This window comes from Littorina saxatilis, linkage group LG12, assembly GCF_037325665.1.
Source record: "Littorina saxatilis isolate snail1 linkage group LG12, US_GU_Lsax_2.0, whole genome shotgun sequence".
Lineage (NCBI taxonomy): Eukaryota > Metazoa > Mollusca > Gastropoda > Littorinimorpha > Littorinidae > Littorina > Littorina saxatilis.
The window spans coordinates 74,106,522-74,232,840 of NC_090256.1; the positions used below are offsets into that span (position 1 = coordinate 74,106,522).

The following is a 126,319-nucleotide window of genomic DNA, read 5'->3' on the forward strand; positions in this document are numbered from 1 at the left end:
CATCAACACCCGGACTCTTTTTTTTTCCCAGTGAGTTACTTTTAGAATTTTTCTTTGAATTTAAATTTTCTTTTAAAGTCACTAGTCCCCTTTAGTTTTACCTCATCAATTTATCACACTTATGCACATAGAGCAGCCAGGTTGTTGATTTTTGATATGTGACCAAGTGGAGGGATGGTCTTAGCTAAACCAGGTCTGCGATGGTGTTGGTGTTTTCGCGAGAATGATTGTGCCTTTAATAGGCGAGCGTTACTAGGGACAGGTCGCTTGTTTACTCCGGGTTGTCGTGTCTGCGATTAATCCAAGCTCACGCGGTGAGTGACATGATATTTCGTTTTTGCAGCGTGGTGCTTTGTCATTAGTACTAAGTCAATGTATATTATCCACCATGTATTTCTTGTCCCTCGTTCGGTAAATTGCAATGACAATGTTGAAGTCAGCGAATAGGTGTTCATCCGTATGTTATGAGCATAAGTAACTATCAGTTATACCAGTTTTCATCACCTGTATCTATTTTGTTTTATATTATTTTATATTATTTTATATTATTTTATATTATTTTATATTATATTATTATTTTACTACCAGAAAACAACACATGATGAAGTAAAATCCAGGTTCAGGCGAATGCCTATCATTATTACATTTGATCTCTTTTCAATGTGATTTTCAGAGTTGTACTTTCAAAACAGTTTTTGACTCGCATGCGAAGCAAAAGTGAGTCTATGTACTCACCCGAGTCGTCCGGCCGTCCGGCCCCCCCATCCGACCGTCCGGAAAACTTTAACGTTGGATATTTCTTGGACACTATTCAGTCTATCAGTACCAAATTTGGCAAGATGGTGTATGATGACAAGGCCCCAAAAAACATATATAGCATCTTGACCTTGCTTCAAGGTCAAGGTCGCAGGGGCCATAAATGTTGTCTAAAAAACAGCTATTTTCCACATTTTTCCCATTTTCTCTGAAGTTTTTGAGATTCAATACCTCACCTATATATGATATATAGGGCAAAGTAAGCCCCATCTTTTGATACCAGTTTGGTTTATCTTGCTTCAAGGTCAAGGTCACAGGAGCTCTTCAAAGTTGGATTGTATACATATTTTGAAGTGACCTTGACCCTGAACTATGGAAGATAACTGTTTCAAACTTAAAAATTATGTGGGGCACATGTTATGCTTTCATCATGAGACACATTTGGTCACATATGATCAAGGTCAAGGTCACTTTGACCCTTATGAAATGTGACCAAAATAAGGTAGTGAACCACTAAAAGTGACCATATCTCATGGTAGAAAGAGCCAATAAGCACCATTGTACTTCCTATGTCTTGAATTAACAGCTTTGTGTTGCATGACCTTGGATGACCTTGACCTTGGGTCAAGGTCACATGTATTTTGGTAGGAAAAATGTGTAAAGCAGTTCTTAGTGTATAATGTCATTGCTAGGTTTAGTTATTTGACCTTGACCTTCAGGTCAAGGTCATGTAAAGGTCAAGGTCAAGCATGTGAGTCGTATGGGCTTTGCCCTTCTTGTTTTTCTTCTGAGTGTGTGTGTGTGTGTGTGTGTGTGTGTGTGTGTGTGTGTGTGTGTGTGTGTGTGTGTGTTAGAGTGTGTGTGTGTGTGTGTTAGAGTGTGTGTTAGAGAGTGTGTGTGTGTGTGTTAGTGTGTGTGTGTGTGTGTGTTAGAGTGTGTATGTATGTATGTGTGTGTTAGTTTATGTGTGTGTTAGTGTGTGTTTGTGTGTGTGTGTTAGTGTGTGTGTGTGTGTGTGTTTGTGTGTGTGTGTTAGTGTGTGTGTGTGTGTGTGTGTGTGTGTGTGTGTGTGTGTTTTTCTTGGCATTCTCTCTGCGCCAGTCACGCTTCATGCGAATGCCCATCATTATTAATGTTCATCTCTTCAGTTTTACTGTGATTTTCAGAGTTGTGCTTTCAAAAAATGTTTTTTCTTCTGAGTTTGTGTGTGTGTGTGTGTGTGTGTGTGTGTGTGTGTGTGTGTGTGTGTGTGTGTGTGTGTGTGTTTGTATGTGTGTGTGTGTGTGTGTGTATGTGTGTGTGTTTGTGTGTGTGTGTGTGTGTGTGTGTGTGTGTGTTTGGCATTCTGTATGCCCCAGCCGCCACGCTTATCTTGTTATCCATTGTAAAAACTGCTATCCTGTCTTACCAGCGTGAGAGACTTTTCGTGACAGCAGATTGTCTTTGCTCGCACAACAAAAGAACAATGCGATGTCAATGACATTTTGCCACGCTACCAGATTGAAAATACACGTGTGTGTGTGTGTGTGTGTGTGTGTGTGTGTGTGTGTGTGTGTGTGTGTGTGTGCGCGTGTGTTGAGTAGTGACTATTTTGTCGTGCTAGCAAATTAATACCTGAATATATGAATATAGCCAGAAAAGTCCTTCGTCTTGACTTTATTGTTGTCACTATTTGTGCATCAAATGAGTAGTGTTTACTCTATAACTTCTTCTTCTTCTTTGTTAAGAGGCTTAGACTCCCACGTTCACTCATGTTTTTAGCACGAGTGGATTTTTACGTGTATGACCGTTTTTATCCCGCCATTCAGGCAGCATACGCCGATTTCGGGGGAGGCATGCTGGGTATTTTCGTTTTTCTATAACCCACCGAACTCTGACATGGATTACAGGATCTTTTCCGTGCGCACTTGGTCTTGTGCTTGCGTGTACACACGAAGGGGGTTAAGTCACTAGCAGGTCTGCACATAAGTTGACCTGGGAGATCGGAAAAATCTCCACTCTTAACGCACCAGGCGGCAGCGACCGCGATTCGAACTCACGACCTTCTGATTAGGAGGCCGACGTCTTACGCCACTGCGCCCGTCTTTTTTTTTTAACTCTATGACAACTATTGTTGCATTTGTCTTTCTGCTGATTTAGTGCTGAAAGATCACTCACTTTTAAAGGGATAGCCCCTAAAGGAAAAGGCCATCAGATCGCTTTCAAAGGTTATACCATAAGATTCTACGTTACAAATAGTGCTACCGCCCAGGAAAACTGCCTACACTTTGAAAATTCAAGTACGTGTATAATTAAAGCTGAATTACATGACGAAGACTGAACAGGCAAAGAAAGAACACTCTTCGTGATTGTTGGATTGGGTTACTTTCACTAAGTTACTTCTCTTGTTTGTGTACGTGATGCTTGCTACTAGGCGGCGCATCTCGACTATTTTTGTTTCCAACACTGGAGAGAAGCAGCACCCTGAAGCGCATTCACTCACTTTGATTTAATCAAATACCATACTTGTGGTGTGTTTTCGAACAAATCGTGTCGTGTACGTCTAGATTAAGGTACATTAAAGGCACAGTAAGCCTCCCGTAAACCATCACAGAGCTCCCCGAGCGTCTACATACAGTACAAGCATACTTCCATTTGAACGCTCACCGAACGGAAACATCCTGGCTGCTTTCTGTCGAGCGTGAGAAATTTTCAAAGAATTTATTTTCGTGGACTTGGGCTGCTACAACAATGGCGCCTCGTTTTGGTGCTGGACGGCTGTTATGATACCGGAAATCACGCCCGGACAGTAAGCCTCCCGTAAACCATCACAGATACTGTCAGGCTTTCACACACAGTACAAACACGCTTCCATTTGAACACTCACCGAACCTGAACATCCTAGGTGCCCTACGTAAAGAGCGAGCAATTTTCAAAGAAATAATTTTTCGGATTGTCTCCATCTCAATCGGACCCATCCTGAACTCAGGTCAAAAATGAGTTACTTCCCTTCAACTGGCGATAGCCGTGGAGCGATGATTATCAGAATGATTCGGACCGTGGTGCGTTTTGGCGCTAGACCTAACTTTTAAAATCTAAATAATAAATTCTCAGCTTGTTACACAAACATTCTTAAATCATAAAAGAATTCTTTTTTCATCAAGACAAGATCAGTACAATTCGAAGTTTTGAAAGTTTGAAAAGCCCGAAAGCAGGGTCACGCAAGGTCGTGATTTTCGTAGCAGACGACGGTTTATAGGCAGTCAAAAGCCATCGCTAGAGTTCTTATGAATCACATTCGTTTTTTTCGTGAAAAGTCAGAGGTACATAACGTGCTATTGCAGATAAGCTCACAGCGAGCCCCATTCAAATTACAAACTGACGACTGCATTGTGAAAAAGGGAAACTGGATCACACGGGTTCACGATGGCTCAGGGGTAAGATAAACCACGCAAAAATAAATTCTTTGAAAATTGCTCGCTCTTTACGTAGGGCACCTAGGATGTTCCCGTTTGGTGAGTGTTTAAATGGAAGGGTGTTTGCACTGTGTGTAAAAGCCTGACAGTATCTGTGATGGTTTACGGGAGGCTTACTGTGCCTTTAATAGATTTCCCACATTCTTCAAATTTTTCAAATTTTCAAGAAACTCCCCCCCCCCTCCCCCCAAAGGTCCGATCAAGAGTATCCTTTTAAAGACGTGAGTACTCCTGCAGGGTGTTTCATGTCCTGTGAGATCTCGGGAAAAGCTAACCGCGAATAATTAAAATCGGAATGTTTTATTTACTTACTTACTTTGAACGAAGCAGTCTGGCTACCAATCTGCTGATGTGTGTGCTGTTATGCATTTTCGGACCAACTTGTTCTTTCTTTTTTATTGGCTGATATTTTGTGTGTCGTTTATTCATATTTCATAATTGCAGGAATAAAATGTTGACAGTTGTACTGTATTTCACTATTTCTCTGTTTATGTATGTACCTGTGTGTGTGTGTGTGTGTGTGTGTGTGTGTGTGTGTGTGTGTGCGTGCGTGCGTGCGTGCGTGCGTGCGTGCGTGCGTGTGTGTGTGTGTGTGTGTGTGTGTGTGTGCGGCTATATTTTTTCTTTCTTCTTTTGCTGTGGAATATTGTAATGCAACTCAATGACTGTCAGACCTTCAAACTTGACTTTATTTGAGTCAAAGACCACACGCTTGAGCTTGACTTGCAGACATAATTCCTCTCCTCAACTGCAAATACATGGCCTATGCCAACAGCACAGACAACCACACTGTGGGAAAAGTCCGAAGACATTAGGAGGACAGCCCCTTTAATGGCATAGTCACGACCTCGCGTCAAACACAACCAGTCAAATGCAGAAGAAGAAGACGAAGGGTAATAATAATAAGGGTCTGCTAGTCCCACACCACTAAAAGCGGCTTTTTGTTGTTTTAATCTTTATAAATGGAAATGTTATGAATTTGGAAACAGAAATAAAACATTGTTTAAACCAAGAGTCTACTAAAATATACCAAAGTGATAGTCTGCAGTCAAGGAAGCTGACTTTTCCTTCCCACACTTTTTCAGTCTCCACACATTTCCCAAACGCGTTTCCGCCGCTGATAGGAGTATTTTTCTCCCCCGCCAAATGCAGAACTAATAGGACAGTGCAAATACTAAGCTCTCTTCCTCCGTGTGACGGCATTGCAACCATAAACCGAGGTCTTGTCTGGCCCGGTCGTGGTCAGCCATGATGTCTTCCTGTCCAACACTAGACGTTACTGGCCATTCATGTCTGGCCCGGTCGTGATCAGCCATGATGTCTTCCTGTCCAACACTAGACGTTACTGGCCATTCATGTCTGGCCCGGTCGTGATCAGCCATGATGTCTTCCTGTCCAACACTAGACATTACTGGCCATTCATGTCTGGCCCGGTCGCGATCAGCCATGATGTCTTCCTGTCCAACACTAGACGTTACTGGCCATTCATGTCTGGCCCGGTCGTGATCAGCCATGATGTCTTCCTGTCCAACACTAGACGTTACTGGCCATTCATGTCTGTGTGGTAGGTGAGGATGGGGGGGTTGAGGAGAGGGTATGGGGAGCTAAGCGGGTGTGTGTGTGTGTGTGTGTGTGTGTGTGAGTGTGTGTGTGTGTGTGTGTGTGTGTGTGTGAGTGTGTGTGTAGGTTTGTGTGTGTGTTTGTGAGTGTGTGAGTGTGTGTGTGTGTTTGTGTGTGTGAGTGTGTGTGTGTGTGTGTTTGTGTGTGTGTGTGTGAGTGTGTGTGTGTGTGAGTGTGTGTGTGTGTGTGTGTGTGTGAGTGTGTGTGTGTGTGTGTTTGTGTGTGTGTCTGTGAGTGTGTGAGTGTGTGTGTGTGCGGTGTGAGTGTGTGTGTGTGTGTGTGAGTGTGTGTGTGTGTGTGTGTTTGTGTTTGTGTGTGTTTGTGTGTGTGTGTGTGAGTGTGTGTTTATGTGTGTGTGTGGCTGTGTGTGTGTTTGTGTGGCTGTGTGTGTGTGTGTGTGTTTGTGTGTGACGGTGTGTGTGTGTGTGTGTGTGTGTGTGTGTGTGTGTGTGTGTGAGTGTGTGTGTGTGTGTGTGTGTTTGTGTGTGTGTGTTTGTGTGTGTGTATATATATGTCAGTGTAAGACATCTGTGCCTATGTGAGCTCATGCACAGCCTGTATATTGTGACACACACTCACACACGAACGCAAGCACTAACGCATGTACGCGCGCAGAAACACAAACAAAAACTTTCACAGATCCACAAACCGACAGGAACACAAATAGATCTATAGACAACCAAAAAGCCAGACGGACAGCCATACACACACCCACTAACACTGTGACATACTTTGAATCTCATGCACTGTGTTATGGCTGTCAAGCCAAGGCAAAGGGTACAATTTGTTTCGAGAAAGCGTTCGCCGTAGATGCAGAGCATATTGGATCAATTTACAAGTTTTTATGCTAAAACACATAAAAACTAAAAACGACTTATCCCCTTCTTGATATATATTTATAAACAAGAGGATCTTTTCTGTTTTAAACATCACAGGGGAGGGAATGAATCTTGAACCACGATCGCATAAGTACGATTGCTTCCCTTGTACTGTAATTGTGAGTCGTGTCAAAGCGGGGGGAATAACAGAAATTCCATGTTCACCCTCTTGACTCAAAGAACAAACGTATGAATTTTTGGGTTGAAGTGCTCAGAAATGATAGAGTAACCTTTACACACACACACACACACACACACACGCACTGCAACATCATATTTGGCGAAGTTTCACACACACACACACGCACACACGCACACACACACACACCGCACACTGATATACACACACACACACACACACACACACACACACACACTGTAACAGCATATTTGGCGAAGTTTCACACACACACACACACACGCACACACACACGTACACACACACACACGCACACGAACACACACACACACACACCCACACATACACACACACACACACACACACACACACACACACACACACACACATACACACACTCAACAAATGCCCGACTTCTTTCATTGCTGCCCGATATTTCAAAACGAGACACATGATGCCGCGCAGGCTCTTGCCTTTCGTTTTAGTTTCAGTTCTATCCCTCAATCTATTGCCATAGAATAAGAAGAAAAGAATCGCCATGACAACAGCCACACGCCGCACAAACGGCAAAGAAAACAAAGGAGGGGAAATAGGTAAGAAATAAAGCAAGCCACGTGCAGAATGTGTCTGTGGTGCCCGACCTTTGGATTGCCCAGGATACACGGTTTATTCTTCATGCAAACATCCTCCCCTCTCTTCCTTCTCTGTCTGGCGGTCTTTGGCATCATTCTCACGTCACTGATTAAGCTATTTAAAATACAAGACACGTGTGGGACGTGAAACACAACTTCGGTAGACGTCGGCAGTTCTGAAGCAAGAGGCAAAAAAGACAAAACAACAACAACAACAACAACAACAACAACAACAACAACAACAACAGCAGCAGAAGCAGCAACAACAACAACAACAACAACAACAACAACAACAACAACAACAACAACAACAACAACTTGCAACAGAAATAAAGATACATGCTTTAAAAGGCAGTACAACGAAGCCTAATGCAAACGCAAACTGTAGTTGGTATTGAAGTGAGTTTTGCAGGTAGAATATAATTCACGGTTGGTATTGACATTACCAGAGTGCTTATACTCATCGAATCCCGTGAAAATTAACACGGAGTCTCATAGTTGTTTCATTGAGAAAAAGAAGAAAGAACAGTCAGATACTGTAACCTCGCGTTGAATGCTTGCAGCAATTAGGAATGAATGACGGATGTCGTTTTAACTGCAGGTCGCAGTATCATAGTTATTTGAGAAAATTCAAAAGGCCAATTAACTACTAGTATACGTTGCGTCTCAGAGAGGTCTGCATTTGAAATATATTTGTATACTCCAGTTGTACATGATGTGACACCGGCACGGTTGGCCTAGTGGTAAGGCGTCCGCCCCGTGATCGGGAGGTCGTGGGTTCGAACCCCGGCCGGGTCATACCTAAGACTTTAAAATTGGCAATCTAGTGGCTGCTCCGCCTGGCGTCTGGCATTATGGGGTTAGTGCTAGGACTGGTTGGTCCGGTGTCAGAATAATGTGACTGGGTGAGACATGAAGCCTGTGCTGCGACTTCTGTCTTGTGTGTGGCGCACGTTATATGTCAAAGCAGCACCGCCCTGATATGGCCCTTCGTGGTCGGCTGGGCGTTAAGCAAACAAACAAACATGATGTGACAAGAGTTTGGTTTTGGAGGGTTCAGTTCAGTTCATCTGTTTAACTGTAATTATTTATTCAGTGACTTTAAGTTTCGAACCGACACAATGCAAACTGAATGCAGTGAACAAACTGTTACTACAACTAATTCACTCACCTAATTTTGTTTATTTTTTGTTATGTTTAAAATAAATTCAGGGTCGGAAAACTGAGAGGAGAGAATCGCCTGGAAAATGACAGCATACTTTTCCCCGACGGCTAGATTTGAAACAGTGACACAGCAAGGTAAAACCGTTCTATAAGCACTAAACCTCACCAATCTGACCCGCGACACTACAAGCTAGGACCGTTCTATAAGCACTAAACCTCACCAATCTGACCCGCGACACGACAAGGTAAGACCGTTCTATAAGCACTAAACCTCACCAATCTGACCCGCGACACGACAAGGTAAGACCGTTCTATAAGCACTAAACCTCACCAATCTGACCCGCGACACGACATGGTTAGACCGTTCTATAAGCACTAAACCTCACCAATCTGACCCGTGACACGACATGGTTAGACCGTCCTATAAGCACTAAACCTCACCAATCTGACCCGCGACACGACATGGTTAGACCGTTCTATAAGCACTAAACCTCACCAATCTGACCCGTGACACGACATGGTTAGACCGTTCTATAAGCACTAAACCTCACCAATCTGACGCGCGACACGACATGGTTAGACCGTCCTATAAGCACTAAACCTCACCAATCTGACCCGGGACACGACATGGTTAGACCGTTCTATAAGCACTAAACCTCACCAATCTGACCCGTGACACGACCTGGTTAGACCGTCCTATAAGCACTAAACCTCACCAATCTGACCCGCGACACGACATGGTTAGACCGTCCTATAAGCACTAAACCTCACCAATCTGACCCGCGACACGACATGGTTAGACCGTTCTATAAGCACTAAACCTCACCAATCTGACGCGCGACACGACATGGTTAGACCGTCCTATAAGCACTAAACCTCACCAATCTGACCCGCGACACGACATGGTTAGACCGTCCTATAAGCACTAAACCTCACCAATCTGACCCGTGACACGACCTGGTTAGACCGTCCTATAAGCACTAAACCTCACCAATCTGACCCGCGACACGACATGGTTAGACCGTCCTATAAGCACTAAACCTCACCAATCTGACCCGCGACACGACATGGTTAGACCGTTCTATAAGCACTAAACCTCACCAATCTGACCCGTGACACGACCTGGTTAGACCGTCCTATAAGCACTAAACCTCACCAATCTGACCCGCGACACGACATGGTTAGACCGTCCTATAAGCACTAAACCTCACCAATCTGACCCGCGACACGACATGGTTAGACCGTTCTATAAGCACTAAACCTCACCAATCTGACGCGCGACACGACATGGTTAGACCGTCCTATAAGCACTAAACCTCACCAATCTGACCCGCGACACGACATGGTTAGACCGATCTATAAGCACTAAACCTCACCAATCTGACCCGCGACACGACATGGTTAGACCGTCCTATAAGCACTAAACCTCACCAATCTGACCCGCGACACGACATGGTTAGACCGTCCTATAAGCACTAAACCTCACCAATCTGACCCGCGACACGACATGGTTAGACCGTTCTATAAGCACTAAACCTCACCAATCTGACGCGCGACACGACATGGTTAGACCGTCCTATAAGCACTAAACCTCACCAATCTGACCCGCGACACGACATGGTTAGACCGTCCTATAAGCACTAAATCTCACCAATCTGACCCGCGACACGACATGGTTAGACCGTTCTATAAGCACTAAACCTCGCCAATCTGACCCGTGACACGACATGGTTAGACCGTCCTATAAGCACTAAACCTCACCAATCTGACCCGCGACACGACATGGTTAGACCGTTCTATAAGCACTAAACCTCACCAATCTGACCCGCGACACGACATGGTTAGACCGTTCTATAAGCACTAAACCTCACCAATCTGACCCGGGACACGACATGGTTAGACCGTTCTATAAGCACTAAACCTCACCAATCTGACCCGCGACACGACATGGTTAGACCGTTCTATAAGCACTAAACCTCACCAATCTGACCCGCGACACGACATGGTTAGACAGTCCTATAAGCACTAAACCTCACCAATCTGACCCGCGACACGACATGGTTAGACCGTACTATAAGCACTAAACCTCACCAATCTGACCCGCGACACGACATGGTTAGACCGTCCTATAAGCACTAAACCTCACCAATCTGACCCGCGACACGGCATGGTTAGACCGTTCTATAAGCACTAAACCTCACCAATCTGACCCGCGACACGACAAGGTAAGACCGTCCTATAAGCACTAAACCTCACCAATCTGACCCGCCACACGACATGGTTAGACCGTTCTATAAGCACTAAACCTCACCAATCTGACCCGCGACACGACATGGTTAGACCGTCCTATAAGCACTAAACCTCACCAATCTGACCCGCGACACGACATGGTTAGACCGTTCTATAAGCACTAAACCTCACCAATCTGACCCGCGACACGACATGGTTAGACCGTTCTATAAGCACTAAACCTCACCAATCTGACCCGTGACACGGCAAGGTTAGACCGTTCTATAAGCACTAAACCTCACCAATCTGACCCGTGACACGGCAAGGTAAGACCGTTCTATAAGCACTAAACCTCACCAATCTGACCCGTGACACGACATGGTTAGACCGTTCTATAAGCACTAAACCTCACCAATCTGACCCGGGACACGACATGGTTAGACCGTTCTATGAGCACTAAACCTCGCCAATCTGACCCGCGACACGACATGGTTAGACCGTTCTATAAGCAATAAACCTCACCAATCTGACCCGCGACACGACATGGTTAGACCGTTCTATGAGCACTAAACCTCACCATTCTGACCCGCGACACGACATGGTTAGACCGATCTATAAGCACTAAACCTCACCAATCTGACCCGCGACACGACATGGTTAGACCGTTCTATAAGCACTAAACCTCACCAATCTGACCCGCGACACGACATGGTTAGACCGTTCTATAAGCACTAAACCTCACCAATCTGACCCGCGACACGACATGGTTAGACCGTCCTATAAGCACTAAACCTCACCAATCTGACCCGCGACACGACATGGTTAGACCGTTCTATAAGCACTAAACCTCACCAATCTGACCCGCGACACGACATGGTTAGACCGTCCTATAAGCACTAAACCTCACCAATCTGACCCGCGACACGACATGGTAAGACCGTTCTATAAGCACTAAACCTCACCAATCTGACCCGTGACACGACATGGTTAGACCGTTCTATAAGCACTAAACCTCACCAATCTGACCCGCGACACGACATGGTTAGACCGTTCTATAAGCACTAAACCTCACCAATCTGACCCGCGACACGACAAGGTAAGACCGTTCTATAAGCACTAAACCTCACCAATCTGACCCGCGACACGACATGGTTAGACCGTCCTATAAGCACTAAACCTCACCAATCTGACCCGTGACACGACATGGTTAGACCGTTCTATAAGCACTAAACCTCACCAATCTGACCCGTGACACGACATGGTTAGACCGTTCTATAAGCACTAAACCTCACCAATCTGACCCGCGACACGACATGGTTAGACCGTTCTATAAGCACTAAACCTCGCCAATCTGACCCGCGTTGTCCGTGTCGGGGTCTCAGGTGCATGACTTATCAGTGAATGGGAATTCCGTAATGAAGCGAGCGCAGGAGGCACACCGCTCGTTGGGTAGATACATTGATTAGTGTCAGGGCGGAATGACATCTTAATGTCTCTGCACTATCCACACCCGCCGAGTTTAATGCCAAGTCCGAGTGGAGTTTTCATTTGCCGCGCATTGAAGCTGGGGTCTAATACTATCTATGTCTGGCTTCTTCAGTACATATATCTACAACATCTCTGTTCAGTAGTGTTTGTTGCGATGGCATAGAGCCTTAAAGCTGTCGTCTGTCTATGACTATCCGGGGCTAGGTGTTTGAAAAAATAGGATTGAGAATCCTTTACAGCGAAGTCAGCCTGAAACTCGAACTACACTGCACGCATGACCTTGACAGCTTCATTGAACGCTTCACTTTTGCGCTGGTAACTTCCGGTTTGCTCTCTCAGGACTTCCCGGAAGTCTTTGAAAACTAGACAGCGTGTGTGTGTGTGTGTGTGTGTGTGTGTGTGTGTGTGTGTGTGTGTGTGTGTGTGTGTGTATGTGCGTTTGTGTGTGTGTGTCCATGCATTCACCCCCCCCCATATTCTCAACACTAACAGTACTGTCTTCCATGCACCGCCGGAAAACACACATACACACACACACACCGCCGGAAAACACACACACACACACACACACACACACACACACGCGGACACACACACACAGACACGGACACACACACACACACACACACACACACACATACACACACACACACACACACCGCCGGAAAACACACACACACACACACACACACACACACACACACACACACACACACACACACATTCCGTTCCTTCTTCCTTCCGGTCGCTGTACCTTTTCAGTTTGAGGCGGCGTGTTTTCTTTCTTTATTTGGTGTTTAACGTCGTTTTCAACCACGAAGGGTAATATCGCGACGGAGGCGGCGTGTTACAGGCAAGTGTTGAACATGGAAGAAGATACGACATCTCTACAAGGCAGCGGAAGACAGAAAGGCATCACCACCCGCACGTGTTCAATCTTGATATCAGTGGATATGATAAATCAGTGCAAGCCGCGATATGATGGCAATTAGTGCATAGGCAGGGGCGGATAAGTGATGACTTGCTCAGCACCGGAAGTTGCGTCAATCTTCCCGGAAGTCTTTGAAGCAGTGGGGACATGTGTAGACACTAGCTTCCGGTTAGTGACGCCATGTCTGACTTTATCTCTCTTTTCCTGTTAGATTTAACGTGTGAAGCGATGTTTGTTTATAAATGAGTCTTAGTGTGTGTGTGTGTGTGTGTGTGTGTGTGTGTGTGTGTGTGTATGTGTGTATGTGTGTGTGTATGCGTGCGTGTGTGTGTGCGTGCGTGTGTGCGTGCGTGCGTGCGTGTGTGTGTGTGTGTGTGCGTGTGTGTGTGTGTGTGTGACTGAAGGAGCAAGAAAATATTCTGTATTCTGTATGTGAGCTCTGAAGCCTTGTGTTCCTCCAGCGCGGAGCCAGGTTTGTGAAGAGGAGGGCTGTATCCAAGGCGCGCGGGCAAAGGGTGAACTGTTTCAACTATGTTGTAATGAGCGTTCAGTTCACCGTTAGCAATCCACTTTTGTCAGACTTCATTTAGATAAGAGCTTGTGAGCTCAAATAAACTGAAGAAAACCTCAGCTCTTCAAAACCAATAGACTGCTATTGTCACGTTCCAAAACAAATAGACTGCTATTGTCACGTTCCAAAACAAATAGACTGCTATTGTAACGTTCCAAAACAAATAGACTGCTATTGTCACGTTCCAAAACAAATAGACCGCTATTGTCACGTTCCAAAACAAATAGACCGCTATTGTCACGTTCCAAAACAAATAGACCGCTATTGTCACGTTCCAAAACAAATAGACCGCTATTGTCACGTTCCAAAACAAATAGACCGCTATTGTAACGTTCTAAAACAAATAGACTGCTATTGTAACGTTCCAAAACAAATAGACTGCTATTGTCACGTTTCAAAACCAATAGACTGCTATTGTCACGTTCCAATACAAATAGACTGCTATTGTAACGTTCCAAAACAAATAGCCTGCTATTGTAACGTTCCAATACAAATAGACTGCTATTGTAACGTTCCAAAACAAATAGACTGCTATTGTCACGTTCCAAAACAATTAGACTGCTATTGTAACGTTCCAAAACAAATAGACTGCTATTGTCACGTTCCAAAACAAATAGACTGCTATTGTCACGTTCCAAAACAAATAGACTGCTATTGTAACGTTCCAAAACAAATAGACTGCTATTGTAACGTTCCAAAACAAATAGACTGCTATTGTCACGTTCCAAAACAAATAGACTGCTATTGTCACGTTCCAAAACAAATAGACTGCTATTGTCACGTTCCAAAACAAATAGACTGCTATTGCCACGTTCCAAAACAAATAGACTGCTATTGCCACGTTCCAATACAAATAGACTGCTATTGCCACGTTCCAAAACAAATAGACTGCTATTGCCACGTTCCAAAACAAATAGACTGCTATTGTTACGTTCCAAAACAAATAGACTGCTATTGTCACGTTCCAATACAAATAGACTGCTATTGTAACGTTCCAAAACAAATAGACTGCTATTGTCACGTTCCAAAACAAATAGACTGCTATTGTCACGTTCCAAAACAAATAGACTGCTATTGTAACGTTCCAATACAAATAGACTGCTATTGTCACGTTCCAAAACCAATAGACTGCTATTGTCACGTTCCAAAACCAATAGACTGCTATTGTAACGTTCCAAAACAATTAGACTGCTATTGTCACGTTCCAAAACAAATAGACTGCTATTGTAACGTTCTGAACTTACATTTTGTTTTATGACTTTTTTTGAATAAAACTATTTCCGAGAACACCTCAAAGTATGTTTGCTTCAACTGTTCATGCTTAAAGTCTATATGAACATTTTCAGTTTTGATCAGTTGAAATAAATTGTTGTTGTCGTCGTTTTTCTTGATAAAAAAAGAAGTTTTACTTCTATTTTGGAAATCGATTTCGTTCCTTTTGCGCTCCGGCGGATCGGAATCGAAAGTCCGCTTTTGGAAATGTATGATTTTAGATAGTTTTAATCAAAACTTTATACCTCGGAAAAGTTCTAATATCGGCAACCCTTTCTCTCTCTGTCGCTTGTGGGTATATTTCTTTTTCTAAATCTTTTTGTGCAGATTCAGCGTTGGCACTCAATGATATTAATTAAGCTGCAGGAATTTAGGTCAAGCTGCGATACGTTTGCTGGTCCAACTTTAGAACGCTTATGGCTTCGGAAGTGAAGTTTTAATTGCTACTGGCACTGGGGATGTCGCAAAAGTGGCGAGTGTTGTTTTGTTTTGTGTTTGTTGTGTGTTTTTTTGCAGCATTTATTGCGAATATTTTTTTGTTTATAACTTTTTACTGTTTTTATTTTGTTATTTTGTTAAAACTTTTATTTTTCCAACAATATATGTTTGGATTCTCTCGTTATATGCATGGTGAGGACAGGCTGAAGAAAATGAAGGTAGTGAGCAAAAACTATCGGAGGATAAAGGGGTGTAAAGAAGTCAAAGAAGAAGAAGACTGTCTGTATACTCTTCAAAAAAAGTTGAGGACCGGTCATGAAATGTTCACAATCTTTAAAATATTCGCCAAAAATCAGGGATTTGACAATTTGATTGAAACGTCACTTTTGTGAATTAACAAAAGGGCAGTGAGTCTTGCCCTAGGAACATTTTTGGCAGGAAGTGTTACTGTGTCATACTAAACAGGCGGAAAAAGTGAGGTTTTCTTTTTAAAAAAAAGGGGGGGCAGTTTTCAAAGTCCTATGAAATCGGTGCAAGTCATGCCAGGACAAAAACCAGAAATGCACGTGCTACAATAGGGTTCCAGCCACGAAATGTGCTTATACATTTGTTTTTGTAAAATGACACACTGACAAAATAATGCAATGAAACAACATGCCCCAATCACGAAAACGGAGCGACTTGGATAAGACAAGGGCAGTTTGATGGCTACAAGATTTTGTTTCTGCCAGGCAAGTGGCTCAGAGTGTTGCAGTGTCTCACTTCAACGTCGTCAGACTGAAGGAATGGCTTCAAGCAATTGGCAGAGTACAGTTACGACACTATGGTCGGCCTACAGTTACCACAACAATGAAGGATCGCCTCATCCAAATGAAGGTCATGCAGCAAAAAAAGGCAACTAAAAAGGCAGCAGGCATCGACCATGAGCTGCCACCACACACTGTTGTCAGTAATCAAAGTGTTGCAAACTGCCTACACGCTTCTAACTTCAGTGAAAGACGCCCAGTCCGCAAAACAACATTGACTGCCGACCATCCAGCTGCCCGCCGAGCCTGGTGCACTCAACATGTGAGGTGGTTACGTCATCGTAGGGCTCAGTTCTTGTTTAAAGATGGATCCCGCCTCTTCTTGGATCCTGCTGATGGACGCATCAGAGTCTGGAGGCGTCGTAGAGAACGCTTTGTAAATGGCGCTGTTTTAGAACGAAATCGTTTAATTGGGGCTCTGTGATGGTCCAGGAAGAGATCACCTTACATCTCACTACCGATTAGTGGGAGATTAACTAGTGATCGCTGCCCGGATAAGATTTTGCAGTTTTTCGTTGTAAGAAATACAACTGTTGTGAATTTGAAATCAGAGGATTGTCTATAGTAACAAGCTCTAGCGTTGTTTTCGCTGGCATGTTTGACGTGACATTTTTTGGAGACAGTCCTAAGTTCTTCAATAAAACAATACAGAAAAAATTAAATCATTTAACCTTGTCATGTTTGTATGGCATGCGTTTGAAAAAGTCTTCCTTAACTTTTTTTGAAGGGTATATGTCTGCTTGTCTTTCTGCTTCTCTATCCAATCCATCCCCCCTTTCCTTCGGGGAGGCGGGGGCGGGGGGAGGGGGGGGGGGATGGGGGCAGGGGAGAGGGATTGGACGCAGACAAAAATAAGGAAAAATGGAAGCATAAAGAAAACGACAATAACGAAAACCACACCACCACCACCACCACAACAACGACGACGACGACGACGACGACGACGAAGACAACGTCGACAACAACAACAACAACAACAACAACAACAACAAAAATAAGGAAAAAAGAAGCATAAAGAAAGCGACAATAACGAAAACCACACCACCACCACCACCACCACAACAACAACGACGATGACAACGACGACGACGACAACAACAATAACAACAACAACAACAACAACAACAACAACAACAACAACAACAACAACAAATGATAAGGTTTGCGGTTTAGGGTTAGTAGTAGCGATTCAATGCCTAGCACGATTAAAGCAAGGAGTCGAATGCATAGCACATCAGATCATCCTTTTCTTCATCCCTTGTCTTTGCCCCTCCTTGTTTCTCTACAATACAATACAATACAATACAATACAATAATCTTTATTCATCTCTAAAAGAGAAATTACAAGCTTGACTGTGTGTCTGTAAAATCAATCAATTCATCAATCAATCAACCATGCATGTAGTAACATTCACATCGCATATTCACATCATATCGTTACACGCAGACATTATATCGTTACTCTCTGTACATAATGAGTAATGTGAAACCTCCGCCTGTCACACGTCGGTATTGTGATAGATTTCTGTCTTCAAGTCTCTCTAGTTTGTCTAACCGCGGCTGTTGTCGTATGTCTCTGGGTTTTGTTTTTCTGTTTCTTTTGCTGTCTCTGCACAATGTCACATAATAGCAGCCGGAGAACACATTTTCTTCGTGAGAGTATAAGCGTATTGCATTATTGCAAAGTTTTGTGTGTGTGGGTTTTTGGGCATTATTGCAAAGAAAAAATGTAATATTGTGACACAGAAATGAAGTGATGGCCGTGTAGAGTCTCAGTGAGTATAGGTGATCAGATTTATCTACGAATGTTAAGTTTAACATGGACACACACAGACAGACACACGCACACAGAGTCACACACACACACACACACACACACACACACACACACGCGCGCGCACACACACACACACACGCGCGCGCGCGCACACACACATACACACACACACGCGCCGCACACACACACACACACACACACACACACACACACTTACACACACACACAGAGGTCGAAACACACATCTCCATTGGTTTCTCGTTTTTGTTTGTATGCTTTTTGAATTCCCCATGACATTAACTACGTTTCACAACCCGCTCCTCAGCATGTGATTTTTTACACTTCCATCTTCAAGTGTTTTTGCCACCGAAATAAGATCTTGGCGATTATGACAAAAACCAACCAGCGAGGGACGAATTAAAGCAATTTCGTGCAATCAGGCAAACGCGGCTGGCTAAAGACCCACATTATGGGGCACCCAGGAGGATTCAAACCCGGCGGGGTGGAAGGAGGAGGGAGAAGCGGGGTGGGTGGGGGAGAAGGAGACGGAGCCGTTCTCCTCGGAATCAGGACAGACTGGCGCTGATTGCCTTTAATTCTTTCCACTTGCTGCCAGGACGTGTGTCTGAACTGTGTTAGGCGACCTCCTGTTGAAACAGAGCGGGCTGTGCGGGAGTTTCTCTGCATGATCGTGGTGACGAGAGAGCTCAGCTAAAACTAGTAGTCTCTGTCTTACCATGCTCATGTTTTGCACAGCAACTTCAAAATAACAGAAACCTGTCTACTTTTGGAGCAACGACGCATTTGTTTTTCCTCCCAACATTTATCATTTTTATGATTATGCACTTCCCTAAGTGCCAACTAGGCCAATGCGATGATTAACACGATCGTCATGTAACATGAAACAGTGTCCGATTGACGATATTTCCGTTGATTTAATATCTCATCGACTTTTTATTTTAGAGCGGAAGCTCTAACAAGCAAATACCACATCAAAATGAACTATGATAAGAAATTGTTTTAGTGTATGGGTTGCCTAGAAATCTTCTAGAGCTTTCGTCTGGGAAGATGACAAGCCGGAGATTTTGTGCTGGAGGAGGGTGCCAAGCTGTCAAAAAACTTCGACGAGGAGTGTTTTCTCGTTCTTGTGCGCCGCATACCCTTCTTTCTGGATTTAATGCCTTTTTGCGTGGTGTGGTCGCCTAACACTATTTTTGGCACCGACGACTTCCCTGCCCTGTCCCTTTCACACGTGGAATCCTAGAACAGCTCAATTTGATCAGCTAAACCCTCACAATCGCGCTTTTCTTGGAGATATTTCACGTCTTATTTTGATGCCAGCAAGTGAACTGTCATGAACGGAAAAGAACTTTGGAAAACGTAAGTTTGGCGGATGTTTGGACTTGAAAAATCAAAGGAGAGAGGAAAAAGGGGGTTAGAGGAAGGGTTAGTTGGGTAGGGCTGGGACTGGGGGTAGGTGAATTTTGCCATGAACCGAAAGCATTCCATTAACACAGAAGGAGAAGGGGTGATGGTGGTTGTTTTACGACAGCTAGAAATAGGAAAAATGGGTGGGAAAAATCCCCGGTGGAGCAGAGCTAGTGAGAGTGAAGTGGTTGCTGTAAAGTAAACTTTATCTTGAGCATAAAATTATCTCCCTGCACCTCTCTTTCTTTCAACTCTCTTCATTTGCTCGCTTCCTGCATGCCTGGTATTGGTTTCAGCGTGTTTTATTCATTTTGCTTTGTTACACGTTTCAAACAATAAGGCCAAAAAAATAATAGGTGTGGTTACGGTAACATAGCCCAAAAAAATAGGGAAGGTAGGTAGGCAATCACTTTTTTTTTTTAAACTTTTTTTTCTAATGTGTACAAATTAAACCTACTTGACAGGGAAATAAGTGTGCGACTCGGGCGCTTTCGCTTTCATTGCGGTTTTTTTTGGTGTTTTTTTGACAAATGTAATAAAAAGTTATAGGATCGGCCCCTAAAAATAGGGTAGGTCGGGTTACCGTAACCACACCTATTTTTTTTTTAGGCCTAACGAACGTTAACAAGCAGACTGCTTATGGACACGTTCTAAAAATGATAATCAATACACATTCTGATAACAAAACATGGCGAACAAGTGATAACTTCAACACTTATCTTTCATAATATTTCATTATATTTTATACAAATAAAATGAAAAGAGAGAGAGAGAGAGAGAGAGAGAGAGAGAGAGAGAGAGAGAGAGAGAGAGAGAGAGAGAGAGAGAGAGAGAGAGAGAGAGAGAGAGAGAGAGAGAGAGAGAGAGAGAGAGAGAGAGAGAGAGAGAGAGAGAGAGAGAGAGAGAGAGAGAGAGAATGCTTTCGCGGCTACATCACTGTTAAATATAATATCAGCCGAAGCGACCCGTTGATATTATGAGTTATTTCTAATATGCTGACTGTTAGCAAATGATAACAGACAGTCATGTCGAGAAAAAAGATATCAAGCATGAGCCTTTTAGGCGAATGCTGATATCGTTTGTGAGACATGTCTGTTATCATTTGCTAACAGTCAGCATATTAGAAATAACGGTTTTATTACCGTTTAATTCGACCAAAAGAAATTTCGAAGCGACCCCGCGAATTAGACAGAACAGCCGCAATGGGAACTGGAGCGCTCCTACCTGATTATGCCTGTCAGTCAAAGAATTCGCGTGACCTGGCTCAGCCAATCAGAGTAACACACAGGCCTTACGTGATGAGTATTCACAGGTCAAATGCGTTTGACACACAACAAACCATGTGAAGTTGAACATGCGTTTCGGTTGCTTCGCTTTTTCTTGTTGAACAGAGAGCGACAGATTTAGAACCGACTCCAGACGGATGGGAAATGACGTAAAGATACAGTTGACGTAAAGCGAGTGACCCAATTTCACTTGTTTTTCGAACTTTGATAATAATAGATTTCAAGTGAGCGAGTCAGCATTGCACACTCAGAGGATGGGCGGTGCCTCGCTGTTCCGTAAAGCACCCACCGACAAAACTCGCTTTTCGGTATTTTTTTTAGATAAAGAGAGTAATTATCTGACAGCATTTGAAGTGTCATTCTTTAGAATAAATCACACTGATATTGCTGATTTAAATTTTTATTTTGTCTTGTTCATGTTTAGCTTGATAAACAAAACGGGTCCCTGCCTGAACATTATAACATTTAGAGGGTCACCTAGAATCCGTCCTGATTGGTCAAAAAGCCATATGGGGCACTGAATTGGTTATTTGATATCTTATCATTTCGTCTCAGATTTGCATTTCGAGCTAAAGATACATACCGCTTGACTATTTATGCACAAAAAACGTATCCTATTAACCCTTACACTGGTGCAATTCCGGAACACATGTTACATAGCCACTGGTGAATTAACAGAGAGAAAAATAAAGAAAATCGGTAATATTTTAAAGAATGTGTTATCTTTTTGTGTGTGCATATTTGAAAAATACATGTTGAATAAAACTTGTACAGAAATGAACAAGGAACAACACAAACACAATTTTAGAGGGTCAGTAGCAAACTGTAACTGACGCACCTGGAGAAAATTAAGGATGACAGGTATTTTATTCAGAATGAAGCTGCAGTTGATCATAAAGTACTCCACAGTCACCAACAAAAGGATATTCAGTCATCACACACTAGTACAGTATCTCAGACTAAGACTCACAAGTATCAGTATCTTCCTTGGTAGCTGTAGGTATGAGTGATCCAGGTAAGAATCCAGGTGAAAATAGCCTTCACATCAGAAACGTTTCAATTGATTGTCCATGTAACTGCAGGTACATGTACAACAAAAAATAAATGGAAACAACTAAATCTTTGCAATGTCCCAAGAAAGACTGCATAGCACGACAGAATGGCAGAGTACAGGTGATGTCATTATAGCAGTTCAGTTGTCACCAGCACCATCACGCGGACCACCTTCTGCTGCTCCCATCTGCTGCCCGAGGACTCTTTGGTAGTCACTTCTGGTGTGGTACACCTCAAAACCGTGGGGAATACACAGAGTGACTTGGCATTGTTCACACTAATAGGCAGACTGCTTTCTCTTGAAGCCAGCTCTATTCTGCCTTACTGGGTTACAGGCCACACAGTCACGTTGTGGACGCTGTCTCTTGGCACCGACTGTGGCGGTGTTGTAGGTTGGTCGGTGTGTACCAATCATGCGTCTGGGGGAGTTGACTGCTTTCCTTCCTCTTGGTACTGGCTTTGGAGCTTCTGGAGAAGATTAGATCAGCTGTCGGACTAGCAGCTTCCAGAATCCATGATGCGACAGGGACACACCAGCAAACTTGCGGTGGAGAAAGTAGGCATTGGCCCGTGTGTTGTCCGCAAGGTGGAAGTTGCTGAGGATAGCCTGGAACCTCACAAGGGACAGTCATGTTCTTTGTGAAAAAGGGAGTGGAGGTGATCTCATCCTGGCTCCAGTACTCTTCAATAGTAGGCTTGATGACCAGGCCTGTTGTAATAACCAGCGACAGGAAAACCTTCATCTCGTCGAGAGTGACAGGTAACCAGCGGTGTAGCCTGAAAAATGGAGATGAAAAAATAAATGTTCTATTTCATATTGTTTTTTTACACACACATACACACACAAACACATGCACGCTCTCTCTCTCTCATACATGGGCATCATACATACAGTGCACACACTCACCCACATACATATACCCGTACACACTCGTACACAACCATCCCACATACAGTGCACACAGTCATCCACATGCATGTGCAAAGACACATGCAACCCCCTTACCCCTCTCTCGTCTCACACACACACACACCAACAAACAAACATAACACACTTATAAACACTTCATCCAGTCATAGATCTAACTATAGATCCCTGACCCAGTTGACTGCATTCTGCTTGTCAATCTTCTTCTTCTAATAGTAACCAGTCATAGTTCATTCTTCTTCTTCCAATAATAACCAGTCACAGTCTATTATTCTGTTGCCCCACACAAACAACTCGTCCCCCCCACCCCGAACACAGATCCACACACACTGACACGCCAACCCAGACACACACTTCTGCTTGAGCACTCCACACATGAACAGAAACTACTTTCATATCAATAGTCTAATATCGTTTTTCAGTAAAAACAAACTTTTCACCTGGACAAAAAGGAAGAAGAAAGAAACGGAAGAAAACATGTTTGCAAGAGAGAGAGAGAGAGAGCAAAAGTCGGTCGAAACTGACGAAAGGCTTACCGTAAGTGTGTCTTTAGATTTCCAGCGTCAATTTTTCGTTGAGCGTAGTGATTCGTTTGTTCGACTAACAAATCGATCATTTCATCGCCAACAAACAGTCGGAAAAAATCCAAGGGCTGTGGGTTTTCTGGAAAATCTTCGCCGACATTCAAAACAGTTTCACGATCAAACGGCATGTGGACAGTGTAGCCCCTTCCCCCCACTCACTACCGTCCAGCCTTCTTGAACGTCTGCTTCGAAGTCTCTGTTGTTTGGGGCCTGATCTAGGTCCATAATGTCCCCAACGAGCATTACATCTTGTAAATCAATGTAAATGGCTTCTTCCCAAACTTCGTCAAGATCGGGATCGGCGAAGAAATCATCAAAAACGTCTTGAAAAACATTGCGATCACGCCGTGGATCTATGGGAGCAGCCATTTTGTAGCATGTGCTACAGCTCAGCTGGGTACCCTGTATTTGTGACACTCGCCTACTCAAATGTGCTTCAGAACATGGATCTACAGGTTCAGGGCCCAACTGACCTTATTTCTAGTGAATACAGATCTCTAAGGATAGGTTTTCGCATCCATGGGAGGTAATCGGAACCGACCAAACAGACTGACACAGCCCCACGACATATGTCGCGACAACCAGGTGACGGTATACGTAAAGTAGCGCGACATATGTCGCGACAACCAGCGTAAGGGTTAAAATGTACCAACCTTCTTCTGGCACAACTTCCGTCGGCATTACGTGCTTTTGGCATAACGTCCTAGTACCAGAGTCAAAGGTCCCAGACAATGTATGTTTGTCTTGTTTTTTTGTTCGTTTAGTGTGGAATGCGATGGTCAGCCTAAACCATTATCACGTTACCATGGCAGAAGCAAGAAGGTGAATGGATTTCTTTGTGTTGTATCTGCGTTTGCTGCTCAGGGTTTGACAATATGACTGTGTATACGTTAGCCTTCAATAGCATTATAATTTTGTTTGGTATTCACCAAGACCACTCAGTGCCTTCTCTGTCTCTCTCTGACACACACACACACACACCCGCACCACCGTCGAACACAAGAAATCAAGACAAATTCATCATCATTAATCATTTTATTTAAACTAACTGAACGATATATTTTACAACTTGCACAAACAGTGCACGGGGGCGGAACCATGTTTTGAAATATGAACAACACAACTGCACAGTTTTCAAAAACTACAAAATCAGATTTGGACAAAATGGACTAAAATGTTAACTTCCAGTGCGAAATGATACCTGATTTCTTGACTAAACACAAAATCCAGAATAAAACAAAACTCAGTTTCAGAAAAATCACAGCCTATTTCACTCACTCTAGAGATTGCTCAGAGATCAGGGATCAACCGATATTTTTGTTAAAATTAAATCCCTTTTGGCTTAGAGGGTGTAAAGCAAGCGTCCTACATAAACTATAATTCCTGTTAATTTGCGTTTCGGTTTTCTAAAGAAAAACACCCTTCTTTTTTTTGTCTAAATGCTTATGGGGGAGAAAACAAAAGAGAAGAATAAACCATGATTGAATAGTTCCTACCCGTAGTCAATGGTACAAGAATTTGAATCCGTTCTTGACCCGCTCATAATTATAAGACAAACCAAGATATACAGACATGATTTCTTCATTCACTGATTTGTATATCTGTTAAGTACCAATACATTTTGTCAAATGTGGAAGATGATTGGGGAGCATGGGTTAAAGGATTCACAAAAAAGCTGCACATTGTCAGGTCAACAGACAGACGCGATTTGCAATACAAGTGAAACACGTGGCTCAACAACAAACTAAGTGAGTGGTATTAGACGCTCTGGACACAAAATTGAACACTCGGTCCATGTAAAATTCATACGGATGACGTAGACTAGAACCAGCGTGGTCTTTGTATATATATACGACGCGGTTAAAGAAACATAACTGATACACTGACATCGGGTTCTTTCTTGATCTGTTAAAATCAATTGTCCATTTTGAGAAGGAAAAAAACCTACAAATTCAGTAGCATTTACATGACAAAGCTACAAAGTCTGCAAACTTGTTCCCTGCAAATTTCTACGTTAAAAGTCCCTTCCTTCCATTGTAGAACGGCTTGTAAACCACTATAAATCCGTGTAGGCTTTGACATGTGCAGCATCTTTCCAGTTGGACACCTACGCTACCAACAAGCTTGGTTTCTTCCTGTGTATAGTGGGGTCCCCCCCCCCCCTGAATTTATTTTGTACCTGACAAAATGTTAACGTGCGGCCAAATATTCCCACTCTGCACAGAAAACAGCAAGGCTGTATGTGATTTTTTGGAATGTGCCCAAGAGAAGTTACGCTGTTATTCCGAATTTAATTTTGTGGTGGTTTACACGATCGTTGACACGCGAAGGAAGTTATCTTACCAGACTTATATACGGTAACAGTATAATCATGGGGAAAATGAAATGGATTTCCTTTTTTCTGCAATTCTTAATATTCTCACTTCGACTTTCGTTACCAGGTGTTTGAAACCGTGATCTTGTGACATTATTCGGTTGTTTTGATTTTCACACCTAAACTTTCTTTCTTTATTTGGTGTTTAACGTCGTTTTCAACCACGAAGGGTTATATCGCGACGGGGAAAGGGGGAAGATGGGATAGAGCCACTTTTCAATTGTTTCTTGTTCACAAAAGCACTAATCAAACATTTGCTCCAGGGGCTTGCAACGTAGTACAATATATTACCTTACTGGGAGAATGCAAGTTTCCAGTACAAAGGACTTAACATTTCTTACATACTGCTTGACTAAAATCTTTACAAAAATTGACTATATTCTATACAAGAAACACTTAACAAGGGTAAAAGGAGAAACAGAATCCGTTAGTCGCCTCTTACGACATGCTGGGGAGCATCGGGTAAATTCTTTCTCGTCCCAACCAATATGGGACTCCCCCTAGCCCGCGGGGGGTTCACACCTAAACATTCTGACAAAATAACGAACTGATAACACGTCACTCAACCGTATAGCGCAAAATAATTCAGCAGCTAGCAAAGAATTCATACTGACATCTCAGCAATAACGACCCCATTTCTCTCTCGCTCTCACAATCTCTGATTACAAAGAAAAAACTCAAGCAGGCCAATGCTGGCAGCAAAGTGTTAACAAATTAAAGGAAACTAAACACGTACAATTCAAATCAAACTTATCAGTTTGAAAAAAAAGTATTGATAATCTGACACTTAGATTTTATATCGATTCTCCATTTAAGTTAGAGGCATTCGACCGCCTCCAAAAATCAACACAAATGCAAAGGTCTACGGAACAAAATCACAGAAAGCAACGTAAAACAATCATCCTCGCCTTCTTGAGATTCCTACTCAGTTCCGTCCTACTTGATTTTGCAAAGCATGGTTAATGCATTTGTTCACGCAGAAGCGTATTGCTAAAAAGCAAACTACTCAAAAGAACAGATAACTTCAATCTTAGCAAAAACGAAAACTAAAAACGGAACATTTTTGGCAGTGATAGCAGAAAAACAAGGTTATAAAACCATCAAAATAAATGCAAATCGGGTGTCACGTGCCCAAATAATAAATGCACAGGTGTATACTGTTGTTCTGTGCTGCCCTCCACTGGACAACACCCCGCTAACTGAACACATGGCTGCGAGAAAACATTTGCACACAATATAAACAACAGTTGATGAGATGAAAACAGGAACAAAAAAACCAATTAAATTACGTCATGAACAATGACGAACATATTAATGACTTGAACAACTATCCTTTAAACGAAATGTTCACCTAACAGAGATTCTGAGAAAGAAAATATTCACCTCATGGGAAAGAAAACAATCATTTATTACTATAAGCGTTTAGCCGCTAATGCAAACCAAAATCTGCTCCTCAATACAATCTGCACTCCCCCCCCCCCCCTTCTTCCTCTTGGAGAAAAATCATACAAGAGAATTTGTTTCCATTTGCGAAGAAAAACAAGCCCCTCATACTTGCAATGAGAGCAGACGACAATATTTAACAAAACCGCCTAATTTTTGTCTGTCAACATAAATGTTGCACTAGATGGAGGGTGGAAACGAACGAAGAGACAGGAGAATGCTCATAAACTCGACAGAAAAGTGTTCACCAATAAGTCACATAAAAAAATACCTCAAAATGAAATACACCAAAGCAAAGGATTTGTGAAAAAGGATGCAGTCTTCTAAAGCGTACACCTTCACAAATCTGCCCGTGATGATATCATGAGACAAAAGCGTTACTTCTGTGTATCAACGCAGTATCACGGATTTCCACGATATAACATTTGTAGTCCACAGCTCAGTGCAGTGTATCCTACAGTCTATCCACATTATACTACAGGGTCACATACCAATGTTCAAAGCGGTGGGTTTGTAGATGGGTAAGAAGTCGTATTTCGTGTCAAATCTAATACCTTTGTATAGCGTTAAACTAATTTTACAACTGAAAACTTTCAACTTCGAACTCGCACACATTGCAAGGAGGGAATAAACAAGAAATGCCTGGTTTATATATAAAAAAAAAAGAAGCAGCAAACAAAAAAGAGCACAAAATCCTCTAATGTTGTGTTGTCCAAACGTATGTGTCGATGTACTTGTGAGCAACAACAAGATTTCCGTAGTACACTACTGCAAATCCCACGTCTGCGGTAAAGAGATAGCTGTTTCCCCCTTCTGTTCCCTTATGATTAGATACACTGCTAACTCTATCACCGTCTTGCCATGTGCGCATGCACCGAACATTTCGGTAAGACTGAATACCACAAAAATGAAGACAACGAAAATGCACGAGCTTGGCACGACGACACGTACATCAGTCTGAACTGATCATCTGCGCATGCGCGGTTGCATGTAAATGATGAAAGAAAAGTGCCCGTCTGTGGACATTGGCAGAACTTGGTGAGACTTTTAAATTAGCTCACAAAACAAGGCAGTAAAAACGAGGCTTCAAACACTCAAAATAACAGAACAAGAGATGCTGGCAGTAATTAGCAGGAAACTTTGAAACAACACATGAATTGCAGTATGGTTAATAATGTTCGCTTGAGCAGTCTGTAACATGATATACACACAAAATCCACCACAACGTTCCATAATGCTCTCTGTCTCACAACGTATACTTGTGCTGGGAACATTTCTGAATGCGTGTGTTCTTCCGGTTTTAACTTTTATTGATGAGTGCTTAGACCATGAATATAGAAAATTAACTCAAACGTCATTAATTCGTACATATGAAGCCTATTTTTAGCGAATAAAAGGTCAAAACTAACACTAAAAACGTCGAATAAATGCATATCGATGAACACGTTGGAGTCATGTAAGGTTAAAATAATTTCTTCTTGTCGCTGCATGTGACAAAAATAATGTGACGTGGTCATTGGGACTTTTGATATCGATCATAAATCTTTCTTCTTCTCTCTCTGAACACACACACACACACACACACACACACACACACACACACACACACACCTTTCTTCCATTTCCTTGTGATATGCGCTGAACACATGAATTGTAAAGTTTGAAAAAGTGTTCCACGAAATACTTTCTCTGCAACACGTTCATTTGTAACCCAGAAGACCAGACGCATGCCAGAGATACATTTTACAATAATGGTCACACCTCTCTTTACCAATGCCTATGAATGGTTCGTCTTATACAATACGACTGTCTTTTCTTTACCTTGTAGATGGAAATTCGAAATAATGTTTAAAATACTCATCCTAAAAGCAACTTTACTGTTAATATTGGTGTATTCTTTAAAGTGTTTCTCTTCTTTTTTCCCCTCCCCCAACCCTAAAAATAGGTAAACAAACACACTAATTCATGTCCTTTTTCTACCAACTCTACCCCTACTCGCAAGAATGGACAAATGAACACAAATACTGTAGCATAAGCAGCAAGGATAACAATATATGACATCACAAGGTGAGAGATCTGTGTGCGTTTTTGTCAACAATGTATATATCAATATATATATACATATATATATAACCGGAGTTTGTAACTGTCTGTGTGTAGTCAAATATTCAGAGCTCAAATAAAACAGTAAAAAACTTCCTTTCTTCTGCTACAAATCTCACGCCACTTCTGCTCATGCAACTTCCCACACCGCACGAGATGGATCAACATCCGGTACAATTCGCTTCCAGTCTTCGCCTAACAAGCGTACGTTCTTAAGGGAGTAAGAAAGGGGATAAAACTGTAGGCCTGAACTATGGCAAGCGACCGAGGTCTCAAGAGAGAAAAGTTCAACTGGCAGTTAAGTGCAGCCCTATGGTCAGGATCTCTAGTCTATGTACACACACATGTTGTCTCTTTATTTCCCCTGTCCGCACTCAAGTTTCTCTTAAATTGTTTCTAACTTCAGTTTCTCTTGTTTATTTCGAGGTTCAGTCCATTTTCGTTTCTGACCCATAAACCGTAAGAATGCCCATTGCAGAGATCGAGTAAAACCAAAATACAGAGTTTTCCACGTTCTGAACAATTTCTTTTCATAAACAAGAAAGAAATGTTCATAAAACTTGCCTCATAAAATTAAACCAAATAATGTCATTCTGACAAACGCTCACAATGTGTAAAATCAGTAGTAAATTTATTATGAGATCTGATAAGCAAATTTAACAGTAGATAGTCATTGTTTCTCAGATCTTACCATTAACACTTTACCTCACATGGTTCTCATTCTCTGTTTGAGAGTTAAAACTGACCTGTAAATTAAAACACGATTCTCTCTCTCTCTCTCTCTCTCTCTCTCTCTCTCTCTCTCTCTCTCTCTCTCTCTCTTTCTCTCTCTCTCTCTCTCTCTCTCTCTCTCTCTCTCTCTCTCTCTCTCTCTCTCTCTCTCTCTCTCTCTCTCTCTCTCTCTCCACTGATTGCTACGAACAGCCTAGTGCGTGATTCAAGTCCTCGCTGAGAATCCTCTCCACGATTGCCCTGTCGCAGCCTGCATGAACACATCAAGGGCCAGTGAAGTGAAGTGACGTGAAGTGACGTCAAGTGAAGTGACGTGACGATGGATGTGAAGTGAAGCAGTTAGCACACTGACGGTACACAACACAGAGCTACACTGAGCCACAGTGAATAGAACGAGTGCCACTAACACAGGTGACAGACAATGTACACAACATTACTCTCAGGCTGCTCTAGCTTACACGGCAGCAGCAATGTTCAGGTGAAGAACAACTGTCTTTCTTCGTCATCAAGCCCTTCTGACATCGGAGAAGGTATTGACGTCACTCTGCTGAAGAAACAATTGTCCAGTTGTCCATTTTGTGTCACGACAGCAAAAACAGAAGTGGCGCTTTCTTTGTTGTCCAGCAAAAGGCAACGAGTGTTCAGTGTAAAGCACTGGCTCAGATCGAGGACGAAGCGTCAACTGGCATGTAGAGTTCACAAAGGGTTCGCACGGTCGCTGCGACCCGAGAGTGACATCAAATACTGACATTTCTGCAGTTTATCCCCTGAAGATGTCATCGGAGGTATTAAACAATCAACCTAGTTCCCGACAAAAACTGTTGTGTATAAAGCACGCACGCGTCCAGAGTTTAAGTCTGATGTACAGATGACGTGTGTCTACTGACTCAAAACACCTTTTCTCGGGGAAGTCTACCAGAACAAGGGCACTTCTTCCTCCCGTCTAGGGATACAGTGTACACATGGCCACAGAATCCATCTCAGTGTTTCGCTGGGAAAGAAATGCAGTTTTTTCCCACCTCTCCAGTGAGCAACAAGAAAGTCATCACAATGATTCCTGATAGAACGGTAAAAAGAATATAAGTTTCTGTGGCACGCTTCAAAGGAAGCCGTCAACTAAAGACTGTTGTCCGTTACCTCCAGTCCACAGCGGAGCAGCAAAGCCACAACAAAAAGTACAAACATAGTGTGGTGTTCAAGCAGCAGTCTCCGGATCAAGGCGCAATAGGTCTAGATGTTTTTATACAAGCCAATCTAGTGCAGGTGACTACAGCCACAGCAAGGACTTGCTGGAGTAGGCTTGTGTGTGCAAGGCCAGTCAAACCCATTGAAAGACGCTCATCTCCAAACACCAGATGGGTACCATGGTCCACATTAAGCCGATTTCGCGACCTTCTGCAGAAAGTTGTGTACACCACCTCACCTTGTAGCCTTTGGTCTCTTCTTCCTATGGTTTAGTACGTGCCCCATCTACACGTATTGTGTAAGTGGCAGAGGGGAAAAAGACTTGCTCGCTGGTTTTGGCAGTTTTCTGCATCTCTCTCCCACGAAAACGTGCTCCACAGGGTACCATGGTTTGTCACCTTAACACACAACCTTCCAAGAAAGCCCAGCCTTTACAGAGAAGTCTGCAGCCTTTCTTTCCAGACTGCTTCACAAAGGCGGTGGCATTGTCGCTGCTGTAGTCTTCGTTGTTGATGTTGGCTGTTCTAGGCGATGGCGGAGTTGTCGCCGCTGCTGGTGCTGTCGTGGCTCATGGAGGAGTACTGGGAGTCTGAGCTGCTCATCGGCCCGCCGTCCATCGGCTCCAGGTCAAGGTACGCCTGAAAGAAACAAGTTACAGTTGAGAGGTGAGCTTGGCGAGATCAAGAGTGTCTACCCTGCATCCTACAGACCGAAAGCAGTCGCCGAAAGCACAATAGCTGTGAGTTCAGCAGCCTGATCAAACATTGTTTTCTTACACTGGAAACAGGAATCAGCCTGAGTTTGATATCCATTTAAATTATCGCCCCCCCCCCCCCAAGAATAACATGTAACAGGTATCACGGAAAGCTGAAGCTACGGGCGTTTGTGATAAATGGTAAACATAATGACACACAAAGAACAATTCATGAACGATATGCGCAAAACGTCATAAAAACAAACACAACGACTTGCAAAAGGTCGTCGAACACAACGATGCACTTCACTTGACATAGGCTTAATGTCATCACAGGCCTCTGAGCCTATAAGGGACATTCAATTTCAAGGGTGCAGTCCTACGCTACCTCTTACGTCTAAAGAAGCAGCTCGTTTACATACTATTTCTTCTAGTTCAGCAGTGCATCTCAGGGGATACACCGGGGCATGTGGCGTCCATAGCCTGGACTTCAATCCAAATTCAGAAAACAATTTTTTCAATACTATCTCAAGCAGTGCAAACCCTGCCGTACCTCGTCCTTGAGAGAGGAGGTGAGAATCTTGTCGAGTTCCTGTACGAGCCTGTTGAAGGAGGGGCGGTTGTTGGGGTCCTCCTGCCAGCACGAGTGCATGATGCTGAACCTGCGGACACAACATTCAATCAATCAATCAATCAATGAGGCTTATAACGCGCATATTCCGTGGGTACAGTTCTAGGCGCTCTGCAGTGATGCCGTGTGAGATGAAGTTTTATACGGCCAGTAATTGCAGCCATTTCGGCGCATATTTACCTTTCACGGCCTATTATTCCAAGTCACACGGGTATAGGTAGACAATTATTAACTGTGCCCAAGCAATTTTGCCAGGAAAGACCCTTTTGTCAATCGTGGGATCTTTAACGTGCACACCCAAAGTAGTGTACACGGGGGGGGGGGGGGGGGGGGGGGGGGGGGGGGGGGGGGGAGGAGTTCGGACACCGAAGAGAGTCTGCACACAAAGTTGACTCTGAAATAAATTTCCGCCGAACCTGGTATCGAACTCAGGCTGACAGCGCCCAACTGAATACAAATCCAGCGCGCTACCAACTGAGCTATATCCCCGCCCCTATATTCACCTTGGTTAAATCACGTAAAGCCTGGTATTAATTGGACAAAGTCGACTTCGCGAAGTCTACATCATGAAACTTGCTGCACATTGCTTTGGCACTAAATTTTCAGTAATAAGACTTTAGTGAATTCTTCGCGAAGTGAACTTTGGGCGGGCCGTAACCCCTTATGGGACATGGACGATAACCAGACATGGGATTCTAACATCTTTACATTTACTGAAAAACGAACAGTGAGAAAATCAGTGTTTATTTTGTTGTACATTTTAACTAACAAAAACACACCTGCACTCAAAAAATATAAAAGGCTGGCTACCATGTTTTGTCTTGTGTAACACACATCACTGGAGACAAACTGAATGCACCCCCGTTATACAAAAAATGAAGACATGGGTTTTTTTTTACCCAGAGAGCTAATATTTTACCAGAATTTTAACAGAATAATGGCTCAATGAAAGCTGAAATTGTTGAAGCCCGCTTTGAACGTCCAACATGACCGAACACTACAACAAGCCTTATTATGCCAACATCATGGGTGGGTCTGGAAAAAGTCATGAACCCTGAACAATTTTAGAAGGGGTCTGGGGGCCCCAAGCCGCTGAAGGATGTGTATAATTTAACAACCAAAAAAACCTCACCACAGACATTACGAATCCGGATTTCCGGAATATACCGGAAGAATCCCACCCATGCAACATTCTCATTCAAAATCTAAAATGAGTCTTTCTCAAATTTGAGCAGCTCTGTCATTTTGCCGTACTTGACTTTTCTATCATCCAGCACTACTTCGGCGAAACAAACAGCACTACTTCGGTGAAAGAAACATCACTACTTCGGTGAAAGACACATCACTCACATTTCTGTACTTGCGTAGGGAGGTTTCTTCATGCGGTGACCGTTACGCAGGAGGTTGAAGAGGTCCTCCACAGGTACGGACGGGTAGGGGTTGCCACCCAGGGTGAAGATCTCCCACAGTAACACGCCGTATGACCACCTGAACCGGCAGATAATAAATTATATAAAATATGCTTTGAACCGATAAACACACACACACACACACACGCTCACTCTCTCACACACACACACACACCAAAAAAGGTTAGTTTCTGTAAAGTTTAAAGCCGAACATCGGTATCCAGGGAACAAAGCCTTGTTAAAGTAGAAGGCCTCCGAGATAAAGGCAATGTTTCAGTGCTCTAGGTTAAAGAATATTCATGATAAAAGAAGCAAATCAATTCATAAACAAACTCTGTGCTGCAAAATAAAAGGGAACTTTCAAATGAACAGAGACAATAAAAAAAGATCGAGTTGGTTCAGCACAGATGGCCATTCATTCTGACTCACCAAATCACACAGATGGCCATTCATTCTGACTCACCAAATCACACAGATGGCCATTCATTCTGACTCACCAAATCACACAGATGGCCATTCATTCTGACTCACCAAATCACACAGATGGCCATTCATTCTGACTCACCAAATCACACAGATGGCCATTCATTCTGACTCACCAAATCACACAGATGGCCATTCATTCTGACTCACCAAATCACACAGATGGCCATTCATTCTGACTCACCAAATCACACAGATGGCCATACAATCTGACTCAGCAAATCACACAGATGGCCATACAATCTGACTCACCAAATCACACAGATGGCCATTCATTCTGACTCAGCAAATCACACAGATGGCCATACAATCTGACTCACCAAATCACACAGATGGCCATTCATTCTGACTCACCAAATCACACAGATGGCCATTCATTCTGACTCACCAAATCACACAGATGGCCATTCATTCTGACTCACCAAATCACACAGATGGCCATTCATTCTGACTCACCAAATCACACAGATGGCCATTCAATCTGACTCACCAAATCACACAGATGCAAGGTCTTTATGAACACCTTCCGCTGTGCTAACACAGTAGAGTTCGAAGCTTAAAACGTGTTGCCCTGAATTATATCCTGGTTGGGATCAGGACTAGAATAGTCGTCTGAAAAGTTTGTCAGTGAATAGAAATATGATAGATACTTACACGTCGCTTTTTGATGTGTATTTCCTGTCAAACAACGCTTCTGGGGCCATCCATTTCACGGGCAGGCGACCCTGTAACACAAGTGAAACACAACGTTAGCATCAGTGACAATCAATTTAAAGGATTACCATAGCAAGTAAACATTAAAGGGCATGTCTTGACTTTTTTTCTCCAAAACGGGAGCCCTGCTATCAACAAATTAAACCAATATCCGGAGTACGATTCTCACTGCGAATAATGTCATAATCGAAAGGTTTTGTTTTGATGCTTCAGTGTGTCTCTTGTGGGAGAAGTTTTGCGATGACTAAGTTAACTCAGGCTCACAATCAGTTCATCACCCGGTTGTGGAGAAAATAGAATGGCGTGTGCCAGTAATAAAACCTTCTCCTTGTTGACCTGTTTCCAGGGAGCGCCGGGTTTGGGAGCACAATTGTAAACCCCAGAGAACTAAAGGGTTCTAAAGGGGAATCGCGCGGACACGCATCCTTCAAACCCCAAAACAAAGGTGATGTCAGCAGAGCAATGCCAGAGAGCCAGATAGTTTCTCGGGGCTAGGGTATTAATCAAAGCCAAAACGAGTAAGAAGACTGGGGAGGTTAGCTAGTACTCTCTTCCTGCAAATCAATGTGAATAAGAAAGATGGGTCGTAACGCAACTGTCAGGGATTCTTCGCGGGGAAAGACAGTCTCATAGAACACCGTCTCTGCAGTCACCAGAACTTCGTGTCATCATATCCCTTCTCACCATCTTCGCGATGCCAGACGTTATTCCTACTCTTCCCATGGTACACGCGTGACCCCAATAAGACACACATAATAAACCCTGCCTCCACTGCTCTTCCGCCAGTGAGACAAAGCATTCTCGTGTAACTAACCAAAACACGGCCAGAAATACTGGCCGCAGGAGCAGATGTAATCTTGGTAGTGAGAGACTGATTTACAGCGTTCGCTATCATCACGGAGAACCGAATACCAATACCAGGTTCAGACTCTCAAGGGCAAAGAGAAAGGAATTGGTAGTGGGGGTGTGGATGTGTTACCTTGTAGGTTAGGGCGACCTCGGTCACTCGGTTTGAAAACATTCTGAGAGAGAGAGAGAGAGAGAGAGAGAGAGAGAGAGAATTCCAGTGTCTTCCATAGTTAAGAATCCTGTTGTAATTGCAGCAAAATGCACATTGAAGCAAGAGCAAGGTGAAAAGATAGCAACACCTGGAGCAGTGAGGTGATCATCCGTAGTGTATTCAGCCTACCGACATGCCCAGTTATTTGTGCCCACTTTGCACTCTGTGAAATCGTGTGAGCCCCTCACCCCTTCCTCTAACAAAACAAAGTCGAGTTGGGGACAAATCATTTTGACTATTCCTTCAAACTTGACTTTTGTGATCAAACTTAAAAGACCGTGCAAAGTCGATCCATTACTGGTGTGTGTTGTTTTTCTGATATTTTCTCTGTTCTAACAAGCGAGAAACATTCAACGTGAGAGGAAGGGAAACCGTTGCTCACGCCCCTCCCCTCCCACCACCATCCTGTTGCAGAGGTTATGCCATCCAAGCAGTGTTATAATAATTGCTTGCACACAGGAGTAATCAAGCCCCTCTTGCCTAGCTTGCACCTCGAGTACCTCCGTACAGTGGAACACCCTTTTTAAGACCCAAACAATCAGAGAAAATCGAAGAGGAAGTGTTAAAATGGGGGTAAAATTACAGACACTGTGAACCCAAATTTTGAAAAATGAGGTTTTGAAAGAGAGAAGTGGGGTGTTGTGAAATTGGAAGGGTCTCACAAGAGGGGAGCCATTGTGCAGAAATACGCCAAGAAGGCACAGCAGCTCTACACAGGGAATCTTCTCACACACACTACGCACCGTACTACTAGCACTCTTGTACACCAGCCAAGTGGAACAATGCACCCCATGCCGTCATACTCATACTAGGACGGCTAGTGCCAACACCTGGGGTTACCCATTATCACGTGATAATTACTCATTAACGCTGTCAGTTACTGTTTTCACTCGTTAGTTACTCATTTTCACGGGATAATTAGTAATTTTCACGGGAAAATGACTTTTAGTTTTGGCACTAGCAATCCGTCAGGAAGTGAGCCAAAACTAAAAATCAGTAATTAACAGGTGAAAGTTAGTAATTTTCCCTGGAAAATTAGTAATTAACACGTGAAAATGGTAATTATCAAGGGAAAATTACTAATTTTCCCTTGATAATTACAATTATGAGGTTTTGGCACTGGTAAGCCCTATGACGGCTTACTAGTGCCAAAACCTGGGGTTACCCATTATCACGTGATAATTTCTAATTAACGCTGTCAGTTACTGTTTTCACCTGTTAGTTACTCATTTTCACGGGAAAATGACTAATTTTTAGTTTTGGCACTAGCAATCCGTCAGGAAGTGAGCCAAAACTAAAAATTAGTAATTAACAGGTGAAAGTTAGTAATTATTCCGGGAAAATTAGTATTGTAATTTTCCCGGGAAAATTAGTAATAAACACGTGAAAATGGTAATCAAGGGAAAATTAGTAATTACAATTATGAGGTTTTGGCACTAGTAAGCCGTCATACTAGCGGCAACACGAGTTCACGAACTGCACGAGCATTACACAGTTGATTGGGGTCAGGGTGTTTTCCTTCTTGATTAACTTAGATGATTCACAGGTATGCCCAGCGCTGAGAAAAAGCGGACAGAAAGGGAAAAAGTGAGTGGTGCTTGTTTAGCGCTAACTGCCTGATAAGCGCGGAAATGAAAAGCGCGGGAAGGCGGGGTAAGGCTTTGGCAATCGCAGGTCAGACCGTAAACTGCGTGAAAACTTGGGTGGAGGTCTCGCAGAACCTGATAGTAGATTCTGGTTTGTTGAAATAATGTTCCTCCATCTCAAAGCCAGAGATAAGACACGGCAGGTTAATTATAAACATGAAATAAGCACTGCAATAAAGCGTCCAACTGTTAAAAACAAGGGTAACAGAAAGAGAAAACAGATTGCAACACAGAGAAAGCAGCAGAATTACAAGCTTTGCTTGTTGTGCTCCATTTATCAAATTGATTGGATGCGGCATTGTTATTTGTTATTTGTTTTGAATAAAATTGTTTAAAACAGACAGCAGCAGAAAAAGAAAACGGTTTACAGAAAAGCATTAGGGAGATGGGAATTATATAGAACTGTGCATGAGAGAAAATGACAGAGAAACAGACAGACAGACAGGGACAAACACGGAGCGGCTACAGAAGTAAAATCACAAACAGAGAAACTTGACAGACAGACAGACAGGTAGCAGCTACAGAAGTAAAATCACAGACAGAGAAACTTGACAGACAGACAGACAGGGACCGGCTACAGAAGTAAAATCACAGAAGACAGAAACGTGTACGAGATAAAAATGGCAGTGATGTTCCCAGGGGTCGGCCCTCGGCCCTGGGCCGGATACCTTGGTCTAATGACCGGTACCTTGTGTCTCTGGCGGACAAATGTCCGATAAGTTTATGTCAGAGACGGACACTGACCGATCGTTTTATTGCCACGTCGGACATGGCAACATTGATCCGTTTATGTAGATCAGGCATCAGATGATACGTCTCCTAATCTCCGAATCGGCAACGTCTTCTGTTGTTTGGTTTAGTAACTTCGCCGTTTGAAGACCGCGCAGTTTAAGAATTTCCGAAAGTTCAACTTCCGGTTGTATAGATTTTAGAAACTGCGAATGCGATCATGCCGCCTGCGAAGAAATTGAAACCGGACAAGGACCAACCCAAGCTGTGTTTTCGACAGTCAGATCATGATCAGTCGTCAAGTGTGACTGTGACCGGACCCACTGTGACTGTGAGTACGAAAACGGCGACGACACCACCACGGACGTTTGTGCCTTCATCAAGTTCATGGCTTAAACTTTATCCATGGCTAAATTTCGATGGCGAGAGAAAAGTGATGTTTTGCACAGTGTGCATTTCACCAAACCGACACACACACACACACACACACACACACACACACACACACACACACACACACACACACAAGAACTAGAAGAAGGGAAGTTTGGAATACAATTACAATATATTTCTCTCTCTGGTGTGTGTCACAGTGTGTGTGTACCAAAGGAGGATGTGGACGGCTTATTTCTTTCCACGTGAAATGACCGATTGTTTTTTACAGTTCAGGACAAATGTCCTATACTTTCAGCAAGGCTAGGACATTTGTCCTATAAGGACAAAATCCAAGGAACATCCCTGAACTGGCCGCACGGACCAAAAGACAGACACAAGATATAGACAGGTAGACAAATACTGCAACAAAACCAAACCAGGCGACACCGAGAAATGGGCACGTGGTGCACAGGAACCTAGCAAGTGTCACTTACGTCTGTGGTCTTGCGGTAGTAGTCGAACTGCGTCAGGTTCCTCGTCAGGCCAAAGTCAGCGATCTTGAGCACGTACTCATCGGAAACCAGCACGTTGCGTGCCGCCAGGTCACGGTGAATGCACTGAAACACAGTAACAGCAATCCACGTTGAATACACTGAAACACCCAGCGATACCAATCCAAGGTGAATACACTAAAACACACAAAGATAGCAATCCCCTTAACTAGCTGTTTTCACAAAACATTTGCCAGTAATGCACTGAAACACACAGCCATACCAATCCCCTTAGCTAGCTGTATTCCTCCAGACATTTGGCAATTTCATGGTTTAACAATTGACAAATCTAATGAATGATCTAAGCCGTCGTTCAATAGACAGAAGCTGTGCATTTGATACAGTGACATGTAAAATTTTAATCATCGATCTTAACAATGGGAATAAACATAATCAAAGCATGACTTGAGATCAAGCGATTGCCCACACACACACTGTCACACACTAACACACACGTACACAGAAGCAAACCCCCAGAATTTATTTTGAAAACAAAGGACACACTGAAATCATGAAATGCGGTACAATCTTGGGACCTAAGAAATCAGGGAACACTGGCGCTTTAAAAATGACGGAAACTGTCATCGCCTGTACTTGTAACGTTTTTCATATGAACGGTTCTTTACAGTTGTTAAACTGTCCAATAAAAGTGTAGTTATTTCTACACAAAGACCGTCAAAACCCCTCCCGGCGCCTACAAGTCCACAGCATCTTAAAAGCATATTTTTGCTGTTCTCTCCAATAGCACGAAGGGTATGTGCATAAGTGTAACCTTCAGACCACTAACAAAACAATACATCGCTTCGGTATTCCCGTGATGACACCAATAACAATACATGACATGCCGACACCAGTCCCTAAAGTACACAGGTATTGCTTTCTCACCTTTCTGCACAATGACTTACACCTGCCTGCTCTCAACAAATACCCTTTTTTTTATTTACAGACATGCCCCGTGTCAAAGCGCACAAACACCATCCTGTTACTATTGTTTTGGCACACGCTACCAAAGCATGTTGACTGGCCCATGAAACAGGCTAAAAGACAACTCAGAGGGGAAACAACTCAGAGGGGAGACAACTCAGAGGGGAACAGTACAAGGAAAACAAAGAGAGTATGAGCCTAACACAACACCACCACCACATCTCTGACTTTGCGTTGATGGGTAAGCAAGCTCTTTTCACTGCTAGTTATCCCCTGACAAATTGGCAAAGTACTAAGTGACGAGCGTCTGAGGAATGTTTTTCACCATGCGAAAGAAAACAAAAAGGGTGAAAGCTTTGGCAAAAAAAGGGTAGTAAGGGGGAGAGAGGGGGTGAGGGGGAGGGGGAGAGAGGGGGAGAGGGGGAGAGAGGGGTAGATAGAGAGAGAGGGGAGAGAGAGAGAGAGAGAGGGGGAGAGAGAGAGAGAGCTAGAGAGAGAGGGGGGAGAGAGAGAGGGGGGAGAGAGAGAGAGAGAGAGAGAGAGAGAGAGAGAGAGAGAGAGAGAGAGAGGGTAAGTAGCATTTGGTTGGTAGCGTGATGGGGTGAAGGATGGGGGGAATGTTTGACCAACAGCAGGTTCAATCAATTAGGCTGGCAGGAGAGTGGCAGCCCGCTAAAAACCGCAAAAAGCGAGCAGCAGAGAGCTGGCAGAACAACGGAACTACGGTGTTACAGAAGATAGAAAAACTTTGAACCACGCCGGCACAGCTCTGGTTTTGCAAACGAGCTTATAATGGAAACAACATGAAATAATAAAGAAAACCTCCCCTCTTTCCCCCCCACCATACACATGCCCCGAATCAACATCAGAGGTGTTCCGCGTCCTTTCCAGCATTAACCATTCATTACACAGGCTATTATTTTTCAATCTACGTTCATTTTAATGACAAACACACACACATTAACACAAAAACACACACACATACATTTACCACTACAGCAGCAACAACAACAAAACGGACTTTTTTGCGTTTAGATGCTGCATTATTCATTCCAAAACAGAGTGACAGTGGAAGAGAGTGTCTCTCTGCACTTCAAATATGACAAAACGGCTCTAAAAACAACTGAAGTGCACGAAAAGAGGGCGGAGGGGAGGTGGGGGACTGTAGAATATAATGACACATAAAAACATTCCGCCAAAGCTCTTTCCTGTTCCACTGTCAAGCCTGAACTACACAAAGTAAATCCACCCACCATACCAGATGCAGCCTACAGCCACGCTACGTTATTAACGTAACGATCGTCAGAAAAAGCAATCAATTCAATTTTCCATCCGGGCTCTTAGCATGGCGCAAAACGTGAGCCTGAAATTGGAGCGATTTTCGGTAGCTCCTCTCGGCTAATCTGCTCGCTAGCCCCCCTCGTGGGTAATAAACACATAGACAGCTTGATCCTGCCCAATCTTCCGCCCCAGCTGTAGGCGAGACATTGCATGCAGATAATGGGGCTTTCTCTGGAAGAAGCTGTATGTGGACTCGTCGCAAAGACGCTGTAGCAAAGATGTTCCAAGCTACGCTGTAGGCTAGTCTGTGTCGTGTACAGTACGGCAGACGGAATAGAAGCCGCTGCCGCGATGCTCTTGTAGCACCGGGGGTTTCTAAGGAACAGCTCATCCACGGGCATGGATTTTCCGCAATTCCTTTGTTCCCAGAGCTATCCATGCTTTCAACCAATCACATGTTAGAGGCCTCTATCATGTTTCTCTGTCATAATTATTACTGTACTCTGTTGCTGGGTTATCTGTAATGTATGTATTTTTAGTAACTGTATTACCGTAGCCCAAATGTGCGGTGTTCTAGTCGACATGTGGTGCTTTGTATACCTTGTGTGTGCGTGGATGTGGAGGTGGACTCTTGGACGTCTTTTTGTTATTATATTTAGTCAAGTTTTGACTAAATATTTTAACATCGAGGGGGAATCGAAACGAGGGTCGTGGTGTATGTGCGTGTGTCTGTCTGTCTGTCTGTCTGTCTGTCTGTGTGTGTGTGTGTGTAGAGCGATTCAGACTAAACTACTGGACCGATCTTTATGAAATTTGACATGAGAGTTCCTGGGTATGAAATCCCCGAACGTTTTTTTCATTTTTTTGATAAATGTCTTTGATGACGTCATATCCGGCTTTTCGTGAAAGTTGAGGCGGCACTGTCACGCCCTCATTTTTCAACCAAATTGGTTGAAATTTTGGTCAAGTAATCTTCGACGAAGCCCGGGGTTCGGTATTGCATTTCAGCTTGGTGGCTTAAAAATTAATTAATGACTTTGGTCATTAAAAATCTGAAAATTGTAAAAAAAAAATAAAAATTTATAAAACGATCCCAATTTACGTTTATCTTATTCTCCATCATTTGCTGATTCCAAAAACATATAAATATGTTATATTCGGATTAAAAACAAGCTCTGAAAATTAAATATATAAAAATTATTATCAAAATTAAATTGTCCAAATCAATTTAAAAACACTTTCATCTTATTCCTTGTCGGTTCCTGATTCCAAAAACATATAGATATGATATGTTTGGATTAAAAACACGCTCAGAAAGTTAAAACAAAGAGAGGTACAGAAAAGCGTGCTATCCTTCTTAGCGCAACTACTACCCCGCTCTTCTTGTCAATTTCAGTGCCTTTGCCATGAGCGGTGGACTGACGATGCTACGAGTATACGGTCTTGCTGAAAAATGGCATTGCGTTCAGTTTCATTCTGTGAGTTCGACAGCTACTTGACTAAATATTGTATTTTCGCCTTACGCGACTTGTTGTTATTGGAATTATGGTATTTGTTAAATTGTATTGCTGTTGCTGTTGTTGTGTGAGTGAGTTGTGAGTTGGCAGACTTGACTTGACGGATGACTGTTTGCGTTAGTGAGACTGTGTTTAGTATGCATTCTTATTCTTTTGATTGGAAATGAGTATTGTTACAACATAATTTCCATATGGATTAATAAATTTGAGTTGAGTTGAGTTGAGTTGGTGGTGAAGACTTCTGTTTTGGAGAAATGTGGAGACATGAGGCTGTACGAAAGTTGTCAAATATCGCTGTGTTGGCCAGTGGAAGTGGCGGGTGAGGGAAGACGCGTGACTGACAAAGTCCAATGAAAGAGGAAGAACGAAAGAAAGCAGGACCCATAAAGGCAAGAAACGTGGTTGCTCTGTTCCTGCTCGAACGTTATTCTTGCCCCTGACGATGCCGATTATAGATGTTTCTGATGAATGTCCTCAAAGATCCAACGTGTCATTTAACGCTTTCCGCTTTTATGCACAATTCAAACAGGTGACGCCAGTAACCATGCATTTCTAAATAGCATTGCCCGGGACTTGTAACTCTTCAAATTAGGAGACTAAACAAAGTACTGAAATACTGACGGACAATGATTTCCTTCTGAAACTGAAGCACTACCGGCCTTATGTAGCCCGTTTCTGTTGTACTGCTAACAAGAAAGAACGAATGAAGGAGAAAGGCGAAAAAAGGAGACGAAGATTTACACCACGCAAAGAAAACGTGGGTAATACAAAAGAGCAACGGAGGCGCCAGGCAATAAACAAAAGAGGCGAAAAAGAAAAAGGAAGAGGGAGCAAGAAAAGTAAAGAAGCCGAGACTGACGACGCAAGGCAGGCTGGGAAGGGCGCATCACGTGACCGTGATATTTATCACCGCTTCACACACCTCCTTCCGCCCGTCTCACTCCGCGGCATCGCATAGCGCACGGGGCGTGCAATGGGCTCCCCGGGGAGAGCGCAATGAGGGGGTGAAAGGGAAACGTTCTCACCGCATATTTCCCCAACATAACAAGACTCTTAAAAAACCCACCCAACTCTACACCATCATTAGCTACCTGTTTTCGTCAGCCTATTTCTCAATCTGCACTGGGGGTAATACGTGCGAAACTTTTACTGACTCTCCCTAATGACCAAAAGTGAAATGAGCGCAGCGCACGTTTTCTTGAAATCAAAAGACGACAGGAAGTAAAGGTCCCAGGAGACTATCTCTCTACTTTCCACGCTTGGGATTGGTGCCCGCATTTTAAGAGAGTACATAATCACTGACACGTCCGGTGTTTAAAAGAGCCAGCAACACGGTTCATTGCAGAAATACAGAACACAGGAAGAGGCTTGGAGTGCTGAGGAACAGGATAAAAAGAGACTATGACTGAATTTTTCTCTTCCTGTACCCTACTGTACAAATCTGGGAGCAATTAGCCCTAATTATGTTACCAAACTCGAAAACATCTACCGAATTCCGCAATTTCCACTACAGAATCATTCAACGTTTGAAACTGACGAGTCATGATCGTCTGCTGAGAACTCGGTCTGATTATCCGGTACACAGAACTACCTGAACCCCAGCCATTTACCAAACTGCAAACTGCTGAAAGAATAAAACAAGTCGCGTAAGGCGAAAATACAATATTTAGTCAAGTAGCTGTCGAACTCACAGAATGAAACTGAACGCAATGCAACGCAGCAAGACCGTATACTCGTGGTCCACCGCTCACGGCATAGGCAGTGAAATTGACAAGAAGAGCGGGGTAGTGGTTACGCTATGCTGCATAGCACGCTTTTCTGTACCTCTCTTCGTTTTAACTTTCTGAGCGTGTTTTTAATCCAAACATATCATATCTATATATTTTTGGAATCAGGAACCGACAAGGAATAAGATGAAAGTGTTTTTAAATTGATTTCGAAAAAAAAATTTTGATAATAATTTTTATATATTTAATTTTCAGAGCTTGTTTTTAATCCGAATATAACATATTTATATGTTTTTGGAATCAGCAAATGATGGAGAATAAGATAAACGTAAATTTGGATCGTTTTATACATTTTTATTTTTTTTTACAATTTTCAGATTTTTAATGACCAAAGTCATTAATTAATTTTTAAGCCACCAAGCTGAAATGCAATACCGAACCCCGGGCTTCGTCGAAGAGTACTTGACCAAAATTTCAACCAATTTGGTTGAAAAATGAGGGCGTGACAGTGCCGCCTCAACTTTCACGAAAAGCCGGATATGACGTCATCAAAGACATTTATCAAAAAAATGAAAAAAACGTTCGGGGATTTCATACCCAGGAACTCTCATGTCAAATTTCATAAAGATCGGTCCAGTAGTTTAGTCTGAATCGCTCTACACACACACACACACAGACAGACACACGCACATACACCACGACCCTCGTTTCGATTCCCCCTCGATGTTAAAATATTTAGTCAAAACTTGACTAAATATAATGACACACTGACACAGATATACACTCACATTCACACAAAATCATTGAAGAAAACGAATCAAAATTTTGTCCGTGCAGCCGCAGAATACGAAAACAACAAACAAAATCAACCGATGCACATACGTCTACTGCCAATCCAATGAGCACCCCCACCCCACTCACACTCCCCCTCCCACCACCCGCACACACATACACACGCACACACACTCTCTCTCTCTCTCTCTCAAACAATGAATGTTCTAAACCCATACCTGTTTGGAGGCGAGGTACTCCATTCCACGGGCCACCTGGTAGGCGTAAGATATCAAGTCTTTGGGCGTCAGTGTCTTGAGGGGCGTCTCGCCCTGACCCTGGCCCTGCCGCATATCTACCACCGCACCCGGGGGGAATCCGGATCCGCATGCGGACCCAGACCCGTTGGAGTTGGTGAAGACGGGTCGCTCATAGTCCACGATGCAGGAGAAGTTGGAGCCCAACGGTCGGTGCGACTTTAGGAAATCGCGCAGGTTGCCGTGCGGGGCAAACTCCACGATCACAAACAGGGGACCTGGAGAAAGAGCATAGCAACAAGTGTAAGAGACAAAATGTCGATGAGGAATAACCTTTCAGAAACAAAGACTACGATCACAAACAGGGTACCAGGGGAAAGAGGATTGCAACGAGATTTAGAGATAAAGTGGTGACGATGAGGAATAAGCTTTCAGAAACAAAAGGTCTACTAGATTTGCCCAAGGTATCGGTTTTTAAGTGCTGTTAGATACAGACCCGTCAAAAGACAAGTTTTTCTATCCAAAGGATCGTGCTGCTTGAAACATCATACCCAATTTTGATCAACAAAGAGACAGAGAGATAGAGATAGAGAAACACAGACACACACAGACAGATTTCTTTCACAACACAAACACCACCCAAACACCAAACATTTAATCAGACCCACCTCTCTGCGTGCAGCACCCCAGCAGGTTGATGATGTTCTTATGCTTGCCGATGAGTTTCATCATCTCCATCTCGCGGATGAGGTCCATCATCTCGCGGTCCGTGGCGTCCTCCTTGAGCCGTTTAACGGCCACCGTCACTGAGTTGTTGTCCTTGAAGATGCCCAGAGCCTCACCCTTCATCACCAGGCCGAAGGCGCCCTCGCCCAGACGGTCACCGATCACCAGTCTGAGGGATACAGTGTGGATGTTAGCGTTGTTTGAGTAATGTTTTCAAATCAGAAAATAAAGGTAGGAAGACGGCAGTTTCAGACTCTCAAAACGAGAAACGTTGCTAAGAAAATATAATCAGAGAGAGAGAGAGAGAGAGAGAGAGAGAGAGAGAGAGAGAGAGAGAGAGAGAGAGAGAGAGAGAGAGAGAGAGAGAGAGAGAGAGAGAGAGAGAGAGAGAGAGATGCACGGACACTGACACACGCACAAAATGTGTGAGCCTCCACACACACACACACACACACAATGAGTGAGCCTCAAGACACACAAACACACGCACAATCACACACTCACCCCCCCCCCACCCACACACTCACCCCCCCAACCTACTAACACACACTACCCACCTCTCCCGGGGGAACTCCCACTTGGTGTCAAGAGGAAGGTCGTACTCGGACACCTCAGTGAACTCGGAGGACAGACGGCGGCGACCCTGCGTGGTGTAGTCGATGCGCACCTGGGGGATGACCAGGGGCTGGATGGCGTCGGGGTCCTTGTTGCTGTAGTACAGGTCGTTCTGAACACACAGTCACAGGGGTCAAACATGACAATCTTTAAAGTCGAGAAAAAATTGACTTGGGATTCCTTGTTGCTGTCGTACAGGTCGTTCTGAACACACACAGTCACAGAATGAAAACATCACATCCTGCGTTACAAAATTGTTTTTGCTGCTTCTTTGCTTTACTGCGTGCTCCTGTTTTCATTTATAAAATCGGCTGCCTTTCTCCAACCTTCTACTCCCCCCCCTCCCTTTCCTCAACATCTGCATCGCCCCGAAGCGAAATTCATTCAAAAACATGAACCCAGTAAAAGACCTCTTTGCTTTTTTTCAAGAACGATGATGATTCATAATCTTCATCTTCGAAAGTTTTTGCTTTGTGTTTCTTCTTATGAAGACAATTTTGCGAATGCAAATTTGAGAAGCCATAACATCTTCCTCGCCTCACGCACGCACGCACGCCACCCCCCAGGACAATTCATTTTAAAAATGTAAAATTTAACGGTTTTTTCCTCTAAACGTTGGGATTTCATTTCAGATTATAATTTGAATGAAAAACGCAAAGTTCTGAAACTGTTCCAGATCATCTGCCGCCACCCTCTTGACAATTTAAAAAAAAAATAAAAAAAAAGAAAACTGCAAGTCTGCTTGTAGCGACCATTGTGTGAAAGAAAATGTTTGTGTGTGTACAACAGCACAATGGAGCGGGTTTTGGATCACTGAATAAGAGTGTTCCATCGCACTGCACCACACACACAAGTTCACAATTGGAGTCGACATATGATACTTTTTGTCCCTAAACCCGGTCACGGAAATGTCACAGCCATTAAACACGTACGATAATTTGTTCACTGACAAATTACGCTGCCAACTGAAAACAGGCTGTTCATTCATAGAGCAGACAGAAAATGTGTGTCAACCGCCATTCAGCACAATACTGGCTGCACAGAGCCGTCACTCGCCGTCGTGAGGGGACAGAAAAACACGGAGCGGACCCGTATCTATCTCAATGAATGAAATTGGGGGGGGGGGGGGGGGGGGGGGGGGGATGGGAAAACGTTTTTCCATGGCTATTATTCTTGACGGTTTTGTGCTGGGTCAGTTTTAGAGTTACTACTGCCTGTAAGAATAACATGAAAATCCATCCGGTTCTGTCTCAAAGAATAATATGTAAAGCAATCCTGTTATCAGCGTTAAATTGTGCAGCAAACAATACAAAAATATATCACGTCTGATTCACTCCAACTCAGACCCTTCAACTCAGACCGGAGCTTTGAAATATACCAATTGTTTTTTTGTTTTTCAGGGTCCCCACTGGTTTTTAGAAACAAAATTCCATGACTTTTCCATGACTTTCCATGAGCCTCAATAAAATTTTCCATGACTAGATCCAAAGGTCGCCATTTCCGAACACGCAAACTTTTTACGTCTTGTCACTGCCAGTTTTGACACTGGCATGCTTTGCACTGAATTTGAGTCAGTTTCTACGCAGCTTGACTTCGACAAGCAAGTCAAGCATTTGCTACGCAGTCAGATTATCGGTAATGTTTGCTGGTCCTGTCATTTCACTAAACTGGACCAGCCACTGTTTGTATCCATCTGCACTTTCGTAAATTCCGTTTCGTAACCGTCACTGTGACTTGACGAACTGTCATTTTTTTCACCGCGATACACAGTTCATTGCGAAGATCTTCCTCGGTAATTCGTTCCAATTCCCCATACTTTTTGTTGTCAAGAAACAACTCGAAAGAAAGTTTTAAACTCATCATCCTCCATCTTGCTTGTCGAAGCGCTAAAGTACTTTATCAATGCAAAAACAAAAGCAGAAAACTTCGACGAAACCGACTCAAATGCAGCGCAGACGACACGACGAGATAACGGAAGGAAGTGAGCCTCGCTTTGGCTCAAGTGCCGTTAAAAATACCGTTATTCTCGTATGCAAATACGAACGAGAAGTTGGTCATACGAACAAGCCTTGTGCTGGCGACGCAAATCGGGGAATGGCTGGGCAACGAAAATCGCCGCTGGCGTGCTGAAGGTTAATTTTTTTTTCTTCTTATTTTTGTGAAATTCCATGACTTTCCATGACTTGAATTGAAATTCCATGACTTTCCAGGCCTGGAAAATTAAAAATCAAATTCCATGACTTTCCAGGTTTTCCATGACCTGCACGAACCCTGGTTTTTTTTTTACATTTCCGTCACACAAAAATGTCTCATCTGACTCACCGGCTTCATGATGATGATTCGCTTCAACGGTTTCTGCTGCAGGAGCTGACGTTTCTGCTGCCGTCGCCACATAAGGGCGAAGACGGTGATGACGATGACGATGAGCACGATGAGGGCAGCCGAGGCGCCGCCAATGAAGCCTGGGTCCTGGTAGATGAACCTTCCCGAGCCGTTGCCTATGGACGGCTCTGAGCGTGGCTCTAGCATCTCTGGCAACACACGAGAGCAAAGGCGTGAACGTTCAAGTTAGTGAATTGTGAGGAGGAAAGATGTAAGATAAACTCCTCGTCAGATGTCATTAAAACCATGGATCTATTTGGCGATGGACCCATGTTAAGGATTTGTACTACTACACTTTTGTTGTTCATGCCTTTGAAACAAGACTCCCGGAGCATCAAAGTAATATATACACAAAGCTCATATGCGTGTATCGGTAGGAGTCTTCCTACCTCGTATAGAACGATGTTCACTTTAGGCTCAGTTGCGACCACTTGCATTTTCACCATCGAGACACCAACTACTCTGATACCCTGCTACAACGCACACACGGACGCAGAGACAGAGACACGAACACGGACAGACACGAACACGGACAGACACGAACACGGACAGACACGGACAGAGACAGATACACGGACAGAGACAGAGTCAGAGAGACGGACAGAGATACGGCCACAGACACTGACTGATAGACTCAGACAGAGATACGGACAGAGACAGACACACGGACAGAGACAGCCACAGACGGACAAGACACAGACACAAACGCAGACTCACTTCTGTCTTCAACGACGGTGAGCAGAGCGCTGCCATACTCTACGCCTATGGCGTTGGACACGACACAGGTGTACCAGCCGGCGTCGTCCATCGTGATGTTGTGGATGATGAGTTCCTCGGGCTTCGTGTTGTTTACCGTCGCCGTCTGCGTTAGCAGGCACCACAATGAGAGAGTTGAGGTTAGCGCACAGGTCAAGACACTGTCTTTGTGATTATGTTAAAAATGATGCTTACAATTAGACATAATAATATAAGCGCAAGACAAGAACTTGAAGAAAAACGAGGACAAAAAGTGAATGGTGCACGCAAGGAACCCTGAGAATAAAGAAAGTGTGAGAAAAAACACCCGAAGGTAGACGAATCAAAAAACAAGAATTGTAGGTTATTGTAACGTTTAATTATTGACGAAACAAATCATATTTTTAATTGAAGGAAGACGAATCATATACGCGAGAAGTGAGGGAACGGAAAAAGAATAACAAGGGAGAGAAAAGAATGCATTGAAGATCAAAAACAGGGAAATGCGGACAGAGAGAAGCAGACGACGAGGAGAGGGGGTTGCGAAATACAAAGTCGGGCGGAGCATAAGGAAGTACGTTGGAGGTGAACACAAACACGGGAAGAAGGCGAGATGCAGAGGGAGGTAATAAAAAAAATATATAAAAAAAAGAAGAAGGAAACGAAGAAGGTGGTGGGGCGTCTTTGAAGCACACAATTCAATTTATTTCACCTGCCAATTTATTTAATACGACAGCTTTTCACAAATCATGTTGGCATTGGCAGGATCGTAGATAAGCACGAAGATGACATTTTAACAAAAGAGATGCAAACACCAACAGGTTACAAAATTCAATCATTGAATCATTTCAGTCTAGCCTTCTTCCACAGTACAATTCCATAAAGTCTCAAATGCTTCAGATAACAAGCAAGGGGCTGGACTAGATTGTGAAATCAAGAAAATGACAACACAAAAAAAAATAAAAAAAATAAACAGCTGTACTCAAGTCATGTAGGAGGAAGGAGTCGGGATATTACTTGTCAAAAGAGTGATAAATATTGACGTGAACAAAGTCGTCTACGTCATGGCAGCCAAAGCTTGTTTTCTTTGCCTTCAATCTTGTGTCCGTTTGACACCCAACAGAGCTGTTCATAACGATTTGGATTTGTCACGAACAACATCGCCTTTTGCGACACACCGATAAGAGACGTATGTTATGAAAACTACTATTCCTGTCCTTCAAAGCCATTATTTTTTGTAAATGATCAAGGCCGAAATCCAACTACTTTATTGATATAAGATTGACCTCGAGTCCGCCCCGCTCACCTCCCCCATTTGGAAAAGAAAAATATGCAAAAGATGTTTATTTAGAGAAATATTGTCAATATCTGTAATGTAACCATCTTTGGTTGTTGTAATACATCACATTTGACGCTTCTTCTGAAATAACTGCAGAAATTTCCCCGTTGTGCCAATAAATCATTTTTCTCGTTGTGGACCCATTCTGCGTTTTAGAATTACGGGAAAAAGAAAAAAAAGTCATAATTTAAACTAAACAAAACCTACTTCGCAAATACACCAGTCCAGTTAACCCCTGCAATCTTCAGGTCCTAATAAAGACAACAAGACAAGGCCACACGGCGAGAGAGAGGGGGGAGAGCAGTAGTAAAGGTGTCGCCAGGCAAGGCCAGGATCGCCAGGGGGGCCGGGGACCTATGACAGCTGAGGCGATGAATTGCCTCGTGTGACCCGGCCCTTTTCTCTCTGATGGCGATCGCGACGTGTCAAGCTGTGACATCATAAACCCGGCCACAATAAATGTCCACGTGCCCAGCTCCTACAACTAGCACCGTCTGCACGTACGGGACTCTATACTGACGGGGAAAGAGCGAAACTATAGGCTGCAGATAGGAGAATCATTGGAAAGTAAGGGCTCTAAATGCTTATGACATGAATAAAAAAAAACAAGAATTGTAAGCTACTGGAACGTTCCAATAACCTACTATTCTTGATTTGTTATTCTGAATTTTGGAACGTTAGGAACGTTAGCAGTCTCGTTAGCAGTCTATCTGTTTTTGAATGTTTGCATATGCCATGTGAAAAAGAGTAAGTGACAGTTGTGCGGAACCAATGTCCTGGCACCTGAGAGAATTACAAGCATTGAAATGAACAAGCGACTTTCATCCTCGAAACTATAATTATGCTTGGGGCTTGGGATTCTGGGATCTCCATTTCGACGCAATGTGGTTTATACCTACTTTTTAATGGTCACTGTTGATTTAGGCCAACACAAAGTCGTCACCTTGGGCATTAAAATGTCCGTGAAATCGTACATTTCCATACAAATCTCGAGACATTACTGAAAAGATTGTTCAAAACTATGAAGAGTCTTGTCGTCTTGAATCCAACTCGACTGAACAATAACTGATTCCAGTAATCCCGTTATACTTGAGAATATGACCGAGTTCGAATCCGACAGACGTAGCAACTGCAGTATACTTCAATACCTTGTTCAAAAGACAGGTCTGTCATATTTCTTCGCAAAACAGTTTTCATTAGACTGACAGACGGACATTATAGAGAACACATTTTGACCCCCGCCTCCCCCCTTTAACCTACACTACAGAATTCAAGAGGTCATCATGTGATGCAGTTTTGATATGTATCTTCAAATTAAAAAGGCTAATGAACCGCCAACACGTGCCCCGGTATCAGCAAAGACAGTTTATTTTGCATAACAAAAGCGGTGCAACAATTATTTTGACCGAGTTTATTTTGCGGTTGACACAGACCTGGGTTAGTATTCAAAAGGCGTCTTGATAATATCACTGAAATTTGCAACTGTTTGAAAGGGTAACAAAAAGTTCACTGATATTAAGGGAAATAGGATACGTGTCGTTCGCTTTTGGCCATCTCCTTCGTCCAATAATCCTGAGATAACCTTGCGGTGAAACTGGGGGAAACGCCAACACGAACTGCGCACATAACTCTCTCTCTCTGTCTCTCTTTACAACGGATTCCAAGTTCTGTTTCATTTTCATTACTTTATTATCTTGAGGATTATGTCTTTTTAGCTTTATCAAAAAGGAATGATTATTCCTTAAAGATACATTTTTCTCGTGCGTGTAAGTTTGCTTAATTCAGAAAAACAATTAACTCTGGGCAGAATGCAGCTACGCAATGGGTTTTGGTATGTGTTAAAGTGTGTGTGTGTGTGTGTGTGTGTGTGTGGGGGGGGTGGTGCTATGCCCTGTGAACGTCTGGACAGATCTGAATGGCTTATAGGAGCGTGCCTTTAAACAGGTGGCCCTGTCGATTTCACGACATTAATATGCAACTGTACTCCATGACTCCTTCTCCAGTTCGTGTCTGGCCTTGATTCTGCCTCGTTTCCCCGTGTCACAAAGGGCAAGTAACCTCTGTCCTCTCCCATTGTTTGCTCCTTTTGTCACCTTCACCTAATTAATGTATACACAGCCTCATTTCCTGCATCCGTCAGCGGGGTATATATTTTATATATTACCCGCACGTACAGCCAGAGATTTGCCGACGCACGAGAACTCGTGTCATTGTGTCAAAATCCTAGCCTCAAGGGGAGAAAGGACTGAATTTGAAAAGAGGTTAGCCCTAACCCTAATTTGTGTTCGTCTGTGGTATTGTAACAGCATTTTTATTGATGATTGACAAGTTTGCGAAGACAGGATTAACTAACGATGATAAAATACACTGCTACACTTCAAACACAAAACAGTCACACACAAATGTCAGCGCTGTGACCTCTTTTTAATGGTAATCTGCACACACCACAAACAACAAGGAGAGGAGACCAAAAGGGAATACACGCAAGGAAGGGGCGAAATGACGTCACTGAAAACGTTCAACCGTCACAACATTTGTAATCAAAGTATCATTTGTCGCATTTTCTTATTTCCTAGGCAGCGGAACCTTTTTACACTGTTCCCCCCATACTTCAATTAACAATTGCAACCGTTTTTACAATAGAAGTATATTGACAGCATGTATCTTGAACTTTTGAATGAATGAATTATTTTCGTCTCATCGAATTAAATTACAAAATGTGAATTCACCACATCAAAATTTCGAACTTATTCGTAAACAAAAACCAACTTGTATGCTATACTTTACAGCTGCTCATAGTCAAATAAAATGTAAAAAAAAAACATTTAAAAAAAACCATGACTGGTAGAAAAGTAAGCTTTCTTTGTGATTACACAACACATAACGGAGAAACAAAAACGACTCATGCCACTGTTGAGTTCATGCGTTCAGGGGGGAGTGTCAATATAACCATGCAGGGTGGGCATTGTAAAGTCTCGACACTAGTTTTGTCTTTTCGTCAGCATTCAAAATGTCCGCATTGACGAGTTAATCCGCTAAGACAAGCACACGCTGTTAGTTCGTGAGATGCATTTGTCAACATTTCAATTCGTGCACCTGTTAGATATCTGCCTTCGGGACTTTGACTGCAGAAATTGTCTGGGTTTAGATGATAACCTTGTTTTATAACACATCGTAATTCCCATCTGTTTTTGGAATAACTTCTTGAGCTTTCTCCGTACAGGTAAAATGTTCAACACCATTACCAGACAATGGTTAAATCATTTGTATTTAAAATGCCTTGAATTATGTAGCAACAAAGCAGAATTACAAATTATCTTATTGGTCAGTGTGTTGTAGACAATAATGATCGTGTATGTTCAATACCATTCAGGTTTCATGGTTATGTTAGGGTTTTCGTAATATTTACATGATGACTGATGATCATAGGACACAAATTTCATAAATATATTGAGAAATAAGAAAAAGAAACTTCTGAAAAATTAAAAAAACATCCCCCCAAATATCAAGAAGTAATAAAACCAAATTGGAATATGGGCAAAAATAAGATCCAGTAAACTTCAAATAGGGCAGATGGTAGCAATTTCAGTTTCACAAAAGCAGAAGGTGTATTTACTGATGTAACGGGTCAAGGAGAAAAACGTCATACTCAGTTCAAGGCGAGGAGTTTAATTCAACATGGGCAAAGCTTATGAGAAAACGAAGACGGGAGGAACGGGAGGAAAAGGAAGAATAATTCTTATATATAAATCAGCAGAGTCTTGAAATGGGAGGAGAAGGGTGAAGGGGTGGTGGAAATTCAGTAAATCCAAACCAGAGACTCTAAAGGGAGAAGGAACAGAAAAATCTACACGTGAATCGACAGTTTTGAAAACTGTGAGACAGACATAAGTGTCGTGGTAGGTGATGTAGCGGTAACGGTAAACTATGGGGGTTTGAAAACCATAGCTAGATTGGCAATAACGTACACGATAAAAAAAGCAGCCACAAAAAAAGAAAAAAGCTGACCAAGTGATCAAACATTGTCGTGATCCATCATGTGAAACGGCACAGCTGAGACATGCGGGACACATGTTACACATTCCATGCCTTCAACAATAACATTCATGAAGCAAGGCGATCAATCAAATGGGCAACATTTTCGCCTTTCATGGGCACATTAAAATTCCAAGCCGGCGAGGTAAGCTTTGAATGTACCCAAATATGTAATATAATTATACACACATGTATGAATTGAGAGAGAGAGAGAGACAGAGAGAGAGAGAGAGAGAGAGAGAGAGAGAGAGAGAGAGAGAGAGAGAGAGAGAGAGAGAGAGAGAGGGAGAGAGAGAGGAGAGAGAGGAGAGAGAGAGAGACACAGAGAGAGAGAGAGAGAGAGAGAGAGAGCTGGGGTGGGGTCATGCGCGTCAACGTGTATTATTCCATAGTGATTTTTAACGAAAAAAGACAGAACTGAACGAGCAAGTTAAAACGAATGTATATTATAAAAAAATAACGACCCATTAATAACAACCATAACATTTTGCTCCATATATTAGAACAAAAAGAGCACTTTGCATTCACTAACAACATCAAATCGAAGGGGGTTTGCTGGAAATCTGACGTCACAATGTCACATGACACAACATTCAAACACACACGTCTACAACATGTCAGGCGAGTATACTAAATCAGACTACTTTGAGTGCCCTTGGCAAACTCTCAGGCGTTTTATCTACAACAGCAACGTAGGCACATTCCGTGTGAAAAGGAATCTAAACATTATGTGCTGTCACTGCTTCGTCACACACACGGTGACGACATAAGTGGCATATTACACGTCACATGACATCATCACTGCAATACAATGACGTATTACAACACTATCATGAGCACAACATCTACGTGCCGAAGCAAGACAAAATTACCTCTTTTCCCTGCGACTGTGTCTGAAGACACCAACGGACAAAAACATTTTTTTTTTAGAGAATCCTTCTCAAAATATACAGGCAGTACACATATTTCAGCAATCTGCAAAACAATTCGCTTAAAACTGCAATATTGGGAAAAGTAACACATGCCGATTCAATTTAAGGCCAAAAATTAATTACAGTTAAACCATACGGAAATATAGTCGTACAAATCAAATTCAAAATCAGAAATGTGTTGCAGTTTAATACAGGAGTGGTAACAATTTCTCCGACTCACAGATTACTCCAGGTGAGTTGAAAACGAAGGGCAACAAAAGGTGTGTAATTTCTCACCTGTATGACGGTGACATAGGGGTCCCCATCCTCCGACTTGTAGCTGTTGTTGACCTGGTAGTGTTTGAGCCACTGCAGGTGGGGGTGGTAGTCACTGAGCACGATCTTGCACGTGAGAGTCGCCGTGTCCCCCACAGCGACCGTCTGGTTCTTCGGGCCCTCGATGATAGGCTTGTGGTTCAACCGCTCTGTACAATGCAAAACACGATAGAAAATGGGTCAGACTTCTCGTCAAACAAACTGTGCAATGCACAACAGGGTAGAAAATGGGTCAGACTTCTCGTCAAACAAACTGTGCAATGCACAACAGGGTAAAGAATGGTTCAGACCTCTCGTCAAACTAATTGTGACTACACAAAGGTACTGAACGAACACATAATCTATTGATGCCATATTTTGCAGAGAGCAAGCAGCGTCGTCCAAGCTCTGTCTTCATTTTGCCATTATCATTTGAAAACCCAACACCTTGAAGTACTTGCCAATGTTTTGTAAAGTCATTTATCAAAATGTCCATACAATAAATTATTGTGTTTTTTTTTAATAATAGAGGTGATGCTTCCATGAAAGACGATTTTCCCCGAGTACGCAGTACTAGGGTCCAACAGACTTTAATTGTGTGTCTGTGTGTGTGTGTATCTGTCTGTCTGTCTGTCTCGACTTAACAGCTTATTGCTGGGAAACTACTGGGCGCAGTTCGTTCAAAAGTTGATACACTAACTTGATAATAGGTCCGATTGATCGTATTAAAACTTCATAATGTTACCTGGGACCTAAATGCCCCAAAAAACACAAAAGTTCTTGACGGTTGGACGAATTCAATCGGAGCGACAGCCAGCCATTGAGCTGATAGAACAGCCGAACGCGTGCGTCATGAAAAGCATGCGTATCGCATGCGAGACGATTTGCAAGCCAGCCAGCGGGTGGGGATTAATTTGGTCTCGGCAAAGAAACTACAGTGCAGGTTTGGTCTCGGTGAGACTGAAAGAGAGACAGAGAGCACGAGAGAGAGCGACAGGGACAGTGTGTCAGTGATTCAAGGTGGTGGCTTGGTGGCCAAAGGGATCTGGGTTCGATTCCCGGCATGGGCGGTCTATTTTTTTTTAATTCTTGTTTACTATTGTTTATTATGAACGTTTTAATGGTTTATTTTACTCTAATCATTTTTTTAATTGTGTAAAATCAATAAATAATTTTTTTTTTAATTCACGTGCACAAGACAAAAACTTTCATACTGTGCCAAAGTGATCCGAGTTCGATTCCCGGCATGGGCGGTCTATTTTTTTATTTTTTTTTAATTCTTGTTTACTTTTGTTTATTATGAACGTTTTAATGTTTTATTTTACTCTAATAATTTTTTTAATTGTGTTAATAAAATTTTTTTTTTTTTTTTAAATCCACGTGCACAAGACAAAAACTTTCATACTGGGGGAGCGAGCCAGTCTGAAGAGTACTCGGGTCCAGCGCCAGCGTTTTTTATAATACTAGAGAACAGCGTCATCCGAGACAACAGACATCAACCGTTATCAAAGATACGGTCACTTATTAATTCTGTAACTAATACATCAAAACCAGACATACAGAATCAACAACAGACAGCAGCATGGAGAAACATTGATAGAAAGGAACAGAGCACCATGTACGTCATTCACAGGCAAAAAGACATAGACGGGTATCTTAACATTATCTCTTTTGAAGACAGCAGATTTTCAGCGCGTGCGCGCGCACACACACACACACGCAAACAAACGCGCGCATGCACGCACGCAGCCACGCAACGCAGCGCACCCCCCCCCACACACACACACACAATTTCCACAATGTCACTGACATCCCACCGAGTAACGCCGTAAAGATTACTGCCAGCATCATCATACTAAAAACACAAGAAGACGTAACGTGCATTACGCCCTCTACATCAACGCGAGTTTTCCTGGAGTGAAAACTGCCGACAGGTACACATCATAAAGATAAGGCATCTTCACACAATTCACGACAGACGAGCGACCACCTCGCCTCCTCCCCAAGCAGCAAATCAACACCTCTTCAAGATAGACGACAATTTTATTTCCTGCAGCATTCACCCTCGTGAACCCTCGGAACATATCAGGCCACTTTATCAAGGCGCTCTTTTTACGCTTCTTCTTACGCTACACACGATACATTGGCCTGCTGGTGCTAGCAAAACAACTCTTTTCTGTGTTTTCTTTTACTTTTCTTGCCTTTTTCTTCTTCTTTTTTTGTGTCTTTGCTACAAGTGAAAAGGCAATTCTAGAATGTTGCGCTGTCGATAAAATCACAGACATACTCTGTCGGGTTTTATCGATTGTAGAAGAGTTGCTTTCCCTTGTTTTTTCATGTAAACACCGAGGCAAGCTACACGTAACATTATTGTAGGCTTTCCACAGTGTTTCTATGAACACAAGGGAAAGTAACTCTTCAACAACCCACACAAACTTGACAGAGTTATTTCCGAAACTCGTTTTATTGCCATGCCTGCATCATGTACCGGGGTCAACCAGCACGATGACGTTAACCGTGCGGTGTAGGGTACACTGTAAATGGTAGTGTTCCACTATTGAACACCTTTTTTTGTAACAAGTATTGAACTAAGCTTGACATAGTACATATCTCTACTAGCAAAAGGTAGCACATGTTAAACACTATAGGGTTCAAATGAACACTAATATTTACCACGTGCTATCTTTTGTTTCCACTATAAAACACTGTGTTCAAAACTGGTTACAGAAAGGGGGGTTTGTTTGTTTGTTTGTTTGTTTGCTTAACGCCCAGCCGACCACGAAGGGCCATAACATTATCAGGGCGGTGCTGCTTTGACATATAACGTGCGCCACACACAAGACAGAAGTCGCAGCACAGGCTTCATGTCTCACCCAGTCACATTACATGGGTGAAACTGATCAGTGAAACAAAGACTCAGCGATGTCCGGTCACTGTGTGAGAGAAAATACGGATCGGATCGCCGACGAATTTTTTTATTTTGTTAATTTTTTTTTAAAGATTTTCAAAATAAGGAATTCCTTATTTGACCAATTTCATTTGGTGGATTTCCGCCCTAAGGCGGAAAAGTTTCACCCATGACATTATTCTGACACCGGACTAACCAGACCTAGCACTAACCCCATAATGCCAGACGCCTGGCGGAGCAGCCACTAGATTGCCAATTTTAAAGTCTTAGGTATGACCCGGCCGGGGTTCGAACCCACGACCTCCCGATCACGGGGCGGATGCCTTACCACTAGGCCAACCGTGCCGGTCACAGAAAGGGGGGTTCAAAATGGAACACTTCAGTTTTAGAGTGTAGTGTGCAAAGTGTGTGTCCACTCAAATGGGACAATTCAGTTGAGAGTGTAGTGTGCAACGTGTGTCCACTCAAATGGAACATTTCAGTTGAGAGTGTAGTGTGCAAAGTGTGTGTCCACTCAAATGGAACACTTCAGTTGAGAGTGTAGTGTGCAAAGTGTGTGTCCACTCAAATGGAACACTTCAGTCGAGAATGTAGTGTGCAACGTGTGTCCACTCAAATGGAACACTTCAGTTGAGAGTGTAGTGTGCAAAGTGTGTGTCCACTCAAATGGAACACTTCAGTTGAGAATGTAGTGTGCAAAGTGTGTGTTCACTCAAATGGAACACTTCAGTTGAGAGTGTAGTGTGCAAAGTGTGTGTCCACTCAAATGGAACACTTCAGTTGAGAGTGTAGTGTGCAAAGTGTGTGTCCACTCAAATGGAACACATCAGTTCAGAGTGTAGTGTGCAAAGTGTGTGTCCACTCAAATGGAACACTTCAGTTGAGAGTGTAGTGTGCAAAGTGTGTGTCCACTCAAATGGAACACTTCAGTTCAGAGTGTAATGTGCAAAGTGTGTGTCCACTCAAATGGAACACTTCAGTTCAGAGTGTAATGTGCAAAGTGTGTGACATCAGTTGAGAGTGTAGTGTGCAAAGTGTGTGTCCACTCAAATGGAACACTTCAGTTGAGAGTGTAGTGTGCAAAGTGTGTGTCCACTCAAATGGAACACTTCAGTTCAGAGTGTAATAAGTAAAATGTGTGTCCACTCACGAATGACCTCCACCGTGAAGGTCCAGTTGAGGGAGCCGTAGGGGTTGCTGATGACGCACGTGTACTCTCCGCTGTCATCGGGCAGCAGGTCCCACATGTTGAGACTCCACATCCTCATCTCGTTCTGCACACATTGCGTCACATCATGTTACGTCACGTCCCCTCAATTCGCATCACATCATCTTACGTCACATCTCACATCATCTTACGTCACATCCCCTCACATCGTTTTACGTCACATCCCCTCACATCGCGTCACACCATGCTACGTCACCTCCCCTCACTTCGCGCCACACCACATTAAGACACATCACATCATATTACCTACGTCTATTAGCATAAACTCGTGTGGAAGCACGAACCTGGTTCATCTTGCTTGAGGAGAAGGGCTTGCCGCCCTTGAGCCAGGTGATGTTGGGTGTGGGGTTGCCCTTGGCCGGACAGCGCAGGTCCACATAGCTGTACACCGTCCTGGTCAGCGACTTGATGTCCGTCATGCGGCTTGACCATCGCGGTGGACCCTCTGCGCCTGCAACACACGCGAAGAGGGCAGCGTCAGACGTCAGTCAAAACCACAGTTCAAGCAAAGAGGGTAAAGCTTCTACCCTCTTTGGTTTAAGTTTCAATAAGACCAATTTCTTTTTCTTTCCTCTAGGATGGAGATATCAGTCGATGGATCCTCTACTGAATTCTAGGAGAGAAAAAAATGTGAGGGCAAAATATCCAGCTTAAAATTGATGCTAGATTTCATTCACTGTCTCTTAATAAAGAAACAATTAGCTGACGATTTTTAAAAAATAGAAGAAAAACAACCACATTTAGCTGTGTTTTTGAATGGGTAATACATCGTATAAAAGGAACAACACTGCAATCAAATTCTAGAAACATGAGGGTAAAATATTAAGCTTAAATTGGAGCTAGACTTCTTTCTCGCAATGAAAAAAAAAAAGAGGTGGGGATCGTTAAATAATAGAAGAAAAATAATCACATCCGGCTGTGGTTTTTGCATGGGTAATACATAAAGTGAAGAATGCTGCAAGTAAGGAGAAAAGAATGTCTTGGAACTACCACTCCAGGTTAATGGCTAAGTAGGGTGACAGCGTGCAAGACATTAAAGGGTACAATTGGACCGTGACGATTGGATATGAGCATGCTTTTAGCGCCAACTTGAATAGTCAATGATAATTTACTCACACATACATGCCGAGAGAGAGAGAGAAAGAGAGAGAGAAAGAGAGAGAGAGAGGAGAGAGAGAGAGAGAGAGAGAGAGAGAGAGAGAGAGAGAGAGAGAGAGAGAGAGAGAGAGAGAGAGAGAGAGAGAGAGAGAGAGAGAGAGAGAGAGAGAGAGAGAGAGAGAGAGAGAGAGAGAGAGAGAGAAAGAGATTGATTGATTGATTAAACTTTATTACAGAAGGATGGTGATTTTAGGCATTGCCTAGTCTTACAATCTGAGAGAGAGAGAGAGAGCATCCCGAAGACCAGTCCTAGCCCCCCACCCCTCCCGAACAAATCCCACCAAAACAAAAACATTACAAGGGAAGCATTAATTCTAAAACACAACACACAAAAACCTCTTCCTTCTATTATTCTTTGCCCCAAGAGGCGAGTTGCACTAGCTTTTGACCCGAAAAGCCACATCACAGACATATGCAAATCCGCATCAACACCACAGAAGACCTTTATTTACAAGTGCGCGGCGTAACTCGGTGACGCTAGATGACACAGTCCCGCAAAGCATCCAGTTCAACAGTCAGTGCGAGGAGGCATGGTTAGCAGGCAGCGGGGAATTTGTCAGTCTTCTGTTTTCCCCCTCATCGCCACCCGTCGAATGCACCTCTTAGCTTTGTATCAACACCGCATTCCTCCCGCCGGGTGGCTCGGTGCACGCATCGGGTGGATTGACTGCCCGCCTAGATACCCATAACCCCCCCCCCCCCCCTTCTCTCTTACCGATCGAGTTGATTAGAGAGCGACGAAAGGCATTCTAAAAATGTCACATCTGATTGAACCGAGACTCAACAACTGCAAAATGTCAAAAATGCTACACGGAAATTCCATGACAGTAAAAATGATGAAAATGCTACATCTTAGGGAACTGATAATCAACGACTGTAAAACTGCACTCAAAAAATCAAAAAAATCCACACCAAGACTCAAGTAAGGTTGGAGAGCACTAAAACTGGCTGTACAAAGGCTATAGTTGCCTCGTCCGACTTTCACTAAAATCCGATGACTGTAAAAATGCTACACATTCTGCACCGAGACTCCCATCACCGTAAGAATGCTAAACATGATAATTATGTCTGGGTGCAGTAGGACTCAGTGGTTATAAGAATGCAAATTTGGTACATCCGGGTAGCATTTTAACCCAGTGTCTTTCATCGCGAAAAACAATGCAACTTATTCATGTAGCACTAAAATCCAATGACTGTAAATAAAACAAGTCGCGTAAGGCGAAAATACAACATTTAGTCAAGTAGCTGTCGAACTCACAGAATGAAACTGAACGCAATGCCATTTTTCAGCAAGACCGTATACTCGTAGCATCGTCAGTCCACCGCTCATGGCAAAGGCAGTGAAATTGACAAGAAGAGCGGGGTAGTAGTTGCGCTAAGAAGGATAGCACGCTTTTCTGTACCTCTCTTTGTTTTAACTTTCTGAGCGTGTTTTTAATCCAAACATATCATATCTATATGTTTTTGGAATCAGGAACCGACAAGGAATAAGATGAAAGTGTTTTTAAATTGATTTCGACAATTTAATTTTGATAATAATTTTTATATATTTAATTTTCAGAGCTTGTTTTTAATCCAAATATAACATATTTATATGTTTTTGGAATCAGAAAATGATGGAGAATAAGATGAACGTAAATTTGGATCGTTTTATAAGCTACCAAGCTGAAATGCAATACCGAAGTCCGGGCTTCGTCGAAGATTACTTGACCAAAATTTCAACCAATGTGGTTGAAAAATGAGGGCGTGACAGTGCCGCCTCAACTTTCACGAAAAGCCGGATATGACGTCATCAAAGACATTTATCAAAAAAATGAAAAAAAACGTTCGGGGATTTCATACCCAGGAACTCTTATGTCAAATTTCATAAAGATCGGTCCAGTAGTTTAGTCTGAATCACTCTACACACACACACACAGACACACACACACGCACATACACCACGACCCTCGTCTCGATTCCCCCCTCTACGTTAAAACATTTAGTCAAAACTTGACTAAATGTAAAAATAGAAGACTCGCTGTACCCCTTGCATAATATGCGTTGCACTAAAAACCCGTTGACTGTAAAACGTTGCATCTGACTTGCACTGAGGGTCGAAAAACGCTACATCTGAGTGCACTGAAATCGTGTGACTGTACTGGAACGGCTACATTCACTTCCACCGCCTACACCATTAATGTTGTGTCGCTTTTTTGACACTGATGAAGGGGCCGGAGGGAGGAGGAGGAGGAGGACGGGGATGAAGTAGGGCTGTGAAAGAAGTTACGGAGATGGAGATGGGGGGTCTTGGAGGCTGAGAAAACAGGGTGGAGGTGCCATACAATAGCTGCGCAAACAGCAGCATTTCCCCCGGCAAGTGAAGGCTGGCGTCGCACCTCCCAGGCAGCGGAACTGAGGGTCGGGAGCGCCGATTCCACTCGCATCTTGACTCCCCATGGCCACCCCGGGCACCCCAAACCCACTGTTCCACATCCGCCAAATATTTTGAGGTATCATTTATACCTCTTGGCCACAAAAGCCTGGGCTACTGATACCTCCTGCCACAAATTCAAGAGGTGCCACTTGTATTGCAGTTTGTGACTGAAAGTTACAGTGAAGGCATTTTTTTTCTTGATTCCCTGACAGCAACAAAACATTTGTGCTTAGTGTTGGCACCAAGAGGGCTACTAACCCCTAAGCACCGTCCCCCCTCCACCCCCTTCATCGTCATCACAGCGACAACCCAAACAACGACAGGGATTGGCACAGTGGGTGCACACACGGTGAGAAACAGAAACAGAAACAAATCAGCCACCCAGCGAAACTCGAACTGAAAGAATTCCACCATCGAGTTCACCTACACGGTTAAAGCATGCGAAGAATGTATTGAAGGCAACAGGCAAAATCACCTGCAATTATCCTCAAGAAAGGCGCATTTAGCTCCCTTCCTTTTGACTTTTTTTAAATGAGAAGTAGAGAGGTATGAATCACAGCCCAACTATTTTCAACCGTCAAGAGTTTAACTATGATTAGAACCCTATGTTCCGAGTGCAAACAATTGGCTTGGCATGTCGTTGAGTCACAGTTACAAATAAGATAATTACTGACAGGAAAGACAAAATTGCTGTCCATTATATACGCACTTGACAGCAGCGATAGCTCTTGTCGAACATGATAAGCAATTTCAACGTGGAAGAATTAAGATTTTATAATTATTTTCAAGGGGGACGTGATTCAAAAAGTTGGGCATTACATAAACCAGAGACTACCTCGTAATAATCCCCAGGGTCCCCACTGGTTTTTAGAAACAAAATTCCATGACTTTTCCATGACTTTCCATGAGCCTCAATAACATTTTCCATGACTAGATCCACAGGTCGCCATTTCCGAACACGCAAACTTTTTACGTCTTGTCACTGCCAGTTTTGACACTGGCTTGCTTTGCACTGAATTTGAGTCAGTTTCTACGCAGTGTCTCTTCGACAAGCAAGTCAAGCATTTGCTACGCAGTCAGATTATCGGTAATGTTTGCTGATCCTGTCATTTCACTAAACTGGACCAGCCACTGTTTGTATCCATCTGCACTTTCGTAAATTCCGTTTCGTAACCGTCACTGTGACTTGACGAACTGTCATTTTTTTCACCGCAATACACAGTTCATTGCGAAGATCTTCCTCGGTAATTCGTTCCAATTCCGCATACTTTTTGTTGTCAAGAAACAACTCGAAAGAAAGTTTCAAACTCATCATCCTCCATCTTGCTTGTCGAAGCGCTAAAGTACTTTATCGATGCAAAAACAAAAGCAGAAAACTTCGACGAAACCGACTCAAATGCAGCGCAGACGACACGACGAGATAACGGAAGGAAGTGAGCCTCGCTTTGCGTCAAGTGCCGTTAAAAATACCGTTATTCTCGTATGCAAATACGAACGAGAAGTTGGTCATACGAACAAGCCTTGTGTTGGCGACGCAAATCGCTGCTGGCTGGCAAAGGGGGGGGGGGGGGGGGGGGGGGGGGGATGGCTGGGCAACGAAAATCGCCGCTGGCGTGCTAAAGGTTATTTTTTTATTTTTTATATTTTTGTTAAATTCCATGACTTTCCATGACTTGAATTGAAATTCCATGACTTTCCAGGCCTGGAAAATTAAAAATCAAATTTCATGACTTTCCAGGTTTTCCATGACCTGTACGAACCCTGAATCTCATAAACCCTTGAGCACTGGCGAAATGAGATTACAACATATCCATCCATGCGCCTTTTCTTTGCGTTCATTCCAATGACAAGTTACTTTAGATGTCCGTCTAAGTCACAAAAATTGATAACTATTACGATATTTGGCAAAAGAATCTGTAAAGTTAAGTAAATACAAATCTGTAGGACACATAGTCAGAAGAAAACAACAACCACAAAACGCAGTCATTCTACTCTATTGCTCATTCATTGCCTCATCAAAACTAATTATGACCGATCATGTCGTCGGGCGGTTGAAATAAACCTGGCAGGTAAAAAAAAAACCCCTTTCTGTGGATGTAATCAATATTCGTACTTTGTGAGAACACACACACGATGACATGTACACAGACACACAAAGACACACAAAGACACCCAATCACACACACACACACAAAGACACCCAGTCACACGCACACAAACACACACACACACACACACACACACACACACACACACACACACACACACACACAAAGAGCGCTTTTCCGTGTTTCTTCCTGTTGGCACAGACAGACAAACATCCACACACATAGACCGACACTTTCAACCCCCTTACATATGTACACATACAATCACTGTCTCAAGCACGTGCACATCGTGCAGTTCAGAACAAAATTGCACAAAAGCAGCAGCCTCGCCACCTGCACCGCGACTGGCAAAAGACTCCCATGCAGTCAGGTGCACTCACATCTTATCCTCTCGTTCCCACACCTAAACGCTTGGCCGCGCGAGATGATGATGTTATAAAAAGCACACGTCTTGCCTTGGATTAAAAAACTACAAACTACATTTTCTTTCTCTCTCTCTCTCTACCAGTAACCATCTTGCCATCTGGCGGACTCTCTCTCTCTCTCTCTCTCTCTCTCTCTCTCTCTCTCTCTCTCTCTCTCTCTCTCTCTCTCTCTCTCTCATGTGCACACATATATATAATTATATACTCGCCCCCTCAACCTCACAAATAACCATTATCCATTGTTTTGGTTGGAGAACGACCCCCCACACTCCCTCAGACAAACAGATGCAGACTCTCTTTTCAAAAAAAAATTGAACTACATTATAACCCTCTCTTCTCTGTCTCTCTGTCTCCCTCAATTCCACCCCCCCCCCACCTTCTCTCTCTCTCTCTCTCTCTCTCTCTCTTTCTCTCTCTCTCGGGTAGGAACAACACTCGTATGGTTCCTCCATTTCACGCACGACTCGCTCCTCGCCTGTTTTCATTCCCAAGGCCACATGGACGAGTTCAGCGAGCGTGAAACTGCCAAAGAAACGCCGTCCTAACGAAGAACCACTCCGCTCTTTGTGTGGAAGGGGCTTTTGCTAAAAACAACAACGGTGACAGCGACAGAGAGCTAGCTACTTGGCTGGCAGAAAAAGAGAGAGAGAGAGAGAGAGAGGGGGGAAGAGAGGGGGACGGGGGGGAGAGAGAGAGAGAGAGGGGGGAAGAGAGGGGGACGGGGGGGGAGGGGGGGAGACAAGACAAGACAAGACAAGACAAAATCTTTATTATCGAGGGTAATAGATAAGCAAGAATATTGCTTTTTTACATCCAGCCCTCGCCCTAATATAGGGTCAACAAGAACAGAAAACAATATAATCAAATAACTATCACATCAAACTTATAATACATTATATATATACAGATATAAATTTAAAAAAAAAAATAAAAAAAAATAAAAAATAAAATTGTCATGCTGCATTTTAAGTACAATTTCCAATAATAAATATGTCAATTTTTAACATATCTTAATTTAGATCTGCATATTATTATAATTTAGTTTAACATGCACATACATTTTAAATGAATTGTTGAACCATTCAGCACATGTTTAGTTGCATTATGTGCGACATATAATTTTTTTTGAAGCTGTCTGTGTTTGTTTTATGCTTAAGAAAAATAGGAAGTGAGTTCCATAGGACCGCACCTGAATATAGAAGGCTTGATTTGAAAAGGTCAATACGTGGAGTCGGTGTGATGATTTTTAGTCTGTTATAGTTCAAAATAAAATTATCACGTAATGTCTCCGGTGCATATCCTGACATCACTTTATGCATTATAACACCTTTATTATACATTAACCTTTTTTGAAATGGTAATACTTGCAAATTTTTATAATCAGATTCTGAAGGAGTGTGATTTTTTAGCATAATAAGCTTAACTGCTCTTCTGTGAAGACTGGCTAAAGGTTTCAAAGCATTAGCACTTGCACAATCCCACACAGTGGATGCATAATCAATATTTGACAAGATGTGATTGTAAAAAAAAATCTTTCGCGAGTGGAGATTCAAGAAATGTTTTATTTTTGATAACTGATATATTTTTTGGGAAGCAATCTTACAGATGTAATCAATGTGATCATGCCATGATAAATTATTATCAATCTTTACACCAAGGACTTTGTGGTGAGACACTTCTTCCAATACTTGATTTTTAATATAAAGAGGTGGAATGCTCGATAATAGATTTTGTCGTTTCTGTCTTGTGGTTATTAGCATAAATTTTGTTTTAGTATGGTTAAGAGACATATGGTTTAACTCTGACCAATTCAGGAGTGCATCAATGCTTTCTTGTAGAGTTTTTGATAAATAATTTATGGAATGGTGACTAGAATGAATAGTAGTGTCATCTGCAAACAACTCACAGTTATTATGTATGTACAGTGGTAAATCATTGACATAAATGGAGAACAATAATGGGCCTAAAACAGATCCCTGTGGGACCCCATATTTCAAAGTACTTTCATTTGAATATGATGCATTAGTAAATGTAATTTGTTTTCTATTTAAAAGAAAAGATTTAAGAATATTAATGGTGGTGCATTGCATGCCATATATTGACAATTTCCTAATGAGAAGAGAATGATCAATAACATCGAACGCCTTTGCAAAATCAACAAACAGTGCTGCAGAAAATTTGTTAGAATTTATGTTGGTTAGCCATTGATCAATTAGATTTATAAGAGCTGTATGACATGAGTGCTTTTTGCGAAAACCAGATTGTTTTGGATGGAATAAATTGTTTTTATCAAAATGTGCTAAGGCATGTTTATATATATGTTTTTCCAAGGGTTTTGAAAGTGGTGATAGGATTGAAATAGGCCTGTAATTAGAAGGATCAGAAGGATCACCTGATTTAAACAGAGGGATTACCTTAGCTTGCTTAAATGCTGTTGGAAAATAAGAAGTGGTAATGCATAAGTTGTAAATGTATGTCAAGGTGTCTGTTATTACAGGAGCAGCTATTTTCAATATTTTACTGTCTATTCTATCTACACCCCGGGTTCCTGTTTGTTTGAGATGAACAAGTGCAAAGTAAACTTCAGACACAGTCATGTGTTGTAGCGGCATTTCTGCCTCTATTCTCTTTGAATTGCAATGATCTATTAAGGTATTTAAATCATTTTCTTGTGTTCTATCAATAGGAATAACTTTTTCTCCCACTGTAGAAAAATGTAAATTAAGTTTATCAGCAGAAATGTTTTTCATGGCAGTTGGGTGTGAATTAGAACGCTTGTTTGTTAATAAATTAATGGCTTTCCAAATTGATTTTGAATCTTGTTTAGATGACACTAGTTCAGTGAAATAGTTTTTCTTTTTAGTTCTTTTTAGGGAACTTACATTATTTCTTTGCCGTTTATATCCTTCAAAATCACCCTTTGCTTTCAAATAATCCCTGTGGTTTGCAGCATCTTCTGTTTCTTGATCAAGCCACTTTGGTTTCTCAATATGTCTAACTCTGTGCGTAATTAATGGTGCATGTTTATCATAAATAGAAATAAAAATATTATACCAATGCTCCAAAGCTTTATCAGGATTCTGAAAGCTATAGACTTCAGAAAGAGGACTGTGAATTAAATCAGAGAGAAAATCATTTTTATTAAAACGCGAGAAACGACGATAAGTTACAGTTTTATGTCCAGCTTTAGGGATTTTAATACCTTTCCTTGACCAGGTAAGACAAACTGGATAATGATCACTGCAGGATAAAATAGGAACGCATGTTTCAATAATATTTTGTTTTTCTGACACATAAATATGATCAATAAGAGTTTTAGAAACAGCCATGACCCTAGTGGGTAACTGAACCATTTGTTGCAAATCAAAGCTATTAATTGTATTATTCCAATTTTTATGTGGCTTCATTAAATCAATATTAAAATCTCCTAAGAGCAAGATTTCTTTTGAATCCAGTGTTGCAGAGTCCATCATAATAGTAAAGTTATCTGCCCAATTTACTCTTTCAGAAGGGTTTCTATAAATAAATCCTAATAGTAAGGGCGGGGATCTTTTCAATTTAACTTCAATCCATATTGATTCAACTCCATGAACCTCAAGATGAGCTAGTCGTTTATATGTAACTGATTCACTTATGTAAACAGTAATGCCTGTTTCATTCGTTTTAACAGGATCATTACGAATAAGAGTATATCCTGGAACAATGATGTCAGAGTCTAACACATTATCTGATAGTCTGGATTCAGAAAAACCAAACATATGAAAACTTTTTCCAGAATTAAAAAGTACATTTGAAACATCAGTCATTTTGTTATATAACTGATTAATATTCAGGTGTCCAATGCGAAGCCCTTCCTTATTCGGCCAATATGTTTTAGTTGAAGTCATGGTAATGTTTATAATTCCACAGCTTTTTTTCTTTTTTTTTTTTTTTTTTTTTTTTTTGGAGAGAGAGAGAGAGAGAGAGAGAGAGAGAGAGAGAGAGAGAGAGAGAGAGAGAGAGAGAGAGAGAGAGAGAGAGAGAAATGACAGAGAGATGTCTGACTTTCTGTGCGTATAATCAAGCAGTGTACGTCTATGTGCATGCCGGCATGGCCGTGACTAACCATACGCCTCTTTTGTTTGCGTAACTTGCACATGCGTCTCGATTCCTAAGCAGTCATTAACTCTCAGAGCTTTTATTGTGCCTGAAATACGAAGAAGAAAAGACCTAAGTATAAGTGTATTGAGTTATATTGTTCGCACATTTTCCCCGCTCTTGTAGGAGCCATTAACATGAATATTCATGCAAACAAATAACTTATCAGAAAAGTGATACGACTGCCGCTTCAAGAAAGCGACGAGCAGAGACATGCGACCTGTTTTCTGTACCCTTTGCTAAACTAATATGTGCACAGCTGACCAGTACTGCCCTCCCCCCCCCCCCCACCCCCAGTTTCGGTGGTGGTCATATTTAGTATACCACAGTGAAGGTCTGGACGCCACTATTCTCATTCGGTAGACTTTATTGAGCAACCAGGCGCTAGCTCACCAGTATTATACAATAAAGAAATTGTTCCCCGAATTTCAGCACATTACCTGCGCACTAATAGAGACCTCAAGTGGCCAGCTGTTTCTCATTGGCGGCTTCAATACTTCCCACTGCACGCTCCATTCAGTCTAGCTGGACCCTTGGCCCGAACCTCCTTTGCCTGCTTCTTGTTTTTCTTCCTTCTCTGTGTGGCTAGTATAAGTTGGTGCTGTGACAGCCTCAATGTGCAGCCCGAGTGGGTTTCTACAGGTAGCGTAATAGTTTTGGTGGTACCGGTGGAACCGTGCATTTATCCAAGCGTGCTGGCTCCCGTGATAGTTTGTTTGTTTGCTTAACGCCCAGCCGACCACGAAGGATCAGGGCGGTTCCCGTGATAGTCAAGGCCCAGCAATAGTTTAGGTAGAGAGGGTAATCAGTTATAAAATTACACAACTAATTTTGAGGCTGCTGTAAAACGCAGGCGAGCGCCCACGCACGCACACGCACACGTACACACACACAAAGATGGGAAAACCAGGGCTAGCTTTGTTACTTTCGGCGTAATGTGATCACCGTGTCTTCATGATAGGGCCATCCCTCTCCTTGAAATACATTAACCCTCAGTTCACCTATTCCCCCAGTTCTGCTTTCACGCTAGCAAACAAACTTGTCTTTATATATCGCCGAGACGTAATCATCATCATCATGTCAAGAGACCAGTCATAAATACCACAAAGTAAAACAAACAGACACTGACAAAATTGCACATTAACAGAGCGGATCGTTAAAAAAGGACCCATAAACCTCAGGAGACTGTTTACGTTGAGACACGTGCACCGCGATAAAAAAAACACACCAAGACAGCAAGCAAAAAAGAGAGAGAGAGAGAGAGAGAGAGAGAGAGAGAGAGAGAGAGAGAGAGAGAGAGAGAGAGAGAACAGGCAACTAAGAGCGTAGTAAAGAGTAAACAAAACAGGGGCAGGATATAAGGTCATTGAACTAGACATAACAGTTGCTCCAGCTGTCTGCAGGTTGACACGCTTTCTCGCAACATCGCCCGAGGCTGGGACAAAAACCTTCGCTTCAACATCGCAAATCTTCTTTGAAGCCAACATGCAATCTGCTATTGCCTTCACATGTCCACAGCCCGACCTGTACAGAATACAGCTCAGGTTTGTGGAAAACCAGGGGGGTATTGTTTGAGCCCGAGCTCGTCTAAGGGTGCCGCAAGGCGGTGAGGCTGGAAATTTCCTGTCAAGTCGTAACCAAGACTCATCTCGCCCGCTAAAACAAAGCGGGTTGCTGTTCGTGAAGGCCTCGTGGCGTCTTCAACCCTCCGCCGTTTCTACCAGCCCAACGGCAACGTCTTGCTTGTTCCCCACCCACACCCTGCCCTTGTTCTCACCCCTATCAGAAAGAAAAGAAGGCGGTAGGAATTAAAGACGATTTGTGGGGTCATGACAGGCTATTAACCAAGTGGCGAAAAATACTAAAAGCTGCCTTCAAAGTCTCTGCAGTTGTGTGCACAAAGCCTATCAACTGCGAACATCACAATAAGCTTTTTTTTTTTATCAAATCATCAAAGCTGGTCCCTAATAGGGGTCAGCCTGTGAGACAGAAACAACTATCTTCTCACAAGCATTCAGTGTCCACTGATTCTTACTCCCCCAGGCTGCTCAGAATAAGGGATACTTCGTGAGAATCAGAAGTTATGAATGAAGAAGAAGCGAGAAGGGAGCTTTCTTTCTTTCTTTATTTGGTGTTTAACGTCGTTTTCAACCACGAAGGTTATATCGCGACGGCGAGAAGGGAGCCTAAAATCCACAAAGCGTGCGGCATTTGAGAGGAGTACATGGGAGGAGAGATGCTGCACTTTGGTCCTAATTACTTGCAGAAGGAAGAGATGGGTGGGGCCCAGGAAGAGATGGGTGGGGCCCAGGAAGAGATGGGTGGGGCCCAAACAGAGACCCTGAGACCTCTCTCTTTTTCTTTCATCCTCTTTTTCTCCTTCTCTCTTCATCCTCTCTCTGTAAACTTTCTCTCCCTTCGCTATCTCCCTCCCTCTCTGTGTAACGTCATCCAAGACAGACCCAAATGGCCCTAAAGCTCACCTCTCTGTGTAACGTCATCCCAGACAGACCCAAATGGCCCTAAAGCTCACCTCTCTGTGTAACGTCATCCCAGACAGACCCAAATGGTCCTAAAGCTCACCTCCTTTGAGGCCTAACAAGTTGGGTTCTCGAGTCCTCCCTAGCCATCAGGGAGGCCTTGACGATCTTGTAATATGGCGGCCACGTTGCGCTGCAGACGGGAGGTAACGGAATGGCAGACTTCTCTCCCCTGGCAGTGGGGGCCAGCTGCAATGACTTGCTGATGTAAGTTGGCATAACCGCTGCAATCTATCAGCCACCGCGTTTTAACCTTTTCGCTGCATCCATTATGCCGCTGATGGGTGTGCACATTGTGTTGTGGCCAGAAGGGCGAGAGAGCTGTTATGGGGTTCGTCTTGCTCGCCTGTCTGCCGTTCCTACCTGATCCTGTGTGTGTTGAAAGACGAGGCTTTCTTTTACAACAATATCTACTTTGTCGACCTGACGAAGAGCTAACTTCTTCTCACCCTGCTTACCTGCTTTATGCCTTACCTATACTTACCTACATCCGCTTCTGCTATTTGAATTACTCACTTTCTGCCTTTTACTTTGGGGGGGGGGGGGGGGGGTAGGAGTGGGCAGAGGGGATAACTAAAATTTTTCAGCAAACAACACCAGTCTTAAAATGAAGCTCCTACTTTCCATTGCGTCTCACACTTTGCATAACTGCATGTAAACAAACTAAATCCATTAACCTTTTCTGCATTTTCTACTTCTCCAATATATTTAACAAAAATACTTAACACTGACATAAACAAGCAAGACAAACGAACAATAAAATATTAATCAAAGGGAGAGAAAAAACCTCCCCCCCCCCCCCCCCGCCTAAAGAAAGGAACACTAACTAAAAGAATCCCCCCATACCCCACTTGCAGATTTTTTTTTTATATAGCTGTTTTTACTTACAAGTACCCATCACAAATTCCACACATATACACGTTCATAGTGTACGTGTCTTCTAGACTTGACCATACAATCAACGCAGTTTTCTTCACCTTTCGAGAACCAACCTACAAGTGGCAATCTCCAAGCCTCAAAGGTCTGAACATGAGTGAGAATGAGCAAGCACTCGAATGAAAGGCTGTAATTACGAAGACCTAAAAGACCCAAAGAAAACAACGACGAAGGAAGGGAAGGAGAAGGAAGACGAAGAAGAAAACTGAGATAGATATATAAGAAGGAGGAAAAGGAGATGAGGGTAAGGAGAAAATGAAGAACAAAAAGAAAAAGAAATGTGGACCACACTGGCTCATTCCCATGACAGACAAGCACAGGCGTTGAGCTGCATGTTTCATCTGCATTTACTTTCTCTCCTAATACTACCCCCTCCCCACCCCCGAAAATAATCCCCCCAAATACTTGATGAACACTATCTGCCCACATGGTCTGCTTCTAGACGTCTCCCATCTTGGAAGCTAACCAACATACCCTTGACCACAGACCTATGGGCGACAGACCACCACCAAATTAGGGGGGGGGGGGTGTGAGTAAAAGAAGGAGAAAACAAGGGCAAAGCCCATACGACTCACATGCTTGACCTTGACCTTTACATGACCTTGACCTTCAGGGTCAAGGTCAAATAACTAAACCTAGCAATGACATCATACACTAAGAACTGCTTTACACATTTTTCCTACCAAAATACATGTGACCTTGACCCAAGGTCAAGGTCATCCAAGGTCATGCAACACAAAGCTGTTAATTCAAGACATAGGAAGTACAATGGTGCTTATTGGCTCTTTCTACCATGAGATATGGTCACTTTTAGTGGTTCACTACCTTATTTTGGTCACATTTCATAAGGGTCAAAGTGACCTTGACCTTGATCATATGTGACCAAATGTGTCTCATGATGAAAGCATAACATATGCCCCACATAATTTTTAAGTTTGAAACAGTTATCTTCCATAGTTCAGGGTCAAGGTCACTTCAAAATATGTATACAATCCAACTTTAAAGGACCCTTGCGACCTTGACCTTGAAGCAAGGTCAACCAAACTGGTGTCCAAAGATAGGGCTTACATTGCCCTGTATAGCATACATAGCTAAGGTTGCCATTCTCGATAACTTCAGAAAAAAATGCGAAAATGTGAAAAATGGTCGTTTTTAAGACAACAATTACGGCCCCTGTGACCTTGAACTTGAAGTGAGGTCAAGTTGCCGCACATGTTTTTTTGAGATCTTGTAACCATACACCATCAGGCCACATCAGGTGTTGATAGACTTAATAGTGTCCAAGAAATATCCAACGTTAAAGTTTTCCGGACGGACGGACGGACGCCGGGACGGACGGACGGACGGACGACTCGGGTGAGTACATAGACTCACTTTTGCTTCGCATGTGAGTCAAAAAGCAACCTTGAACAGAACCAGCACCGGCAGGTACTCGAGGACTTAATATTAACAGCGTGAAGCTTACACCCCCTCCCCCCCCCTTCCCATACAACGAAAGTCGACGTTCATTCTCGAGACACGAGAACGATCTCCTGACTACATTTTACCGTTGCCCCATATCAGTGTATACTGGCTGGATCACTAACACTCTTTTCCTATCATCTGCTCCTAAAATGAAAGAAAAGAAGTTGAAAGGACTGAGTGTACAACTGCCTTGAGACTTACCAGTACCAGCGGGATCTCAAGGTCCAATTAAAAAAGTAAATCGACTGCCGACAACAAAAGTCTGCCCTCATCCTGCAGATAAGTTACCGATTCCCTGAAACTCATTTTCACCCAGTTCTATATCAGTACGGGAGTCAGCCCCCAGTTAGCAAATTGTCAGACGCTGACAACAACCAAGGTCTTCAAGGGAGGCAACTGCAGGTGAAGGGCAGACAACCGCAGGTGACCAAGTAAGGGAGGCAATGAATCTTAAATAGCTATGAGACCAATGGTGGCGAGAGAGGTGAAGGGAGGGGGAATGTTTACAGTGCCGTGTGCCGGGCTGTGAGCAGTACCCGCCAATGTTTAGCTCAGGCACCGTCGCGGCGGACGCGCCTCAGTTCTATACCGAACACTGCACCCTCATTCAAGGAAAATGCACCGCGCTGTTCTAGACAACTGTCCTCACCTACAAGTCAGAGGTGTAAGTTACACCGACCCTGGCGCCTAAGGCAAAGCCAAATGCTCGTCTCAAAACCGTTAAGACGATCATGGGGTTTTTAAAAAAAATTTTTTTTACGGCGGCGGAAGGGCAGCCGGAGGTCTGGCGTTAAAAAGACTAATAGATTGCGTTCGTTTCTGATTAGGGCTTTCTGGAACTACCCCGCGTAGCCCACACACCCAGACAGGAGACTGATGAGGTCACTACACTCTCTGCATAGCCACAAGAACAGGCAGGCAATCCCGGGGTCAAATCTGTCATGTCCTGTGCTTGGCCATACATATAAATCAACCATTTCCTCCACCTAGTTTAACTCTGTGAAACATTCCTAGTCTAAATCCCCCCTCCCCCTCCTGTTGGCCACACATTCAACCGTCCCCATCCACTCACCCCAACATTTTCTTCGCCACACATATTTTATCCAAATTTGTGAAAACTCTTAATCTTCACTAGCACCCCCCCCCCCCCCCCCCCCCCCTTGTTCACGCATATTTGAAAAATTTCCACTTCCGTGAAACATTCGTGGTCTGCCAGCTCCCCTCCCCACCTCCCTTGGCCATACATATTTTTTTTAAAGTCCAACTCTATGAAAAATTCGTTGTCTCTACTACCCCTCCCCCCCCCCTTGGTAACGCAACTGAAAACAATTTCCAACTCCGTGAAACATTCGTAGTCTGCTAACTACCCTACCCCCCTTTGGCCACACATATTTTAACCGTTTCCAACTCTTTGAAAGATTCCTACTCTTTCTCCCCTTCCTCCGACCCCCGCCTGTTCGGATGCCTGCAAATTCCGGTCGCAGCTAGTACTGTGAGTTGCTGTCAGCAGGTCGTCTCTGAACCGTTTGTCTGGGGGACCGCACACACCTCACCGTAAAGGCCTGGCGCTCACCTATGTAACTTCAGCAGGACAGACGACGCACTGCAGATTATCCCAGCCCGCTACACGTTGCGTGAAAGGAAAACAGGCCAAGTGCTCGTCATATAATCCCAATCGCAGCATCAATAATATGCAGTGCGTCGTCTGTGCCGCTGAGATTGCGCAGGTATATTGTGCCCTTAAGGTGTGTCTTCATAACGGCAAACAGTAAATGTGTCTACCTAAACGTTCGCTCTTTTCTCTGCAAGTGATCGCAGCTAATCCATGAACAGTGCACGAGTGACTTTCATTTGTTAACAATTCTGACGGAGAGAAATTTAATCAGCTAACGATGCTTGATATTGTTGTTCTTACAAGATGCGTTGTGAACAGGCGCAAGACCACAACGACCAACATATAATTTGAGGATCCAAGAAAGAAAGACAAAATGAAAGGGGAATGTTTGCGGTATAGTTTTTTCAATTTCTTGAATAAAACTTGTTTTAAACCAAAGAAAGAAAGAAAGAAAGAAAGGAAGACAGATGGAGAAAGAAACATAAAACAAATGAAAGAGATAAAAGGTAGGACAGAAAAGAGAGGGATGGTAGCACTAGCGTAGTCCCGGTGCACAACATCGGGTGCAAAAATACCACCTACCAAAGGAATGTGTACAGCAGAAGTCAAGGCACCAACACCATTTTTCACACCCCGTGGCACTTTCATGACCCGCGACGCGTAACCCTTCGCCAAAAGGTGATTCCTCAACGAGACATTTTCCTCCGGTAGGGGGCCAATTCCCCCCAGTCTCAGCCCCCTAAAAGTCAATGCAGACCCAATTCCAGACAGGTGTGGCTAGCAAATCACGTAAAAGGCGCACACACACCATCGTCCGCAAAAATAATAAAAGCCAGAAATAAATAAACGAAGGCGGAGGGGGTGTGGGGGGGGGAGAGAGAGAGAGAGAGAGAGAGAGAGAGAGAGAGAGAGAGAGAGAGAGAGAGAGAGAGAGAGAGAGAGAGAGAGAGAGAGAGAGAGAGAGAGAGAGAGAGAGAGAGAGAAAAAGAAAGAAAGAAGAAAGAGAGAGAGAGAGAGAGAGAGAGAGAGAGAGAGAGAGAGAGAGAGAGAGAGAGAGAGAGAGAGAGAGAGAGAGAGAGAGAGAGAAACAGTCAATAAAACTGTAAAGGCGAGTAGCCACGGCGCGTTAATCAGGTAATATCATTTTCGGGATGCTGGTATTTTGAGCCAATTAGCGGTGCGAGGGGTGTTATATCGTTATCTGGTGTGCCGTGCTCCCTGCGGGATGTTGTCTCTCTCTAACCCTGGCCTTGTGCTCTCTTTCTCACACGTGTGGGGTGGGTACTGTTGCCTTACAGCTCACACCACGTACGAAGCGCTTTGTTCCTTCGACTTCGCAGTATTTAATCAAAATATTCTGTTTGAGGCCACACAACACTGACAAAAAAGTTACAACATAATTTGTTACGGATGCAGCCACACAACAGAATGATAATGAAGTTGCATGGTATTGTTATGGATTGTCATGTATTAAACAAGTATCCAGGACAGATAGACGGGCATACGGATTGACGCAGGTGCGCACGCGCATGCATACTCTGACAGACACCGTAGTTTTCGGGGGCCTAACCTTGCACCCTCAACCATTGCTAACGTAAACGTAAAAACAGTGATACAGAGTGACCAACATCAAAAGACGACAAACAATCCAGTGCGACAGTCATGCTCAACAGTTTACATGATCATGATACAGTACAGCGCAAACTTGGCAATGCAAAATGGCCGCAAAGAATCCATAAACATGCAACAACAGAATAATACAGAATGCGCTGAAACACCAATGCATAATTATATGTTACAATAGTGTGCAAAGAGTTACAAGAGGATGCTACAGTGCAGCGGAAACTTGGTTAGGCCAAAAAAAAAAAATAGGTCTGTTTACGGTAACCCGACCTACCCTATTTTTAGGGGCCGACCCTATAACTTTTTATTGCATTTGTCAAAAAAAAAAAAAAAAAAAAAAAAAAAAAACTTGTTTTTTTGGCAAAATAACGTAAAAATATAGTTTTTTGGAAAAAAAAAAAAGTAAAAAAAAAAAAAAAAGTGATTGCCTACCTACCGACCCTATTTTTTTGGCCTATGTTACCGTAAACAGACCTATTTTTTTTTGGCCTAATGAACAATGTCACAATGAAGACGGTGATTGCTACCAAAAGCCCCAAAAGAACCCATGAACATGCAACGTCAGAATGTTATAGAATGCATTGAAACACTCATGAATAATCATGTTTCAGTATGGTGCCAGAAATTAATGAATGAGATCCCAACCAAGGTGAAGTGAGTTCGAGTAAAAGAGAATGATACAGTATAGCGGAAACTTGGTGATACAACAGCTACAAAAAATAATGCACACGCGTGCAAACGACAGAATGAACCAGAAGGTAGGCCTACCGCCACAGGGTATGCTACAGTGCAAGAGGTTAAATGAGAACGACACAGCACAAGCTGGTTCCACGATCAGGAGTGTGAGAACAACACTGATCAGTACCTGACACATAGGAATCGTCCTGTCCAAAGTCGTAATCCTCATCCAAAATTGGATAGTCGTCATCTGGAAAACACGCCACACGACTCCTGTACATCACTGTCAAAGACTCCAGACACATACCATGTTCTTGGGGGTCAAGCATATACACACACGCACAGAAACATGCATACAATTGGGCACACACAGACAAACAGGAACACACACAACGGAACACACAACGGACAGACACAGACAGACTGCGAGATAGAGTAAAATACGAATCAGAAACGGAAAGTAAGGATTCCAGTGCTGAAGGGGAAGGGCTCCTAATATGGACCGGCTCCTAATATGGACCACCACCAACTAACGGCGCTAGAGCGCTCAAAAAAGTTTTATTCGCTGTATTCACCCTCTTTGGATAACTTGCACATGTCAAAACAGTTGCAGAAACACAAATCTCAAAACCGTTAGGCTTTTTCTCTTTTTTCACTTTTGGCAGCGTTCACTCTAAATTTGCCGCCTAAAACGGACTCGTTTCTGTCTACAGCCAAAGCTTTTATCAAACAGAAATGGCTATATATGACAGCTAAAACCGTATTTGTTACATTTTAGCAGTGTTGACCCCGAGTTTCTACTGCAAACAAAAAATAATAGCAAAATCTCAAAGTATGTGCGAGTCCCCTAATATGGACCACCTTCAACAAATCGAAGAAAATAAAAGCTAAAGGCTATTTTCATTAATTCATTAAGAAGCTTGCTGGTAATAACCTATAACTAGCCCTCGAGATTTAAAAAAAAAATGCAACGAAAAGTCTTCTTTTCGTGGAAGTTGATAATTTCACTTATTTTCACTCTGTTTTTGATAAGCTTCTTTAGTTTCCTGGTGTGCTTCAAATAATGCTCTCATCAACCCGAAACAGATAAATCTAGAGCATATTTTAATTAGGCTGACTTGTACACTAAGTTGTATCATGTTATTTTGAAATATAGGGGGCTTTTTACAGTGATTCGTGAAGGCCGCTTCACTGGTCCATATTAGGCGCCCAGGCTCCTAATATGGACCCTTTGTGATTTTTTCTGTATTTAATTTTTGCTGAATGTGTATCAAAGCTATTTTACTCTAATTAGGCCTAACGGTTAACCTAAGAAAGAAGGACTACCAAACACAAAATGAAACTTCTTTGCACGAAAACAAGCTAGTTATCAGCAATAAACAAAAAGTGGTCCATATTAGGGGCCCTTCCCCTACATGTCTAGCTTGATCAACTTTGTGTGTGTAAATTCCAGTCTATTTAGTATTTAAAACATTAACAGAATAAAACATATAAGTTAGCAAAAAATAAACAACAAACGAACCAACACACACATTATATAACATCGCTATTAATAGTGATTCAGAATCATGTCGTCAAGACAAAATGAAGTGACGCAAACACACAAAATAATGGATGGGCGCTGGTTCTGAGCGACGCTTAGTTCTCGAAATAGGTGTGACCACATGACGTCATTTATACTTTCGTCATCGAAGATCTTTTGTATTTCAATCAGTGTCATTTCCCAGTTCTGTGTTCTGCGGTCGTTTTGACTGACTTGACAAGTTGAGAAAACCCATGACATTTCATTTTTGCGAAGCAACTGAATGTGAACAGAAAAGAAAGCGCGCAGAGGTATGTTTGGGTCCTGCAAGACTTTATGACCAACGATTTCTCCCTTGGAAGAAAATGAAGATGTCTGCTTTTCGTCTGCTTTGAAGGTAGCGAGATTTTTACAGCGCACATGGTAAATTGCAAATCGTATTGGACAAGAATGTTGTTATTCTTCTTTTTTCGAAGTACCATAGATTTGTTCTTGGCCATATTTTCGAGCTGTGCATTGTTATATTATGGGAAAAACACGTTTGAACGCAAATTCGCAAAGAAATTTTGATCATTTGCTCCGGAACTGCAACGTCGATTTGCCAAAACAAAAAAATTCTGGCTCAATATGCAGAAACATGCTGGTAGTGTCATATTTTTTAAATGGGTGTGGAAGAACTGCTCATAATTAACATAGCACTCCGGCCCTGTTCTTTTTTTCGTCACACCCAAAACCGTTATTTGTTTTGGGCGACGCAGCATTAAAAACCAACCATCAAACACACACAAAACTCATAGTGACACAGAACCCCAAGTCGTGACGAAAACAGTAAGTGACGTAAGCATACACTGACCTTCCACGGAGAGCGTGAAGTTGACCCATTTCTTGCCGTACTGATTGGTGGCCTCACAGCGGTACAATCCCTCGTCGTCCTTGGTGACGGGGTCAATCTGCAAGGCGTACTTCGACGTACTAATCCTGTTGGGAAACAGATAACACAAATAATATTGGAAGGCGATCCAATTGGGTAAGAGGCCGCACATTTTCGTCAAGCTAAGTTTTTTCTACTTATTATTCGTCTGTGCACTTAAAAGACCGTTGGGTCGATATATTTGTGAACGTTTTGTGTTGTGTCAAATTAAACGTTCCAACAGCTTAACTTTCTTGTTTGTTGATCCAATTGGGTGTTAAATCCTACATGGGATTTTGCAGTCTCCACTTTTAGTGAAATAACTGATAGAGATGAAAGCTCTGGAGCAAAAGGCACGCAAGCACAAAATGTAGGATCAACAGAATACTACTTCTTCTTCTTCTCTCAATCAATCAATATGAGGCTTATATCGCGCGTATTCCGTGGGTACAGTTCTAAGCGCAGGGATTTATTTCTTTTATTTTTATTTTTAATTTTTATGCAATTTATATCGCGCACATATTCAAGGCGCAGGGATTTATTTATGCCGTGTGAGATGGAATTTTTTTACACAATACATCACGCATTCACATCGGCCAGCAGATCGCAGCCATTTCTTGTTGTTCACTAACAGAATACTACGTGGCTTGCTGAGTGATTATGATACCAGATTAATATTAGTTGCTTTTCCAAATATTGATACCAGATTAACACTCGTTGCCTTCATCAAATATTGACAGGTAGAGGTAGTATGCTATGTTGAAGGACAAAACACAAGACAGACATGCAAACAATGGACACATAATCATTATGATCGGTGTTGTAGTTCGGATTAAGCTTTTGATGCAGTCTATCGAAATGAGGCTGAGCTCAAAGATGTTGATTTTTTGTGTGTGCTGTGTTGGAGTTATGGTCAGTTTCTAATAAATATCCTGGAGTGCAGAGTTTCTGTGTGTGTGTTTGCATTTTCTATATCGATTATAATGTGTGATTTGTATGATACCTAATTAACTAATTGAATACATAAGTGCTTTTTCTATATCGATTATAATGTGTGTCTTTGTATCATACCTAAACAACGAACTGAATAAAATTAATAAGTATAAAAAAAATACATAACTGGCAAATAAATAATGAGGTACTTTTAAGAGCACGCTTATAGGCTTAGCTTGTTGTGCTCAATTTATTTAACTGTTTGTATACGGCATTGTTATTTGTAATTATCTGAATAAAACTGTTTAAACCAATGAGGTCCCACCCAGTGTATGTGTGACAGCACGTACCGCGCGTCCAGGTTGTTGATGAGGTCGTCCCCCCTATACCACAGGAGGAAAGGTCTCGGCTTGCCCTGCACCTTGCACCGCAGCTTTGCCCGCCCCCCTTCCAACACACGCACGCGTGTCGACGGGTCTCTCTCGAAGTAGGGAGCGGCTGAAACACACACAACAAGGTAAATAGTCAGTAACAAGCGAGGTTTTCTGTGTTTTTGTAAGTGTGGAAAAAGTGTGTGCGTTTACATGGGGAATGTTCCCAGAGCGGCTGGTAACGGTGAACATATCCAACGTGTGTATGCTTTGTTTACACATTTATATTGATTCAGACAGCAGCAACAGGACTCTTTTTCCGTGCCCTCATATCGTATGGGTAATAAAAAGTCCTATGTCTTATATCTTACTATGCATTCGCAATTCTGCTCCCTCCCCATTTGGGTCAGCAGGATACAAATGTACCCCAACTTAAAAGGGGAATTCCACTGCAAAATCAACAACACTGATTTCTATCATGAAAGGTATCAGCAGCTTTCCTACTTTCGCCATCCAATTACATTGGCTGGCCCTGCAAATCTGCACTCTAGTCTGCAACACACAGACCAAGTCCGAAGCACGCACCATAGACCCCACCCCACTAATGTCACTTCCCAAACTAGTTAGCACACACAAAACTAAGGCTAAAAACTACTACTCCCATCAATCAGGGTGTTCCAGCAAGACCCAGGAACATGAATTAATCGAGAGAAAAACCCCAAGCTAAAACACAAAAAGTCTGCCCCAATCACTCAACAGATTCCCAGCAAAACGTAGGAACATGAATTTAATCGAAAAATATATGCTAATAACAATAACAAGTGTTCCCCCATCACTCGGGGATTCCCACAGGGCTGAGAGACACAGATTAATAGGTTGGTCTTGTGGGGCCAGCAGGGGCCAGATGAGGCCGGTGATAGAAGGGCCAAAGTGGCTGGGCCCCTAGGGAACTAATGAAGAACTTGATAACGTGCCCCTGGGCAGTCTGTGAGTGGCTGGGTAGTGTGTATGCATGGGTTGTTAGCAAGAGGGAGTTTGATCGTAAACTGCATGGGAATCGTGCACAGGACAGAGAGTGGTTGGGGCTTTGGGTTCTTCAGTTTTGTGTGTGTGTGTGTGTGTGTGTTTGTGTGTGTGTGTGTGTGTGTCTGTCTGTGTGTGTGTCTGTGTGTGTGTATGTGCGCGCGCGCGCGCGCGAGAGAGAGAGAGAGAGAGAGAGAGAGGCAGGCAATGACAGAGAGACACACGGAGTCAGGGACAAAGGTAGATCAATACAGACCAACAAACATACGGACAGAATAACTGGCCAATCAATTTGGCTCGAAGTCTGTTGAATGACCCGCTGAAATTACATACCGCTGGTCAAAAGTTGCCGAAGCTAACGTCTCCATTCAAGCAAAATTAAATCAAAATTAAAAAGACTCCATAAACAACACAGACCATCTTCGCGCAGTGCAATGTTTTACAATGGCGAAATGGATGACATTTATATACAGCAGATATTATATGCATGCGATGCGAAAATACAAATGAGACCTCCCACAATGTCGCACTGCCAATCCTAACACCCTCCTTTAACCTCGGCGAAATCGGTGGCAAATTACCTAACTTCCGGTTGGGATCCTTTGCCATTCACTCTCTCTCTCTCTCTCTCTCTCTCTCTCTCTCTCTCTCTCTCGATCCCTCTGGTTGGTGTGTGTGTGTGTGTGAGTGAGTGTATGTGTGCGTGCCTCTCTCTTTCTCTCTCTCTCCTCTCTCTCTCTCTCTCTCTCTCTCTCTCTCTCTCTCTCTCTCTCTCTCTCTCTCTCTCTCTCTCTCTCTCTCTCTAAGCAGGCGTCAATCAACGGTATCATCTTCATCATCGGGGCAACATAGCGCGCTCACTTACCTCCTCGGGGAGGGGGAGGTAGATAAGGTTATCAAGAGAAACGTTTCAACATACGCTTCAACCGCTCTGTAGACCCTACACATACATGCCGCTCTGCCGTCGTCGCATACTTCTACTGCCGAGGAGGAAACGAGGTGAACAAGCAAACTTTCTCCTTATCGCCTGAATACACGGCACCCGCTTTGTATACTCGGTGGCAAAGACATCGGTATCTTCTTCAGGTCCAGACTATTCTTATTTTGCCTGTCCGTGCGTAATAACAATTTGTGTAAACGATTGAAACGGTAAAACGTCTGCGTATTTATTTAGTTCCAATTTTCAAACTAACTGTACTTTTTTCTTTTCATTTCAATAAAACAAACTGTTATTGCCTTGACAGTATATTTATTTTTATCTCAATTTCTGTGTGTATTTTCAAACCAGCAGTGGCGGTTTCCGCTGCTTAACACTGCAAAACAAAAGATCTGTCACCTTGTTTGTCTCTGGAGTGTGAAAAACAAACGCAGATTGTGCTCAGTCGCTGCCACATTTCTAAACTACGTCTTGTCTCTTGAATCTTTTTGTCCACAAAATACGGTTGGTTTGTTGTATCGAAAGTGATCACTCACATATTTGACATGTTTCCCGTTTCCTGTTTTTGTAGCACTCCTTCAACTAGAGTTTTAGGAGCAAAGGGGAGGTAAGTAGGGATAAAGGGGGGTGGGGGTGGCATGAGAAAGTTAAGGGAGGAGATCTCAAACGAATATTCTGCTACCTAGTTAGACAAACCAATGCTTCACAAATCCACATACGATAACAAATTCAACTCCGTAGCTGAGCAACAGAAAATCCGCACATTGAGTCAAATATACTGCGAGACAGTGCAGCTACGTGTCCCCAGTTACGTATGTATACCCGACAACCCCCTTCCACATCAGCCACTGTAACTGTCCGGTATTCATAAATAAATCTTCAATCCTACAAACAATTGGCCTATTCATCTTTGTTTTTCAAGCTTTTCTGTCGTATGATCGAACGATTTTAAATCAGATAATGTGCCATTTTTCCACAGAACGATCTCTCATAAGAATAGTCCCACTGTACCCCTGGGCATATATATATATATATTTACGAGAAAGACTGAGAGGGGAAAAAAGCAGCTGTTTTACATAACAGCGCCATTCGTGAGTCACACACAGCTACTGATCTGTGTATCGGGAGACAGGCCGAGTGTCAATCCTCGTACATCATCATCACACAGGGAGATAGCATTGTCACACAAACATCGCTACTGTACACGACATCCCCCCCCCCCCTACACACACACACACACTATAATTCTCTCCTCCAATCCCCCCTCCCCCTTCACCCCCAGAAGGGAGGGGCACGACCCTGGAATGTCTTGGCGGGCCCGGGGCTATTCACCTGCCGAGAGCGCGAGGGGATTGCACAAAGACAGGGAAAAGACAGGTAAAACAGGTGAAATGTCAGGTATGCAGGCAGCCCGTCTCATACAACCTGTGGCTTTCCCTCCTAGCTTTTTTATCGGAGGGTCTGGAGAGGGAGAGTAGCTGGGACAAACAGTCGCTCTCTCCTGCACAAACAGTGGTCAGCGCTGTGTTGTGACACACCTGGGGTCCCCCCCCCCCATGACGGCCAGAAGCTGAGGAAGCCTGGACATGTGGCCATGCTAAGCCCATCAAAAGAAACTGTCTTTATTCTCTACTCTGTCTTGCTTTCCTTCTTTACCACCTGCTCTCTGCCAGTTCCGCCTCTCAGTTTCACTCGAAGAAATATAAATATCAACCTGCGTCTGGTTGTTGGTTCTTGACCACTTGACGCCCCAAAAGCCACCTAGACTAGAGTGAGACCCAAGGTCAAAACTGTACATGATGTAATTTTGAACGCATGCTCGCTCGCTCGCACACACACACCACGGAATGTATACTAACAAATTAAACATGCATCAGAACTTTTCAAACATGTTTTGTAGTTTACATCCAGTGCATTAAAAACAAAACTTGAACACACAAATTACAATATGTTTGAAGACCTTGCCATATCGATGCCTTCACGCCTGTTGTTCATCTTGTATTCCCTATTTTGTGTTTCCGAATCACTCCTTCAACAAGAGTTTTATGTGCAAAGGGGAGCTAAGAGTGGTGGTAAATGTGGGGGGGGGGGGGGTGACATTTATTTCTTCTGATCGTACATGAGAAAACTTGGTACCTTTTCCCTCCAAACCATTTAGCGCAGTACTAAAAACACCTTGAGCTGCCGTGGATCGTGCGCAAACAGAGGACTCTCTCCTGTGCAGCCCACGTCTCTGTCTCTCGGCACGTGAGGCACGCCAAGCGCGTCCTGACAGCGAGGGCCGCACGGTGCACATACTCTGCATGTCCTGCTCCCACGCAGCTCCGTGGCCTCGTTTCATTAGCCTGACGGGAGGCACACGGGCTACGACTCAGAGCAGACCACATACTTCGTCAACGGTACATTAAATCCCTGGCACATTGTACCGAACATTTCATTTTCTTTGTACTTAAAACTGTGATCAGAAAGATCACGTCCATGATGCTATCCATAATAGTTATACCTCCTGCTACCCAAATTACGCTTTGTCATCACCACGCTATATCCAGTTTACCTTTGGTCATCAACATGCTATCCAGTTTACCTTTGGTCATCAACACGCTATCCAGATAACTGTTGGATCTTTCCCCATTGAATCCCGTTCACTCTGGATCATTACAGTATCATCCAGTTGATCCTAGACTCGTCGAAACGTCATTTTAGCAGAGCCGTCAAACTATTTCACGGTTGGGGAAAAGTCGCACTAGGGACCGTCTTAAACTCACGAAAGTTTGATGGTCATTTCGCCATATTGCCCAAGAAAAAAGTCCCGACAACAAGCCTGCATAATTTCCAAGCCACTGTCACGGAGGTAGAGTTAAAAATATAACAGGACAGAGATGAGATGATTGTGCAAGCTCCCGAGGCAATGCATTATCGCGTTTTGTTGGCGGATCTGTAAGCTGGTCCCATGGATTACTTATTTATTTTACAGCTAAGAGAAACAGCAACTTTAGTGAATACAACACATTCTCACTCCCTCAAAATCTAAGTTTCCACCGTTCTGCACAGCTCAATAAAATGTTTTAACTCACATGTGCACACATCACGACGGATAAGATCACACACACACACACACACACACACACACACACACACACACACACACACACACACTCACACACACACACTGAGAGAGAGAGAGAGAGAGAGAGAGAGAGAGAGAGAGAGAGAGAGAGAGAGAGAGAGAGAGAGAGAGAGACAGAGAGAGACAGAGACAGAGACAGAGACAGAGAGCCAGAGACAGACCGAGTGAGGGAGAGAGAGAGAGAGTTCTACAACGATATATATAGTCAGTATATTCAGGGGAAACGACGGGCCGTCATGAAATACGATACCCCTATACAACACAATCGTAACGGTACAAAAACCACATCCGTTGTCGGGTGTACGTGTGTGAAAAACAACCGGCCCCCTACCCTAACCCCCTTACTACCCCCAACTGCTGTCCCCATTTCACTAACATCCTTTGTGTTTGCATTTTAATCCCTCTTTTGCTCTAGTTTGTCTACCTGGCGGGAGAAGGCGTGTCCCGGGTTTTCCACCTTTTAACCGACTCCATTACCATAGCACCAATGACACTGGATTAAATGGGTGCCGTTCTGATTTGGAAACAAAATGTTTGAAGAAAGAAGAAGAGAATAAGAAAACTGTCAAACCAAACTGTGTGTTTTGAGATGTTAATATTCACAATGTTATGTCAATTTTTTTTGTGTAAAAATGTCAATCTTCTATTCGATTCTGTGCGAGGAAAATGTCAAAAACTTGAGTCAAGCGAGTGTTTTGTTGAACGTGGACATTAAAAAAATAAATCTGAACCGAACACCTGCCATGTAACGGAGGATGTGACATGGTTAACAAAGAAGTCATTCAAAAAAAGGTTGCCGGGTATCTACAGGAAATGTAAACTATACCTCCATGGCTCCTTTCCCGACCCCAGTCATCACGCATTTCAATCGTGCCTATAGTTGTAAAAAGGGTTCCGGTGTACCGTTTTGCGTCGCAAACCTAACGGCAAATGAAGGGGGCACATTTACTTTATTCACACTCGCGTCAAAAAAACGACCAGGCCGCCATGGATTTCCTGTCCCTTGTATCCCTTTACTATCCATCTACCCGGCTTGATGTCTACCCCCTTCCCCCCAATCAAATCCACCTGTCCCCCTTCTTCCTCTCACCTTCACCTGTGCTTGAACAGAGGAACCCCCTTAAGATGCCCCCACCCATTTCAGGTGTTCTGGTCATAAACGTCTGTAAATATATACCTCAAAATTAAGACTCCTTTTCTAAGACCTTTTTCAGATTGTTGATGGTCTAAATAGGGGATGCCACTGTACCTGCTGTAAAAAAACAACCCTTGGGGTATAGGGTAGGAGGAGACCTATGTTAAATGTATCCATGCCTTTTAAGACTTTCTGGGTAAATGTACCTCTATACTAAGACTTCCTTCGTTTCTCAAATGCTAAGGCGGTCTAGTCCACTGTGCCTATTGTACCTGTGTAAATGTACCTCCATACGCAGACTCCCTCTCGTTACCGGCACGGTGGCCCAGTGGTAAGGCGTCCGCCCCGTGATCGGGAAGTCGTGGGTTGGAACCCCGGCCGGGTCATACCTAAGACTGTAAAATTGGCAATCTAGTGGCTGCCTCCGCCTGGCGTCTGGCATTATGGGGTTAGTGCTAGGACTGGTTGGTCAGAATAATGTGACTGGGTGAGACATGAAGCCTGTGCTGCGACTTCTGTCTTGTGTGTGGCGCACGTTATATGTCAAAGCAGCACCGCCCTGATATGGCCCTTCGTGGTCTTAAAGTTAAACATGGGGTTCCCCTGTACATGTGGAGAGTGAGCGACAGAAGGGGAGGGGCGAGAAGGGAGACCACTGGGGGACCGCTCACAACACAAGACGGGGGGGATGTCAGGTAGGGTTCCTTTTCAGCATGGCGAGCCTAGTGTGGCACACAATGCCAGGATTAAATGTCACTCGATTGGAAAACGCTCGCTGCTACAGCAGGCAAAACAGAGAGAAAATAATGGGGGAAAATAGAAAAAGAAAAGAATATAATTATTTACTACTAAGAGAGTGTGTATCCTACAACTAGCACGATTGTTGGTAGGACGATGTGGTGAAGTGGGGGTAGGGTAGGAGACGACGTTGAAACAAGAATCGCTCTGTCTCCCGCTCTCTATCTACCTCCCCCTCTCTCTTTCTCCCCTCTCTCTAACCGTGCACACACATAAAGATGGTTGTGAAAAAGTTGGTAGTTCAAAAGATGTGGGTCTGTTCTTGAACGTACTTTGAGTGTCTTTCAAAACTAACCTACCCAGTTGTTTGTGGTGGTCGTGTTTTTGTTGTTTGGTCTCATTCTTATTTGATTCACGGCAGGGAACACAAGCTAGAGTATACACCCCCATTTCTCTTGCTTCTTTTGCCAACCAACACCAACAAGAAAACAGCAATGTGTTATCAATACGGTGATTTTGAAAACAGCGAATCCGAACTACACACCCATGCCAATAGAGTACAGGGGCGGTGCTGGTGTTGGGGTGAGGGGGGGGGGGGGGGGGGGGGGGGGGGGGGGGGGGGTAGGAGTGTGTATCGGGTATCAGCATAGCGAGGCAGGAAGCGCGAGGCCATAAGGTGACAGGTATGGGGCAGTGGCCATCAAAAGGCAGGTTTATCTCACGCCGGTAGGGACCGGACCGGGGTCAGTGTCACTGGCTCGTCCACTCACTGTCCAGTGGCTGAAAGTTTCTCCCCCTCCCGATTTTGTTAGAACTACTCCGTCTTCTTCGCCCCCCCCCCCCCCCCTTTATTTTTTGTAAACAGGGTCTCCATCCACTGTCCCCCACGTTTTTTGCTACAACTCCTCTCTCTTCTTCTTTGCCCCCCCTCCCCCTTTGCAAACAGCGTCTCTGCCCACCCATCCCCCGACATCCAGATGCAAGTGTCTCCACTGCTACCTGTGTTGGTGTTGTCCCCCTTGTGACCTCTACAGAACCTCCGTCTGTTGTATTCTTGTGGTTATTGAACTTGGACGTTGATCTTTCTGTCTGTGACAACGACAAACTTACCTCAAGTGGCATTGTTTTATTCGATGACAACACATCATTATTGCATAACAGTGAGAAAACAACCGGAAGTTGTTAGCTTACAGACAACTTAAGTCCTCCATGGCATAACGTTTGTCGACTTCCAAACTTCCTTCAAACAGTATCATTTCAAGGATGATGATGTTTTTTCCCTCAAGACCCACGTAAATTTTTTTTCCAAGACAACGTATCCACGCACCAGAACAGGTGCCGTACGCTCATCGGAAATAAGAATACTTCCGTGTGACGTGTTTAAACAAATTGTATATTCAAGATGTAACGTGTGCGCTGACCCTTCCAGGTTACCTTGTCCTTGACTACCAGACATTACTTTTGTGTGGCGAATGTTTTTGTTGTTTTCCACAGCTGTATGACCATCCAGACGCATACCAGAGAGAGAGAGAGAGAGAGAGAGAGAGAGAGAGAGAGAGAGAGAGAGAGAGAGAGAGAGAGAGAGAGAGAGAGAGAGAGAGAGAGAGAGAGAGACAGACAGACAGACAGACAGACAGACAGACAGACAGACAGACAGAGAAGTTTCCAGTGCGAGACATAGTTTCTTCTTCTGTCAAACTATGAGGAGGAAAATTCACATTACAACCCCTCCACATAACAACCCCAACACAGTAACAACCCTTCCACCTCACTCCAAAAAGAATCAAGTTACGGTATCCTAAAATACAATAAAACAAGCGAGTGTGACACAAAGCATTAGAAAGAAAACTACAAACAAAGACATAAATGTCACCGCGGTACCCTGCTCAGTTCCTATCGGGACAGGTGAGTCGCCAAGACGAAGATTCTGTTGACACCTTTTACAACGTTATCAAGATCGTACAGCGTAACAGCTAAATCCGTAACACAGATTCTACACAAAGACTACCGTATAGTCTGTGCCTTCAGCGATGATGGCGAGAAAGATGTTAAGTCCATGAAATAATGCCTCTGTGATTAGATAGCATTTTGAACCCAAGTGAACTTAAACGATCAGTGTGTTATGAAAATCCTGCAGTAACTTCAGTCAGTGGTAATAAAAGCGACTTTCTTTGTCACTGCCCTCACTGTCCTCGGAGGACTGTCTCATAAGAGTTAACAAAGCCCATAACAAAAGGGCCCATAAATATATGCAGTTTTTCACTTGGCTCTGACTTATTAATTTGGCCTTGTACTTTGAGCGCTTCGGTCCCTTTGTTATTTCAAACTATGTCAGTCCTCGTCTACTCCGCCAGAAGAACCCTCACGAAAGCCAGTTCTACACAACCTGAAGGGTCCTACGGTAGTGATCTCGAGAAAGTGGCCATCTGGTTGGGACCCAAACACTGGGTCGGATTGGTTGAAATCTCAAACACATATAAATTTCAACCTAACCGATGAGGGACTTGGTTCCCGTCATGTTGGGTACTTTTTCGTTCTCACCAGAGATATAATGAGTCTATTTACATCTATGTTCTCACCAGCCAGCCAGGTCGTTCGTACCCCTGACCCGTGAAAAAACCCACAGCCATGGAATCCGCGGCCCTTGAAACTCACTCAGTAGGTCCCGACCCTGAAGCCCTTTACTTATCAGTATCAGACTCCGAGAACACGCAGCTGGCGATTGTCCTGACTGTGAAGGGTACTAGCAGAGCACCAGACGAACCCCTCAGAGAGCAGTCCCCGGTTTCTTTGAAGGCGAGAATTGGCGAGAGAACACTAGCATGCAATGGAGGTGTTCGCTACGCGAGAAAAAATGGCCGCCGCACTGCACCCATCTGATTGGCCGTTCATGGCTATTTACCGAGCAGTGCAGACGACCTTTTCGGTATCAACCAATGGTGTTTAATTCTTGCGTCGCTAGCCATCAAACCCTTTTACATTCACTCTCGCTTCCTTGCTCCGCGAGAGGCTAGCCGCGAGCAAATCTCGCCTGAAAGAAACACGCGTCAGGGTGCAAGCATCTCGCTAGTTAACCTCCGGGAGGAGTGCAGCGTTAATGACGACGCAGCGCGGCCTGGGGCTAATAGAGGACCACGGGGGTCCCTGGCACTTGTTCTTGTCTTTGTAGCGCAATAGCCGCTGATCAGCTGTGGCATGTTTACATCTCGGGGCATGGCGCGCATAATTCTTCTTCCATTCGCCCGTGCTGTGTGTGTGGCATCTATAAGGTGCTAAGCGCATAAGCGAAATTCCTGGTTGAAAATGTTCACACGCAGATTATTTTGCTGTTTATGATTTGTTCAGTACTACGGTCACCTACTTTACTGCATCCGTCAAGGATACGCGAGCAAGCTTTGAACAACACCACACGACTATAACTAGCATCTACCTACCTCCATCCAAAACCCGTCTCTCAATATGAATAATTTGCCGAAACCAGTCAGACAACTCATGTTTACTTCCAGAAGACATTGCAACGACCAAGCAGCCGCATGCACGTGGGAATTTAGCTTACTCCAGTGAGAAGGTGCAACCGACACATCTTTCTTTATTTGGTGTTTAACGTCGTTTTCAACCGTTCAAGGTTATATCGCGACGGAGGGAAGGGGGGTGATGGGATAGAGCCACTTGTCAATTGTTTCTTGTTCACAAAAGCACTAATCAAAAATTTGCTCCAGTGGCTTGCAACGTAGTATTACCTTACTGGGAGAATGCAAGTTTCCAGTACAAAGGACTTAACATTTCTTACATACTGCTTGACTAAAATCTTTACAAACAAGAAGGGCAAAGCCCATACGACTCACATGCTTGACCTCGACCTTTAGGGTAACTAAACCTAGCAATGACATCATACACTAAGAACTGCTTTACACATTTTTCCTACCAAAATACATGTGACCTTGACCCAAGGTCAAGGTCATCCAAGGTCATGCAACACAAAGCTGTTAATTCAAGACATAGGAAGTACAATGGTGCTTATTGGCTCTTTCTACCATGAGATATGGTCACTTTTAGTGGTTCACTACCTTATTTTGGTCACATTTCATAAGGGTCAAAGTGACCTTGACCTTGATCATATGTGACCAAATGTGTCTCATGATGAAAGCATAACATGTGCCCCACATAATTTTTAAGTTTGAAACAGTTATCTTCCATAGTTCAGGGTCAAGGTCACTTCAAAATATGTATACAATCCAACTTTGAAGAGCTCCTGTGACCTTGACCTTGAAGCAAGGTAAACCAAACTGGTATCAAAAGATGGGGCTTACTTTGCCCTATATATCATATGTAAGTGAGGTATTCAATCTCAAAAACTTCAGAGAAAATGGGAAAAATGTGAAAAATAGCTGTTTTTTAGGCAACATTTATGGCCCCTGCGACCTTGACCTTGAAGCAAGGTCAAGATGCTATGTATGTTTTTTGGGGCCTTGTCATCATACACCATCTTGCCAAATTTGGTACTGATAGACTGAATAGTGTCCAAGAAATATCCAACGTTAAAGTTTTCCGGACGGACGGACGGACGGACGTCCGGACGGACGGACGGACGGACGACTCGGGTGAGTACATAGACTCACTTTTGCTTCGCATGTGAGTCAAAAATGACTATATTCTATACAAGAAACACAAGGGTAAAAGGAGAAACAGAACCGTTAGTCGCCTCTTACGGCATGCTGGGGAGCATCGGGTAAATTCTTTCTCGTCCCAACCAATATGGGACTCCCCCTAACCCACGGGGGGCACCGACACAACAAATCCTTATCAGCCAGTATTCCCCACACAAACTACAAAACAAACCCTGCAACATCCGACTAGTGCGAGATCGAGCCGAGGCCGATCAGCCTGTTCTTCTGTCAGGAGATAACAAAACCACAACAAGGACTAAGACAAAAAGCATGTACACTTGATCTCACAAACATCCCAAACTAAGCTTCTATTTATACCCTTCTCACACACATAACTAAACCTCAACAACGCGCAAGACACAAAGAATATAAACTTGACCTTACAAACAACCCAAACTAAGCTTCTATTTATACCCTTCTCACACACATAACTAAACCACAACAAGGCGCAAGACACAAAGCATGTTAACTTGATCCTACAACCATTCCAAATTGGGTTTCTAACTCTCTCACACAGGTAACGCAAGCAGCATCAGCAGTAGCAGCAGAATCGGCAGAATTCTCCAGCGCAAAGTGAAGACAGGTTGGTTGTAGTATAGGTGTACATATCTACACAGAGAGCGGGGCGCTGGAATAGCTGTGAGTAAGTCAAGACAGGAGAAGCAACAAACAGAAATTAAGCCCTAGAACAAGCCAGCAGCAGCAAGAGCAGCAGCCTCGCCAGCTGGGTGCCCAGAGAATCGCTGAGCTGCTGTGTGTTTGTTGACTCCTGCAGGATCCTGTGTAGGCCCGATTGCCGTCTCGCCACGGCCAAGCAAAACCCACAGCCACAACTGTGTAACTTGTCAACAAACATGGTTACAACTTCCAAACACCTTGTCATCACACACACACATACACGCACACACACACATACACGCACACACACACTCGCACAAGGAGTGTCACTGATGGGACCTCCATGATTGTAGCCTTAATAGCAACTGGAGAACAATTGCTGCAGACCACTGTATGTTACATTATAAAATGTTTGAGCGAACATTCAAAGATGATATCAGACCATCATAATCATCTTTAATGACAATCAAATGCGCGATTTCGCGACTGCCTCACACTTTCTAATTTGCATTGACAAATGAACAAAACAATCTATACCCTTTTCTTCCCACGATTATACATGTATACAAAGCAGACAAGATAAGATCAACAAAACGAAAACAGCACTGCATTCTTTGCCCTCAAGGGAGGAATCAAACCTTACTATTGCACATGTTGTCGTACATGCAAATATATACACTTCAACAGACGGAGGACATACTTGTCCCAGGCACACGCCAGTGACATTTATTCAGCGAAATCAAGTTAATGTGGTGTTGGGTTTTCCCAAACAATGGAATCTGGCCAAACCGAGCCTGAGAGAAAACTGGCTGCAGCCACAGAAGCTACACTGTCTCTGCTGCTGCATAACATTCGGGGGGAGGGAGGGGGGGTGGAGACACACATCCAGATTGAAACAAAGAGAGAGCGAAAGAGAAAATTGGATGGATGAGAGAGAGAGAGAGAGAGAGAGAGAGAGAGAGAGAGAGAGAGAGAGAGAGAAAGAGAGAGAGAGAGAGTCAGACAATCAGACAGAGTCAGACACAGACAGGGGACATGTGGAACCGAGGGAGGGCCAGACACAACATTCCATGGTGTCACAAGTGTAATCACACGAGACACTTTGACACAGCAACACGATGTCCGCTTGTTGCGCCCGACGTCTGTGCTTTGTTGTCGTCGTCTTCTCGCCATGCTGCCCTGTCACTTCACTCTAGCCTTCGCTCCCCCCTCCACGCTTTGATGGTCGCCAAAACTCGCACTTTTTGCTCTACCTTTATGTCTGACGTTACTGCCAGAGGACGTGATAAAGCGTACGCTGCCATCCCATGCGATACATCATTTCTCTCCAATGTGTACAGGTTGACTTCTTCTAGTTTCGAGTTCGAACACAAAGTGTCGCGGTGTGTTAGACAAGGATTGCCAGTTGCATTGCTTGTGACTTGATTTTATTGACCCAAGATCATTGGAGTGAGAAGTTCTCAGGTGCTCTCCTTTTGGTAATTTACCTGGGATCAATGAATTCAAGTTACCTGCAACACGGCTGACCTTGCAGCATTAAACCACGGCCTCACAAGAAACGAGTATTAACAATGAAATTGACTTTAAAACGAAACAATGATTAGACATTCCAGCAAATTCATATTCACATTTTTTTGTCGTGTTCAAGCTTACTCTTTTTCCTGTTCATTAGTCACATCAGAAAACGCAAAGAATGTATGTTTAAACTGAAATGTTAGGTATTTTGACAAGTGCAAGGCTCCATTACCGCCTGGACGGGTCTACATGAGTTCATAACACTAAATGTCCTCACGGTGACAGCGAGTTGTTGCTCTTCAAAGGTACAAGCAAGACGCGTGTGACGATTCTCTTCACGTTCTGTCCTGTTACACAAGTTTGACACCCCCTCTACCTTCAACTTTGCCAAGCTCCGGGGAAAGTTTATGTCCCTTGGTTACTGTATACGGTGTGACTGGGCCATCGTGAGGTCATGACTTCTCTCTGATGGTATGAATGTGTAAACAAGGCCATAAAATGAGAACTGAGAACGCCACTGTGAGAATAATAAGCGGTGGTCACGTGGTCATGGGGACAACGTTCTGCTCGCGACGACGAGCGAATAAGTAACTCCTCGGCCCTCCCCCAACCAACCACCTCCACAAAAAAGTTGAAATGAAGAAGAAATTATAAACTAATGAAACAGTGATAAGTGATTCTTCTTCTTCGTTCATGGGCTTAGACTCCCACGTACACTCGTGTTTTTGCACACGCACGAGTGGAATTTTACGTGTATGACCGTTTTTACCCCGCCATTTAGGCAGCCATACGCCGCTTTCGGAGGAAGCATGCTGGGTATTTTCGTGTTTCTATAACCCACCGAAGTCTGACATGGATTACAGGATCTTTTCCGTGTGCACTTGGTCTTGTGCTTGCGTGTACACACGAAGGGGGATGAGTCACTAGCAGGTCTGCACATAAGTTGACCTGGGAGATCGGAAAAATCTCCACACTTAACCCACCAGGCTGCCGCGGCCGGATTCGAACCCTCGACCTTCCGATTAAGAGGCCGACGTCTTACCACCCAGCCACAGCGCCCGTCGTGATAAGTGATAAGTCGACTAAACGAAGTTGTTGGGTTTTTTTTTACTACCGAAAATGCAATGCCAAAGCGTCATGCAGACAGCAAATTAAATTGAGGCCTTACTGGCTTGCTGCAGAAACGGAGATGCGTGTTGACTGCTTTTGATGGGTGGAAAAAAATCAGAATAAAACTTTCTGTCCAAGCCGCCGTAGCACCTTGACCACAGTCACACTACTTGTTCACTGCCGCTAGCACGTGACACCCGTGAGACTCTGCTACGTCCAGTTTCCTTCACTGTTTTCCCGCCACTTGTGGCGCCCTCTGCTCCCACTCTCCACTAAGCACTCCCATGTGGCCGTCATCCGACGACTTTCTTTAGTCTTTTATTCCCTCGCTGGGAAAGGTCAGTTGTAGAACAAGCAGCGGAATGCTATGCTGACCAACAGGACTGGCTGTGCTAGGCGCATTCTCGGCACATGGTGACATGCACAGAACAAGGTGAGTATGAACTCAGTATGGACTCGGAACAAAAACACAAGTGTGTGAGTTCCTGGAATGCAATCCCATGTGAACGAGAGAGGGCGAGTGAGAGAGAGAGAGAGAGGAGAGAGAGAGAGGAGAGAGAGAGAGGAGAGAGAGAGAGGAGTGAGAGAGAGAGAGAGAGAGAGAGAGAGGGGGGGTGAGAGAGAGAGAGGGGAGGCGAGAGTTAGAGAGAGAGAGAGAGAGAGAGGGTATATTATTATGCTATAGGCTGAGATGCAGAATGTGTGCATTGGAGAGAGAGAGAGAGAGGGTATATTATGCTAAAGGCTGAGATGCAGAATGTGTGCATTGTGAAAATGGGTGGACATGGGGTTGCGAGAATGATTAATGTTCCGTCAGTGCGTGCGTGCGTGCTAGTGTGTGTGTGTGTGTGTGTGTGTGTGTGTGTGTGTGTGTGTGCGTGCATTCAGCGGGTATGTATGTATGTGTGTACCTGGCTGTCTCCTTGTCTGTCTGCGCGAGCGCGCGACCGAGACACAGTTCTCGGACGCGCAAAAAACAAAAGGCTAAATGTTTCTCTCACAGACGTCCAAATCAAGCGACTTAAAATCTATTTCTATACATAGCATTATCAGCCAAACCTACAAGCAGCCCGAGCAGCGAGAGAGGGTGCACCGAGGCAGCAGCTGGGGGCAATTGTGAGGGCTGTACTGCTCTTAGCCAGCCCCCGAGACAGGAAATCAGGGGCCGGGGGCAGGCGGGGCAGGGCCGGGGACCAGAGACCCCCAACGTCACCCAAAATGGAAAGGTCACCACCCCAGTGCTGCGACTCACGCAAGGCAGTGCTGTCTCCCCCCTTTCCTTTGCGGCGTTTTTACTTACTCAGTTGTATTGCTGTTTTAAAGCCTATTTCTTTCTTTTTACTTTTTTTTAATAGTTTACTTTTCTGTTATGTTAATTTTTTTTCTGCAATTATTTTCGTGTGTACTTTTTTTGCGATGTTTTTCTCTTTTTCTTTTAGTTACTTTTTAAAACATTTTTTTCCTTCACCTTTTCTAGTTATATGACTATGTGTGTGTGCATTTGTTAGCCCCCCTCTCTCTCTCTCTCTCTCTGAGTTAGTTTTTGTTATTTCCTTCTCTTTTTCTGAAGTTATTTTCGTGGGTACTTTTTTAGGCTATGTTTTTTTTTCTCTCTCTCTCTCCATGGTTATTTTTCTTTCCTTTTTTGCTCATTTGCTTGTCTTTTTCTGAGTGTGTATTTTCTCTCATAGATATATATTTTTTATAGAACAGCTTCTAGCCGTTAGTTTCTTACCACCACGACCTACCCCACCCTTTCCTTTCTTTTTTCTCCAAAGTTATTTTCATGTTGATTCCTTTTTATAAGCTGTGATATATATATATACTAAAAGCTTTTAGCAATCTTTTAATTTTCACTAGCATGGATTTCTCTTTTTTCTTTTAGTCCATTTTAGCGGTGACAGAACGCTCCCAAGTCAGTGTACCCAAGCCAACCAACGCTTTCTGACGACGTTCCTCTTGGGAGAGCATGTCCGTATCATGTCCGCAATCCAATCCAAGTTTTCTGGCCTTGTGCTAAAAAGCAAGCCTAAAAAAAGGTCCTTGGGGGCCGGGAAGAATTGTCTTCTTGCTGCAAATTGGCATCTGTACAGAGTTTTTTTTTAATTTTTATTTTTTTCAAATTTTGTGTGTGTGTGTGTGTGTGTTTTTTTTTTAAGTGGCAGGCGTATATTTACGTCCATGCAAAATGGTGTATGTGCAGATAATCTTGGTTTTAGTTTCAGTTTTAGTTTTGTTTGTTTGTTTTTTGTTATAAGACGCTGTGAGACATAAATCCACACTCTGCTTCAGAAAGGACGGGTCTGCAAATATCTCCGGAAACACAAAAACTGTAAAACTTGAGATAAAGTTTGCAGGTATTACCGTACATTTCAGATTTAAAAGCAAAGCGAGGTAAGAGCACTGGAAAAAGTTTTTCTTACCTTTTCTAAAAGTTTCTAATTTTGTTCTATTCTGAAAATGAAATGTCCTCAGAAAGGTTTAAATCTCTCAACGGCTCATCGTCATGAGTTTGCGTCCAATGCCGGGGTAGGGCTGAACCGTCATGAGTTTGCGTCCAACACTGGGGTTTTCTAGCCCGGTTGACATTAAGCAGAGCAAAATGCTGGGGTAAATTATCACGCTGATATACATCACTTGAGCACAAGAGTCAGCAACCCAGCGTAATATATAGCGTGTAAAAGGTCAGCTGCACAACTCCTAGTAGTCCTACCTTTCCCAGGGTTCACAAAATGAAAGAGTCGGAGTGGACGGTGTACCATGTCGGATTTGGGAATACATCAACAAAGCTATAATTATAATACATCAGAATAAATATGAAAATAAAATAGCACACAAGGTTACGACTGCCACTACATTGTACCATAACAACATTATCATCAAGACTAGCCCTGAAGTTTCGCCATCGCCCATCCCTCTGTCTCTGTCTGTCTCCGTCTCTGTCCGTGTGTCTGTGAGACTGTGTGTGTGAGTGTGTGTGTGTGTGTGTGTGTGTGTGTGTGTGTGTGTGTGTGTGTGTGTGTGTGTGTGTGTGTGTGTGTGCACTCTCTCTCTCTCTCTCTCTCTCTCTCTCTCTCTCTCTCTCTCTCTCTCTCTCTCTCTCTCTCTCTCTCTCTCTCTCTCAGTGAGTATCGCTAAGGTAGTACTAGCGGTACGCAATGCTATAAGTTGGGGAGTAAATAGAGAACACTCGATGTTCGGTTTAACTTCAAAGCCTGAACTTAATAACGTTTGGGTTCAACGCATGTGGCTGATTACGGCATATCATTCGATTCGTAACTAGATCCCTTGTCTTACCTCCGACAACTCCTTTGCGTACTAAACTGACAGCAATGAGGACAAGAACTGCTTGAACGAGATTGTGATTTAACGGCCTCAGCGGTAGCAGTGAACTCTTCGCTCAATACATATATATTGATAATACTCTTTTAAAGAACTGCTTCAGTCTCTCCATTCCTTTTGAAGTGAATCGTACTACCGGCTCTCCACGGGGACGCGAAGAAGCTTCAGATTACCAACAAACCGCGTAATACCGAACAGACAATCCTTGGTCAGTTATCACCCCACTACTTCACTTTCTCCCAGGCCCGTACCGTGGGGAACATATGGCCCCTTGACGATCCAGGTCAAAAGATGGGGCCATAAAACTCGTGCCCATTATAATAAGATGCTTACAAGCCTACAGTCGGGCTCATTCATCAGCTCCACGCAAGATTAGTGAGGTAGGTAGCTTAGGCTGAGAATAACTCCCACTACTCATAGACCATTTATCCTTACAGCGGCGTCATTAAACAGCTCCGCGCAAGATTAGTGAGTCAGGTAGCTTAGGCTGAGGATGACTCCTACTACTACAGCGGCGTCATTAAACGATGAAACGCAGGACTGCAATTATCACCCATTAGTCATTACGACCCCAAAGTTCTCTCAGCCTTCTGGCCCGTCGGTGGTTGTGAAGTCAATACAAGTTCAAGACCTTCCCACGATGGAGGTCCAACGCACTTTGGCGCAAGGGGGATCATCGCTCCAACGGAAAAGCACTCCACTTCGCTAAACTGTCGGCTGTGGTCAATCACTAATGTCTCTACTTCGAATGCTCCATCATTCCACAACCCCTCTAGTTTAACCCCCCTCCCCCCTCCGACACACACACATACTCAGTCTTTCTTAGTCTCTCTTCTTTCTGGCTCCTAATTACTGGGTCTCAGCAAAGAGTGTATCCCTACAAATACACTCTTTGGTCTCAGCATCAGTTTCAGGAAGCGCAATGCAGTTATCCTGTGCACGCAAACCTTAGTTGATTTGCCGCGTTCAGTACAGAACTTCGCTCAAGATTTTAACGAAGGGTTCAGCATCAAAGGCAGAAGTTAGCTACATGCATGGCTAGTCAATGCAGTTCAGAGACATTCTGCTTGCTGCCGCGCGGGCAGAGAAAATGTTCCCCCTCTATCTTCACCGCGCTGGCAGCAAATCCCCTCACGCGGAGGTGTTTTCAGACGGGCCAGACACAGGTTGTCCTGGAGGTGTATGCTCAAAATTAATGTACTGGCGTTCAGAGATCCAGTCTTACTCAGAATTGAACAATTGCATTGCTCTGACAAACAAACAAAAAGCAACAAACAAACAAACAAACAAACAAACAAAACAGCAACATCTAAGAACAACAACCCAAACCACAGCAGAACTCAAGAGCGTTCATCGTCGCTCGGAATTTAAACCGTAGCTGTGTACAACGGGTTTAGCTCGCCCATGGACAACATTGGGAGGATTCCAGGGGAGTTGTGCCTGCCTACCTGCCTGATCCCAGACCCAATTCCCTGCATCTCTCTGTCCCCTCGGCATCCAACTATGTCATGCTACTCTGATTATGTGGCCCTGAGAAAAGCGTGCAATGCCTCTCGTGCAAGTTTCCACTTGTTCACCTCCAAATGTCATGCATACATAGATCTTTAGTAAGGTACGATTGCAGTGCCTCTCTTGTAAGTTCACCTCCCAATGATTGAAACTGAGTTAGGGGCATGATTCGGTATTACGCTTCAATACTTTAACTGTGTTCAGTTATAAATATGTACACAGCTTCAGTCACAGACTAAGAATGTGCCCAACCATCCACATTCGAGGATAAACAACGTCGGAGGAATATCAAGGTACAACAGAAAATATAAATTCCGAGTTGCAATTACAACTCCCTGTCGTTTTCTACTGCCGCACGTACACAACACAGTCTCCTTGACTTGGGAGTTTGGCAACACAGCCGTGAATCATCAACCTCCCCCTACCCCTCCCACCCTGACCTCTGCAACACTCACACTATACACAACATCTGCAACCATTATCAAAACACCCATGCCAAAAGGGGTCTTCACGTTCAAAATCCACCCAGGCAATTATTTCCACCTCGTAGCTGAGCTCCACACACATACACACACACAGAGTTACTTCTCAAGACCCTTTCCCGCACTCACAAAATATATGATTATAACGAGGGTGATGTCATCGCTAGTGCGTCCCAACAACAACCAGAGGAGGGGGAATAAAGCAAAGACCAAAACGAGCGATCGACGAGTTTTTAATCCACTCCCTTTCCCCGCTGACGGCAGCATATCGAATGACAGCACATGTATACACACTCCAAAGACACACACACACACGCACACACACACACACACACACACACACACTCCAAACACACACACACCAAACACACACACACACTCCAAACACACTCCACACACACACACACACACACACACACACACACACACACACACCACCTAGTTTTTAGTATACCGACCGCAGTGGGCTTGCTTTATCTTGAGATGGGAAATCTCTCCGACTGTGCTGTTCTTGCTATTGACATTTTCTCAGCGTATTAACACCTCATGTCCCACATAGTCAATAATAATAATGATAAATTTGTCCTTGAAATAAAAGATAGTAACAAGAACTTGAAAAGCACTCCAAATCGCCGTTAGTGAGTGTGGAGGGGCGGGAGCAAGTCACTTAAAATTCGCAAAAAAGAAGAATCTGCCCGACCTATGGGTGGTCTGGATTTTAACCGTAAGAATACGGTTTTGTCTCTTTGTTCTCAATGCCCCAGTGACATAGAGACCGAATAAAAAATAAAACTTGAAGCCTGGCAATGCAGTGTTTCTCAGTGGAGTACCAGTTCGGGCTTTAGGGACCGATTCGGGTCACCGCTTCACGCGTGTCTAAAAAGACCCAATACATACTTATTATATCCGTGCAATCCCACACCCCACATTTGGTTCCACCCAGTCAATCAGCCATCCGTGCAGCTTTTCAATGAAAAACGAACCACGAGTAGGATTCCAATAGATATCTCTCCATCTTTATCTCTCTAGATGTCTGTCGGTCTCCCCCCCCCCAATCTCTCTCTCTCTCTCTCTCTCTCTCTCTCTCTCTCTCTCTCTCTCTCTCTCTCTCTCTCTCTCTCTCTTTCTCTCTCTCTCTCAGGGGCGGGGACGTAGCTCAGAAGGTAGCGCGCTGGCTTTGTAGCCAGTTGGTCGCTGTCAGCGTGGGTTCGATCCCCACGTTCGGCGAGAGATTTATTTCTCGGAGTCAACTTTGTGCAGACTCTCTTCGGTGTCCGAACACCCCCGTGTGCACACATGCGCACGAAAAAGATCCCACGTTCACAGCGAAAGTCTCAGGGCTTGGAAAACACGAAGACACGCATGCATCATCTCTCGTCTCCGATTATCATGATCGTATTTCGATACTTTGACGAGACAAACCCAATGCTGGTGTGTCGAAGAAGACAGCCACAGCGGGCTTGTTCGAATCAAAGTATCACACCATATGATATCTTCAACGTATTACCAATACCTGTCCCAATATAGACCAGTTGGTCTAAGACTAGAGGACGTTAAACCCTAATAGTCAGTCTCTCTCTCTCTCTCTCTCTCTCTCTCTCTCTCTCTCTCTCTCTCTCTCTCTCTCTCTCTCTCTCTCTCTCCCCCATACAATGTAATTCTGTATCTTATCTGATTGAAGTTTTATTTTTTATGTCCGTCTGTCTTTATGTGTTGAATAAAGGACAGGTTTGAAGAATAGGCTTTGCCTAAAACCGTTATCCTTTTGTAATGAAGTTCTGAGTCTGAGTCTCTCTCTCTCTCTCTCTCTCTCTCTCTCTCTCTCTCTCTCTCTCTCTCTCTCTCTCTCTCTCAGCAAGATTCAAACACATATAATATGTATCTGTCTGTCTGTACTGTCTCTGTGAGCAGGATTTAAACAAATCTCTCTCTCTCTCTCTCTCTCTCTCTCTCTCTCTCTCTCTCTCTCTCTCTCTCTCTCTCTCTCTCTCTCTCTCTCTCTACAATACGCTTCAAAAGTCATTTCAACAATAACATCGACATAAACAAAACAAAAAGACACCACTACAACAATCACAACGACTACCACCACCACCACCACCACCACTAACACCAGCGGAGAGCACCACGTGGTTGGAATGGCTCAGCCCACCATGTGTTGACTCGCAACAAACCCCACTCTGTGCCAGCGACGTTTGAACAGCCAGCGGGGGGGACCTGCTGATCTGACAGCTAAATGTTGTTTCTTTGTTTTCCTCCTCCCCCACAACCCCAAAAATCCCCCCCCCCCCCCCCCCGCCCTTTTTCCTCCCCATTTCACTCACTTGATTTAGAACTGAACCCTTTCCTTGTGACAATGTGCACGGACCCGAGTGCATTGCTTGCTCAATTCACGACATGTATAATTATACCATGACTCATGTTATAAGCCAAGGCCAATGTTTTTTAAACTTTAATGAAGTATATTTTAGTTTATTTGATCAGTTTCTGACATTTTAATTACTGCTTGCATTGAGTTAATTCACGTCTTGGTCAGCAATATGACGATTTAGGAGTTTCGCATTTGCCATGCAACTCTCTCTCTCTCTCTGTCTCTCTCTCTCTGTCTCTGTCTCTCTCTGTTCATGCTCTTGTTGACTCTACTTTCCTATTAATCCATTACCCTCGTTTTTTCCTCGACTTGCCTTGTCCTCTTGTCTATCTCAACCAACCAACCAACCAATCAACCAAGGTAAAGGTATTTCTATTATAACCATATTTGATTGCATGTTAGACTTAGAGATCTCAAGTTGTCTAGGGCCAGCTTTATGAGGGAAGAACACATATATATCCTCTCCCTCGCTGCCTTTACCTTCCCAAGTGCTAAGCAGGGTCAGGTACCCGGCATTGCCAGCTGGGTGGACTGGAGAGCGTTCAGAAAAACATCGGGTAATTGTAAACAACCAAGAAACAAAAACAAAAACATCCCTGGGATTCCCCAATATAAACTATAATTGAGAAATTGTAAAGCGCTTCGAGCTGTGGAGAAGCGCTACATATATATATATATATATATATATATAAATGTTCTATTATTATTATTATTATTATTATGATTATTATTATGTGTATATATATATGCTAAAGTACGGATCCTGAAGGTAAAACTTTCTTATAAATATATGTCACGATACAAAATTTGAATAAGGTTTTGTTCAAACCAACGACAAAAGCATGCCAACGTACCTCCCGGACTTTCCTTGCCGAGGCCAGGCCCGACGGTGGCGAGGGCGAGTGAGACGAGGTGAACTGATGAGATGAGCAGCAGGAAGTTCCAGCCCATTTTCTGCACAGTATAATCCTCAGGAAGTCTTCATGGTGCACGCACCAACACACACATAAACTTTACACTCTGGTCGTTGTCGTAGTCCTTGACGTCGTCGTTGTGGTAATCCCTCTCGTCATGGCGAAGGAAGGATGCACGCAGCACGTAATCCAACTGCAATACGGTCTGAAAAGCAAAGAATGGAAGATGATGTCATCGGAGACAACACACGTCAGAAAATGATGTCATCGGAGAAAACACACGTCAGAAGATGAAAGGGTTTAAAAAGAGAGAGAGAGAGAGAGAGAGAGAGAGAGAGAGAGAGAGAGAGACAGAGAGAGAGAGAGAGAGAGAGAGAGAGAGACAGACAGACAGACGGGAGACAAACTGACAGAAATATTCTAATCTTTGTTTACGAGGGAATTTGATAAGGAACCGAGCGTTGTTGTTGTTTTTCACACCGCGCACTCAGCATCAATCAAAGGGACACACCTGTTTCTAACAACCGAAACACTGAACACAAAGAAATAAAGAAGAACATAAGGATCATGTCAGCTAAAAACAAAATGCTTCTCACATTGCATCCCTCATGTGCTAATGAACCCGCTCTTTCTGAACGAAGGACATAAATCTCCACCGTTTTCTTGCCTTTCTATTACACAAACGACATGCTGACAGTCTTCTACCGAGAGAAAAGTTCTTAATCCTTCACGCGTATGTTACTTGTCCAAAATCCGTGTGAGCAGATGCTACACGCACCCTCCGTAGATCGATTCGATATATATATTTGTATATGGGCACACATTCCTTCTGTTTTGATGAAAGATTTATATTGCTCTTACTTGGCGACAGTGAAACAAAAATACAAGTTCGTTGTAGGCTAACGGGAAAACACTTTTTTTTCCAAACCTCATGACCAATTTTCTGACTTTCTTCACAGAGAGGATGGAGGAAGAGGAAGAGGATGGAGGAAGAAGGTGAAGAAGGTGGAGGAAGAAGGTGGAGGAAGGGGAGAAGGGAGAAAAAGAGGAACGAACTCAGATGATGAAGAAGTCTATGAAAAACAAGAAATTCCTCCGAGGTAGGAAAAACACCCCCGTCCTTACCATTCTCACTGCCACCAACTGAGAAGGTTATTTCCCTTTGACCATTAATATGTCCCTCTATAAGTCCTTGTAGAATCTTAATCCACCAATAACTCCCTAACCGTGTGTTTGACTGGTCCCAATTTTTGTAAGGACCGTCTCAGGAATGTATAGAACCTGTTCACCAAGTTTGGTGACGATCGGTCCGTTCATTCTTGAGATCTATATGCGAACACAAACACACAAACACACAAACAAACACATCGACCGAATCCTATACACACCCCTATACCGGGGGGTGTGTAAAAATCCGACGGTGGAAGAGGAGAAAGCTAAGAACACTAAAATTATCAGAAGAGTGAGGAAGAGGAAGAGGAGGAGGAGTAAAAGGACCAACGTACGTAATGTGAGAGTATAATTCAGAAAACTATTGCCACTTTGCGTAGGCATTAGTCAGATTAAATTTATAGTACACGTCAGCGGAAAGTTAGTTTTTTTCGTGTAAAACCCTGGGCAGATCTGAAGTGTCGTACATGATTGCCTACGCCAGAAGGAACGCATCTGAAAGTACAACTAGTCTCAATGGTTAATCTCGGCTAATAACGGTGCAGAGGTCGATGTCCGCCCAGCTGCCCAGCTGCCTGCCTCTGTTGGTTCAGACAGTGGACACACGAATTTTGCCGTTCAATTTAATTGACTACCTGGTTTGTGATGGAGCAGTAAGAGTCGGCTCAGCTTTTGCCGTGGCGACATCATTAGCTTCTAGTGTAATTCCAGGAGAACAGACAGAATCTGAAAATCTCTCTCTCTCTCTCTCTCTCTCTCTCTCTCTCTCTCTCTCTCTCTCTCTCTCCAACACTTAGTGTAACGCACGCAAGCAAGCAGACAGACAGACAGACAGACAGACAGACAGACAGACAGACAGACAGACAGACTTTCGCGTTCCGTACAAACCTTTTTCAGACAGACAGACAAACAGACAGACAGACACACACACACATACAAGCAAGAAAAAGAGGTTGCGGAGCAAACGACCGAATACATTGTACGGAATCGAAACAAAGAATTAATTTCAAACATGTGATTTTTCTCTTACACACTGTTGGCGTGACACCCGTGACTCTCGGGGGTGGAATTGTTGGGAGGGGGTGGGGGGAGAGAGGCATTCAAAGCGGACAGAAGAAGACGTTGCACCAGCAGTTTAAGACTATAAACGAGAAGATTGACGACATTTGTCTCGATTCCGTACTGTCTATAAATGACGCGAACACACCGCCGACCCACCAGAAGCACAAAGTCTCAGCAGCTGTACACGATGGAAAGACCACTCAAAAACGGATCTTTTTTCCTTCTTCTGCGTTCGTGGGCTGAAACTCCCACGTACACTCGTGTTTTTTTGCACGAGTGGAATTTTACGTGTATGACCGTTTTTTACCCCGCCATTTAGGCAGCCATACGCCGTTTTCGGAGGAAGCATGCTGGGTATTTTCGTGTTTCTATAACCCACCAAACTCTGACATGGATTACAGGATCTTTTTCGTGCGCACTTGGTCTTGTGCTTGCGTGTACACACGGGAGTGTTCGGACACCGAGGAGAGTCTGCACACAAAGTTGACTCTGAGAAATAAATCTCTCGCCGAACGTGGGGACGAACTCACGCTGACAGCGGCCAACTGGATACAAATCCAGCGCGCTACCGACTTAGCTACATCCCCGCCCACAAACGGATTAAGAAGTAAGGATAAAGAGAGTATAAAAGCTGAAGTACATGCCAACCGCATTGTGTACCCCCAGACAGTACGGCAGTTTTAATAAAAACCCAACTGCCCCAACTGTTGCATTCGCGACAGCCTGCCGCCGCTAACTTGGATAGCACACGTGAGAAATCCATTATTTCACTGCTTCAATGTGGCCACATTTCGCGTTCCGTACAAACCTTTTTCACCTACCATTCTTGGACCGAACTGTCAGTGTCAGAAATGAACGGAGCATTTTACTGACGAAACGTTTCGACATGTTCGGGTGTTCTTAAATTCAAACAAATCAGTTTTGTCTCGTCTTTTTCACCACATAGGATTGGAGGGGTGGAGGACATGGCCCTGAGGGACAGGGGAAGGGGGGGAGCCTCTATCTTTACCCACTTTCCTCCCAGCGACAGCGTGACCGACAGGTGAACAAAGACAGAGGCGCGGACAATAGCGGTGCACTTTCCGCCCTCCCCCCCTCGCCACTGATGCAGAACGAGGGGCGCTGACTCAAACCTCCAACTGCACGGAGCAAGCAACAGGCGAGCGCTCCACAGGCGTATGGCGCCACTCACTTTGTCCCAGTACCTGTAAGTTTATGCTCTTATCCACTCTCAAAGTACGGTGGTGGGTACACTTTTCCGAGGACACTGCAGAAAGATGCCATCTTCTCTGTGTTATTATTGACCTTACCATGATATAAATCACCGTACTTTTCGCACGAGAAAAAAACATCGTTGCCCTTAACAAAACTACACTTACAATTCTACAGCCTCAAGCTATGCTTACTATGCAGAGCGGAACGTTTTTGCCGAATTAATTTTGGAATTAATATTCAGGGGATACAAAATCACACTCTGCAGATAAAGCCGTCAGACTGTTGTTTTTTGCTATGTGTCCGTGTGGCAGAATGCTCTTATCGCATGCTATGTGTCCATATATAAAAGGATGCTCCTCTTATCCCATGCTATGTGTCCATATATAAAAGGATGCTCCTCTTATCCCATCCCTTTGGTAGTTTATTTTACGATCGTCTGTAGAGAGGGAAAGTGTCTTGAAAAAAAAAGCATCTTCATCTGACAACCTCCAGTTGCTAGTGGTCTTTTTTACACTACGCTCAGTGGGTATTACGGGGTGGAAACGGGACAGAAAGGGGGTAGGCTCAAAAAAAGGCGGAGATTTTTTGGCGTGTGTCATCCTAACCCTGGCCTTGCGCGCTTGTTGACATTTTCAGAGAGAGAGAATGATAAGAGAGAGAGAGAGAGAGAGAGAGAGAGAGAGAGAGAGAGAGAGAGAGAGAGAGAGAGAGAGAGAGAGAGGTACATGAAATTATGTCTTATAAAATGTCCTGTCTCCCACATTTGAAAAACTTAACGTAAACGGACAAAGAATGTTTAACATAGACATTGACAACAATAACCACGTATCGCATTGTTTTTAATGTCCACCTTGGTGTCTGTCGTTAAACTTAACCGACTCACAACACTCATGACAACAGAACACCTTTACAAACGGAGGGGGTAAACTGTCAAGACAAAAACTGTTGCAACCTGTGCAACCGAAATAGCGTGGTGGCAGAGAGTTTTGAAACCACAAGTATTTGAACGTTTCAACCCCTGTACTGAAAAAATGGGGACAGAAAGCTAGGAGGACAACTGAGAAGCATGGAGGGAAGGGGGGGGGGGGGGGTGGGAGGTCAGAGAAGCTGAAGAGCAAACACGCGACAGGGGAAAGAGGGGACACAAACATTGGGGATTCTATTCACTCCCACCTGTCGTTCGAAACCCCACTCAATCCCCCCCCCCCCCTCTACCGCCCCCACTCTCTTACCATCAACCTCCCCCCCCCCCCCTCTTCTTTGGATGGTGGTTTTAGCGTTTCAGGGCCATCTCCCCACGCCCGAACTGTCGCATTTCGGTGAGATCAATGGACAATTCAAACCTGTGGCTAAGCACGGACACAAAGTGACCAAGGACCCTCCAGTCCCAGATCCTTTCCCCAACAAGCAGTCCAGCGTCGTCCCTCGGTCAAATTTCCATCACAAAGATCTCTTCGTCACAGGTAAGTTATCTTGATCGCTTTAGCAAATACCTGTGCTGCTATAAGCTCCGGGTTAAGTTTGTCGGAATGAAATGTACACAATGACTTCAAACGAGGTCCAAACAAACAGACCGGGCCATGGTGCAAACAGGACCATTAAAATGGAGTGGAGGCAGTAATGGTCACTGAGCTTATCTGGATTAGTACAACGATACACAGCGTTGAGAGCAAACGACGGTATTTAGTACCTCCAATAACAAATAAACAAAAATATATAAATAAACACATTTTAAACAAGACAAATAAATGCAAAAAATGAATTACTTGAACATGATTTCTCCACAACACCGGCGTCTCATTAAATGCTTGAACAAGACAGACAGAGACAGACAGAGACAGACAGACAGCAGACAGACACGCAAGCATCTTAAGAATTCTTGTTTAACAAAAAATAAATATATATATATTTACCCCCCCCCCCCCTCCCCCATCCGGTGTTTAAATCAAAGTCAGTCTCCGGGGAGCCGGGTCTTTTAGCCAATTTAGCCACGAAACGCAAGTAATCGGGGGCCGGCTGCACGCTACGTCAAGCCACTCATGCGGAACTCACTGCAAGTCAGGCAGAGAGACATCGAGATGAAGCCACGTCTCCGTCCCGTCACACACAACTAGGGAGGGATGGAGAGAGAGAGAGAGAGAGAGAGAGAGAGAGAGAGAGAGAGAGGGTCCAGAGAGAGAGAGAGAGAGAGAGAGAGAGAGAGAGAGAGAGAGAGAGAGAGAGAGAGAGAGAGAGAGAGAGAGAGAGAGAGAGAGAGAGAGAGAGAGTATAAATCGCGCCTATAAATCGCGTTCAGAGCGCCACCGTGGCACCGGATCTTTATGCGGCGGTCTTCCGACAGCGGACCGGAGTGGGGAAGCCCTCCCCCGGCTCCCGTGCACCTGTTGGGCGGCTAATGAAGCAATTTGGCGCAGTGTAAACCCCCGCTGCTGATGCAAACCCTACACAGCTAACGCTGGCAACAGAAAGACAGACACAACGAACAGTCGACAAAGGAAGAAGAAGTAAAAATTGGAGTATCAGAGATAAGTTAGGGTAGATGTATAGAGAGATAAAAGAAAATGGAGGAAGAAGAAGCAAATGGAGTATTAGCGATTGAGACGGACGGGACAAGAGCTAAATAAAGAAGGTAGAGCAATTTATGACGACGGAGAAAGAAACAACCAATTACTCAAATCATGGAGGGGGGGGGGGGGGGGGGGGGGGAGGGGGCGAGGGCATGCACCACAATGAAGGCAGGAGAAAGAAGCACACTACAGTTGGGAAAAGGAATGATGTTGTCACACGATGTCAGAAATGGACGGAACTGAGAGAAACGGGGAGAGTAATCGGTCTAGAAAATTCTGATCGTCGGGGGTAAACGGACAGAATTTTATGACATACTCTCCTCGCCATTCAAGATTAGTACGACACACAAAGGGGTGAGCGAAAGGGCGACCAGCGAAAGGACGACCAGCGAAAGGGCGACCAGCGAAAGGGCGACCAGCGAAAGCGAATCCCACTCCATGGACGACACTAAGCAAGCCATGTTTAACGGTTTTTTGTTCAAGCTTTCTTCGCAGAAAAACACGTGAAAAGATGGCATAGTTACCCGGGAAGGCTAGCACAGTGGAGGAAAATAAAGATATTTTATGGAGCCCTCCTCACCCCGGCTTCAAGAGGCAGGGTCTGTTTGCAATTACAGCGAGATACGCCTCACTTGCTCACACGGTACTAAGTCCTCACGACCGCTCCCCTCTTTTTGCAGCACTAGCTGCCAAGAGTCGCACATCCTGTCAAATAGTGCCCTGCTTTTGTCTTTGAAAGGTTGGATATAGGATGGTGAACCTAAGATAATTCCTTCATTTTAGACTGTATAGTATTAACAATCTTTATTCTGTTAGCGGGGGCGGGTGGAAATTAAGAACCGCAACAACAAAAACTGATCTTCAAGTACAGTTTGTTTGTTTGTTTGTTTGCTTAACGCCCAGCCGACGTGACCACGAAGGGCCATATCAGGGCGGTGCTGTTTTGACATTATAACGTGCGCCACACACAAGACAGAAGTCGCAGCACAGGCTTCATGTTTCACCCAGTCATTATTCTGACACCGGACCAACCAGTCCTAGCACTAACCCCATAATGCCAGGCGGAGCAGCCACTAGATTGCCAATTTTAAAGTCTTAGCAAGTTAGGTATGACCCGGCCGGGGTACGAACTTCAAGTACAGTGAATTCATTTCAAAGTGTGAGAAAAAAAACCCAGGACATCCGACATCACTAATAAATATGTGTGTGTGTGTGTGTGTGTGTGTGTGTGTGTGTGTGTGTGTGTGTGTGTGTGTGTGTGTGTGCGCGCACGTATGCGAGTGTGTGCCTATACCATGCGAGCGAGTGTCCGTTGGTCTGATGGGAATTCAAATAATGCGATTTGACGGTAAAGCACAGAATTCGGGGAAAACTGACCGAAATAAAAGTTGGGTTAACTGAGCAGATCAATAAGCGGTTCTCCCTCCTATTTCTCCGTGCAGCAGCTGTGTTTTGGTGGTTTTCCCCGTAAGATCGGGAAAAAAATCACTTGATCTGGGAGGCAGGAATGCCTGACACGCACATATGCCCCCCCCCCCCCCCCCCGGCTCTAAAGATACCTTCCGTCCAGAATACCGAGATCATCGTACTACAGCGAAACCCCATTTTAAAACCAGGCCTTTCAAAGGAGGGAGTCTTAAAACTGGGCTACATTTGATACACAGAGGTTAGGAACTGAAATCTGAGAAACAGGGTCTTTAAACAAAAGGGAGTCTTTATGTTGTTGTTTTTCAACGGGTGTTCCACTGTAATCCCAAGGGCCCCAGAGGGCTTTTACCTTTGTACTTGGACACACATAAAAAATTAACAGTCTTTGCATTGAAATTGTCCGTTTTGAAATTCAGTGAGACTTTTTGGGGGGCAATACATCTTATATTGAATTATTGATACTTCCAATAGACTCATTGCACTAGGCATTAGTCTGTTGAGTTTTGGTACATCACATGTGAAAGCGGAAGGACGTTGTTATCCAAAGTAAAAGTCTGGACAGATCTCTGGTTCGGTAGACGACTATTTACCCGCCCCGGTAAGCAATGTAAGAAGAGAAGGCAAAACGCGACTGTCGCCGCCGCTTTGGCCGATAACCGTCTTTCAAAATTCAAAAACGGTCGTTTTAATGTATGCTTTGTCACAAGCCGGGTCTTTACTACCGCGACCACTGTCCCCTTTATCCGTAGATATAACCGCAAGCAGACACTGTGACACAAACGCCACGTACGTGTAGCTCTTGACCAAAGGCACTGACCCTGAATAGCCCATGTCCATAGGTGAGATTTTTTGCATCTCTTGACCAGTTTCTTAATTCACCACACACACACACACACACGAAAAACAGCTCTTTCTGCAATCCATTCATTGCTTCTGACTTGAATACTTGTACAATTCACTTTTGCTGGTACATCTCGACCATTCTCTCCGTTTATTTACGACTACGACTGACGGATGCAATATTTTGATCGTGGCAATATGAATAAAACGCTGAAATTGTTAAAGACAATCACCCCCTCCCCCTATCCCATCTCTTACATTGCCTTTTCATTCGCGTATTTCAGCTGGTTTCATCGCGAAGAAAGTATTTCATCTGTCCTCATAGCGGACAATGTATTCTCCGTCTGTCTTCATCGCGAACACTGCAATACATGTGATTTTGTGTCCTACAGCAAACCGAGGACCTGATCGATACGAGCTTTCTCATTGTTCTGTTTGCTATACCTCGGGCCCTTCACTTCGTTATTAACTGCGAAAATGGAGAGAAAAAAATCCGAATCGAGGCCAATGCACGAAACCCTTGTCCAATATCCAAGACACCAGAAATACGTTACATACCAATACACGAAGTGAAAAAAACAACTCGTCCCACGTAAACTCCGAGCAGAATCAAATCCGGGCAGCCAACAGAAGAAATAAAGCTCCACTTAAATATACACGTTTTGTATCCACAAAAAAAAAGAGAAGAAGCTCCCCGACATCTGCGCATTTACAAAGCCTTCTGAACCCTACACAGAAGTTGATAAAAAAAATCAAGTTTGAACTTGAAGTATTTTGCAAACTGATGCACACCTTAAGTTACCTTCTACACGTGCTTGTCCCGGTGTGCAAATTGTTCCATAGCCACGCCCATAGGGGTGGGACCCCCCCCCCCTGTATTTATCAGGTGTGAAAGCGTGGGTCACTGACCAGTTTTAGAGTCCCACGAGAGATCGCAAGGCAAAGTGCCCGCAGCACACAGCCGCGGATGAGGTGCTAATTGATTAAGGCAGTACTTCATATCCTCCCCACTGCGACGACGACACAAGGGCGACAATCCGAGATCACTGCTGCCAAAGGCACCCGTCCACCAATCACAATCGATGTTTTATCCACTTGTGCTTGTTGTTCCACCCCGGAAACGATCAACTTGTCAGTTGATCTGTAAACCCAGCCGATCAAGCTCTGATCGATTAAGCATTCACAGCGGTACACACCACATGACCAATGCCGTCACAGATCACAGAGAACAATCTCTGATCGGTCCGATCGTAAACCAATCAGGCTCGGCGTTTGAACACTTCCTCTAGTGGTGGTATCACATGAATCAACAAGACAATCCACAACACGCGACCCGTGTCTCGAGAAGCGTGGATCCAGTCAATCCAATAAATCTGTTTGGCCAGACAGACAGTAATCACTGTCCACACTTTGACCAGTGTCTTGACCAGTGTCTGGCCCAGTTGTAATTCCTGCTAGCTCTTGTACTCCCCCCCCCCAACCACCCTACTGTTCCCTATTCGTGGCTATCTCTTAGTCTTACAGTTACACCTCATCAGACGTGTTTGTGTGCCGATCACTCAAAAGGAATAGAAAATCGATCAAACACCCTTAACATTTTATTCCACAGAAAGCAATCATTGACGATAATAAGGATATTTATATCAAATGACTAGTAACCAACCATAAAGTAACACCCCCCCTCTCCCGCCCTTGGGTGGCGTAACCCTGTGGTTATTTTACCTACGTTAAATACCCCGTACCCGTCAAAAGACCGGTGTTTACAGGCCGATCAGGGGACAGTCCATCGATCCAACGATTATGTCCACACTGGGACAACAATCACTGGCCACAATAGTGAACATGTAACCGGTGTGACTGTGACTGACGCATCAATTTGTTAAGCAATCAGACTCACACTTCTTTCGCCTTCTCCCTAACCCTTTTTTTTTTACCTTGTGGCTCTATTGCACCTCCTGTCCGACAAATGGCCAGTACCCCCCGGGTCATCAGGTAATCGATTCAATTTACACACTCGGACCACGATCTGTGGCCACTTGTTGCGCCATCAACGCCACAATTCGCACATCAACAGGTAAATTTAGACCAATCTCACCTCCCGAACTGACCAGCGTATCCGATCAGATTGGGGGGGGGGGGGGGGTGTTAGAGTCCCTTTCCAGTTAGGAGGGGTAGTGTCCCTATCAATGTATAAATTAGTTCTTCACACGGACATTAGATCGAAGCACTGGGGACAGACAATCAGCGATCAGAGTTGCGTCCACTTGTTGATCACCAACCGCACACCTTTCCCTTCGTCGCTCTCTCACCTTTATCAAAAGAAGAGGGAGACCGGTTTTAGGGCACTGAGGGGACAGCGGAGCTACCACCCCCTTCCCCACCACGACCCTCTCGAAAAGGGGTGAGGTGGCGTGGCTCAAAGCAAACAGAGTCCGCCACATCCGGCCCCTCTCTTCCTATTCGCCACAAGAACCGAGCGAAAGCCGAGAGCCAAAGTTGAGGTCAATCTACACTCGACCCACCTTTTTTCCCGCGCTTTGGGTTTATGATAACAAAATGCCATTGTCAATATTTCTCACTTAGTCTGTATTACAGTGAAATTTAGGTTAAACAAAATTACGACATCGTAGCACGCAAAAGCAACTGCTAATTGTGCTTGATATTCTCGCTGTTCGTAACGTCCATACCAACATGATGGCCTACTACGTCTTCAATTTGCGAAAAGACGAAAGAAAATATAAGAAACACAATAACAAACACACAGAGAACTGTCATGTGACCAACATGTCTGAGGCACGCCAAGAGAAAAAACTGTCCTGCAACCTAACATCAATCAATCAAAAACTGTCCAGCAACCTAACATCAATCAATCAAAAACGGCAACACAACTTTTGTTTTTTTAGATAAGAGAAATTAAACACGGGAGGGATTCCCTTGACCGTTTGTTGACCGAAAACTTCAATTAATGTACGTTATACAACAATCTGCTCCTCCGCACAATGCATCAATGATCAATAAAATCGAATGAATCGATTGAAGATTGGATTTTCCTTCTTTGAGACGTCAGCGTTTAAAAATCGGAATTTAGGTGGATGGCCATCAAAAGAGTACACATTTCTGTGCGTTCGATCTTAAAACATAAAAGGAATTCTAATTAAAATCGAAAGACGTATTCATACATCTTATTTGTAATTTTCACCAAAATATGACATTTTACACAGGTCTCGACAGTTATTGTTCACCTGTCTCGGAGAAACTATTTTGCTCTGTGAAAAGTGTCATTTTTGGGTCAAAAATACAAATATTAAACGTATAATACAGAACTTTACCAACATACCTTTCTCAAAATAAAGCCTGAAAATCGCCTGTAAACAATCAGGTAAATCACCATCGATCCATCTAGGCTTTTCCACAGGGTGAGACTGAGAGCACCATTCCACAGGGTGAGACTGAGAGCACCATTCCACTTGACGCATACCAACATTATGCCTGCTTCCCGTGCAGAGTTGGGAGTTTTTGGGTTTTTTACTGATTTATTTATTTTGCAAGTCCCACCCATGACACATGTCAAAATCAACTCAGCGAAACATTCGCGCTCTGCACAGAAAGCAGTTAGACTGATTCCGATTTTAATGTATGCATCTAAGAGAAAGGATGCTCTTCATAGTACCCCATTGTAAACGCTTGGACTGGTGCTGTGCTGGTTTACATGGAAAGGAGGGTACGTGTTTCTCTAAACAAATGCATACGTGACCGTTTCTGAATTTGATTTGAAATGCAGCTCAAGACGCAGACCCACTACTGTTGCAATCATCCTATCGATAACAAAATATAATCACTACCCACCGAAAAGAAAACTGATAAAATAATCCACAGCAGGTACTGATCCTTGATTTTATCGAAATGTTTGACAAAACTGTGCTTTGGTGTTTTGTTTGATCGATGTTTGTTTTATTCTTAGTTTTTAAAAATCTCACATTGATAAAGAGATGAAGGAATGAAGGCGTATTTTAACAATGTAACACATTGACAAGCTATCAAATCTAGACGGGCGCTGTGGCGGGGTGGTAAGACGTATTTTAACAATTTAATACATTGACAAGCTATCAAATCTAGACGGGCGCTGTGGCGGGGCGTTAAGACGTCGGCCTCTTAATCGGAAGGTCGAAGGTTCGAATCCCGGCCGCGGCCGCCTGGTGGGTTAAGTGTGATTTTTCCGATCTCCCAGGTCAACTTATGTGCAGACCTGCTAGTGGCTTATCCCCCTTCGTGTGTACACGCAAGCACAAGACCAAGTGCGCACGGAAAAGATCCTGTAATCCATGTCAGAGTTCGGTGGGTCATAGAAACACGAAAATACCCAGCATGCTTCCTCCGAAAGCGGCGTATGGCTGCCTAAATGGCGGGGTAAAAACGGTCATACACGTAAAATTCCACTCGTGCAAAAACACGAGTGTACGTGGGAGTCTAAGCCCATGAACGAAGAAGAAGAAGAAGAGCTATCAAATCTCAGCAACTACTTTATAACATTTCTTTCGTTACCACTATCGTCACAAATCGTGGTTATCAAGACCATTTACACAACAATCTAGCAGAAAAAAATCACGCTTTTGTACAATTTATCACCACAGCACACAAAAGCACCCTACCCTGTTCCTTCTCGGTGGTGCCTCGGTAACAAAAAGAACGACTTTTTGTCGCGTCAAAAAGAGGTCACCCCCCACCTGGTTTGTGTGGAGACCAACTTTCCATTCCTCTCCATAAAACCCGAACTAAAAAAAACAAAAGCTCCACGCGCGGTCTCCGATACGCATTCGTCACATGTCACATCACAAACTGTGAAAGTTGTTCCAGTAAATCCAGGTTATCCTTTGACGAACATCCGCAGCAACATCTCCTCCAACAAACAATACTCCTTGATCCGGCCAAGTCGCAAATCTCGTGTCCCTCGAAATCTTCAGTGACAGGCGACACTTTTAGCCCCCATCCACTCAGTGTCGTCTGCTTTCAATCGCAGGTTAGCAAAAAAACTGCAATCGGAAACACATTTCAAAATCGTTGAGACATTACAACACGTACAAAACTTACCTCGGAACGGGTTAGCTAAAAATCCATTGACAAACAAGAACGTACTGTCCACAGCGAAGCAACAAGTTGATAGTATTCTCGCAAAAATGCACACAAGCGTGGGCCGCAGTATCCAAGCGCTGAGCACAGAACGGAACAGAAAAGAGAGAGAGCGGCGAGTAGTTCTAACCTCCCCCTGCACAACGCTACTACTTTGGCCTCATGTCTCCACTTTTTCCGCTGCGAGATGTACACTAGCATCACGTGACAGGCACACACACACACACACACACACACACACAATTGGAAACCATCGAAGTTTGGCGGTCGGCGTGACGTCACGAGAGAAGCGAGCGCGCCTCGCGATTGGGGGAGGGGAGAGAGGTTGAGCACGCGCGCTCGCACTATAGGTATGCACGCGAAAAAGGGGGCGGAGTGTGCTGACGAGGGGAGCGGCGATTGGCGGAAAAGTTTGATGGATTTATTGGTCGTGGATCTTTCGTTGGCTCGTGTCAAAGGAACGGTTGTTTACGTTGTCCATTAGCGAGCGGAATTTGCGAGCCAGTAGTGGACGGTTTACCTGTGTCGGTTATGCTCTCAGTACATTGCGATTCCTATTTTTTTAATTTTTTACCTGTGTTATTGCTTTTATTTCTTTTTTCAGTGAAAAATATTAGTTCATCACATGTGTTTTTACAGTTAGGGGAAAACATTCATGTTGATACGTTAAATCACACTCACGAGGGGGGGGGGGGGGGAATTTGATGCAAACATACACACACTGCGGTTGACTGACTCACATACACACATACGAACACACTGACACACACATACGTACACACACACAGTGACACACACACACACACATACACACACACACACACACAGTTTCTTTGATAATCAACGGTCTGCCCGTGGACCATCGCCCAAACTCCCAACAACGTTCCAGGCCTGTTTCATACAACCGGCCGCAAAAAACACACGCCGAAAACCACCAGAAGTGACGGATCAACTCCAGGAAACGGCCAGGATAGAAAGAAGAAGTAGAAAGGGGATGGAGGTGGTGGTGGTGGTGGGGGGGGGGGGGGGAGGTAAGGGGAGCGAGGCGACCTTCATGGGAGAGTGCTCTTGCACCTGGAAGCGGTTTGCGTGCGCCCCTGTGCAGCGCTCGCTTCATCGCACGTGCATCACGCTAGCCGAGTTGTCAATTTCCACACACTGCCGTGCGCTCTTCTGTTCCGGCTTGTCGATCTGCGTTCTTACAGCGCACACATGTAGACACACACAAATGGGTCGTTCTTTTTATATTTAGTCAAGTTTTGACTAAATATTTTAACATCGAGGGGGAATCGAAACGAGGGTCGTGGTGTATGTGCGTGCGTGTGTGCGTGCGTGTGTGTGTGTGTGTGTGTGTGTGTGTGTGTGTGTGTGTGTGTGTGTGTGTGTGTAGAGCGATTCAGACTAAACTACTGGACCGATCTTTATGAAATTTGACATGAGAGTTCCTGGGTATGAAATCCCCGAACGTTTTTTTCATTTTTTTGATAAATGTCTTTGATGACGTCATATCCGGCTTTTTGTGAAAGTTGAGGCGGCACTGTCACGCCCTCATTTTTCAACCAAATTGGTTCAAATTTTGGTCAAGTAATCTTCGACGAAGCCCGGGGTTCGGTATTGCATTTCAGCTTGGTGGCTTAAAAATTAATTAATGACTTTGGTCATTAAAAATCGGAAAATTGTAAAAAAAAATAAAAATTTATAAAACGATCCAAATTTACGTTTATCTTATTTTCCATCATTTGCTGATTCCAAAAACATATAAATATGTTATATTCGGATTAAAACCAAGCTCTGAAAATTAAATATATAAAAATTATTATCAAAATTAAATTGTCCAAATCAATTTAAAAACACTTTCATCTTATTCCTTGTCGGTTCCTGATTCCAAAAACATATAGATATGATATGTTTGGATTAAAAACACGCTCAGAAAGTTAAAACAAAGAGAGGTACAGAAAAGCGTGCTATCCTTCTTAGCGCAACTACTACCCCGCTCTTCTTGTCAATTTCACTGCCTTTGCCATGAGCGGTGGCCTGACGATGCTACGAGTAAAATGGCATTGCGTTCAGTTTCATTCTGTGAGTTCGACAGCTACTTGACTAAATATTGTATTTTCGCCTTACGCGACTTGTTTCCCTTGCTTTGTTTTGTTGGCATCGTATTGTGCCGGGAAAGAAGACTGTGCATCCTGTTGTTGTTGATCTTGGTTTTGTTGTTGTTGTTGGTGGTGGTGGTGGTGTTGTGCTTGTTGTAACAAAGAACGTGAACTCTACCGAATCGACGCAATACACTGTTTTGTGTTTCAGGTTTCATAATTATGACTACAATCCCCCCCCCCCCCCCCTCAAACAAATCCTGTTTCAAATCGGTCCAGACCCTATAAATAATCGGCTTTTGTGTTACAATGACATGCATGAGAGCACGTACGTGATAACTTTTAATTGTCGACATTGGTTTTTACACGTGCCCTCCACACGCTATACTTTTTTTTATTGAGAGAAAAAATAGTTACAAAAGGATTCGTGGATAGCGAACCTTTCATGAATTAATCATAATGTAAGCCTTTCATTTCTTGTATCAAATCACGGATCAGAAAACGTCAAGTTATATCTATCTTTTTTTCTCTCGCGAAATATTGTAAACGTACATGTGTTTCTTCAAAAAGCTCTAACACGGCCCATCATTTATGGAGATTGTGATTAGCCTCATGTCTAATTTTTACCATTCTGAGAAAAGGTTTGCTGAATAATTCAATTATAACTGCAAACAGTTATATACGACATCCTGCAGCTTACACTCAATATCTGCAATCAATTTCCAGTCGATGAAAATGTGTATTTGTATGAGAGAGCGTTGTGGTGACAGCAACCATGATTACACAGTACCCACATCAATTAAACCATGTATTGGGACTGAATGATTTGTGGTTGATCTTTCATATCCTGCCACCCGCTTAAGGTCTACAGCGAATAAACAAGAGTTTCAAGGATGGGAGGGGGGGTCATTGGCTGACATCAATGAGCCAAAATCGATGATAATCAGTTCGATGAAGAACGTCATCACTTCATGTATGATTGAATTTTTGTATATCCGTATATGTTTTCTTTTACGGAGACATGCTTGAAGCAAAGACAAACTTGAAACCATGGAGTGAGTAGTATTAGTGGATTTCAGCCGTACGGTGCCTTCAATTAAAATCGGAAGGGGAGAGCGGGGAGGGGTGGAGGGCAGGTATATATGAGCGGGTGTGACCTGTGCCCGAGAGTGTGCGTATACGCACGTGCGTGTGTGTCAGTGTGCGTGTCACTGTGCGTGTCAGTGTGCGTGAATTATTAGACGAGTTCTTCGCTTTCATACCTTTCACTTTGTAACTTTCTGCTGTCTTCAAAAAGATGCCTTTCTCATGCAGAGGCTTTATTTCCGGTTCATTGCCCTGAGACGGCCTCACGCAGCGGAGGAGACACAACATATTTTTTAAAGCATTTTGCTGGACGACGCAATCGCCGCTCGCGATCATGGAAAGGACATCTTTTCAATCAAATACCGAGTTTTGATAAATATTATTCAGGAGGAGGGCGAGGAAGAGGCGCAAGCACTTAAAGGAGAAGAAAGGAGCGAAGAAGGAAGAGTAAGGGAGGCAGAATGATGTACTCCCTGTTGACCGTTTCAAGTCTCGTTTCGCCGGAGGAAGAGGCGGGTGAGCAGGCAGAGTAAAGGCCTGTCCAGACACTCCAGGCTGACCCTGTCCACATTTGACTTATGCTCAAAACGGTCCCGCGGGGCACGCCGCGGCGGGCTATGATCGCGAAGCGTTATCTGCAGACAGAATAGAGCGTGTTCTAATTTCTCTGACACAGAAATAGAACGACGGAAATTTGACCAATCAGAGAAAACCAGAGCGATGACGTCAACCGTCAGATCGAGTTGGATTGTGGGTAGACTCTAAGTATCTCTTCGACACAGATCGGCGAACTTATCGATCTATACAGAAGCCACGAATCCCTGTGGAATACATTTTCCAAGTTATACAAAAACAGGGACGCAAAGTTCGCGGCGTGGCAGTCGATGCAACTGTCACTGTTTTGTATGTACGCAGCCATCTTTGCAAATTACCGCTAGCGTGTTGACCTTCCTGTCAGGTGACCTTGACGCTTCCGCTCCACTGATACCGCGTTGTGAAAACAGTCGTCGATGTGTGGCCACTTGGCAAAATCCCACGCGACGCACAAAACGGCCTGCGGCGCATATACCGTAAAACGGCGTCCAAGTCTGGTCACGCTTTAAGGGAGGCAGAATGATGTTCTCCCGGTTGACCGTTTCAAGTCTCGTTTCGCCGGAGGAAGAGGAGGGTGGGGAAGGCAGAGAAGGAGGAAGAGAAAGAGGATGGGGGGAGGAAGGAGAATAGAAGACGCCGAAAAGGAGGAACAGAGCAGGAGGACGACAAAGAAGGAGCCGCTAAAAAAAGCATATGCTTCAGTATGGATACAAAATGTCACAAACTGTACACTACTGTCACGATATCGAAACTGAATTTTCTTTAAACCCCCCCCCCCCAAAAAAAAAAACAAGAACAGGAGGAAAAGAGAGAGAACAAGAAAAATACATCGGACATAAACCCTTTTCTCTGCCCTTGACACAAAGCAGAATATGGCCATTTTACAGCCTCCATGGCTGGTCGAGGCAGCCCTGGCAACTTGCTCGTGTATGGACATGTATGCTTCCATGACACGCGAGGCTGGCGATGCGTAAGGCCATACAATGACTCTACGGATACTACACATATATTGCTAACATCTTCCACCAGTGGACTTGGTCAAGTGAACGCCGCTGTGGGTGGAAATTAATGGCCAAAAGCTTGTACATGACTTGTGTGCCTCGTTTCCCGTTGAAGTTTGAGCAAAAGGACATTCTGGTTCGAAAATGTGATTCTGAAGTCGGGCGTTGACAAACAAACGAACGAACGAACGAACGAACGAACGAACGACATGGGTGGGACTGAACAATGTCATGAATCCTGAAGAATCATCAAAAAAAAAGAAAAAAAAAAAAAAAGAGAAAATAAAGGCCATAATCGAATCCGGATTTCCGGCATATAGGCTACCAGAAGAACCCAACCCATGGAACGAACAAAAACAAACACACAAGCAAGCAAACACACTATCAAACAAAATGTACGCGGAAAAGAATGAAGTGCTGCTTTAAGTCGACGGCAAGTTTGTTTCCATTCTAAGTTTACATGGCAGAAGTTAGGCTTAAACTTGTTTCGCTTAGATCTAGCACAGTAACAATGTAGAAGGTTTTAAAAGCTCGTGCCTTTTCACATTTGTTTTTGTTTTCAAATCTTGTCAAA

The 126,319-nt window shown here is 43.7% G+C and overlaps 1 protein-coding gene and 1 long non-coding RNA gene across 4 annotated transcripts; both read right to left on the minus strand.

Annotated features, from left to right (window-relative positions):
- Window positions 1–21,718: 21,718 nt before the first annotated feature.
- On the minus strand, window positions 21,719–24,073 carry LOC138983260 (uncharacterized). Its single transcript, XR_011461055.1, has 2 exons — window positions 23,388–24,073; window positions 21,719–22,700 (listed from the first exon to the last, which is right to left on the minus strand). It is a non-coding gene; the product is annotated as an uncharacterized lncRNA (long non-coding RNA).
- Window positions 24,074–24,451: 378 nt separating this feature from the next.
- Window positions 24,452–121,176, minus strand: LOC138983237 (fibroblast growth factor receptor 4-like). Of its 3 annotated transcripts, XM_070356654.1 has the most exons (19): window positions 120,930–121,176; window positions 107,500–107,764; window positions 84,051–84,198; window positions 82,711–82,835; window positions 80,523–80,585; window positions 61,520–61,686; window positions 61,158–61,281; window positions 57,082–57,269; window positions 56,746–56,766; window positions 50,482–50,626; window positions 49,705–49,913; window positions 47,325–47,494; window positions 46,710–46,936; window positions 46,024–46,319; window positions 39,508–39,630; window positions 35,144–35,214; window positions 33,948–34,085; window positions 32,520–32,628; window positions 24,452–31,910 (listed from the first exon to the last, which is right to left on the minus strand). In XM_070356654.1, the coding sequence occupies exons 2-19, from the start codon at window positions 107,594–107,596 to the stop codon at window positions 31,797–31,799; spliced, it is 2,535 nt and encodes an 844-aa protein (XP_070212755.1). In that variant the 5' UTR covers window positions 107,597–107,764; window positions 120,930–121,176; the 3' UTR covers window positions 24,452–31,796. The 3 variants fall into 3 exon arrangements, with proteins under 3 accessions (XP_070212755.1, XP_070212757.1, XP_070212756.1); XM_070356656.1 differs by lacking the exon at window positions 80,523–80,585; XM_070356655.1 differs by lacking the exon at window positions 56,746–56,766.
- Window positions 121,177–126,319: the final 5,143 nt, after the last annotated feature.

Coding starts and splice junctions, on each gene's coding strand:
- LOC138983237 (XM_070356654.1), bottom strand. CDS start 107,596: ATGGGCTGGAACTTCCTGCTGCTCATCTCATCAGTTCACCTCGTCTCA. Junction 80,586..82,710: donor CTTCACGCTCTCCGTGGAAG/GTCAGTGTATGC, acceptor CGTGTTTTCCAG/ATGACGACTATCCAATTTTG. Junction 47,495..49,704: donor GAATCATCATCATGAAGCCG/GTGAGTCAGATG, acceptor CTGTGTGTTCAG/AACGACCTGTACTACAGCAA.